The sequence below is a fragment of the Hibiscus syriacus genome, unplaced genomic scaffold (assembly GCF_006381635.1).
Source record: "Hibiscus syriacus cultivar Baekdansim isolate YM2019G1 unplaced genomic scaffold, ASM638163v2 tig00008957_pilon, whole genome shotgun sequence".
Taxonomy (NCBI): domain Eukaryota; kingdom Viridiplantae; phylum Streptophyta; class Magnoliopsida; order Malvales; family Malvaceae; genus Hibiscus; species Hibiscus syriacus.
Window position 1 is genome coordinate 143,939 of NW_024062178.1, and position 129,591 is coordinate 273,529.

Here is a 129,591-nt window from a genome sequence, read left to right on the forward strand (position 1 = left end):
ACCGAAATTTTTATTGCCAATTCACCCCCTCTTGGCCGATTCCGTCAATCGATTAACTCAACAGTGTCCCAGTTTAAATCCCCGTGGTTTTTTAAGCGGAGACGAGTACGGGTTTTTTAAACGGAGACGGGGGACCAATACCCGGCCCGAACCCGGCCCGTTGCCATCTCTAGTCGAACTGGATTAGGTTTTATCATCCTAAATCAGAATCTGACTTACTTCATCCTTCAAAAAATCCAACCTGAACTTGAATTAGAAAAAAAAGTCATATTAGGTCAAAATTCATCATATTTGAGTCAAATACATATCTCTAATAATAAATATAACCATATTAATTTTTTTTGAATAATCTGAGATAGTATCTGTAACATAGTATATGTTTAGAATTCTTCTAACCTTTAACACCATACACACATTACAAATGTAAATGCTCGAACTCAAAATCTTTAAGAAGAACCACATTCTCTTTAATAACTGATATCACTTAATAAATTAATAAAATCATGTTAATAAATCTAAAGATTAAATTATTAAAATATCTTTCATAATAAATTGTACGAAAATGTGTTAAACAACTTTAATTTTATATTATCGCGAGTAAATTCCCCTTATATATAATATATGTGATGTTAGAAAAACTAAAACAATATATTAAATACTAATTCATCAACATCTATGTAGGAGTTCTTGGCCTATACAAAGCTGCAAACCCTATTAACTATATAACTATTACGTTCTTCAAGAACTATATTAAAACAATATAATATTCAATATGGTTAAAAAACTGTCGAATCATATAAACTAAATAGTATATTATAATATCAATAACGGGTAAATATGATTAAATGTAAGACTATTATGAAGCTTGTATATTTTACAAATAACGAGTCGGTTTAGTACGATGAAGTAATATATCTCTTAAGTACGGTAATAAGTTTTAATATTTATGTTGTGAATGAAATAAATTGAGTTAGAAGATTATCCCATAAAAAGATATTTGTAATATTTGATTCAGATTAGTTAATTAATCGTCAAACTAAAAAAAATATTGAACTATTTTTTCTTATAGATGCTAAAAATATCTTTCTAGAATAAATTAATTACGAATATACTTTGGTATAAAAGTAGATTTGGAGAAGTTAATTAAAGGAGTGTGTTAATTACCTTAATATTCTCAAACTGAGGTGTAGAAGAATGATAATTAGCTTCAAAATAGACTTGAGGGCTCCTTTCCATTATATTGTGTTCCCTGCAAAAATGGTAACCAATGACTCGCAAACTCAGCAGCCTCCATGAAAGCAAAGAGAGTCAAAGCCGACCCTCCGTCGTCCGAAACATACACCGGTATCTTATCCGCTGGATAATCATAAGCCATCAACGACAACGCCGTGTTCACCACATTCATCGGCGGCTCCTTGTATGGATCAGCCGTGCATATGAACACGTCTAATCCTTCAAAGTCTTCGTCTTTGATGATTCTTTTCAGGTTTTCAGGGAACTCTATGCGACGAATCGGTGACATCCGGAAAGCTTGAGCGGTGGCCCCCATGAAGGCAAGAACAATATCGGAGATGAACAAAGAAAGGGTGATGGAGAAAGAGAGGAAGCTGGTTGTGGAGTAGAGAGATAGGTTTCGGACATGACGGAAGAGTAGAGCTATGACGGCAGAGAAATAAACCACCGCGAATAAGCGGTTGAAGGCCGTCCGCCGGAGTGGTTTGGACGTGTGAAGCGGAGGAGCATCGGTGGTGCACCCTCCTCTTAAACCTCTGCCTTCCATGCTTCTTGGGTTAACTAATAGGAAGTTTGGTATATATATAGGCCACAAGCAGAGGAAAAGATTCGTGGTACAAGTGTTCACCCAAGACATTTATCTCGGACCTGTAAACGTTGGAAATGCTAAATGAGATTCAGATTGAAAAGTTAATTGTAAAATATGTCCCTAAATTATGATATCTATTTTAAACTGGTCTTGAAATTTTAAAATATTTTATATCAGTTATCAAACTATCATTATCATTCCATTTCAATCTTTTCGTTAACGTGATGTTAACTCATTGATTAAAAAAAGTAATCTACATTTTAATGTATTGAGAATTGAACATGTGACTTAAAAAATTCTCATAATCTTAAAAACAAATTAAATTTATTTTAAAAGATCACGGGTTCAATTCTAAAGACATTCAAAAACTGATTTTCTTTTTAAAGGATCACAAGTTCAATTCCTAGAACTTTAAAAAACCAATAGAATTAGCATCAAGTTAATAAATATGATCAAAATAGAATGATATTGATACTTTGATAAATGACATAAAATGCTTTAATTTTTATAGATTAATTTAAAATAAGAATCATAATTTAGGAACTAATATAAAATTTTGAGATGAATTTAAAATATAAATTATAATTTGAGGATATTCTATGTCATTGTCTCGATTGAAATGATAATGCATATTAAAGAAGAAGAAACTTGGTTGGTAGTGAAACGTGTAAGGAATTAAAAGAAAAGATTTACATACATTAGTAGTGTTTGAACCCTTGTGATGTTTAAAATACCGATATGGAATTAATATTTCTTAAACAAGGCATATACAAAGTTATCTTTATAATATAATATATATTGTTAAAGTAAATGGTGAATTCAAAAATATTTTTTAGGGTATATATATATATATATATATATTAATAATATAAATTTTTTGTATAAAATAAATATAAATAAAATTTCAAAGTGTAAATCAATAATAAAATAAATAACTAATATAAAAATATTTAAATTTTAAGATAAATAAATACCCTCCACAATCCCTGTCCGACACTTGAAGTTGGAATCTCAATTATTTTGAGATGATTAGGACAACAGAAGAAAACGGGATAGAAAGTTCTATCTCAATTCTCGATATTTAGGAATTATTAGAAAATTCAAAAGGGACAAAAAAGAAAGAAAGACTGAATACTAGGAAAATAAGGATAAGTTATATTTTAGTATTTAAACTATTGCTTGTATTTTAGTATTTAATGTAGAAAGTGTTAACTAGTTTTAGTATGGCTGCATAATTTGTTAGTTTGTTAGCTTTCAGTTATTAAGTTAGTTATAGAAGTTGTTTGTATATAAATAGGACCTATTTGTTGTAATTGGAGTATTGAAGGAATAAAGTATAATTCTACCCCAAATATCAAATTTTAACATGGCATCAGCTTAGCCCAGGCTATTCTTGGGCCGCTTTCATTATGCCCGTTTGTTCCTTCAACCCATATTACATTCTTCTGGTTTAGGCATTGTTTTGGGCGATTCCTTACGATGAGATGAATGCCCCTGACACGGCTGCTACCGCCGCTATACTCGACTTCAACCATCCCTTATTTCTACATCCATCTGATACGTCGGGCGGCGTTCTTGTTTCTCATCGCCTGGTTGGCATCGACAATTATAACATCTGGAGCCGCTCTATGAGGATTGCGCTTCTGGCAAAGAACAAATTAGGTTTTGTTGATGGCACCTGCTGCAAAGAGGACTACGGTGAGCTCTTGCACTCTCAATGGGAACGTTGTAATACGTTCGTCCTGTCCTGGATTCTCAACACAGTGAGCAGTGATCTCTCGGCTGGAATCATGTTTGCTTCAAGCGCTACTCATGTCTGGACCGATTTGAAGAAGCGATTCGACAAGGTAGATGGATCCATAATTTTTTCTTGCATCGTGAAATTGTTACTTTAAATCAAGGTGATTCAACGGTTTCGAACTATTTTACGTGATTAAAATTGTTGTGGGACGAATATCATGCCCTAGTTCCTCTTTCAGCCTGTAATTGCGAGGCTTCTCAGCAAAACTCCAAGCACCTTGCACAGCAGAAGCTGTTGCAATTTCTTATGGGCCTTAATGATACATACTCAGCAATTCGCAGTCAAGTCCTTCTTATGCAGCCTCTGTCGAATGTGAATCAAGCATATTCTATGATTGTGCAAGAAGAAGCACAACGAGCTCAACTGTCTGGTGTTTCAGGAATTACTGCCATGTACTTCAATGCTTCTAGAAACTCTGATCGAAGGTGATTCATTGGCGTTTGTGACTTCTGCAAAATAAAAGGCCACAAGCGTGACAATTATTATCGCTTAATCGGCTTTCCTCTTGACTTCAAATTCACCAAGAAGAAGAATTCTCAGGCAGCCCTTGCTACCAATCCTTCACTGCTTGAATCTGATCATGAGTCACATTATGGTGATTCAAGTACAATTCAGACTGCTCCAGTTTTCACAACAGCTCAGTATCATCAGATCCTTGAGCTCTTGAATAAAACTCCCTCGATTGATGCAGCAGTCAGCCTAGCAGGTATTTCTTCTAAATGCTCACTTACTTCTTCTAATTCATTTCATTGGATACTTGATACAGAGGCTACTGACCATATGGTGTTTGAAATCCATTGTTTGCAATCTCTTACTTCATGTGAGCCTAGTTCTGTCCACCTGCCTAATGGTAAAACAGTTTCAATTACCCATACTGGTAGCTTTCGTTTTCACTCAGCTGATGTTATTCCAAATGTATTGTATGTTCCTAACTTTCATCACAATCTGTTGTCAGTGTCAAAACTTACTAAAGACCTCAATTGCAGTATTATTTTTTACCCTCATTTTTGCATTTTACAGGATCTCTTCACTAGAATATGAGGGGGATTGGTAGGGAAGCTCGTGGTCTCTATGTGTTTATTTCCAAGGACCTTGTTTTTGGTTTGTCTTCTACAAAATTTAGTTATGATTTGTCATCATCAGAATGCAAAATTGATTCTGGTTGTACGTCTGTTTCCTATGATAATAATGCAATGCTTTGGCATGCACGATTAGTGTAACATCCTTAATATCGGGTTACTGACCAAATTGTAATATTTCAGAATTTGGTGATTATAGTGGAATAGTTGAAAAGTTCAGTGATTTATTTGAAGATATTACCTTAAGGATGCTAGTAATTATAAAAGATATTAAAGGGCAAAAGGGTCATTTGACCAAGAGATGAATTAAATAATTATATATATGGATAAGGATGAGAGATTTTTTTCCAGAAATCTCTTCTCTCTTTTTCTTCTTCATCTTCTTCTTCCTCCCGTGAAAGCTCCAAGGCAAAGGTAAGATTCCTGGTTAGCTGATTATTTGTTAATTTTAAGAGTGGGTTTTGATCCTTAGGTAATATTTAAGCTTATGGAAAGTTTAGATTGTCCTAAAATCAAAAGATGAAGAAGTTATGAAGAATTAAAGAGAATGGGTTTTTAAGTGAATTTTCGGTAAAGAGTTGATAAGTTGAATTTAAAACTAAATTTGACTTGTCATCAACTTAATTAAGAGATATGAAGTGATAGAATTGGATTTAGAACATCTTAAAAATTTGGTACGATTATTGATTTCCATATGAAAGATGAAATTTTGAGGTTAAAGATGAGATAAATGAATATTAATGAGTTTAAGTATGTATATGTAAGTTAGGAATATGAAAGGGATTGAAATATGAAGGATTTAATCCAAAAAGAATGAATTTTCGGGTTCAAAAAGAGGATTCTGGGTAGAGTGCATCGATGCATATTCATAATGCACCGATGCATCAAGGTTAAAACCCAGAAATTGTTTGAAGGTGTATCAATGCACAGGTAGTGCATTGATGCACAGGTAGTGCATTGATGCACTCTTTAAAATAAAAACATCGAATGTATTTTGTGCACCAATGCACAAGTAGTGCATCGATGCATCGTTAGGGAATGCATCGATACACTGTGCAGTGCATCGATGCATACCTTCATTAAAAGATGAAATTGGCTTTTCTCTTAGCCTAAGGAGTGATAGTTTCGAATATATCAATTAGTATACTGATAAGTATAAATGTATGATTATGTAGATATAGAATGAAAGCTTGTTCCGGAACAAACTAAGGATTAGGATTGATTCGAAGCAAACGAGGCCCAGGTGAGTGCACATTATTTAGTATATGATGTTAAATGGAAAATAAGACTTATGATAAGTCTATTTCCAATAGTAAAATGCATGAATTCATAGAGGTGTGTGTTTGTTATGATTTATATGTGTGCATGAGTATATGTGTTATTGATATGATTCTATGATCATAGGATGTAAACTATATGATAAGTGATAAGTGACTATATGGAATTATATGAGAACAAGAGATGACAATGATTTACATGTCATATGAAAACCAGAGAAGTGTTATAAGCAAAGTGACATATATGTGATAAATGAATGATATGAAAAGTGAGATAAACAAAGTATGGTTGATATAGGGTAATATAAGAATATCTCATAAGTTATATGATAAAGATGGAACCATATAGGAACATTAATTGAGTACTTGATAATAAGTCATAGGTTATATGAGAATATATATGTTATGAGAAATGACCCATGTGACTAAGTGTGAATTGATATAAGTATATGATATGAAGTTATGGGTATATGTGTTATATGTTACATGATATGACATGCGAGTTACATGAACAAATGAGAAATGATATAAGTCATATGAAACGATCTACGTGAATACATGCACTTGTGATACATGTGATATGATATGAGATATATGGTTACACATACATGTGGTATGTGACAGAAGAGAAATAACAAGTGATATGAAATGTTATAAATGATAATGCCCATGTTATGTGATATGAGAGCTATGGGTATAGTTGGCATGCCAAGAGTCGAGGGTTTACCTAGGTTCTTCGGGACCTATGGACCGTTTACCTAGGTCCTTCGGGACCTATGGACAGTTTACCTAGGTTCGTCGGGACCTATGGACAGTTACCGAGGTTCTTTATGACCTCTGGATAGTTACCGGTGTCTTTGTGACCTCTGGATAGGTCCTTCGGGACATTTATACGAGCTGTGGTGACAGCATAGTGGTGCATAACCTCAATAGACTCACGTATCTACAGTTCTCACATGTGTACCATGGGATAATAAAGAGATAATATTAATAAACTGGATATGATGATATGTTTGTTTCCTTATGAAAGGTTATGTGTGATATATGATGGTACAAATGGTAATTATAAGATTATACGATAAAAGAAATCAATGATAGTGATAAGAATGAAGATGATGATATGGTTGCTTGTGTGTTTGATTTACGATAGGATATATGTTTTACATGACATGATATATATATATGTTATATGGTATACGTGAGTACCTGTTAAGGTATATGTGAATGAGTATAATTGATTGACATGATGATATAATAACAAGTCTATCAGATATATAATATGGACATAAAAGATCATAGGAACATGAGATAAGAGATATGAATGATAATGACATATATATATGTATGTATTTGTTACATATAACAGTATATGAGTTATAAGAAATGATTACTAGTAAATGTTTACATTATATGTTTATTGCCTCACTAAGTCATAGACTTAGCGTGTGATTGTTTCACACGTAGGTTACAGAAGTGAGAAGAGTAAAGAGCAATGTGTAGCAAGACAGGTCAGTTCCCCTTACCGAAGGTCAGATAAGAAGAAAGATGAATAATATGTATGTTAACAACTAAAGTTTTAGTTGGCATGTATTTAAAAATAATGTATTGTATAAGCTCTGAATAATTTTATAAACGTTTTGAATAAGTTATATGTTATAAAAAGTTTTAAATTATTCACTAATTTTGTACAAGCAAAAGTTTTGAAAAGTCAATGTGATACCTCAGACTCGGATCTGGGTCGGATATGGGTTAGGGTGTTATATTTAATGGTATCAGAGCTAAGGTTTAGCCGATTCTAGGCTTAAACCGAAGTCAAATGAGTTTTAAAAATGTGTACATGCCAACATAGAGTGAAAATTTCTGATCTGATAGGGTAAGGATGGCGTTGTCTTGTTAATAGAGTTAAATTGTTATGTTATATAAGATAAGTGAATATTTGAGAATGATTTAGGAGATATATATGTTATATGATATGAATTGGATGATCACATGCACACGTGATATGTGATAGAAGAAATAATATGAGCACATGAATATATGAGAGCTTCCAAAGTGAATCACAAGGCAATAGACTGAAGGTAATATCATTCACCTGCCCTGGCCAGGCAGGGAGAAGAGCGAAAATCTCAGGGAATGATTGTATAAGATTAGAGAATGTTTCATAATGTTGAATGAATGTATAGAAATAGTTAAAAGAGTTAAGAGCACCTGAGTTCAAGGGTGAATTCGAGAAAGGTTCTGTTGTTACAGACATTTGAATAAATGATATGAAGATAATGTTAGATGGTTGTTATTTCTCCAAAGTGAAGAAGTTAAATTGAGAAGTTTTGTTATTATGAGAGAAAGCTAGAGTATGGTGGACAAATGTCACTATAAGAATGTTAAAAGATCAAATGATGTGGTTAGAATTGTAGAAGAGTTTAACAATAAGTGCATCAGTGATACGTTTATAAAATGAATGAAATCAGAGTTATGGATTTGAAACAAAGAAATAGTATGGTGTATAAGAAAGAGTGTGGATATGATAAGGGTTTGTACTCTAAAAGAAAGAGTTAGCGTTGGCTAACGAGATTACATGCTGAAAAATATGTTGATCATATGAATGAGATATAGTGAAGGAAATAACGATACTTATGGTTGAGAGAAAGTAAGGATTGAAAGAGAAGTATAAAGTAATATGAAAAGGTCATGTGTATTAAAGTACAGACAAAGATTAAGAAATGATGAAAAGTAGGATGTGTATGATTGGTTGACTAGGGTTTGTGCCCTAGATTGAACAGATGTTATTGACTAGATATTAGAGTAAAAATGATAGAGTTATAATATTGGAGGAAAAGATAGAGATGAGCATAGGTGATAAGACAAGAGTATATGAATATGAAAGGAAATATATGATTTATGTATAAGGAGATTTCAATTTGGAACAAATAAAGGAATAATGAAGAACTGAAGGAATGAAAAGTAAGTTTTCTGATGGTGACATGAAAGATTAAGTATAGGGAGCAGCATGAGAACATTAAAACATATGTTCTTATCAAGATGTACAGTGAAAATTCGAGGACAAATTTTCTTTAAAGGAGGGGAGATTTGTAACATATTTAATATCGGGTTAGTGACCAAATTGTAATATTTATAAATTTGGTGATTATAGTGGAATAGTTGAAAAGTTTAGTGATTTATTTGAAGATATTACCTTAAGGATGCTAGTAATTATAAAAGATATTAAAGGGCAAAAGGGTCATTTGACCAAGAGATGAATTAAATAATTATATATATGGATAAGGTTGAGAGATTTTTTTCCAGAAATCTCTTCTCTCTTTTTCTTCTTCATCTTCTTCTTCCTCCCGTGAAAGCTCCAAGGCAAAGGTAAGATTCCTGGTTAGCTGATTATTTGTTAATTTTAAGAGTGGGTTTTGATCCTTAGGTAATATTTAAGCTTATGGAAAGTTTAGATTGTCCTAAAATCAAAAGATGAAGAAGTTATGAAGAATTAAAGAGAATTGATTTTTAAGTGAATTTCCGGTAAAGAGTTGATAAGTTGAATTTAAAACTAAATTTGACTTGTCATCAACTTAATTAAGGATATGAAGTGATAGAATTGGATTTAGAACATCTTAAAAATTTGGTATGATTATTGATTTCCATATGAAAGATGGAATTTTGAGGTTAAAGATGAGATAAATGAATATTAATGAGTTTAAGTATGTATATGTAAGTTAGGAATATGGAAGGGGTTGAAATATGAAGGATTTAATCCAAAAAGAATGAATTTTCGGGTTCAAAAAGAGGATTCTGGGCAGAGTGCATCGATGCATATTCATAGTGCACCGATGCATCAAGGTTAAAACTCAGAAATTGTTTGAAGGTGTATCGATGCACAGGTAGTGCATCGATGCACTCTTTAAAATAAAAACATCGAATGTATTTTGTGCACCGATGCACAAGTAGTGCATCGATGCATCGTTAGGGAATACATCGATACACTGTGCAGTGCATCGATGCATACCTTCATTAAAAGATGAAATTGGCTTTTCTCTTAGCCTAAGGAGTGATAGTTTCGAATATATCAATTAGTATACTGATAAGTATAAATGTATGATTATGTAGATATAGAATGAAAGCTTGTTCCAAAACAAACTAAGGATTAGGATTGATTCGAAGCAAACGAGGCCTAGGTGAGTGCACATTATTTAGTATATGATGTTAAATGGAAAATAAGACTTATGATAAGTTTATTTCCAATAGTAAAATGCATGAATTCATAGAGGTATGTGTTTGTTATGATTTATATGTGTGCATGAATATATGTGTTATTGATATGATTCTATGATCATAGAATGTAAACTATGTGATAAGTGATAAGTGACTATATGGAATTATATGAGAACAAGAGATGACAATGATTTATATGTCATATGAAAACCAGAGAAGTGTTATAAGCAAAGTGACATATATGTGATAAATGAATGATATGAAAAGTGAGATAAACAAAGTATGGTTGATATAGGGTAATATAAGAATATCTCATAGGTTATATGATAAAGATGGAACCATATAGGAACATTAATTGAGTACTTGATAATAAGTCATAGGTTATATGAGAATATATATGTTATGAGAAATGACCCATGTGACTAAGTGTGAATTGATATAAGTATATAATATGAAGTTATGGGTATATGTGTTATATGTTACATGATATGACATGCGAGTTACATGAACAAATGAGAAATGATATAAGTCATATGAAACGATCTACGTGAATACATGCACTTGTGATACATGTGATATGAGATATATGGTTACACATACATGTAGTATGTGACAGAAGAGAAATAACAAGTGATATGAAATGTTATAAATGATAATGCCCATGTTATATGATATGAGAGCTAGGGGTATAGTTGGCATGCCAAGAGTCGAGGGTTTACCTAGGTTTTTCGAGACCTATGGACAGTTTACCTAGGTTCTTCGGGACCTATGGATAGTTTACCTAGGTTTGTCGGGACCTATGAACAGTTGTCAAGGTTCTTTATGACCTCTGGATAGTTACCGGGGTCTTTGTGACCTCTGGATAGGTCATTCGGGACATTTATACGAGCTGTGGTGACAGCATAGTGGTGCACAACCTCAATAGACTCACGTATCTACAGTTTTCACATGTGTACCATGGGCTAATAAAGAGATAATATTAATAAACTGGATATGATGATATGTTTGTTTCCTTATGAAAGGTTATGTGTGATATATGATGGTACAAATGATAATTATAAGATTATACGATAAAAGGAATCAATGATAGTGATAAGAATGAAGATGATGATATAGTTGCTTGTGTGTTTGATTTACGATAGGATATATGTTTTACATGACATGATATATATATATATATATATATATATATATATATATATATATATATATATATATATATATATGTTATATGGTATACGTGAGTACCTGTTAAGGTATATGTGAATTAGTATAATTGATTAACATGATGATATAATAACAAGTCTATCAGATATATAATATGGACATAAAAGATCATAGGAACAGGAGATAAGAGATATGAATGATAATGACATATATGTATGTATGTATGTATTTATTACATATAACAGTATATGAGTTGTAAGAAATGATTACTAGTAAATGTTTACATTATATGTTTATTGCCTCACTAAGTCATAGACTTAGCATGTGATTGTTTCACACGTAGGTTACAGAAATGAGAAGAGTAAAGAGCAATGTGTAGCAAGACAGGTCAGTTCCCCTTACCGAAGGTCAGATCAGAAGAAAGATGAATAATATGTATATTAACAACTAAAGTTTTAGTTGGCATGTATTCAAAATAATGTATTGTATAAGCTCTGAATAATTTTATAAATGTTTTGAATAAGTTATATATTATAAAATGTTTTAAATTATTCACTAATTTTGTACAAGCAAAAGTTTTGAAAAGTCAATGTGATACCTTGGACTCGGATCCGGGTTGGGGGTGTTACAATTAGGGCATGCCACTTCTTTCAAAATGCATAAGACTTCATTTTTGTGTTTTGTTTCTTTAAATGAAAACTATGTTAAGTAATGTTATATATGTCCTCTTGCAAAACAATCAAGGTTGCCCTTTCCCATTAGTTCATCTAAATCACTTAAACCTTTTGATCTAATTCATGTTGACTTATGGGGTCCCTATAGAATCTCAACGCATAGTGGTCCTAGATCTTTTTTGACTATTGTAGATGATCATACTAGGCTATATTGGGTTTACTTGTTGAGACTTAAGAGTGATGCAATTCTCTTTCTTAAACAATTTTTTACTCTTGTTCGAAATCATCATTCTTCTTTAGTTAAGTATGTTCGTAGTGATAATGGTGGTGAGTTTTTTAGTGATAATTATTTTGAACTTTTCTCATCTCTTGGTATTATTCACCAAAGCTCATGTGTTCATACACTGTCCGCGTGTTGTGAGTACTATAAATTATACGCAAATAATGTGCAAGTATACACAATCGCTCAAGTAATATAATGATGAGTGAGTATCGTCTCCACAGGGATTGGGTGAAATTACAAAAGTCTAACCAAAGCAATGCACTATTCTATCTAAGTATAGTTAGTCTTGATATATACAAATGTCACGGCAATGTAAATGTGTATGCTGGTGGATATGGAGTGATGGTCTGATGGTGTAGCAAATGGAAATACAATGGCAATGATGGATGTTTAATGTTGAGTATGGTGAAATGTCAAGGCAATGAAAAATGGTAAAAACAATAAATACAAAGAAAATAGAATGAAAAGAAAATAATCCTCACGTGACAAGCTTCCAATGGAATGAGTGGTAGGGATTGATCTAAGGATGCTAAACTTATTTCTCAAGTATATTTAAGCTAACTGGTCTTTACTTACTCGACAGAGCTTTCCTAAAGTGTTCTAAAGAACCTAACAAAATAGGATGCCAAAGCATCTGCTCTCACTCAACGATGTTGGCCAGCCTACCCTATTGATAAAGACACCCTTTTTAGTCGTTGAAATCCTATCCTAGCCTCTTCCGAGATCTAAGGGATTAAGTTATAATATTCTTGGCCGGTTCAAAGCCCCTTGAAAATACTATAACCCATTGCTTATGAGGATCTTATCTTGCGTTTCTTCTGAATACTTACAAGTATTTTTAGTCTAGGATTCTTCCGAATACCTAACCTTCATCTAAGAAATGGACATTTCCATGCCTCTTACAAGCCTAGATGGTGAAGCATTCATAAGCAAAGCAAATAAAGAACCAAAATAAACTTAAATATACCATTAAAAATAAAGTTCAAACAACCATTAAATCAACCACCACCAAATAAGTTAGTTCATGGTGGGGTTCAAAATATCCAAACACAAAGTCATGAAAATATTTGTTCCAACAACCCACAAATAAATATAAAATAGCAGCAAAAAGGGAAGTTGAGAAGAAGCATTCGACGCGCCACCGGAGGTCTCCTCTCGGCCACCGTGAACCACCTAGCTCGCTAGCTCCTTTCGGCTCCTAGCTCGCCACTCCTTGGAGCTTTATCAATGGAGGAATATCCCAAGGAAGAAGAAGGGAAAACGAAAAATAAAAATTTGATTTTTGCTACAGTGTGCGTCCTCCTTTTCTCTCTCCCATGAGGTGTCATATATAATAAAAAAATATCTAGGGGTAATGATGAGGTTGTTGGGTGCAAAATACCCCTCATACCCCTAGAATCACATATTGGGTGTGAACCTTATCCTCCAAGTGGCAGTGGTCCTTTGGCAGCTCTGGCAGGCGGTTACAGCAGTCCTTCACGTGCAGAGACAGTTGTCCAGTGCCAGCTGTCCTTATACAGAAATATTTTTTTTGTCTTTTTCTGCACCGGAAATGCCAAGGCATTTCAATCTGCTTTAGCAACGTGTGATGCCGCGGCATTACTTCCCGAAGAATCCTTTTTTCTTGCTATTCCCTGCACACCACAAACAAACTACACCTTTCTCTTAAACAACACCATTAAGAAATAAAATAGCACAACCACCACAAATGCACTATATGCAACTACATGATCCTAAAATACCTAAAATGAGCTTTTAAACAAACAATAACTTAAGTAGAAAAAGCCTTAAAAGTAGCCTTTTTAGGAAGTTACACACCCCCAAACTTAAGCTATTGCTTGTCCTCAAGCAATGGATAGCAGTTACATAAGCAGAATGCCATGGCAATTTTCTACAGTAGAGGCGTATGACAAAATTGAATTTCAACCCTCAGAAAAAAAAATAAGCTTCAACATGCTAGACTTATCAAGAATTCAAGTACTTTTCCCTAGGTCAAGATCCCTTGTGGTAGTGTGTGTGCGTGATTGTATCAAATCTATACTTAGCAAACTTAGACTATTTCTAATCAAGCCCCCTAGTTTTTGCCAAGACATTTACTTATTCATCAAGCACATTTTTACTCCCTTTTCTTTGATTTTTTTTAATGATGTTACGAAGGGAGTCAGCTCATCACACCTACTCTCCCACACTCTAGATAAAAGGGAGCATACCTTCCACCCCCGAGCTAGTTAAGTAGAGTCATCCCGTGACTACTTTCATTCACTCATATGCACAAGGCTGCCATTTATTAAAGAAAGTTCCAGGCAATGCCACGGCAAAGAGGAGTGTCCCTCTACAGCTATGCCTAAGCATTTATTCACAGTTTCATTTTTAAGGGAGTTTGTTTTTGATTTTTCTTTTAAGCACAAAACTATATTTCAATGCCAAAACTAACTAGTGTTCTTTCATAAAAATTTTCTAAATTTTCTAAGTATAGATAACATACAAATCGTGTAAAAGTTTTTCACAAAGAATCAAACCCTAGAGTGAGTTCTATCATTCTCAACAGTCATTTACATTCAGATTCTAGCCTAACATTATCATCATCGGGTATCCTTAAAACATTTCATCTAACTGTCATACCATTTTCTGATGCCATGGCATAAACCTATGCTAATGCTATCATGCATATGACCTACCAAGAACCATACCTCCCCCAAACTTAAGGGAAGCATTGTCTTCAATGCTGAAAGAGAACTATACTAAATATAAACTATATGCCATGCAATGAAATGCAACTAAATGAGAATGGATGTAAGAGATGTACCTCAATGAGTGCGTGGTATTACCTTGGAGGTGCTAGCAGCTCCTCGTCGGGTGCGCTTGCGTATTGGTGCTGGGCTGGACTCGTTAAGAGAGTATTGAGTGGGTGGAGGGGGTTATGCGTGTATGGGGAAGGAAAAAAATTGCCAAAAGGTAATGATGGTGATAGGACAAGTCTCCCTTTGGTAACCGCTCCTTGCACGGTTTGCAGCACTGTGGTCCCTACAAATCATATCAAAAATTAATTGCTAAATGAAATAAAAATAAAAATAAAGAAAAACTTAAATTTTAAATTTTTATTTATGCACAGACACAAATTCAATGTTGTGGCATCGAATTTTGGTTCTCCTCTGGGCACGCTTTAGTATCGTGCAGACGTAACACGTCCTTGTTGTGTGGTGGTGGAACTCCATTGTAGGCTTTCAGACGCTGGCCATTGACCTTGAAGATCGTCTCATTGTCTATTCTCTTGATGTCAACAGCTCCATGGGGATAGACATAATGCATCTCAAATGGTCCTGACCATCGAGATTTGAGTTTCCCAGGAAAGAGTTTGAGTCTGGAGTTGTAAAGCAAGACTTGTTGCCCCTCATGAAAATGTCGTGGCATCAGTTTCTGGTCATGCCACTTCTTGGTTTTCTCCTTGTATATTCGAGCATTCTCATATGCTTGTGCTCTAAACTCTTCCATTTCGTTAAGTTCAAGTAATCTCTGCTCCTCAGCTAGTTGAGCATCGAAATTCAATCGCTTAATGGCCCAATAAGCTTTGTGTTCAAGCTCAACCGGGAGATAACAAGCTTTACCATACACCAACTTAAAGGATGACATCCCCAAAGGAGTATTGAATGCAGTTCTGTATGCCCAAAGTGCTTCATCCAACTTTGGTGACCAATCCTTACGCCTTGGGTTCACCACTTTCTCTAAAATCTGCTTGATCTCTCAATTAGATATCTCTGGTTGGCCATTTGTCTGCGGATGATATGTCGTGGCAATTTTATGTCGAACTCCATATCTCTTCAATGCCTTGGCAATCAACTTGTTATCAAAGTGGGTTCCCTCATCACTAATGATAGCACGAGGTACTCCAAACCGAGTGAAAATATACTTGTGCAAAAACTTGAGTACGATCTTGGAGTCATTCCTTGATGTTGATATTGCTTCCACCCATTTTGACACATAATCCATAGCAAGCAATATATATAATTTTCCTTCAGAAGATGGGAATGGTCCCATGAAATTGATGCCCCACACATCAAACAGCTCTATCTCCAAAATATTTTGCAGTGGCATTTCATGTCGTCTGGAGATGTTTCCAGTCCGTTGGCATCGATCATATCCTTTGTAAAATGCTTTGGCCTCTTTAAACAGAGTTGGCCAGTAAAAGCTTGATTGCAGGACCTTAGCAGCAGTCCTTGCTCCACCAAAATGGCCTCCACTTGGGGCCGAATAACAATGGTACAAAATATCACTTTGCTCCTCTTCAGGTACACATTGTCTAATGAGTTGATCGACACAATGCTTGAATAAATATGGCTCGTCCCAAAAATAGTGCCTTGTATCGTGCTTGAACTTCTTTTTAGCCTGACTACTCAAATCAAAAGGCACAATTCCACTAACAAGAAAATTAACAAGGTCAACGTACCACGGGATCGCCGTGGCATATAAAATTTTCTCATCATGAAATTCCTCTTGGATATCTACAGTGTCATGGCATTCAGAATTGTTCTCTAGCCTAGATAAGTGATCAACAACTTGATTTTCAGTTAATTTTCTATCTACCACCTCTAAGTCAAATTCTTGCAAAAGTAAGATCCACCTAATAAGTCTAGGCTTGGCATCCTTTTTGTTCACTAAGTATTTTATAGTCGAATGATCATTGTGAACAATAACTTTAGTGCCTATTAGGTAATGTCTAAATTTATCAAAAGCAAATACCACAGCAAGTAATTCTTTCTCAGTGGTGGTGTAGTTCAATTGTGCTTCATTTAAAGTGCGGCTAGAGTAATAAATAACATGAAACATTTTACCTCGGCGTTGGCCCAAAACAGCTCCTACGGCATAATCGCTTGCATCACACATCATCTCAAATGGTGATGTCCAATCGGGAGGGACTACAATGGGTGTCGAGATCAGTTGTCATTTCAGCTCAGTAAATGCGCCACGGCATAATTCGTCAAACACAAAGGGTTGGTTTTGTTGAAGCAATGTGCACAAGGGCTTAGAAATCCTGGAGAAGTCTTTGATAAACCTTATATAGAATCCAACATGTCCAAGAAAACTTCTTATGCCCTTGACCGAAGTTGGTGGTGGCAACTTTTCAATCACTTCAATCTTCGCCTTATCAACCTCAATACCCTTGTGAGAAATTTTATGGCCTAATACAATGCCTTCAGTCACCATGAAGTGATATTTTTCCCAATTTAAGACCAACTCAGCCTCCTCGCATCTCTTGAGAACTTTTTCTAAATTGCCGAGGCATCGTTCAGAATTGTCCCCACAAACAGAAAAGTCATCCATGAAAATCTCCAAAAAATCCTCAACCATGTCTGAAAATATGGCTTGCATACAACGTTGAAATGTTACCGGGGCATTACAGAGTCCAAAAGGCATCCTCCTAAAGGCAAAAGTGCCATAGGGACAAGTAAATGTAGTCTTCTCCTGGTCCTCTGGTACGATGGCAATTTGATTGTACCCCGAGTACCCATCCAAAAAGCAATAGAATGCTTTGCCGGCTAATCGATCCAACATTTGGTCAATGAAAGGTAGAGGAAAATGGTCATTCTTTGTAGCTTTGTTGAGTTTTCTATAGTCCATGCATATCCTCCATTCGGTCACAGTACGAGTGGGTAATAGCTCATTATCCTCATTAGTAACCACCGTCGTGCGTCCTTTCTTCGGAACATATTGGACAGGGCTCACCCATGAGCTATTTGAGATAGGGTAGATCACTCCAGCATCAAGCCATTTCAGAATTTCTTTCATCGCCACTTGCTTCATAACAGGGTTGAGTCTTCTTTGTGGTTCTATTGAATTGCCGTGGTAATCTTCAAGCAGAATCTTGTGCATGTAAATCGTGGGACTTATGCCTTTCAAATCGGCTATAGTCCAACCAATTACTTTTTTATGTTGCATCAACACACTTAACAAACTTTGCTCTTGGTTAGCAGTAAGGTTAGCGGAAATAATCACCGGTAAAGTATCATTGCTACCTAAGTATACATATTTAAGATCCCTGGCAAAGTCTTAAGCTCTAGAGTGGGTGCATGCATTAATGAAGGCTTAGGAGGAATAAATTCTTCAAAATTTAGAGGTTAAAAATTCGTACCTGATATAGCTTGTAGTAAGCTAGATTGTTCCTCCAACATTGGAAAGTTGTCGGACTCCACTAAGCTTTCATCATCCACCCAATATTCATTTTCTGCTAGCTGAATAAAATTGTTCTGGTAAAGATATTCAGTCTCTTCTTCAATCACTGAGTTCAATTCAGAAATGCCTTGGCATTCTTCAGTGTCATCAACATATTTGAGCGTTCGAAAAATATTGACAGTCACACACTGATCAACCACTCTCATGGTGAGTTTACCTTTTTCACAGTCTATCAAGATACGTCCAGTGGCTAGGAAAGGTCTTCCCAGAATGATTGGTGCCTTAGCATCAACTTCGCAGTCCAGAATTAAGAAGTTGACTGGAAACACAAACTTATCCACCCTTACTATGACATCCTCGACTCTCCCTTCAGGTTTCACATAGGATCTATCGACAAGTTGTAAAATAACTGAGGTGGGTCTTGCATCTCCTATGCCAAGCTTCAAGAATATCGATTTCGGCATTAAGTTGACACTTGAACCAAGATCACACAGAGCCTTTCCAACGAAATTAGCTCCAATTGAACAAGGAATAATGAAGCTGCCCGGATCATTTCTCTTTAGCGGTAACTTACTCAATGAAGAACAAAATTCTGTTGCCGTGGAAATAATCTCTACTTTCCTCTTCTTGGTACAGATTTCCTTCAGAAATTTGGCATACATCGGCATCTGTTCAATAGCTTCCAAGAGAGATATGTTGATATGGAGCTGATCAAGAATGTCCACGAACTTCTTGAACTGAACTTCATCATTATGCTTCTTCAATCTTTACGGGAAGGGTGGGGGAGGTCTAGCTTCCTTAGCTGCAGGAATAGAATTTGCTTTTGCCTTGGCATCAGAATCTGGTATCTTAACAGAATCCTCCTCCTTGTCCTTCTCAGTAACTCTATCATCATGTAATTCAACTTTAGTAGTGGGATTAGAATCATCATGTTGTGGCCCACTATCCTTGACTTGTCGATTGATTTGTGTTCCACTCCTAAGAGTTAACACATTGCAGTGCTCTTTTCCAGGTGCTCTAGTGACTTCAGTATCACTTGGAAAACATCCTTGCTGACGCTCTTGCAATGCCGTAGCAATCTGACCAACTTGACCTTCCAAAGCTCTCAGAGACGAGCTATGGATTTGAAGTAAGGTGCCTTGACTATGAAGTAAAGCTCCTTGATTCTTAATTGAAGTATAATGGTCTTGCAACATTGTCTTCGTAGTGGATATGAGCTCTTGAATTGTAGCTTCCAATGAACTCATGTTTGCTGAAGATGAAGCTCCTTTGTTGGAATTATGCCATGGCATAGCATTTTGGTAACCTTGAGGCTCATTGTGATTCTTCTGCCGAGTAGGTTGATTAATATTGTGGGCTCCTTGATTTCCCCATAAAAAATTGGGATGCTGACGCCATCCAGCATTATAAGTGTTAGAATAAGGATTGTTGTTGCCTCGATTGTAATTACCTACAAAGTTGATGGACTCATTGTTGGTTGGTCATTCACTCTCGTGATGATTGCCTTGGCATAACAAACTTGCCAGGCTAGTTGCTTTCACTTCCTTCACATCAGTGGAATGTTGTAAGTTCTTCAACATATTAGTGATGACTGAGAGTTGAGAGGACACCGAATCCTTGATATCTAACTCAAATGCTCCAGGTGTTCTCCTTCCACTCTCAAGCCTTGAGGAAGGAAACTGATAATCATTATTAGCAATTCTGTCCAATATAGAAAACGCCTCAATAGGTGATTTATCCAGCAATGTCCCATTTGCCGAGTCATCTAGTAACATCCTCGTGGGTGCATTGACTCCATTATAGAACATGACTACTTGAGTCCAATCACGAAAACCATGATTTGAACACTTTCGAAGCAAACTCTTGTAACGATCCCAACACTCATACATGGATTCGTCGTCGCCCTGGCAAAAAGATGATATTTCATTCCTTAGCTGCGTATTCATGTTTGGTGGGTTGTACCTCAATAAGAAACTCTTACAAAGATCGACCCATGATTCTATAGAACCGGCTGGTACACCACTCAACCAAGCCCTTGCTCGGTCACGCAATGAATATGGAAGAAGCTTTAATTTCATAAAATCCTCATGCACTTCTTCTTGGCGAAAAGAATCACAAACTTCCAGAAAATTGTGAATGTGATACCTGGCATCTTCAGTTGGCATACCCCCAAACTGCCCAATAGAATTTAACATATTGAACATGACTGGTTTTAGCTCGAAATGTGCAGCATGAATTCAGGTGCCACAATCCCAGGATTCAGATCATCCAGCATCGGATTTAAGTGATCGCGAATAACGCGCGGCCTAATAGCAGGATCAACATTGTCTAATGCCGCGGCATTATGATTTCCATCATCCTGACCAATGCCTTGGTTTCCAATCTGATACATATTTCTTTGAGCACGTCTTCTTCTTCTAAAGAGTCTTTCAATCTCAGGTTCTATTGGTTCCAAAGGCTCTTCAGAATTTCTTCTAGGCATACACTAGATAAACCTGAAAATAAAACAAAAAAATCAAGTAAACTATACACAAATAAAAATGCAAAACAAAATAAAATGCTCTGGCAAAACTAAATAACTTCAGGCTGCCAATCCCCTGCAACGGCGCCAAAAACTTGTTCGCGTGTTGTGAGTACTATAAATTATACGCAAATAATGTGCAAGTATACACAATCGCTCAAGTAATATAATGATGAGTGAGTATCGTCTCCACAGGGATTGGGTGAAATTATAAAAGTCTAACCAAAGCAATGCACTATTCTATATATGTATAGTTAGTCTTGATATATACAAATGTCACGGAAATGTAAATGTGTATACTGGTGGATATGGAGTGATGGTCTGATGGTGTAGCAAATGGAAATGATGGATGTTTAATGTTGAGTATGGTGAAATGTCAAGGCAATGAAAAATGGTAAAAATAGTAAATACAAAGAAAATAGAATGAAAAGAAAATAATCCTCACGTGACAAGCTTCCAATGGAATGAGTGGTAGGGATTGATCTAAGGGTGCTAAACTTATTTCTCAAGTATATTTAAGCTACCTGGTCTTTACTTACTCGACAGAGCTTTCCTAAAGTATTCTAAAGAACCTAACAGAATAGGATGCCAAGGCATCTGCTCTCACTCAACGATGTTGGCCAGCCTACCCTATTGATAAAGACACCCTTTTTAGTCGTTGAAATCCTATCCTAGCCTCTTCCGAGATCTAAGGGATTAAGTTATAACATTCTTGGCCGGTTCAAAGCCCCTTGAAAATACTATAACCCATTGCTTATGAGGATATTATCTTGCGTTTCTTCCGAATACTTACAAGTATTTTTAGTCTAGGATTCTTCCGAATACCTAACCTTCATCTAAGAAATGGACATTTACATGCCTCTTACAAGCCTAGATGGTGAAGCATTCATAAGCAAAGCAAATAAAGAACCAAAATAAACTTAAATATACCATTAAAAATAAAGTTCAAACAACCATTAAATCAACCACCACCAAATAAGTTAGTTCATGGTGGGGTTCAAAATATCCGAACACAAAGTCATGAAAATATTTGTTCCAACAACCCACAAATAAATATAAAATAGCAGCAAAAAGGGAGAAGAAGCCTTCGACGTGCCACCGAAGGTCTCCTCTCGGCCACCGTGAACCACCTAGCTCGTTAGCTCCTTTCGGCTCCTAGCTCGCCACTCCTTGGAGCTTTATCAATGGAGGAATATCCCAAGGAAGAAGAAGGGAAAAGGAAAAATAAAAATCTGATTTTTGCTACAGTGTGTGTCCTCCTTTTCTCTATCCCATGAGGTGTCATATATAATAAAAAAATATCTAGGGGTAATGATGAGGTTGTTGGGTGGAAAATACCCCTAATACCCCTAGAATCACATGTTGGGTGTGAACCTTATCCTCCAAGTGGCAGTGGTCCTTTGGCAGCTCTGGCAGGCGGTTACAGCAGTCCTTCACGTGCAGAGACAACTATCCAGTGCCAGCTGTCCTTATGCAGAAATATTTTTTTGTCTTTTTCTGCGCCAAAAATGCCAAGGCATTTCAATCTGCTTTAGCAACGTGTGATGCCGTGGCATTACTTCCCGAAGAATCCTTTTTTCTTGTTATTCCCTGCACACCACAAACAAACTGCACATTTCCCTCAAACAGCACCATTAAGAAATAAAATAGCACAACCACCACAAATGCACTATATGCAACTACATGATCCTAAAATGCCTAAAATGAGCTTTTAAACAAACAATAACTTAAGTAAAAAAGCCTTAAAAGTAGCCTTTTTAGGAAGTTAACATACACCCTAATAAAATGGGGTTGATGAACGCAAATACAAATATCTTTTAGAGGTAGCTCGTGCTCTTCGATTTCATTATCATATTCTTATCAAATTTTGAGGTGAGTATGTTTTAACAGCCTGTTATATCATTAACAGGCTTCCTACTGTTGTTCTAAACTGTAAAAGCCCATTTGATGTTTTCTATCACAAATCACCTAATCTTTCTCATATGAGAGTGTTTGGTTGTCTTTGCTATGCAACTAAAGTTAACTATAAGAACAAATTTTCCCCAAAGGCCTCACCTTCTGTTTTTATGGGTTATTCATCAACTCAAAAGGGCTATCTACTTTTTGATCTTCATGCAAAATCTTTCTTTGTCAATCGTGATGTGGTCTTCCATGAGACTATTTTTCCTTTCTCATTTCCATTTAACAAGCCCTCTCTTTTTTCCCTGCTCAGCCTATCATTGATGATTCTGATTTTCTCACTCTTGAAATTTCTACACCATCCAATCCAATAAATTTTGTTTCACCTACTCTGTCTTCTCATTCTTCTTCTTCTTCTGCATCACTTCATGTTTCAACTAGTTCACCAATTCAATCTCCAAGTCCATGTTCTAGTTCACTTGCTCTACCTCAGAATCAGTGTCTACCTCAAAATCAGTGTCTACCTCATGTAAGGTCTACTAGGGTTATCAAACCCCCTAATTGGCTATATGACTATGTTCAATCCTACCAATCTTCATCTCTTCCAAGTAAGTAACCCATTTCCAATTTCATTTCTTATTCTCACTTACCTTCTAAAACTCAAAGTTTCTTATCTTCCACTTCTCATTTATATGAACCAAAAACCTATGCTGAAGCCATTACCAACCCTCTGTGGATCCAAGCCATAAAGAAAGAGATTGATGCTTTAGAGTCAAACAACACTTGGTTTATAGTTACTCTGCCTTCAGGGAAAGTTTCAATAGGTTGCAAGTAGGTATACAGAATCAAGTACAAGGCCAATGGAGCTATTGAGCGTTTCAAAGCTCACCTTATTGCTAAAGGATTCAATCAAAGAGAATGAGTCGACTTTATGGATACCTTCTCTCCAGTTGCTAAACTAGTCACTGTTTGAACTGTCTTTGTTATTACCTCCATTTTTTCTTGGCCTCTTTATCAAATGGATGTGTACAACGCGTTCTTACAAGGTGAATTAGTTGAGGAAGTCTATATGGCACTTCCTGATGGTTTTTTCAGCCAGAGGGAGTCTAAGGTTTGTAGACTGCATAAATCACTTTATGGACTGAAACAAGCTTCTAGGCAATGGAATTTGAAGCTAACATAAGCATTACTTACAGCTGGTTACATGCAGAGCAAGTATGATTATTCAATGTTCACAAAACAACAAGAGAGTGATATATGTTGATGATCTTTTAATCATTGGCAGCAATGAGGTACTGATAGCAGGACTAAAGCATATTTTGAATAAGAACTTCAAAATGAAGGATCTTGGAGAGTTGAAATACTTTTTAGGATTAGAGGTTCTAAGGTCAAAAGAAGGAATTGTGCTGAATCAAAGAAAGTATGCTTTAGAGCTGATTGAATAAACTGGAGCAGAGGGAGCTAAACTAGCTATGACCCATCTACAGTAAAACAAGAAACTTACTACAATTGAGTATGATGAAGCAGTTTGTAGCAATGAGCAGCTGTTGCAAGATAAATATTTTTTCAGAGACTTATAGGCAAATTAATATATTTGACTCACACAAGGCCAAATATTATTAAAGATGTACATTTCCTGAGTCAGTTCATGCATAAACCAAAACAATCACATCTTGAAGCTGCATTGAGAGTGGTAAAATACATCAAGAAAAATCCATGACAGGGGATTTTATTAAGTGTAACAAGTGAGTGCAAGTTATTTGCCTATTGTGATTCTGACTGGGTTGTCTGTCCTATGACCAGAAGGTCTGTATCTAGTTTCTGTGTTAAGCTTGGAATGTCTCTAATTTATTGGAAGTCCAAGAAGCAGAATACTGTTGCACGCTCTTCTGCAGAAGCAAAATATAGGAGCATGGCAGGGACGGCTGCAGAAATAGTATGGTTGAGGGGTGTGTTGGTTAAGTTGGGATTGAAAAGTATGGCACCAACTAAGCTAATGTGTGATAGAAAAGCGACTTTGCAAATAGCAGCTAACCCAGTTTTCCATGAGAGAACTAAACACTTTGAGATAGACTGTCACTTTGTCAGAGAAAATATTCAATAAGGCTTGATACAAACTGAGCATATCAAGACAGGGGAGCAACAAGCAGATCTAATGACTAAAGCCTTAGGTGTACATCAATATGAATATCTAGTTTCCAAGTTGGGGTTTAAAGACATCTTTGCAACCACCAACTTGAGGGGGAGTGTAGAAAGTGTTAACTAGTTTTAGTATGGCTGCATAATCTGTTAGTTTGTTAATTTTGTTAGCTTTCAGTTATTAAGTTAGTTATAGAAGTTGTTTGTATATAAATAGGACCTATTTGTTGTAATTGGAGTATTGTAGGAATAAAGTATAATTCTTATTAAGTTAGTTATAGAAGTTGTTTGTATATAAATAGGACCTATTTGTTGTAATTGGAGTATTGTAGGAATAAAGTATAATTCTACCCAAATATCAAATTTTAAAATTTAAACTTAGTTTTTTATTGAATTATACTTAATATTTAGTTTAAGTTTTAATTTAATAACCAATTAAAAATTTAACGGTACCGATAATGTGAAATTTACATTATAAGATACGTGAAATATCAAAAAAGGGAAAATAATTCCACATCATTGCTGCTACTAATTTTTTAATGGCGATTATTGAATTGAAATATAAACTAATCACTAGGTATGATTTTAAAATAAAATAAAATTTAGTTACTAAAACAGAATAAATCTGATAGTTTAATTGCTAAAAGTTTAGTTTACCCGGAAAATAATCAAAAACGGTGTATATATATTCCATCTCTGATTCTGAGAAGAGGAACAAGGGGTAGTTCTGCGGTGCGGCGCCTAAAAAATGGCTAATATACGGCGTGACCGGTTAAACAAGTGATCGGTTAAAATTTATACCGGTTATGTTATATTATTTAACCGGAAATATTATAAAGTACAATAACATACTAGGTAGCGCTTATATAATGTAATAGGTAGCGCTTATATTTACCTATTTTATAAGTAAACCGGTATATTTATACCGATAGTATTGCAAATTTGCCTATTACATTATATTATATTGAAAGTGTCCATACTTTTTATAAAAAGGATCGATACTTCTTTTAAAGTTATGGAATTTATGTTTCAATTTTTTTTAATAGTGTTTCATGTTTTCCACCTACAATATTAATTTAATAATTTCATTTGCACAAAAAATTATTTGATTGTTTTGATATTTTATAAAATATTATTTAGAATTTTTAATTTAATAATAATATATATCGTAACGTAAAAATAAATCATTAGACGCCTATAATTACTAAATTAATATCTTAAAACTCACTCAAAAGATAACCTTAAATTAATGTTTTCCACAGTGAAAAAAGTATGGACACTTTTATAAAAGGATAGACACTTTACAATATAACCACTACCTATTACATTATATAAACGATACCTATTACATTATATAAGCGCTACCTATTACATCATATTTTTACCTATTATATTGAAAGTGTCCATACTTTTTATAAAAAGGATCGATACTTCTTTTAAAGTTATGTAATTTATGTTTCAATTTTTTTTAATAGTGTTTCATGTTTTCCACCTACAATATTAATTTAATAATTTCATTTGCACAAAAAATTATTTGATTGTTTTGATATTTTATAAAATATTATTTAGAATTTTTAATTTAATAATAATATATATCGTAACGTAAAAAATAAATCATTAGACGCCTATAATTACTAAATTAATATCTTAAAACTCACTCAAAAGATAACCTTAAATTAATGTTTTCCACTGTGAAAAAAGTATGGACACTTTTATAAAAAGGATAGACACTTTACAATATAACCACTACCTATTACATTATATAAACGATACCTATTACATTATATAAGCGCTACCTATTACATCATATTTTTACCTATTATATTGAAAGTGTCCATACTTTTTATAAAAATGATCGATACTTCTTTTAAAGTTATGTAATTTATGTTTCAATTTTTTTAATAGTGTTTCATGTTTTCCACCTACAATATTAATTTAATAATTTCATTTGCACAAAAAATTATTTGATTTTTTGATATTTTATAAAATATTATTTAGAATTTTTAATTTAACAACATTAACCAATGATAATAATAAATATGTAATATATATGTTTATTGTTTTTAATTTAATAATAATATACAACATCAAACACATTCCAAGCTATAAATTACAAGCTAAGGACACTTGAAGAAGCAAGAGAACAACTATCCAAGCAATCGAAAACGAGAAAATCCCAACATGATAACAACTGAACATATCATATCAATGTTCAAACTCAAGTTGTAGATTTTGATTTCCTTTTGCTTGGCATCATATGAGATTTGAATTTTGATTTCCTTTTGCTTGGCACCATATGAGCTTTGGATTTTGATGAGCATCGGAAGTATTTCGGACTTATGATTTGGGTGGTACTCAGAAGCATTTCGGACTTATGATTTTAGTTGCTATTTGTTTACCACCCAGATCATACGCCCGAAACGTTTCTGACGCTTTAAAGTTGACCAAAAAATACAATGGTCGGGATTTCCCTCGCGTTTAAACGTTGGAAAAAAACAATGGAAATTAGGAATAATCAATGATAACATGCATATTGGCTTGGGCTAATATTTATAGTGGAGCCGAAATATATATTGAAATTCAAACTCAAATTGAAATTTAAATTCAAACTCCAATTACATATGAAATGAATTTGAAATGCAATGTTAAATTGAACATGAAAATTGCATAATTGATTCACACTGTTCAAGTAACATGCTTTATGAACCATCAAGCTAAAAGACAATATTGATTGAGTTCAAAGCTGAGTTGTGAGTTGATGGAGTTGTCACACTTGTCACATGGTTGGAATAAAGTAATTTGATTTAATAATTTTATTTGCACAAAAAATTATTTGATTGTTTTGATATTTTATAAAATAATATTTAGAATTTTTAATTTAATATTAATATATATCGTAACGTAAAAATTAAATCATTAGACGCCTATAATTACTAAATTAATATCTTAAAACTCACTCAAAAGATAACCTTAAATTAATGTTTTCCACAGTGAAAAAAGTATGGACACTTTTATAAAAAGGATAGATACTTTACAATATAACCACTACCTATTACATTATATAAACGATACCTATTACATTATATAAGCGCTACCTATTACATCATATGTTTACCTATTATATTGAAAGTGTCTATACTTTTTATAAAAAGGATCGATACTTTTTTAAAAAGTTATGTAATTTATGTTTCAATTTTTTTAACAGTGTTTCATGTTTTCCACCTACAATATTAATTTAATAATTTCATTTACACAAAAAATTATTTGATTGTTTTGATATTTTATAAAATAATATTTATAATTTAAATTTAACAACATTAACCAAAGATAATAATAAATATGTAATATATATGTTTATTGTTTTTAATTTAATAATAATATATACCGTAACGTAAAAAATAAATCATTAGACGCCTATAATTACTAAATTAATATCTTAAAACTCACTCAAAAGATGTATATACCTAAATATGTAGTTAACAAACATACCTAAATATGTAGTTATTGTACATACCTAAATTTAATGATAATATATACTTGTAGTTATTGTACATACCTAAATATGTACTGCGAATTTAATGTTGTACCCACCCTTTAACTACCACCAATGTCACATCCTATTGAAAGCAGCACGACTGAAACATGTTCAAAATGAACCTTTGCTTACATCTCCATCAACTCCTGGAGCACTGAACTTGCACAACAAAATTTTTGCCATGGATAATACTGATGTAGACAATGTTAAGCCAACCGAGGAATGCCATGAAGTACATAATGTTGATGAATCTGACAGATTGGTTGGTCAGCTCTTCTGTTCACGTGATCAAGCTTGGCACTTTTACAAGGGATTCGCACGGGAACATGGGTTTAGTGCACGTAAGGGAATAACAAGGCTTGACGTGGAAGGGAATGTGAAGACACAAGAATTTTGTTGTTCCAAAGAAGGGTTTCGAGTATCAAAAGTCAATATTGTTGATCGTCAACGTGCTCATACGCCAGTCACAAGAACAGGATGTAAGGCTAGAGTCGTAGTTACAGCAACAAATACAAACGATCAGTGGGTTATAAGTAAGTCTGATCAGAAACATAATCATGCATTGTGCACATCTGCTATGACACCATTTATGCGTTCTAATAGAGATGTAAGTAAGGCTGATATCGATGAGGCAACAACATTGCAAGAGGTCGGTGTTGGCACGTCACAAGTAATGAACTATTTAACGCAGCAGGCAGGGGGCTATCATAATGTTGGATTTACACATAAAGACCTCTACAATGCACTTCAAAGAGGTAAAGCAAAGGAAATCGTCGATGGGGATGTGAATGCGCTTATTGCCTACTTTGATTATAAGAAACATGATGATCCCGGGTTTTTTATGACATACTCGGTAGACGAATCGGGGGCATTGTATAATCTTATTTGGTCGGATTCTACATCGAGATCGGATTACACATGCTTCGGTGATGTAATTGCGTTCGACACAACGTACAAAGATAATTTGTATGGTCGACCAATTATGCCTATTGTTGGTGTCAATCATCACCATAACACAATTGTGTTTGCCACTGCCATAATCGCTGACGAGAAATCTCAATCTTTCGAGTGGGTGCTACATAATTTTTTAGAAGCCATGATGAATAAATTACCTATTTCCGTTGTAACCGATGGGGATAGGGCAATGCAGAGGGCTATCAAATCTGTTATCCCTTATGCTAAGCATAGATTATGTTCTTGGCATCTTTCTCGCAATGCACAAGCTAACATTGGTGACCCAAAGTTTACAGTAGCATTCTCAAAATGCATGGCTTCCTGGTGGACAACCAAGGAATTTGATATTCAATGGCGTTCGATTGTTTTAGAATTCAACGTCCAAAAGCATCCATGGGTGATTGAGAAGGGAAATACACGACACTTATGGACACAAGCATATCTAACCGGTCATTTCTTTGCCAATATTCGCTCAACACAAAGGTGCGAGTCTATGAATGCTTCACTAGCTATTGCACTGAAACACAAGAAGACATATTTAGATGTTGTTCTTGCAATTGAAGATGGAATTAGTAGAATGCGTATGAACGAGTTGAAAGCAGATTACTTAAGTTCCCATACGAAGCCCTTCCAGATCACAAAACCGGTCGACCTTGAAAGCCATACCGCTGCGATTTTTACCCGCGAATCTTTTTGTGTGTTCCAAGATGAACTTATACGGGAGACATTGTACCGGATTGAGGCAGAGATTAAGTCCTTATCAGATGAATGTCAACATTATATTTTGTCAAAATACGCAGAAAAAAATAGGAAATTTGAAATTAGTTTTGATTCTCGTACGAAAACTCTAATTTGCTCCTGCAAAAAATTCGAGACCGTTGGACTTCCGTGTCGCCATCAACTTCACATTTTGAAGCAATTGGACTACACATATTTGCCCGGGACTTTGATTCAAAGTAGGTGGACTAATGATGCGAAGGCTTCTGCACCCAGCTATGTTGATTTGAATGTGTCTCCAGAAGTGATGCAAATGGCAAGGTTCGCTGCTCTACGTTCAACGTCAAGTAGGTTATGCTACATTGCATCAAAGACAGACGAGTCTTTCAAAACCGCAAGAGATGAGATGAAAAAACTAATAGAAGAATTAGAAAACTCGTTTGGTTTGAATCATTCAGTCAACCAGAGCATTGTAGTAAACAATGTTCGTGACCCTCAACGAAAACAACGCAAGCGAAAAGAAGTGCCGAAGAACAAGGTCGAGAAGAAAATTAGGCGATGTGGGTACTGCAACGGTGAGGGGCATAACAAACTAACATGTCCTCAAGTCAAGCTCAGTTTGAGTACAAGCACACAGCCTACATCAACTGATTTTTTCGAAGACGGAATGGAATGACAACGATCTCCATATAATATATCGTAAGTATCAACATGACACCTATTGTATGTACATATAAATATTTTGAATGAAGGAAGAAAACCGCGTTACTTAAAATTACCGACACTTTTTTAAATGGTATCGACACATTTTTCTTCCAATCTGGACATAAAGTACCGACACAATATTATAAAGTGTCGATATAGGTTGTAGACCTATTCGCTCATAAAACCGGTATATTTATACCGGTTATATTATAAAATTATCTATTACATTATAAATCTGGGTTCCGATGTGTAAATGTCGATACTTTTTTAAATCGTATCGACACATTTTTCTTCCAATATGGACATAAAGTACCGACACAATATTAAAAAGTGTCGATATAGGTTGTAGACCTATTCGCGTATAAAACTGGTATATTTATACCGGTTATATTACAAAATTATCTATTACATTATAATTATGGGTTCCGATGTGTAAATGTCGACACTTTTTAACAATGTATCGACACATTTTTCTTCCAATCTGGACATAAAGTACCGACACAAGATTAAAAAGTGTCGATATAGGTTGTAGACCTATCGCGCATAAAACCGGTATATTTATACCGATAGCATTGCAAATTACCTATTTTATTATAATATGTTGAAAGTGTCCATACTTTTTAGAAAATGATCGATACTTTTTTTAAAGATATGTAATTTATGTTTCAATTTTTTTAAGTATGTTTCATGTTTTCCACCTATAATATTAATTAATAATTTCATTTGCACAAAAATTAGTTGATTGTTTTGATATTTTATAAAATAATATTAAGAATTTTTTAATTTAATAATAATATATATCGTAACGTAAAAAAATCATTAGACGCCTATAATTACTAAATTAATATCTTAAAACTCACTCAAAAGATAACCTTAAATTAATGTTTTCCACAGTGAAAAAGTATAGACACTTTTATAAAAAGGATAGATACTTTACAATATATTAAAAAAGTATAGACACTCAAATGTATATGTACACATAGAAGCAAATATGGAATAATTAATGAAAATATACACAATAAATCACACCAAAATATAAATACACAAGAATGTTCAAATAATGTACCGACAACAAAATTAATCCGATGAAAAAGGGTTATTTCTAACGAAGTCCGGAACATTAGAGGCCTTCAACAAATTTTCCAAATACTCTCGTATGTTTCCGCCTTTTCTGAGGACATACATAAATAATTTCAATTATCAAACTAATGAGGTGCAATTTTACTAACAATAAACTAAATTCGCATAAGCATGATAAATTTGTGTCATACCTAGAGCATTGTCATTCGAATGGGAAGCAGCGTCAAAGGTATGTGGACATATGTAATTGTATTTCTATATAAACACATAAGTTGTTAAAATAATCAATGTCTGAACACCTGTTCAACTGGAAAAACATATTGCATAAATGCAACTTACCGGATTATAAATCATTTTTTCCGCTGAATCATCGACCAAAAGTGTATTTAGCTCGTTAAAATCTGGACACGCGTTCCAACATCATTGAGATCTTTACAGTAGGTAACAGAATCGTATGTTTTGCATTTTTTGATCCTGTTCACAAACAGTCGAACATAAATATGTAGGAATCATAGACAACGAAAAGTCAGCAAACTGTAATGACATTCATCTTACCCACACGAATAGAAAATGCTCGGAAAATACATGTAGTTTCTCAAGTACATGGTCGACGTTATGCCTGAGATTGTAATCAAGTTTGAATGTTAACATTCAAATGTATATTAACGATTTTGACTACAGTAATTCAATTGCTTCAAACATGTTCTAACCTCATCTTTGAAGACCAAAGGGAAACAACAAATTTTCGACACAAATTGCATAAATTCAAATAATCCTCTTCTGAGGACAACATCTACAACATGAAGAAAATGAGATTAAAGTTCTACGCTTATATGTTAAAATAATGGATACAAAAGAATAGAATTAAAACCTGCAGGCAGTCTTGGGATGTAGGCAAGGACACCATTGAGATCAAAAATTAAAAGTTTTCTTGAAGGCGGCGTTGCAGACACGATATACTTGTTTGGATCATCATCTTCATCATCATCATCATCATCGTCATCATCTTCATCGTCAGCTTCATCGTCATCATCATCGTCATCTTCATCGTCATCTTCATCGTCAGCTTCATCTTCTGCGACCGCTTGGTTGTCCACATCTGTTAAAATAAAATAAAATAAAGTTCAGAACGTGTAAATGTTAAGAAACATAGATAATGACTTACCTAACTCGTTTGATGTCGTTGACGTAATTCGTTACGCAACATGGAGACTTCACGTTGCAATGATGAAATATCGGATCGCATTCCACTCACAAGGGAATCAATATGCTCCCGAAAATTGACCATGTATTCCATCACGGTCTTAATTGTGACATCCTCTGCAACTTGAGCTTCTTCCATCATTGCGTCTCCACTTGGTTGCTCTTCTTCATGGCCAACGGGGTCCATTTCCTCCCTCTCTTGATCTAATCCGACCTCCTTGACACGCTTCCAACCGAGTTTTTCAACAAAATCATATCCCACTTTTTTAATAAATACCATGTCAATCTTGCGGGTTAATCGAACAGGGGCGTCATGCGAAAAATCAACTTCCTTCTTCTTCAACAGATGGGTGATGACACATCCATATGGTAGTGTAGTTGAAATTGTTGCTCCCTTTGTGACCATATATATACAATTGTATTAAATATGAGTTTTGCAATGTTTGGAGTCGTTTTGGATTTATACTTTGCTATCCACCAATAATCACTGTCTCGAAGCGTTGAATGTTTTCCCCCACTAGGTCGGATATACCATGTGAGCATTTTGTGAAACACTCTCGACTCTACATCGAGGTGAATTGGGCTATTTCTAGTAACCCGTTTAATTGTAGACCAATCTACACCCATTTTCATCTGAATCCCCTGTATTCGCTACACCTAAACCCTCCGCAATAGTTTCTGGAGATATATATATATCCTTCCCCATGACATGTGTATTAATTCCTATTATATTAGTCTTATTAGGCTCGTGCTGTAAGGAAGCATTGTTGTAGAAGACTCTAACTAGGTTGGGATAATATCTTGGTTCTACACCAAGGAATTCAAGCCAACCCCAAGATGTAAATGTGGATTTAAAACTAAATGCATATTTATCATCAAACAAGAAACCCAGGTCAATGACACGTTCGGGACGAATCTTCCTTACTTTAAAACTCGTCTGCCATCTTTGTTTATCCATATCGGATCTAAAGTTCAGAGTTTCGAAGGACCTGATTTCCTCAGAAGAATCGTTTGTTACAGAAGGAGGTGGTTGAGAAGAACTGGGTTGAGAAGAGCTTTGAGAAAGACCTCGCTTCTGACGCTGACGTTTTGGAGCCATTTTGGTTGGATGCTATTACAATGGAACACAAACACATTCAGGAAAAAAACTCCAATATAGAAACAATCAAACCCATAAAATATCGATAAATTTACCTGAATATCTGATCGTCACTTATGATAACGGTAGAAGAAAGAGGAAGAGTTATCTTCTGCCTGCTTGCCTTTATGTTTAGGGTTTCTCGATTAAGAGTATTATATATAGTAAACGGTGGAAAAACACTTGATATTTAAATTAGTATCGACACAAACTAAAAAGTGTCGACACATTATTTAGACATATTCTCTCATAAAACCGGTATACTTGTACCGGTTAGATTGAAAAATTACATATTACATTATACTTTTGGGTTCGATGATTTTAGGATCGACACTTTTTATATATGGATCGACACTTTATGGGTGCACCCTGTTTTCCATTCATTCTGGACCAAAAATCGACACCAACTAAAAAGTGTCGACACATTATTTAGACATATTCTCTCATAAAACCGGTATACTTACCGGTTAGATTGAAAAATTACATATTACATATACTTTTGGGTTCGATGATTTTGGGATCGACACTTTTTATATGGATCGACACTTTATGGGTGCACCCTGTTTCATTCATTCGGACCAAAAATATCGACACAAACTAAAACGTGTCGACACATATTTAGACATATTCTCTCATAAACCGGTATACTTGTACCGGTTAGATTGAAAAATTACATATACATTATACTTTTGGGTTCGATGATTTGGGATCGACACTTTTATATGGATCGACACTTTATGGTTGCACCCTGTTTTCCATTCATTCTGGACCAAAAATATCGACACAAACTAAAAAGTGTCGACACATTATTTAGACATATTCTCTCATAAAACCGGTATACTTGTATCGGTTAGATTGAAAATTACATTACATTATACTTTGGGTTCGATGATTTTGGGATCGACACTTTTATATATGGATCGACACTTTGGTTGCACCCTGTTTTCCATCATTCTGGAACAAAAATATCGACACAAACTAAATTAGTCGACACATATTTAGACATATTCTCATAAAACGGTAAACTTGTACGGTTAGATTGAAAAATTACATATTACATTACTTTTGGGTTCGATATTTTGGGATCAACACTGATATATGGATCGACACTTTATGGGTGCACCCTGTTTTCCATTCATTCTGAACCAAAAATATCGACACCAACTAAAAAGTGTCGACACGTTATTTAGACATATTCTCTCATAAAACCGGTAAACTTGTACCGGTTAGATTGAAAAATTACATATTACATTATACTTTTGGGTTCGATGTTTTTGGGATCGAAACTTTTTATATATGGATCGACACTTTATGGTTGCACCTTGTTTTCCATTCATTCTGGAACAAAAATATCGACACAAACTAAATTAGTGTCGACACATTATTTAGACATATTCTCTCATAAAACCAGTAAACTTGTACCGGTTAGATTGAAAAATTACATATTACATTATACTTTTGGTTTTCGATGTTTTTGGGATTGACACTTTTTATATATGGATCGACACTTTATGGTTGCACCCTGTTGGCCATATTGTAAATTTGCCTTTTACTTCAAAGTATCAACATGACCCTTAATGTGTATAAGAAACATGTACAACAACATACTGCTAACTTTTCTCATCTCATTCATAATTATATTCACATACAAAATATAAATCGTATACAAAATTATAAATCTTATACAAATTAACCCTACATTTACATCATTGCATCCTTTTGTTATTCTTATGTAATATTGCAGCTTTTGTTATCTCCTGTCTACGTTCATTTTGATTGTGGCTTACGAGATCGTTTAATATTCGCGATCGATCCCAGTCTCCAACAACCTATATTCAAATTGTCAGAACGTTAAGTATTGTCAACTACAGCATTCAATCTACGACTTTTAACAATTTTACCACAAACAAATTTTTCTATCCACTTACAAAATCACCAGTTGCCCCTGTAGAACCGATCGATTCCATCCCATCATCACATACATGCCGCAATCATGTCTGTTACAAAATTTGAAACCACACATATCAATTATGATGAATACTGCATAAATTAAGCTTTCTATTTGTGATAACATCTCATACCCATTCAATTGCTTATTCTTCTTATGCTCCACAAATTTGAATTTTTCAAGGGATACTTTCCTAGAGATCCACAGGATTTAACCCAAATGCGTTTCTTATTAAAGAATCTAATATTTAATCTGCATTAAAATAGAAGAAGTTATGCACCAAAAAATTATGCATTATAATTTACATAATGTCCTTTCATACATACATACATACCAATCTCTTAGCATCCTTCACTCTCTGTTTAGCTGCTTCAGTTGTAAATACTATCATATATTGTTACAACATGATCTACCATATCCAACACCAACAGATACCAAGTGAATTATGGTAGTTTATTGTGATCATGATCTGCAACAAATTTCACACCCAATTTGACAAAATTCAACATTCTATATCCGAAAACATCATTTGCAATTGGTATGGTGTCTTACCTTCTCACAGTCGGTGAATTTCACATAGTTATCCATATGAGACCCCAGAAGGTAGAAATACTCTCAACTTTCTTTGTTGTTGGCATCCAACGCCTGTTGCTGTAATACGCAACAAACATTATTAATTTACCGTCTATAACACTACTTTTCAATATTATTAATTTAACTCACCGCTAAGAGGTATGGAAGGTAGCCAATCCTCCGGAGTGACTTTGAGAATCGTAGCATATGGTCCAGGCGAGCAAATAGATAACCTAACAAAATTAATTACACAATCAGAACATATTCAATAAGTTTTAACATTTTCTACTTTCTACTTACCACACCGCCAACCCATTCCGTAGGCTTCAACGTGCACGTCGTATACAGTAGCGAATTGATTTCCCATTGAGATTACAGAATCTGTATGAATCATTAGGATTAATATGTTGTCATGAAATATTAAATATCACTCACAAAACAATATATTTCACTTACTCTGATTCTAACTCGCTATTCCATAATAATCACAAATTGCAGCTTCGATGTCATCAATTCCGCTTGGAATATCCGCTTTTTCAACTACAATTTTGCATACAAATTTTTGTCACAACAACATAATAAAATCAAATTAAGTTTTCTTTTATTCAACTTACCTTCTGCTTCTTCTTCTGGGGTGCAGGACATTCGAATCCAAATCTGCTGCTATAACACTCTCCGGTGTATAAATAACATTGACTTCCTTCCTCCTCACTTCTTCCATCTCTTCTTCTTCCTCCTCCCTCTTTTCTTCTTCATATTTTTTCAGTTCATCGTATTTTTTTTCTACAACTCTTCATCTCGTTATTTCACCCTTGAATTGATCTCCTTCATCCAAGTATTTATCAACCACCCCTTCACCCCCGTAAGTTCACTCCTCAATTCCACAACCTCCTTCATCACTCCCTCAAATTTTTCACCCGTACCATCTTAATATCACCCCTTAACACCCCAACTTCTTTCACCCTTCACCCCAACACCTCTACTTCTTTCACCACTCCATCTATTTTTCCTTCCACTACCCCCTTATGCCCTCAAGTGTCTCTCGACTCTCTCAAGTTTCTCTTCGACTCTTGATTGTCTTTTCATGATTTCAAATTGGATTTTTTTTATATCACCAATTCAGACATCAAAATGTCGAAGTTACTACGTTTTCCCTCACCGTCGTCCCACTCACCGTCATCCCCCCAATACACCATCCTCATTTCTTCTCCTCTGCCTCCACTGCCTCCTCTACATCCTTGCCATAACCTTCAAAATTAAATTACAATATTAAGACATTGATTATATTCTAATATTATTTAATTACATTTATTACCATTTCTTGCTTCTTCGCTCTATCCAACTTCAACTTCACCATCACTCTAACCACCTCTTCCTTCCCCCATGCACGGATGTGTGCCACTCCGGTTCTTTCATAAGCCGGCACTGCCTCACAGCCCGACCAAAAATCGAACAGTGCAACCTGCATTTATAATAAAATTTATATTTTTATATAAAAACACAAAAAGTTCTTCAACTCATTTACCTCTAAGATTGCTATGCACCCTTTGAGGTATCTCTGGCTGCCCTTTTTAAAGTTGATTATTGATTCAATCAATCTCGAATGGATATATTCAGCCCAATTGAATTCACCCTTCAAGCCTTCATCACAATGAGCTTCATATGTTCTTTGTTCGTTGACGTATTACCCGTTGGACAAAGAAATTACCGACAAGGTAATAGAACTCTGGCCTTCAGCTCATCCCCAACGTAAGATCCATTTTTTATTTCCTCTTCAATTTCAGTATATGTCACCTTATGCTTCAAACCATATTTGGAGGCAAGTGCTTTCCAGTCCTTACTCTGACAGACTTCTACAACACTTTTGCCTTCATTTTCTACCCCCAATACGGCTGCAGCACATGGGATCCCGAGAGGAAATGAAAAATCACCATATTTAGCAACACATTGCCTGACATCAAATTGCGCCATCAAGGATCGACCAAATTCCCTCCGAATAGGTCGATCCCTTACTCCTACCAACGATCCAAAACCTATTTCTCCAGCACATTCAACTGACCCTTCTCCTTAAGGTGTTTAATTAATAAATCCCCTTTTAATGATGCATCTTGTCGACACTTCCTACATTTTTTAACAATATATAATGTTATAGTTCTTATATATTTTGTATCAACGTATTTACAAGTTTAAATACCTATTTTCATGTGCTTTCCTCCGTTCTTTGTATTATTTACTATCATTCCTTGACTGTGTGATATAAGGTTCCTTTTCAGCATCACTCATTGAATTCCATTTGGACCTCACATCTTTTGTCACCTAATATAAAACATAAACGTTTCTTAATCAATACATTAACACTAAATATACTCAATGTCAATTTCATTTTACATACCGAACCGCTCTGTGTGCCATTCCTTCATCCTTTTGCATTCGGCCATACTGTCAACATTTAAAATTTGTAATCAATTTAAAGTTATCGATACTTTAATCCAATTACCATTTCAACAATAATAACAAAAAGACATTGATACTTACTAGAAGTACATATATCCACCCTTGGGTTGCTTTCGAGTCTCGGCCTCAATTTCAAAGTCATCTGCTCCACCAACAATTTTCCAACCCATTGACTCCATTTTTCCTTCATATATCAGTTTACGCAAATCAAATTATTTGTTACATACACTTTATTCAATATACAATATAGATAACTACTCTTGTGGTAAAACGGTTTTCTTCAAAAGAATTAGAATGGCCCACCAAAATGTGTCGGCACATTTATACAACCTATAATATCATTTTCTACCTATAATATTTAATAAAAGTATCGACATTTATATTTTCCTTGATATCACTTTCTACCTGCAATCGTTCCCAATGCTTCTTACTCCAAAACCCCAAACAACATAAAAACACTATCGCGATTACTGTAATATAAAAAATTAGGGTTTCGACAACATACTTTTCGATTAGACTGCAGCAACAAACAAACAAACTTCGCTTTAGAAACGCCTTCTGAAATGCAGCAACAATTACGCTTCGCTTTCAAAACTCGTCCGTTCTATCTATTTTCAGAGGAGATTTAGCTTATATTTTGATCGGATGTTATTTAATTTAATCGATACAATATAAAAGTGTCGATACTTTTATGTCAGGTGTCGATACTTTCGAAAGGATAATTACCTATTTCTTTGAAAGTGTCGATAATTTATTACACGTACTACGAAAGTATCGACACTTCAATATATCCGATATCATTTTACCGTTTTATCATTTTGATACGGTTTTATCATATTTTTACCTGTTATATCGTTGTGGATCGATATATTTTTTAAAGTATCGACACATTATAAGCGCTAAAACTGCTTCTCTTTTAAATTCACAAAGTGTCGTCCTATATATAAAGTATCGACACTTTCAATATCCGGTAACGTTTTGGTTTTATCATTTTGTTACCGGTTTATCATATTTTTACCTGGTAATTTAATATTCTTCATGACTTAGACCTACTTTATACGTATGGACACTTTTATAAAATGATATACTTTTTTTAAAGTTATGTAATTATGTTTCAATTTTTTTTAATAGTGTTTCATGTTTTCCACCTACAATATTAATTTAATAATTTCATTTACAAAAAATTATTTGATTATTTGATATTTTATAAAATATTATTTAGAATTTAAATTTAACAATATAACCAAAGATAATAATAAATATGTTTCCACAAAAATATGGACACTTTTAAAAAATGATATACTTTTTTAAAGTTATGTAATTTATGTTTCAATTTTTTTTAATAGTGTTCATGTTTTCCACCTATAATAGTTTAATAATTTCATTTACACAAAAATTATTTGATTTTTTGATATTTATAAAATATTTTAAATTTAAATTTAACAATATTAACCGAAGATAATAATATATGTTTTCCACATGAAATAAGTATGGACACTTTTAAAAAATGATATTACTTTTTTAAAGTTATGTAATTTATGTTTCAATTTTTTTAATAGTGTTTCATGTTTTCCACCTATTAATTTAATAATTTCTTTACACACAAATTATTTGATATTTTTTAAAATATTATAAAGATTTAATTTAATTACCAAATAATAATATATTTTTCCACATGTATGGATACTGATACTATATCAGGTAAAAATATGATAAAATCAGATTCATTGACAAAACCGGTCAAATTTACTTGATATGTTAAAATATGGACACTTTTTAAAAAGGATAGATACTTACCGATAACCAAAGTTTACCGGTTACCAAATTTTTAATAGTTTTTCATATTCTACCTAAACATTATTAGTTGTCAACATAATAGGTACCGCTAAACCGAATTTATTAAATACATTTTAATGTATCCGATATTACCGTATATTAATCGTATATTAACCCGCCTTTCCTGAGACAATCCCGAGGAACAAGAATCACTGAATTAGTGAAACATGGTGGCGTAAGGAGGTGTGCAATGCTGATCCTGAGACGTCTATCAATGATAGATTAGTCAAAATCACCCATCTCCGTTGAGATTCGTGCGACTGTTGTGGCTCACCCATGCAGCGTACTTCTTGCTCCAGAAAAAAAGGGGGAAACGGTCCAATTATTTTGCTAGGCTCAAACATATTTCTATACATTTTTAATAAATTATTTTGGGATAACATTGGCCTAGAGCATTGGAAAGCTGAAACTTATTTATATAAAAATGCCTTATTTTATTACTCGTAACTCTGTAAAGGCATCTTTGACTAGGGGAAAAGAACCAAATTTGGGTATATGCAGCGTCGCCATCTCTCCATTCATATTTTCCATACATGTGGATGGCTGGCTATATTTGCCGTTATGCTCAAGTTTTAATGGGTCCATCTTTCGTTTTGCCCTGTTGCATCTTCGTGTTTCTTAAAAGGCGGACATTTTAGGTTTATTATTGTATGCTTGCGTCCATAAGGTTTATAGTTTACACACTGCAAACAACTGTCATGAACTACTTGATAGCCATTCTGAAAAACAAGCTATGCTTAAACCGGATCCTGAACCGAACTTCTGCCATGCCATGACTCAAAAAAAAAACGTAAGATTTGTCGAAACCAAATCGAGCCAGCCACAAAGTAGCCTAGTTCATATTTAACAACAATAAAAAATATTTTTTTATTAATAATTCCGTTTATTTTATAATTAAATTAAAACGATAGCTTTTTTTATTATAAAGTATGAACCAAACCAGGCCTGATGATTTGACAGATCAAATCTAACAATGATTTGAAAATGTATCTTTAGATCGACATTTTAACAAGAGAGCACATACAAAAGCACCTAAAAGGAACATATCTATAGACGATCAAGACTTTTACAATCTTGAATTGACATGATTGGCTAAACACTAATGAAAGCTCCCCATAAAGAAGTAATGGCCAATGGGCACGTAGAGATTAAACGTCCCTACAAAAAGAATTATCATTATTTGAACTCGTTGCTTGAGGGAAAAGGTCTGAAGTTTGGCAAAGCAATGGAATTTACAATAGGACTAGACCCGCCTCGGCTACCCATCCGACATCAATTCCCCAATGAGCTCACCGCTTACTCGACAACAGCTGCTATCAGTGCTTCATATCCTAATACAGGCTATCCTTCTAGCCGGACAAACGGGGCTAATGACTAACGAAAACCGACCCAGACAGGGTAATGACTAACGAAAACTGACCCAGACAGGCTAATGACTAAAGAAAACCAAAACAAAGACGCATTTCACATTTACAAAACAGAGGAAACCAAAAGATTAGAAACACCCCCTGAACCCACCACCCACCACCCACCACAAAGATAAGTATTCACATAATCCTATTCCTAGCCTCTAAGCCTATCTAATTCTCGAACAAGTCTTGGTTCTTCAAATCCAGGTGACGTATTTTTGTCTTCCTATGGTAGGCAGCTCCAAAAATCGAGCTAGTGATTAGTGTCCCTAGACTCTAACAACCCTCCATAGCTCAGAAGTCATACAAAAGCTTCCACCGACAACAAAAGAAAAAAAAAAGAACAGCAGGTACAGAATGGGGAAAAATAAAAATAAAAAGGTTCTTATTTTACTTTTCAGGCTTAATCTGAGCTAGTTACAGTCCCTGTGGTCATTTTTTTCACATCCTGGCTTGAACAGATAAATATTCTTCTTACCATATTACAAAATTCCCTGCAAGGATGAAAATTTGGAGAGAATAAGATAAATTCTGGAAGAGGCTTCTTTCTTCTGTATATTTAAAAAAAGGAAAAATAACATGCATCAAGTAACTTACTGCCATGGGTCATCACCTACGAGCATCATATCCCCTTCATCATCAGTGTAGACGATCTCCCACTTATTCCTAGGGCGAAGCTCTCCCTTAATATCAAACATCTCCTCTAGTTCATCTATAAGCAGATCGTACCCTGCCAACGTGGTCAAGTCCACAGCACGACCAACAGCAACCCCCTGCATCTGAACCTGTTCACATATACAACCCCGAAGAGAGTTTATTGGAAATTGTTCAAAGAAGTCGATGGTTTTACAAACATATGAACATATGTTACTTCCAATACCTTAGTACGACTTCTTGTAGAATTAGAACTTTGCCTGTTCTGGATCTCTTTTGATGATACCTGTAACTGTTCCTCCTGCTTGTCTTTAGAATCTTTTGAAATGTCAGACTTCTGGTCAGAATCAGTGGGTGACAGAGTACTTATACCATGTCCTTCAGTAGTACCAACAGTCACATTAGAAAGTTGTGTATGTGTCCTCTCCACTGGAGTAGAACTCACAGAATGGTTTATCAGTTCAATACCAAACAATCGGCAACTAGCAGCTGTCTCAGATTTCTTTAACTTTTCAATTGGATCAAAGGTTGAATCATCCTTCAGTTGCGGATTTGAAAAGCTTGAAAGAAGAGACCAACCAGACACACTTTTGCTACCCTCTATTGCATCAGGAAACGGATGCTGAGAAACACTCATGCCAGAAGGCAGCCAGCTTGCTTCATTTCGAGTCTTCGAGACAGAGCTGCAACTACTGTTTATCTCTGTCTGCATGTGATGCCACAGGACAAGATTCTCATTTCTTTTAGCTTCGGCAGAAACGTTATGTTGACTTGGATCACGGGAATGCATCACTCCAGAATTCCAAGGAGCTGATGCTGTTGTTGTTGGCATGTCTACAATATTTCAAAGAACAAGTCAGATATAACAAGCATAAGTATAACATATAAATAATTCAAGGAAAAGTATGCCTTACATAGAGCAGGATTTTCAGTGGGTGGTCGAGGCCTTTTGTTTTTAGCTGCTGCATTTGGTTGAGTCAGAGTGGGTGGAATTGGAGCAACAAAGGGATCTATCTCCCATGGTGAAACCCTGTCAGGCCTCCGAATAAAGGCAGGCTCATCCCATTGTACCTGTTGAGAAGCATTAAGAAGTCTTTGATGAACATGACCAGCCTTAACAATTTAAATTAAAGTTGGATATTTCGTGTAAGAACCAATTACCTTCAGTGAACGCCATTTTGAATCTTTCCAGTGAGGAGAAAAGTCTTCAACACCAACAATTGTTCCAGAAAACCTTATCAATCAAGGTATGCTGAGTGAGTACTTAAAGAAAAAAAAAACTTTTTTCCCTTAAAAAATACCAATCCAGATCAATCATGTGGTTAAGTTCCACTACCTTCTCTCAGGAGAATCTTCCCCTTCAAACCTCATCTTAAATCTCATGCCAACAGCGAACTTATTATTAAGAGCATCTAAATATTTGTTCAACCCGATGATGAATTGACTTGTCCTGATATTTTACGTGAAATAAATATGAGAAAAGAAAATAATTAGAGTCTCTTTTTTTGGTAAATCCATAAATATCATACCTTGGCTTATAATAGACAACGAAGAGGGTTTGAGTTGAAAGAGCATGAGATGCAGTTGCAAGAACTCCCAAGTGCATATTCCGACTTGAAATCACTGATGGCGGCATGCTGCTCTGTTGACGAGCTACCCGCCTCACTCCAACACGGAGCTCCCCATTCTCCCCTCTATAGGACCAAGTATTAAATGAATAGATCATCAGCTACAATAAAAATGAATATAACTTGCAAAGAGCAGAGCACATGCAGGCATACACAAAAATATCTAAGTGGAGAAAAATGAGAAAAGAGAAAAAATATATATACCTTAGGAACACAAAAGAATCACCAGCAACTAATCTCTTTGAAGTAACAAATGTACTCCATCCTGTTGTGAGCAAATGCCTCCTTGGTTGACCTGTTCAATAATAAACAAATAAATCCGAGTGATTCGCTCATTCATGGTGGGCGTACCTTTTACATAGAATGAGAGGTCAAAACATAAAGGCTTATTTAAGTATCTCATATCTACCAAAACCAAAAAGGCACTTTAATATCAAAATTTTGAATGAAGAAGACAGAAAATAAGGTGTTTCGGTTACCTCTGAAAATATGCTTAAAGCGCCACTCATAACCATGAAGATCCTTTGCATCCAATTCCTGGGTTGGCGTTGCCTGGTTCATGTCCTGAAAGACAACCACTTCCAGAAATCAATAAACTGAAAATCTATGACAGTTGACAGAAGATGAAAAGGCCAAAACAAATAGCTTGATTTAGAACACAATACCAGTGGAGGAAGGCATTCGGTGGCATGTTTTCTAAGAACAGAAAACCCTCCATGGGTGCTCGTGTCCGAGGCTGTTAAAACCTTGCAGAATGAGTGAACTGTAGGTCTTTGAGGCTCAGGAGGGCATGCATCAGGAGTTGTTGGCTCAGGTTGCTATAAGATGCCAAAAATATAATTGGATATCAGTAATTTCAAACAATATAATAAGAAAGAGAGAGAGACCAACTTTGTTTTTGTATTCTAATACTGAGATATGTTCAAATTTGATTACTTACATTCGGTTCCGGCAACAGAGTTATTTGTGCATAAACTTCATCTGTTTCTCGTTCAGCCTACAAGCATCAAAATCCATAAAAATTATCCCCAAATCAATCATGTTGATAGAATAATATAATGATCCACTTTGTCTACATCACTTAGCATTGGACTGAAAACACAATTTATCCAGCCAATAAAACTAATTACTCAAAAAGGAAAGTTAATTATTCAAAGCTTAAGGTTTAGATTCTCTTAAAGATCAAAAACAATAAAAACAAATAGATCCAAATAATTATTCCACTTCTTTTTTGTTTCCTTCAGTTTCTCAGCAACCAAACAGACAATCAAAGCACGGTCTTTAAACTACAACAACCCATACAAAGCAACTGAAAAATCAGATATGGAAAATTACCAGCATCTGAATATGAACAACACGGCAAAGAATCTTTGATGGAAGATTAAACAACGGAATCCGCTGATTCAACTCCTGATTCGTGGACGCTTCCAACTAAAACAATCCCCACCAAAAATAGCAATATTTCAATCAACAACCCGTTTCAAATATTTCCGAATAAAACAAACAGACAAAAAAGAAATCAGATCAAAAAAGAAAGGGAAAAAACAACAAAAAAGGAGAAAAAACTTGCCTGTTCCATATGCCCTTGTGGAAAATAATATACTCTCTCTTCAACTCGAGGAACCTCAACCAGAGGTCCGGCACATAACTTCCATAACTCCGTATACAGATCATCCCTTCCGTTTCCTATCACACAAAAAGGAAATGAAAACCTTCAAAAAAATCCAGAAAAAAAAGAAAGAAAGTAGATTAAGAAAATCTCTTCTTACCTTCAGAGGACACATTATTCGTCTGCGAAAGCGATCCGACTCTATTCGCCATTTAACTATCCCTAACTCACCGAGTCAACAAGCAGAAACAGTAGCAGAGAAGCAATTAAAAAAAACCAAATAGATCCTCTAAATCGCTGTAGTACTTCACTTATTATGTACAGTTAATCACCAAAATAAAACCAAATAATTACGATTAATAACAGAGATAATCAACACGATTTAACTGCTCGACTCTTCGATTCCAATAGAACAAAATTTTCCACACAATGTTTTTTCCCTCTCCGTAACGATCGCGAGATCCAAATACCGTAACCGAAAACCGCTTTAACGGTTGCAATACCGCCTTTTACTTCCCCAGGAGAAAACCGCTTTTCGCTTTCACTTTTCTACTCTCTTTGTCTGAAAAGGAAGAGAATCCCCCCAAAATCGCTTCCCGCGCGTCTTATATTACGCAACTTTGTTTTGTTGTCTGCCTTTAAACTCCGATTCTTGTTTGGTTTTCTTCTCTGTGAAAAGTGGTGTTTATCGCATGTTTAAGGCTTAATTTAACTAACTGACTAACTCTGGTTCCGTATTTAACCGGGAAGGAAGGTTAAGGGTCCCTGAGGAGTCAACATAACGGACGTTTTGACGGTGAACGGTGAAAAGCCGTTACTAAGACGTTATACGTACGGATGATTGAACATGGGGATGCGTGTGGCTGGGGAAACGGGTGAGAGGCGTTAAGTATGAGTTGGACGTTACTTATTGCCGTTTGTTGCCGTCTCTTTCGTTGTCTGCTTCGAAACAGGCAACAGGGTTGGCTTGAGTTAACCCGGCAGAATTTTTGGGGTTGTTTTTTCTTTTTTTATTTTAATTGAAAGGAAGACTTGGGGAATTAATAGTTTGCCCTCGGAAGATGGTGATAATCACGAGGTTCTACAATAAGACTGTGGGGTCCACGTGAACTCGCGGTAAGAGTTGGATCTTGATCTTTTAAAAAAAATAGAAGGGTAAACTACATTCATAATAACTAAATTTTAATAGTATATTATTTAAGTAACTTAAATTTCGAAAGTTACATTAAAATCACTAAAGTTATTGGTAATCACAAAAGTGATCCCTCTGCAATGGACTTCTGTTAGGCCGATGATATGGAGTGTTAATAAAGGACTAATCTTCATTTAAAATATAGATCGAGTCTAAATTTCAACATTTAAAATTCGAGTCTGACATATTTCTATATTTATAATATATTTAATATTTTATTTTAAAATATTATATATCTTATATCATATAAAATTATATTCATAATAATATTATATATTATAATATAAATATTTAAAAATATATTAATTTTTTCAATTATAAATAATAATAAAATTTTACTAAAATAAAAGATATAAAAATAAATTGTTAATAAAATAACTTTTAGAAATAAAAATAATTTAATTATGATGAAAACGAGCACATGTTTAAATTTAATAGGGTTAGTACAAAATTCGGGGCCTCGTACATTTATAATAATTTATGAACATCTCTGCAACATAGTGTCTATTTTATAATTTATGGACAACTTTAATATCATATCATAATGTTTAAAACTTTAGTTATCAAACTAAAAATTCATGTAAACTTTAGTGACAGTGGGTGTGTAGTTTACCAAAAGAATTGTTCTTTTTCGCAGACAAATTGCGAGCAGTTCGGGTTGTTCTCGTCGGTACACGTCATGCCGGTTTGCCAAACTGGACTTTACACGTAGTTATGTTCGTGTGGGGTCACCTGTCCACGTAGACTTTCTACTTATGTTGTCGTTTTCATATAATTGCCTCCATTCATCATCTATTCGTCATTGATTTTCACCTTTTTCATTTGCAAGTAAACGAGCAAACAGTGAGATAAACCATCTAAACGTTATCGTTTAAGTGTCTTGTCATTTTTTTAATTAGAATAATTCCCTTGTTGTGCTTCAGAAAATTATAAATAAAATAAATCATTATTTTATAAATAATGGAATAAATCAATTTTTAAGTATGTTTATTTACGGTTAAAATTAAAGTATTATAATAAATTATATTATTTTATAGAAATTGTTAATTTTATTAAAAAATTAATTATTTCGAATTACGATAAAAAATTACAATCATAATTGTAACTTAAACATATAATTATGACATTTTACTATAATCATTGACACAAAAACTAGTTACTTAAAATCACGTAAATACAATACAATGAAAATATTAAAATATTTATAAAAAAAACTAGAATGAAAATAGACACAAATCTATCTTATTGCATTGATAAATTAACCATAAAATGAGATCAAGCTACTGGAACACCACTAACAAATCACAAATTATAATCAAGCGACGTAAAAAATTATCAACGAACACGAATCACAAATCCAAATCTAATATGAGAGTCCGAAGCAGGGAATATCAATATGATAATAGATAAACATCATCTTGATCTGATGATGTCAAATCAGTACTTAAAAAAAGAAAATAACTTCAGTGACCGAAAATACCTTATAATATACTATTTTATCCAAATTTTTTTGGATTTGCAAAAATAACCAACGAATTCGTAACTCGAAATCCAATTTCGCAACACAGTTTCCGAATTCGCAACTCGAACATGGAAATTTTCGCAACTCGAATTCGCCAATTTCGTAACTCAACTATCGATATAGGTAAACACGGTAAAAATCAGGTCAAAAATATGAATTCGTCAATTTGGAAACTGAGTTGTGAATTTAGCAAATTCGTGTTGCGAATTTGACCAATTTCGCAACTCAATTATCGATATAGGTAAACACGGTAGAAAAATTCGATAAAAAATCCGAATTCGCCAATTTGAAAACTGAATTTCAAATTTGGCAAGTTCGTGTTGCGAAATGTAAAATCTCGCCTCTTAAAGAAAAAATCGTTTTGACGGTTCGTTTGTTTGGTTAAAGTTAAACGAACGAACATGAACATACCCTTATTCGTGTTTGTTCAATTCATTTACAAGCGTAAGTTTAGCTGAGTGATTCATACGTGGACTTAGCAACTGGGATTTTTCTTTAAGAGGCGAGATTTTACATTTCGCAAATCAATTTTCAAATTGGCGAATTCGGATTTTTTACCGAATTTTTTTACCGTGTTTACCTATATCTGTAATTGAGTTGCGAAATTGGTGGATTCGAGTTGCGAAAACGAAATTCGCGTTGCGAAAATTTCTATGTTCGAGTTGTGAATTCCACTTATGTGTTGTGAATTCCAAATTTGAGTTTCGGATTTGGAAACTGTATTGCAAAATTGGATTTCGAGTTGCGAATCCGAATTCGAGTTGCAAATTCGTTGGTTATTTTTGTAAATCTAAAAAAAATTGTTTAAAATCGTATATTATAAGGTATTTTCGGTCACTGAATTTATTTTCTCTAACAAAATAAATAAAAACAACAGCTAAATGATCGAAAACGTGTCAAAAGTCAAAAAAATATTATAAATGTATTATTATAAAAATTTTAAAAAAATAAATATATAATATAAAAAATAAAAAATAAATATATATTAACGTCAACAATCAACAACTAAATTAATATAACCGCCGGCTTCGAAGATGAAAAGTAAAATGGATGACTGGCGCACACAATAGAGAGAAAACTATGAATTCATTAAACTAGTATAAATACAATATGAATAATAAATTATATTTTATTTAACATTATTAGATTTCCCCCCATACTTTATCAACTTGCTTTGCTTGGACAGCCATACCTACACAAATCAACGACCCCATACGTCAGAGTAGGCTGCTTTTACATGTTTCCTGGAAAGAAATAACAAAATCAAAAGGAGGAAGATGATATTTGTTTATTTAATACCAACTTTAATTATTTTTCTTTTTAATTTAATAAACCAGAATCATATTCCTCCTTTAATTTGCATCTTTGAAATTTCGATTTATTTATATTATCTACATAAGAGTATAAAATCTAATACAACATATTTCCAGATGCTTTTCGCACTGATGTGTGTGCTCTTCTGATTCTTCAATTATATTCATATCAATTAATACTCACATGTAATTTTAGGGTTTCGAAAATTTATTTCTTTATTTGAGTTTGAGATAAATCGAGTCTTTAATTTTATGATATTTCTTTCGAGTTATGTGAAATCAGATATGATCGAGTCCACGTCAGAGTAATTAGTTGAATAATTAGCCTTTAATGATGTGGATAAGCATGGTGGTCAGGGGTTAAATAAAAGGCTTTTTATTTTTCTATATGAGATGAAGACAAACCAATATGCATTACGGTTTATGAATGTTTCGCTGTAAGATCTAGATTTCTTATGCTTAACTTTACCACTTGACACTTGTCTCGTTAATATAATTTATTATTAATTTGGACCTACATTATATGCTTCATTAATATAATCTTTGTTTTACGAAGAGTTTATGTCTTTTTCCTTTGTTGATTATTAGAAGCATTATAAAATTATAATGGATAATCATGACAATGAGAAAGTTTCTCTTACATGGTTTGGTTAAGTGCATCATTTTCAGACATAAGCCTCCTTGTAATTATAGCTGAAACATCTTTATCTTTTACGAGAGAGCATTTCTATTGATGTTCAAATTAATTAAGATAGCTAGCAGGACAGTGGTTTTTTTTTTCCTTAATGATTCGGGTTTAAACAATCGTATCTATAGAATGATGTATATTGTCAATAAATTAAAAAAAATTTAAAAATAATATCGTAATTATCTCAAATCATTCAAAAAAAAAAAAGAAAGTGACTGAGAATGAAGTGTTGGGTGTCGCCATCAGAGTGAGTAGGCTTTGTTTGGTTGCATTGTGATCCTAATTGAAGAAACAGTGTTGAAAAGGGTACATACCGGCTGATTCCCCAGCCACCCCCCTCTAGTAGGGGATACCCGCCTGTCACTGTTTCATATTATTACTTACTAATTAAACAAATATATATTATTTTAATTTTTAATGAAAAATTTATTTTAATTTATATTGTCCATGAAACTATTTTTTAACGTTATTATTTATTTCTCTTAGTACTAAAAGTGTTTTTTACTCAAATTATTAAAAATTTGATTTTAACTCTAGAAATTGGTTTTAAAATCAATTTAAAATATATTTAAATTCTAAATTCTAAATTTTACTTTAAAAAAATTTCTCATAATAATTATTACTCTTTATCTTAGCATCTAATAAAATGTTAAATTATTATCAGAATTTATATATAACATTCTAAATATAAATATGACAATTAATAAAATACATGAAATTATCAGATGCCATGTGAGATAAAATAATAATATATTTCAGTGCTTATTCATGCTTAATTTCTTTACACCTCATCCTTCTTGTCATTACTATTAAAAGTTCATCAATATTTTTTTTAACTTTTCCAAGCTAAATGAGATTAATGGAGGATAACTAAACCATTAAGAAAATATAAAACAATAAAATAAAAATAAAGAGATTAATCAAGAAGAAAATGTTATAAAGTATAAATATGACACAAAACATTAAAAATAATATAAATATGATATAAATATTAAATGTTGAATCCATTAAACAATATCGATGGTAAAAGGGTATTATTCTCCTTAGATGTTTTCGATTCGAGTAGCTAAATATGTTGTCAATAACTAAGAATGATTCAGAATAGATACTATCTTATAATCATTTTAAATTATTTAAAAAATAAATATTTTTTAAAATTATATAGAAATTTATATAAATATAAATATTTTAAATAAGATCATAATACCAAAAAACTAAAAAAATGAAATTATCACAAGATGATGAAAGTATCTAGTCACACCCCTTGAGCTTTAGAGGTTACACACCTAGGATATATAGCATTGGTGAACTTGGGGTATCCTAAAGACAATTAATAATAATATATATATAAATTAGGGAAAAAGATGTAATTAGGTTTTAATTAACTAAGTAATTAAAGATGGGGATACCTTAAAAATCACTAAAAATTAGGGCACTATGGGTTGGAATCATATGGAGACAATCATGTGTTTAAAAAAATTAATTTAATCTTTTTTTTAGTGGAGCGGAAGCGGAAACCAACAATTGTTTCTTTGTAAGCAACTTTTATTTTATGTTAATTAAAATATTTTAAAATTTACAGAAGTTGGGTGGGATTTTGGTCCCCCAAATAATACAGCTTTTGACTTGCTGTTTGACTAGATTAAGAGCTTCCCAACCGTTAGATTGGATTACTGGAAAAGCTAGTGTTTGCCTTTGGATGTGGATTTCTTCACTTGTCCAAACATCTTGAGTTTTGTTGGCTCACCTTTTCTCTCTCTCCAAAAGTCTTTGCTATCCGATACACCACACCTGATGATTATATTTGGAATTGAGTTTGATCCGACTCTTAAACGTGGAGCAAGTTTTGTTATTTATTGGCTTAAGTATACATGGTGCCCAATCTATACTCATTTTTTTTAATTTAGTGTCAAACGTTTATTTTATTTCAATTTGGTGTCAAACGTTTGAAGTTCAATTGCGGTACAAGTCCAAAATTTTTTAATTTGTGCTCAACGCACACCAACTTACTCTTTTCTTTTTTCAATTTCAGGACAGGGAAAAACGACGCAAAATCTTACGTGGAAACTTCGAATTAAAGTCGAGACACATCAACCTGGGCCTTAGAATATACCTCAATTTTGGTATTTTCTCTAAACAGTAATTTATATAAATAGTTTAGTTTTTTATTTTTAAAATACTAATAATAATATTAAATTCACTTTCACGTTTTTCTCATTTCACTTTACTATTTATATCTCTTGCTTCATCCTAAAAATTTGTTGCAATCGTAAATAAAATTTATTATAACATAAAATGTAAATAAAAATTTAATATTTATGATATTAAAGCATCACAAATGAAAATTAGGTACGAAATTATATATAAATTTATCGATTAATAAAACTTTTGAATATTTAATTTTAATCTTTTAGATTAACATACAAATATTTTAGAGATTGCGACTCTTTCTTTATCGATGATGAAATGTTTGACAAATCATTATAATTTGGTGAGAATAATCCTAATATAACTTTACACATATTAATCTTAATTTTATAATCACTAAATCATCAATTGGAAATTAATTATTTGGACCATTAATAAGCTGGTCTAATACCTTTTCATTGGCCTTTTGTTTTCTTCATTTTAGCATTACCCCAAATTGAATCCCAATTGGCCTACCAATTTAGTGCTTCGAATTAGGTCAATGAGGGATCTAACGATGCAACAAATCTACACTATACCTCTGTGCCATTGTATATGCACTAAGATACTCTCATTTTTTCCCTAAAGTTATAATTTTCAACTAAAATCTAACGTTCTAACAAGAAAAAAAGAGAGCAGTAGTTAGACCAATGATGGTCTAATCTTAGAGCTAATTTTATATAAGCAAATTGTTTACACAAAACACATATATAATGGAGGGATTAAAGGGATAATATATATAAAGTAGGTTAGCTAAGTTGTGAATGTCAACATCAAGTTGTCCCATGTGCCTCATCGGATTTATAAGCCACAAACAGTTAACACCACCATGCAAGTGGCTTTACTTATATAATTAACTTTAATATCGGTTTTAAAAGAGCAATTATTATCATAACCTACTTGTTTTTTTTATTATCATTATTATAACGTCGTGAATAAAATTACGTGCGGTGATTTGAAATATGTTACCCTTTATACTTGTATAAATATATTAAGTTTTGATATTTAATTAGAGAAAATAAATGTTTATATTTAATGTGTCATTGTTTATATTTGACTTGTATGTTTATGTTTATGTTTATGAAATAATATAGTAGAGTAAATATATATTATTGAGATTTATAAGTTTAATGTTCGTATTGTCACCGTGTGCATGTTATAATTCTCTCGGTTTGTAATGATACAATAATATCATTAGAGGAGTCTCAGCATGATCTCTCGGAGTATATAAGTGGACATGTAAAAATTTAACTCTTATTGAGTCGAGTTTTAAACTTATTTTAACATTATTTTGTTGTATACCCGATTTTAAAATAAGGAATTTTCGAATTTTGTATAAATTGTTTTAACTTGAGAATTTACTATTGTTTTATTTTAAAAAGAATTAATCACTCCGATGATTGAGCGTGACACTCGCAAACTCGTTAGTGGTTTTAAGATTGGTTTGAGATACTACAAACCAATTTTTAATTTAATTAATATTATTGTTAGATTATAAATTATTATATCTTTAAACACACAACAACCTTCAATTTAAAAATACGAGAGATTTATAGGTTATTTTAGACATTATATATAAACCCATGTTATAATAAATGCCAATGACTGAATTTAGAATAGCGGCGATTGAACTTTAATTCATTTAATATCATTGTTAGATTATAGAATTAGATGCGTTTGAACGTATGATGACTTTAAAGTTTAAACTTAAAAATACGAGAGATTATTTTTATCATAATTAAACAACCAAAGATGGATCAGAATTTCAAAAATCTAATCCTAAACCATCACAAACAACTTTCACATAATAGATCAGGACTGGGACCACTAGACCATGTAGGTAAAAATTTATATGAAGATCAAGCTTAGGTTCCACCGAGATTTGAACTCGGGTTACTGGATTCAGAGTCCAATGTCCTATCCACTAGACCATGGAACCTTGCGCTATGAACCAGCCAAACTAAATTATTTCTTCTAATGCTCCTCAAACTTTGATTAATTAAAGAACAAAAGAGAACAAAATGTAAAACATGATTTGCCACAAAAAAGTACACACGACATAACTGAGGTGGCAAAGATGATAAAGATGGATCTTTGAAAGAAATCGCAGAGAAATTTCAAGCAGACTTTGCTTTTGCTGATAAACTTGCTAGAGTCTGTTATGAAAGCTAGTCCTCAAAATCATGCACTTCAATTAACTCTTCAACTTCTGTTATCCATTAACAATATGTCGTTCCATACCACCATCAGCAAGCAACACCGAGCAATGATGGTGCACGAGGTACCACCGGCCATGATGAAACTCGTAGACGTTTGTCACATTAAATGCGCCATTACCCATGTCAGCATAGGTTTTCATAGTAAACCAAGCCACGTCTGTCAGCACCCGGGCTCAAACATCTCTAACATGAAAATCAACCCCTTGCTGCAAATTTAATGCTCAGTCGAATAATACTTGATTGAACCTGCAACCGGAAACAAACAATGAATTTTAGCAAAGCAAACCGGTGATATGGAGGGCCTAAATGAAAATGTTCAACCAACAAAATAATAGAATTGAAATGACAGCAGAAATTTAATTGGGCTGATTTCAAAATTAAAATCCAGGTTCACCTCAAGGCCAGACTATGAATTTTAGAGCAAAAGCTTGATGAAAAATCATATCAAACTACTGAAATTTAAAGTTTTTAGCCTTCCATCATTATAAGCAGAAAATGAAGTAAACAGTATACCCTGAAAAACGTTTTCCTAATGCATGAACACACTTCACATAATCTGCATTCAGCCAAAGACGAAGCATCCCCGAAACAGACCTATCTCTGATGATGTTAAAAGAATTCAGTATTAACATTCATTATGGCTCTTGTAGCCTCAAAGTATGCCTTCCACCCATTGACTAGTGTTACGGTATCTTGCTCCAAAGTAAAATCCTAACAAACAAAAGATTCACACATAAAATTTATGCCAACAACCCAACAATTGAGAAAGATATCAACAACCGACTTTGAGAAACATGACAATGCACAATAGCAAGATAGTGTATATATATATATATATATATATATATATATATATATATATATATATATTTTGCAATTTACCAGCTAAACAAACATTAAAGAAAGCAATGCATTTCTTCATTCATTGATTGTTTTCTAAAGCGTATAAAGTGATAAACAAACTCACACCACAAAGGAATGAAATAGAAGCTAAACAAACAATAAAAAAAGTGCATTTCTTCATTCAGTATAAACAATCAATGCCATGATTTGTGTTAGTTAGGTTCTTAATTCTATTATCTTCAGGAAAAAAAAAGAGCTAAAAATTGGGGAAATTGGGCACCTTATGATAAAGCGCCTTCCAAACATTATCATCATTAGCCGCCTTTCTCATCAGCGAGTGGAGAGCCGGCAAAGGCTCGGGTAATCCAAGTAACTGAGCGCGTGTGTTGTAATCTCCGGCACTAATTACTCCGTCATAGACGCCCCGTTCTGCCTCTCAGCCACTGCATTGGAAGTACTTCCCGGAGCACCACCGCTGCCGCAAACGACCACCCTGGAATCGGAATTTCCGTTGCAGTAGTACGATGGAGCGGCTCCTTTGATTTTGTCTTTATAGGGAGACGTGTAGGGACAGGAGGCGTTGGACTTGTGGGGCCTCTTGAAGAACGATCGGACGGCGACGATGAGGGAAAGGAAGGCGATGATTGTGGCTATGACGAACGGCTGAAGGGATTGAAATGCTATGGAGAGATTCCAGGCAATCTCCATTTATCACACATTAATGCTTCGCCGTGCATGGAACAAAACCCTAGAAAATTAATTAAAAACACACAAATATTTTGCTCTTTCGTAAATTGCGGTTTCCGGTAATTAAATTTGCCGAATTTTTGAAGAAAAAAAAATATAAAAAGTAATATACGAAATTCAATGCTGTAGCAGAAGCGAGGGCGGAGAGTCGTAACGGAGTAGAAGGTGATATTTAGACCAGAAAAATAGGTCAGTATTGGGGGAAATTTTTGTAAAAATTGGTATTTTATAAGTTCCGTTCGAAACGACGCGTTTTCATGCATTGTTTTTTGTAATAATTTTGAAATTATTATTAATATTTTAAGATTATATCATATCATAATAAAAAATATAATCTAATCTCAATGAAATTTTTTTCTGATGCTTAATGAATAAATTTATGAATTGCAATGGGTTATAAATTATAATCGAAAAATGTTCTGATGTTTATCTTGATGAAAAGATAATCACATGAACCATAAAGTGACAAACCTTTTGCATATTATACAAATATAAAAGAAACAGAGAATGCACAAATATGGTAAAATTATATTGCCTTAACGAAAAATCAACAGAAATGCAATCCTTAAAGCCATCCCCTCCCCACCAATCCATCTAATTTTCACCTTACTTGGACCAAGCCACCGTATCGATTTCCGCCTGTGCACTCCTGTATAATTCCAGTCTCTTTGCAAGAGCACTTCGTCGTTCCATGACAGCCGGATCCTCGTTCAATAAGTTCGATAACCGTTTTTGCTGCAAAATTTATCCCAGAAGTCAAGCACTGATCAGCATCGGTTTCACCAAAAAGAGTAAAAGATGGTAAGGAAGAACCGTTCTCACCTCCAGTTTACCCAATTCCGTGTAGTAAAAGTCGAGCAGGCTTCTTTTCGCTTCACGGACTTGACAATAAACGATAGACTTCGGAATGGAGTGGCGCAAAGTAGCACAGACCATATTTACGTAAGACAAAACCGTTGTTCCTGCTCATACATTGTCGGAGTAATCCATGATCAGAAATAAAATACATTGAATTTTAACATGGTTGGATTAATTTTGAGTAAAGGGTTTAGGATTTACCGATTCTCCTCAGGTAGGAGTCATTGTATCGGTCGAAAATTGACTGTGTAGCGCTGCCACCCTTATCCGCATCTTGTGGAAGCTTTCGGAAGAATTCAACTGTAAGGTAACAACACTCCATATCAACCAGTTGAAGTGTTGCTTTTCTGCTCTGATCCCTCATTCTTTCAAGAGACTCGATCGCAGCATTTCCAACCTCTGCTCTGAGTGCAGGATACTGCTTTAATTCCTGAAAACCAAACAGTTGACACTTAAAATCAAAGGCACCTTGAAGAAATAGAAAACGGCAGGAAAATATTCTTGGAAACATGAACAGGATAGGCGAAGATGATAAAAATACTGGAGTTTCACTGATAGCCTTGTGAACGAGATCCTTCAGAATCGAATGAATCTGAAAAATGTGACAAATGAAATCAATCCAATTTTTGAAAAAGTTCTGTAGAGAGAATCACAACTGAACTGATGATAAAGTTAAAAAGAAATGGAAAATCAGATGAGAAAATCTTGCTTCATACAGCATCAACAGCAGCCTCAGCTGGACCTCTGATAGTAACTAAAGTAGATTCAATCAAACGACGATATCCTTGTTCAGGAGCTATTAAATGCGGTTGATACCCATCAGCTTCAGTAATGAGCTTCCTAATATTCTCCATCGATAGCTGCCTGTCAAATTGCAACCTTTTCAAAGCAGCAGGAAGTTGGTTGTCGAAAACATTGTAAACCTTATCACCACCAGTACGCCTGTGAACAAAATTTAAAGTCAAAATAGAATCTATACAAAAATTAGCAAATATTGAATGGGGTTATAGACGGATAAAAACAAAACATGTTATTCATACACGCCATCCAAATGATCTCTGAAATTTTGATCGAAAAGACGGCAAATCTCCATGATTGTATACAACTTCCCCTGAATGAGCATTTTGATCATCAGGAATTCCCAAATAAGTTATAACTAATTATCAACTGCTAGTAGAATATCCAAATAATTCCCAAAAATCGCAACACACGCACACAGCAGGAGCACACTTACACCCGCATCAGCTGCAACTGGCTTTCCAAGACGGCTTAATTCAGTTTCAAGTTCGGTAATTGTTTTATTAATAAGGGACTGAATGCCAGGGATTCTAGACTTGATCACAGTTTCCAAATGCTGAGACATTAACCAATATCACAAGGTTAATAAAACTGGAGCAAAGTTAACACTGAATCCAGTACCATCTTGTTCTTTACAAAAGAAAATTGAGGATAAAAGTTCAAACAAAAAGTAACACAAAATGCCCGATAGCATACCTTTGAGAGCACCTTAGCAAGATGCTCAGAACCCATTCTGTTAGCAAGGTGCCTATACTCGGGCGTACTAGCAAAATACTCACGCTCTCTACGACGAGCAGCAATCATGTCAACATTCTTGTTAATATCTGCTTGTGAGCGATTCACAACACCAACCCAAGGGAATTTCAGCCGATAAGATTTGCCTTCCAATATCTTGTAAATGGGAACATAACTTAGAACACGATAATGCCTTAAGCATCCAATACTAAAGACTTTAAAAGGTTTTAGCATGTCAAAAAATCATGCATAAAACAACTTACATCGGCTGCATCAGTGCCCTTATCCATCAGATCAATCTTTGTCAAGACACCAAGTGTCCTCTCCCCTGAAAAGTTTATAACAATGATTAGTAATAGAAAATCCAAGATATGCAAACAAAATGCTTTGAGCCCTTAAGTCCAAAAGTTTATATATCATGGCAATCCTTTTATGAATATTAGCACAAATCTAAAAAAACACCCATAGCTTAAAAGTTCACATGGTATTACTTAAAAAAAGTAGAAAATATGATAATCTTCTGGTGCATGGCAAGGAAAAGTATATATTGAATGAAATAGTATTGCAAAAGAATACCTGTAGGGTCCACCTCTCGTGAGATTTTAATTGCATCAGATGTAGCGAGATCTTGATTAGCAGGTGAAATTGCTAATATTATACAGTTGGGCTGCATAAAAAGTTAAACAGAAAAATACCGCAGCAGTGTTCACCTTCCATTCTTGCATAAACCACGAAAAAATGTATACTGCAAAGTTATTGGTAAACAGAGGAAGTGGCAATTACAGTAATAACTATCCACAACCCATTTTCCTAGGATTTTCAAAGACATCACATATACGACACCCAATATCCTAAATATAGTTGGCAGTATCATCACTGTAAATCTTATTTAAGCAAATTTTCCTAAAAGGAGCACACGATAAAGATCAACTGCATTTTACCTTCTCAATATAAGAGTGAACCATATTCTCGATATCTTGCACAATGCTTTCTGGCTGACCCTCTACATTTAGCAAGACAATCCATCAATTTCACATATCACATTGCACCAAAAACAGCTAAAAAGATGGGGTTTAAAAGTTATAAAAATGTTAAAACAAAATACTACAGCTACAATATTTGAATATTTAAAATGGGAAAGAAAATTGCAGTTTGAAGATTACACTCCTTGCTTGGTTCACCTTGGAAATATTTTGAGTCAATAACAATAAAATAAGGCATCAAATTTTATTTAAATTTACTAGGCTGTTCGTTAACTCACCAACTGCTACCTTCGTAAGACCAGGAAGATCAATAAGAGTCAAATTGACAACTGCAACAAATTAAAAAGGGAAAAAGCTTATAAATAATAATTAAATAAAAAACAAAAGACAAAAGAGTAAGCATTTACAAGTGGATTATACCATTGGGAGAATATATGCTAAGATGAATTGGAACACTTGAGATTTGCTTGCTTCGGCCAGTTTCTCTGTCTGTCTCATCTTGAATCTCCTTCCTAACAGCAGCTATAAACACAGATAATGACTAACTTCAAAATCCAAGTCTAGCCCATGCTTAAAGCTGGTAAAAACAAAAGCCGAAAGGGTAAAAAGTAATAAATTTACCGAAATCGGTGAATCTTTTTCTCGGAAGGTGAAGAAACTCAGCATATTCTCTGCTTCCTTCATCACTCTTGTGAAGCTGTAACACCAGAGGTCTCCGAGTAACAATTCCTACATTAATTTTTAAGCAGAGAAACAAAAATTAATAAAAATAAATATTTCTTATGTTCATCAGCGATGAAGGATAGATTTAATGCGGTGATATATTTTTACCGGATCCACGAGGTAAGAAATCCTTGCCGACTATGCTTTCGAGCACCGAAGACTTCCCTGAACTCTGTTAATATTCAAAATCTTAGATCAGCTGAAAGTTAAAAGGAAAAGGAGGAAAGGGGAAAAGTTGACTAAATTGAAAACGGAAGCAAAAGTCGAGTGTTGACCTGACCGCCGACGACGGCAATCGCCGGAAGTGAATCCCAAAGAGTAGGTAATGCGCTTGCTTCTCCATGGTCACCGAGAGCCGTACAAGCCCTTTGAATCTTGTTCACAAGGGAAATCAAATTATCCATTTCTTTTTTAAAGCAACAGATCTGAGTCGTATTCAAATCAGGCTGGTCGGAGCTGATTAATTAAGCAACGGTAGCACCTCAGATCTGAGTCGGGTTTTTTTTTTTGCTTGGAGAAGTTTTGAAAACGGAAGGAAAAATGAGACGATGGGTTTAAAGTGATGCGCGTTGTATTTAAGGTGACTCAGTCTGAATACGAGAGAAAATGCGTAGTCTATGTTGACTCGATAGCGCGACTGAGTTAACTCGAGAGCAAATTACGTATTTAATTAATCATCTATTTTTATAATTCTATTTCGATCATTTAATTATTTTTTAAAATTATATTTTAATTTTACTTTAGTTACTTGCTATTAAAAAATATATAATCATAAAGCTCAGAATATACAAATAACTAAAAATCAATATCCCTATCTCATTTTATTATTTGTTTCTCTTTCGTTTTTCTTTTGATCTTATCAAAAATTGTATAATTTTATAACATAAAGATATTAAGAAATAAGATTAATTGTATTAAGAGAGAAATTTTGAAGAAAAATAATTCAAATTGAGAAAAGACGAAAGGTATAAAGAAATTAAAGAGAGAGAGAAAGGGTGAAGAATTCAAATTACTAATCATAAAATTCCCGAACGTTGGTTTTTCAACTTTTCATACTTGTCCATGGGGTCCCTGTGAAGTGCAAAAACCTAAGAAAATAAATTTTTAAATATAACAACCCAAGTTAGAAAATATAATTTTAAATTTTTATAAATGTCAACACTTTCAAATGGTATTTACCATTACAGCATTGATTGATCTGATTTTTCAAATATAAGCACGCCATTACAGCTCAAGATAATTTGAGTTCCAGTTCAAAGTTCTGTATCCGTACAAGTTCTTGCTCGTTCAATTCCATTAAATTCTTGTATATCTCTTCGATGCCGAATTTCGCTCTGATAAAATCAAAGATTATTTCTAATAAGCTTGAAATATCGCATGACATATATTGGTCTAGTTTTAAGAATTAACAATTTGAAGATGGAGAGAATATGAATTTCCAACCAGCCCTCGCCCAGCATTGAAGCTCTACAAATGACAATGGAATCACATTTGACCACAAAGACCAGAAATAAAGACATACATTATTACACACAGTTTTAGTTGAACCTACTACATTTGTCACATTTTCCAACATTCGAGTGAAAAAACAAGGCACCAGTATCATGAAAGATGGAAAGAACAAACAACCTATACTAACATACGTAACTATACCTAAAACATCACTTGCCAAATCGGCCTCTTCCCCACGACATTCTTTGCCTCCCACCACCATTGGCTGCTACATTGTTGTTCTGATGCGAAGAAAATACCCTTGTTCGCTCTTCCTTCATGATTGCAAACAGGGAATCCAATGTTTTAGGCTTTTGCTTTGTTCTTGTGTTCCCTTGTCGCTCTCCTTGTTGCTGCTGATGCTGTTGCTGCTGATGCTGTTGCTGCAGCGGCTGCTGCCACTGTGGCTACAAAGTATATGGTTGCTCACTTAGCACCAATGCAAGTGTTACAAGAAATTCATTTAAATGACCAAGACCAGCCATATTACAACACCTATATTGAGAGAAAAATACCTTCACTGAAAAGCCTCCATTTCCAGCCTTTCTTTGGACACGTGGTGCTCCAATTCTGCACCAGAGAAGCAAAAACCATGAATGCATAACAAAAAAAAACATAACAATGAGTTAAGTCCAGTGACGAACTAGCTTTCACCCAACATGCCAGCAACCAGCACCAAAATGTTGAGACTGAAGAATCTTACCAGAGCATAGGAAGACTATTTATATTTCCAGTTAACAGAAACATAAACCAAACAATCTCTAATATAACTCCCTCCATTTTCTGCAAAACTTTTTCAATTTGAAAACATGATCATGCATCTAAACCCCAATCCGGAAATGCATTGCTACCAACAGAGAGAGAAGCTTCCACTGGTGTAGCTGAACTAGGGAAAACCTCATAGGTATGTTCACCACATCCCCACCGAACAACGGCACCACTTAGAGAAAACTCCTATACCTCATCTTTAGAAGAAAACCAACGCCACTTGAGTAAATGTACAAGTGTCAAATTTACATCAGCTTAAGCTTCCAATATTCCCCAACCCAATACTGTTCCAGCTTCATTATCTCTAGCTCATATTTCAATATGGCACCAGCAACAAACTACTCATTAAATCAAAATATTCATAGCCAATATTTAGCAGGCAAGAGAAACCCTAGAAAAGATTAAGGGTCAACAGTAGACTGTAAAAGGGAGCTTCAAGATAGCCAAAAGCTTCCCAACTAGTTAAAACTGGTCATGTACACGGAAGGATGTGCAGGCTCCCACCCAATGACTAAAGCCATCAAGGAATCTGAAGACGCCAAAACTACTTGATAAGGAGATCGTAATTATTGGTAGACCCAGCAAATGGAACTACAAAACCCCATCAGCATAAGAACAAACTACCCAATTAACTTTTCTAGACATGTTCAGAGTTTGTCAAATCATTAAACAAGTCACCTATATGAACAATGTTAATCTTTAGAATGTTGCACAATAGAAATCATCAAAACTTGGCGTCATGTTTTCTCTCTCTAAATCCATCTCCTTCAGACATTATAACCACATTAAACACTTGATATTGGATGCTTCGATGTCCCACCAAAAAGGGGAAACCAATTAACTTGTGAGCCTTGCACAATATAGATATGAAGCTACTAGCATACTACTTTGGGTAGTTTGAACATAAAAAATAGCCAAACACTTCAAGATAATCTCACATTCGGCCCTTTCCACAAATAAATGTAATCAAATATTAGGAGTTCCACACAACAAGCAACTTGAAATAAGTTAACCGGGACCACATTCCAGAGGTCATCAATATTGTAGAAGATCCAAAATTTACCTGCAATGACTCAATAGTAGCACCATCAGATGGCAGTGATTACATTTTGATTTTAAACACAACTAATCCAGCAATAAGAAATCATTGTTTCTCTATTAAGAAACTATTGGATTATTTGACATCAACATACCTTGGTTTGTTCAAATTAGCCACCCTGCTATTATTCAAAGTTCTATTCCAAATTGGAGCAACTGCAGCCCTTCGGGCAGCCTCAGCTGCAAAAGGAAACCCGTTCCCCCGGAAATTAGACCTTCTTTGAGCTAGAGCCCCCTGATTTACATATATGGGCACACATAAGAATATGAACCAATGTCAGAATGTGCAACCAGAAGAGATGCAAATCTATCAACAAACTCGATAAAAAATAAGAAACCTGTCTAAGAGAAGCTCGCGAGTCCATGTACTGTCGTACTTTGAAAGCCTTATCTTTGGCAGCATTACTCACATGCCTCTGATTTTTATTCTGATCATAAGACAAGAACAGATTAGAATATCATTCTAAGCACAAGGTACAATAAAAATGTGATTTCTGGAGGAAGAAAATTCTTACCGGTATCCTTTGCGGCTTCTTGCCTTTGTTTGAAGTATTTTTTGACATTTTTATGATATCATCTAAGTCCATAAAAAAGGCAAACTAATCAGAATCATGTTTACTCACTCTAAGAGAACAACTTTAAACAAGTCATAAACAGTCAAAAGCTCACCCAGAGTCATGTCCATTTTCTTTTCTGTGAGGGCGATCGTTTCACTTGTAAGTGGTTTAGCCGCCATCTGACGAGGTAAACAAGCATTAATCCAAAGCAATAGAAATATATAATTAGAAATACATCAAAAGGAAATATTCCAAGTTAAAAACAGACAACTCAATATCAACAGAAAACACACAAACAAAAAGAAGTAGCATCCTAATTTATACACGTATATCGGAAAAGTTCAATTTCATAAACCCTAAAAATCACAAAGTAATCAAACGCAATGAAGAAATCCCTAATTCACGATATCAGCATAAAACATTAAAAACCTACAAATCACAGCAAAATCAAAAAAGAAAAGAAATCAACAAACAAGCAGTATAGAAACAGATTTGCAGACGATATACGATAGACTCAAGAAAAGGCGAAGGATTTGAAGAGAGAAACTTACCGATTTAGAAGAAGAAAGAATTAAACTACGATCTTCGATGAGAAAAGCGAAACGAATTCAAGGCTTGAAGCTGGAGATAGGGTTAGGGTTTTCGAAGTGACTTCGAAATAAAAGAGGGCAAATTTTTCAATGCTTTGGATGCTTTACTCCAAATAGAAAACGAGTAAACAGACGGGATTATTTGTTGGTTTTATATACGGCAAGTGAGGTTGGCGGATTTCAAGCTCAATCATTTATAGTTAATATAATTAGATTTCAAGTCCGAGATTGATTAGGGATCAGGTAATTAAAAGCATTACGAATTCACGAGGCTTTTTAGTAACGAATACGAGTCCGCCACGTCAGTGATTGTTGCGTTTGTTTATTGGAGAAAATTCAATCCCCTAACGTGGCGTTTGTTTATTTGTTTCAAAATATATTTTAATATTTTAATAAATAAATAAATAACACACTTATTGTATTTTGATGGTACTGGTAAAATTAGCTTTTTATTTATAATATTATTATATAATAATTTTTATATTATTTGTGTTTTTATATAAAAATAATTATAATAATATGAGTCAAGAATTAAAATATAAACAAGATTGACGGTTAACTCTTATTAGTTATTTGTAATATACTATGTCATTAAATTATTGCGTTTCCTCACAACAATTATGCTTTTTTAAAACAACCGATGATACCATTTTTAGATATTTACTATTATAGAATAAAATATTATCCCGAACATTTATATAAAGATATTAATATTGATTCTCAAATATAGTAAAATATTATAATAAAATAAAATATAAAGATTAAATTTTGGAATGAATGATTATTTTTCATTAATATATTTTTTAAGTTTTAAATTTGATTCACATTTCGTTAGGTTAAATTTGATTTTATTGTACCTCTAAATAATATACTAAAAGATAAATATCAATACTAGTATACTACCTTTCTTGATTGTTAGAAAATGTTTCAAACATTTGATAATGATTTGCAATTTACCCCTATACCCTTGTATGCTTACATTATTTGCAAAACGGTCCTCAAATGAGTTTTTGCAGCCTAATTATTTTACAAAGCATGTTAAATCTTCATCCGTAGGTGGCTTCGATGCTTTAGAAAGATTTACATGCCACATTTTTTTGTATGAAACATGTTCGTGTAGTTCGTATTTTTGGTATTAAATCTTCATGTTATATCTATATTGACATGTTGATATTAATAATTGAAATTCTAATAATTTAATCTAATATTGATACTGAACATCAGTATATATCAACATTGATGGTTTAATACCATCGGTAAACAATGTTATTGTATCTTGAAAGAGATTATTTTTTATTCATCGAGTTTGGTTTCAGATAAACGACGTTCTTATTCTAGAAATTCTGCCTCAAGCCTCAACCCCACCCGGGACCAAAACTTTCCGCAACTACTGATTAATCATCAATGCAAAATAAAGTCATCAATTGACTCCATAGATCCATTTCTCATCGTTGCTTTTATAGTTAACCAGCTCTACTGGTTTGAACCATAAGTTGATTTCATCCTTTGCTGTCCCAGGACCATCACTCCCATGAATTATATTCCTGCATTGTAAAAAACAAACCCCATTTTATATATATATATTCGTAAAACTAATATCCTTCCAGAATATTCAGCCTTGTACCTCCCGACGACCACTGCTAGATCACCTCTGATGGTTCCGGGCTCCGATCTCTGTGGATCGGTTGATCCGATGAGTTTCCGGCCGTATTTTATGACTCCCTCTCCTTCCCACACCTGTTGTTTTATGGGATTTTAGTTCAGCTGTGTTGGAAACGAATACAAGGAGAAGATGAGATTTGTAGTTCAGTTTTTTACCATAGCAACCACAGGGCCTGAACTGAGGAATTGACAGAGGCCATTGAAGAAGGGTCTATCCTTCAAGTCATGGTAATGTTTCTGGGCAAATTCCTTTGAAGGAACCATTATCTTGATAGCCACGAGCTTGAATCCTTTGCGCTCAAAACGAGATATGATATCTGCAATCTGGAATATAATATACATCCTTTTAGCCATATGTCGTATTTCAATCCATCATTAAAGAAAATGAAACAGCTACACTTGTCTACAAGAGAAAATCAAAATATCCGATTATGAAAATTTGATTGTTCATTTTTCTTAAAATATTTCTATTCGATGTATTTTCAAACATAAATATTAAGAGATGAGCCTTCAAGACCCTCCAAATACAGTATTATTTTTTTAATATATGTTAGATGTATATTCCTGCCCAACATTTTTCACTCAAAATTCAATCACAATAAATATCCATCTTATTTCTTCTAAGACATACCTACAATCTAAGTAAAACTAGTACTGACAACAAGCATAAAGCAGCATTTTTTATGTTCAACATCTCAATTCAGACTTCAAATTTCTTTAACTATCCGAGTTCGATACAATTTGACCATCGAAGAATTCTAAATATATATAATATTCTTATGTTAGGCACATACTAATATCCAACACTCAAGTTCCAAGTGTGAGTAACTTAGTTTCATCTATGGCTAGAAGATAGGGAAGTCTTGGACAAGATTAGGTTGATAATAAAGACAAGAAGAACCTTACCAGCCCTCTTTGTACTCCATCAGGCTTGATAGCAATGAAGGTGCGCTCAGTCTGAATGATGAAGAATAGAATTAAAAAGTAACAAAAGAGATGAAAAGCATATATAAAGTATTAGCTATGGAATCGAACATGTAATGGATTACCTGTGCAGCATGAGCCTCCTGCTCCTGAACCATGTAAGCTACAAAGAGAGAATGCAAAACAAACATTCAGTTCATAGTTTTTGCTGCTATTTCTTTTTTCTTTTTTGGTTATTTAACCTCTCTGAGATTTAAGTCATTTAATTCTAACCTGCCACTGGAAGAGCAAACACTCCTGAAAGCCATCCTCTGGATGCATTGGTAGAACCACCATTTCCATAAGCTGAAGCTAAAAGAGGCACCTTACTGACTGAAACTGCAGCTGCTGCCGCAATAGTCACTGCCCGTCCTTCTGCTGACGATAACATAAAGCTAAATACCTTAAAACAGAATGATTTCGCATTTCATGTAATAGAAATTCAAAGAAAGTGGTGGTGAAAGATAAAAATAAAGGCGTTACGATTATTTTTTTCTTTTCAACAAAAACAGAATTGATTCAATAACTAGGCAAATGAGACATTTCTCTCCTAATTTTTCCCTTTTGAAAATTACATAATCATATATTAAATTGGAATGTAACTATCAGATATAATATAAATTCATTGTGAATATAATTGTTTTTCAAGATTTTTATGTGTTTTTTCTTGAAACAGTCATATATACAGATCCGGTATGAGACACAAATATTTTTTTAAAGTAGTGAATTGAAATAACATAGTGTATCCAAACAACGGAAAAACTCAACAATCGACTATAATAGTAATTCCAATATCAATATATTAAAAAAAAAAGTAAATGCAGTGAAACAAAATTTTCAAATGGAATTAGAATTTTATTTCGACACTTGATAAACAATCAGAGTTGAAAAATGATTCAGATGATTTGATCTAAAACCAGTAATAAGAATCAGACAATATCACAAAACTGAAAGAAAAAAAAAAGCACTTAAACAAAACATTTCGCATTATCGGAAAACACATTCATCAAAAAATAAAGTCACAGGCCATCGCTAATCTATAAAAATTGCAGAAAAACAAAGCGTTACTAAAACAATAAGATGAGGAAATCACCGGAGCAAAAGCGAGAGTTCTTCGAAGCTGAAAAGAGTGATCGGACAGCTCTAGAAGCAGATTTGCAAATCTGAGAGCTCATTTTCTTTTTTTGCTTCGTTTGTTGGAGGATTGATTTGGTATAAACAAGCCGAGAGCGCTTATGAAGTGTTTGTTTTAGGAACTGATTGCTAAATTTAGATTTTGACAGTTACATATTTCTATGTTGCTCTTTCAATTATATAATATTTATTTTTATTTTTAAAAAAGATTGTAGAATAAATTTTGGTTTTCAGATTTTATTATTGCACGATAAATGATAATGTGTTTGATATGAATAAATATTTTTTTTAAAAATTAATATCGATCTCATTAATAAAAATACTATTCTTCGTAAAGAGTTTAGATTTAATAGTTGCATATTTAGAGCGTGTATATTGTTAATAAAATAAAACCGCAAGCAATATGGAGTTATTAAAAAGTAAGTTTTTAAATATATATATTGGTTGCTCATTTAATTTTCAGGGTTTCGTCATGATTAATCCGAATCGATCTGTATCATACACTTGATTTTGATTGATGAATCTTCCAACAATAATTTTATACATATACAAGGCCTCGACAGACATGACGACTTCTACAATATCATTGGTAGGAGATAGTTTCGATCTCCCTGTAACACTGATCCCATATCCCTAATTAATTATAAATTATCCTATTTTTTAAAATTTTCTTTAAAATGGATTATTTCCTATAATTTTGCCTAGTACTACATAAAGCATGTATTAAACTATAACGTTAACGAACAACAATCGTCTCAGCCGACGGCTCCCTAACAGATAAAAAAATTGACCCGACACTGACTCGGGAAAATATTTGAATAATAGTAATACTTTTCCTTAGATTCTCACATAAAATAATGAAAATTTCCATGAAAATAATCACACGAAATCAAATGGACAACCTCTAATAAAAACGTACAGGCTTCCATTAAAAAGAAAGAAGGAACGAATGAATCAGGGAGAATTGTAGCCAAAACTGTTCCCACGAAGGTACTTGAGCTGCACAGAGACCTGTCTTTCCATCCGAAGTTGTCTATGAAAATTAGCGATGAACATCTCGGCCCTCTTATCCACATCATCCTCCGATTGATAACTCGTCGTCCGAGCCAACCTATTCGAGCAACGACCCGAATCATCCGAATCGTCATCGTCGTACACGCATGCCCTTAACCCTGGCCTATCCGTAAAGCTCAGCCTCCGAGAAGCATCGCCAATCATCGAAGCGACACGCCATCGGTTCATATCGAAACTCAGCAACAGTTTTACCTTCTTTACGACCCTCCTTAGGCGGCTAAGCAACCCCATGGTGTAAATGTAAATTGAACAACTTTGATTGTATGGATCGAAGCTTGAAGATTTAATTGATGATATGATTGTTGATACAGGATCAGAATTGCCGTGTGTGTGTGTGTATATATATAGGGTTTTCTTACAGAGGAGTTAAGGAAAAGGAAGGTGTTGGGTAAGTATGGAAGAAAAAAAAATGCGTATAAAAATGGAGAACGGTGTCAAGATGGCTGCGCCATGCTAGATTTTTATGCAAGATTAAGAGCATATATATTTGGTCAAAATTTTGATTCATTCTATAATAATAATCCAGTTTAAGTATATATATGTATGTATGTATGTATATATACACACAAATTTAATCAAAATTTAGTGATGAAATAAGAGTAATGATTTAACAGTGGAGTAACTAAAATAAGAGTAATGTCAAAATTTAGTGATTAAATTGAAATTTTCAAAATTTAAAGTTAAATTTAAGTGATGAAATTTGTAATTTATCATATATATATATATATATATATGTTATTTTATTAAATGACAAGGAATTTTCTTTGTTCTTTCATGGAAAAAAGTGTATGTATGTAATTGGGCAGCCAAAAACCTGATAAATATGTAGATTAGATAGATTTTGACTTGGTTGTTGTTTTAGATTTCTTATTAAGAAGCTAACCATTGTAGAGTCTGCTTCCCTAGATATGCAACTACAAATTATGTACATAATTGAGGAATTAAATTTCCACAAAAATATATTAAAAAACAATAAATGTAATCAAAATTAGTTAGCTAATTTAGCATCAAATTGTTCACTGTTTGAATTCAGTTGTAAAGGTTAAACAATAAGATATTTATAATTTTTAATTTAAAAAGTATAATAACAATTATAAACTATTAAATGTTAAATTAATTAATTAAAACAATTTTTTATGTAAAAAACTATTAAACTCCTACGTCAAGTTGTGGATAGCAATCATTTAAAATTTAAAATTTTGAGTTTGGTAGTTGGTCCGGTATGTTGTGTGGCCACATATAAAAATGAGGTTGTCTAAAAAAAGACAGATTAATATATAGTTAAAAACAACGTAATTGAAAATTTAATAAGATAATTAATAAATTCGGTAAAGCGTTACCTATTATGTTGACAGTCTATAATGTTGTAGGTAGAAAACATGAAAAACTATTAAAAAATTTAGTAACCGATAAACTTTCGTTATCGGTAGGTATCGATACATATATATAAGTGTTCATATTTATTTCACTGTGGAAAATATTAATTTAGGTTTATCTTTTGAGTGAGTTTTAAGATATTAATTTAGTAATTATACGCGTCTAATGATTTATTTTTATGTTACGGTATATATTATTATTAAATTAAAAATAATAAATATAGATATTACATATTTATTATTATCTTTGGTTAAAATTGTTAAATTTAAATTCTAAATAATATTTTATAAAATATCTAAACAATCAAATAATTTGTTGTGTAAATGAAATTTTTAAATTAATATTGTAAGTGGGAAACATGAAACACTATTAAAAAATTTTGAAACATAAATTACATAACTTTCAACAAAGTATTAATACATGTACAAAAAATATCAATATTTTCAACATATTTGGTAGCTCTTTACCGGTTTTGTCATAATGAAACTGATTTTGTCATATTTTTACCTGTTATATTGTTTTGTATCGATACATTTTTATAAGGTATCGATATTTTATAGGCGCTATTACTGTTTTTCTTTTAAATTCCAAAAGTATTAATACTTATTTAAATAGAATCGATACTTTCAACATATTCAGTAGGTAGTTTAATGTAATAGGTAGCGCCTATTTTATTTTACTGTTTACATTATTAGTAATCTTTAAACAAACCGGTAGGTATTTTAATATAATTGGTAGCGCCTATTTTTTTTACCGTTTACATTATTATCAACCTTTAAAAAAAACCGATAGGTAGTTTAATGTAATAGGTAGCGCCTATTTTTTTACCGTTTATATTATTAGCAACTTTCAAAAAAACAGGTAGGTAGTTTAATGTAATAGGTAGCGCCTATTTTTTTACCGTTTACATTATTACCAACCTTTAAAAAAACCGGTAGGTATTTTAATGTAATAGGTAACGCCTATTTTTTTTATTGTTTACATTATTAGCAACCTTCAAAAAAAACTGGTAGGTATTTTAATATAATAGGTAACGCCTATTTTTTTACCGTTTACATTATTAACAACCTTAAAAAAAACGGGTAGGTATTTTAATATAATAGGTAGTGCCTATTTTATTTTACCGTTTACATTATTAGTAATTTTTAAACAAACCGGTAGGTATTTTAATATAATATATAGTGCCTATTTTTTTACCGTTTACATTATTAGCAACCTTAAAAAAAATCGGTATGTAGTTTAATGTAATAGGTAGCGCCTATTTTTTTTACCGTTTACATTATTAGCAACCTTCAAAAAAACTGGTAGGTATTTTAATGTAATAGGTAACGCTTATTTTTTTTATCGTTTACATTATTAGCAACATTAAAAAAAACCTGTAGGTATTTTAATGTAATAAGTAACGCCTATTTTATATTTCCAGTTAAATCATATAACATTTACGGTATATATTTTAACCAGTCACTTGTTTAACCATTCACGCTTTTTTAGCCGTTTTTTAACCGCCTCACAGAAGAACTTTCTAAAAATGTGATGAAAAAAATCATTTAGGGTCTCAGCAAAATTGTTTTTTAGTTTAGCATGGTTGTTATAGCATTCGTTGGAGGACGCTCGGACAATACATCTTCTTGAAGATATCCAAATGATACGGTGTCTTTAGCAAGACTATAGCTTTCTAAGTGTCGGAACCATCTTTCGGTTGGGCTCCGAATTGGGCTTCGACTTGGATTAAATGAATTGAAGTCGCCACTGACTATTTAAAACAAATTTAGGTAGGTCGGACACTATCTTACCTGATCTGCGTTGTATAAGAAATGTGTCGGGTTCGGGAGTCGGTTACGGTCAAGGAAGGATTAACACCCTTGAACCGCCCTTTCGGTACCAATTAATACATCGGTTGTCTTAATCGCGAAAATCAAAATTAATATTTAAAAATTCAATTCAAATTAATTATCTTTGATCGATTGAAAGTATCCCTAAAAAGTCAAAAGTGTTGGATTGTAAAAATGAAAATAAACATGAGAAAAGAATAATAAAAAATATTAATATAATAATATTAATAAAAGATGAATATATATATATATATATATATATATAAAACAATGTAAAAATAAATAATAAATAATAAAATTAGGAGAAAATAAAAAATATATATAAAGTAAATAAATAAAAAATGAAATAAAAAGAATAAGTCAAAAGTTGTTACATCTCCCATGTTTTGCGTGTAGAAAACTGAATTTGCAATGAAAATGCTCTGTCACTCCTCGTGCTTTTAGATACTGGCTTTGGATCCTCCACGCTTATTTTTGTCCTTTTTTTCTCTCAGTTTTTTCCAAATCGTTGCCCATTCTTCTGATTTTGGTTCCACGTTTTTCTATGTAATCTTTCCTCTTGATGGTTGAGTCTATTTATAGTCTAAATAAACCTATTTTTAGCTCAGATTTAAAGTCCTACTTAGACTCGAAATGCTTCGATTTTAGTGTTTCAATAGGACTCAAATACGTTGGTTTTAGTATTCCAATAGGACTCAAATACGTTGGTTAGTTTATGAATCTCACTAAATCGAGGTTGAGTGTGGGGTCTGTAAAAATAAAAAAATAATAATAAATATAATAATAATAATAATAATAATAATAAATAAATAAAAATATAATGTTTTTGTAGACCCGGACAAAAACGAATGTCTACAGCTGCCCCTCTTTGCGCATTTTTGTGTTAACAAGAATAGGGCAAAAATGAAAAAGACAACCAGTTTTTGTCCGGTTCTCTTTGATTTGAGACTTGATAGTATTTGTTGTGACACTAAGTCGATCTATTGGGCACGATATCCTTCTTCTTGAAGTTGAAATCGTGGGTGAATCGAAAAGTGATTTTTTGTTGCCAATTTTGGTCAACCTTGGTCTTCTTCTCGATTTAAAGAATTGGGTGTAAAAATTTGACCGGGAAGTAGTTCCTTACTGATGCAACGCGGTTGATACGCCCTCGAGCTTAATGGAATCGAACTCAAAGGTCTTTGGCAGATAGTCCTTATTGCCTTGACATATGCTGCAAATGATAGTGCCTTTGAGCTGAGTGGAGTCGAACTCGAAGGTCTTTGTTGACAGATAACCCTTCTAGCCTTGAGTTATGCTGTAAATGATAGTGCCTTGGAGCTGAGCATAGTCGAACTCGAAGGTCTTTTGTTGGTAAATAGCCCTTCTTGCCTTGAGCTATGTTGCAAATGATGTGCCTTGGAGCTGAGCGTAATCGAACTCGAAGGTCTTTGGTGATAGATAACCCTTCTAGCCTTGAGTTATGTTGTAAATGTTGGTGCCTTTGAGCTAAGTCTAATCGGACTCGAAGGTATTTGGCAGATAGCCTTTCTCGACTTAAGTTATGCTGCAAATGATGTGCCTTGGAGCTGAGCATAGTCGAACTCGAAGGTCTTTGGTTGGCAGATAACCCTTCTCGACTTAAGTTATGCTGCAAATGTTGGTACCTTTGAGTTGAGTGTAATTGAAATCGAAGGTCTTTGGCAGATAACCCTTCTAGTATTGAGTTGTACTACAAATGATATACCCTCGAAGCTGAGTGTAATCGAACTCGAGGGTCTTTGGCAGATAACCCTTCTCGACTTAAGCTATGCTGCAAATGATGTGTCTTGGAGCTGAGCGTAGTCGAACTCGAAGGTCTTTGGTTGGCGGATAACCCTTCTCGACTTAAGTTATGCTGTAAATAATATGCCTTGGAGATGAGCGTAGTCAAACTCGATGGTATTTTGGTCACAGATAACCCTTCTAGCCTTGAGTTATGCTGTAAATGATGTGCCTTCGAAGCTGAGTGTAATCGAACTCGAGGGTCTTTGGTAGATAGCCCTTATCGACTTAAGTTATGTTGTATATTATGTGCCTTGAAGTTGAGCGTAATCGAACTCGAAGGTCTTTGGTTGGCAGATAACCATTCTTGACTTAAGTTATGCTGCAAATGATATGCCTTGAAGCTGAGCGCAGTCGAACTCGAAGGTCTTTTGGTCACAGATAACCCTTCTAGCCTTGAGTTATGTTGTAAATGATGTGCCCTCGAAGCTGAGTGTAATCGAACTCGAGGGTATTCGGTTAGCAGATAACCCTTATTACCTTAAGTTATGCTGTAAAAGATGTGCCTTTGAGCTGAGCGTAGTTAAACTTGAAGGCCTTTGGTGGGTACGATTCCCTTCGTCGTGAAGTTGAAACCGTAGATGACCCCTTCGTTGTGAAGTTGAGCCTCGAATTGGATATCCTTCGTCGTGAAGTTAAAATCCAAATATTTGTGTTGTTTCGAGGCCAATATCCTTCGTCGTGAAGTTAAAATTGACTCTGAAACTAGAAAGTTATTTGTTGACAGACAGTTGCCCCTTCGCTGTGAAGTTGAGCTTGTGTTGTCTCGAGTCCAATATCATTTGCTGTGAAGTTGAAATTGACTCTGAATGAAACTGAAAATTTGTTTGTTGACAGTCAGTCACCCCTTCGCTGTGAAGTTGAGCTTGTGTTATCTCGAGTCCAATATCATTCGCTGTGAAGTTGAATTTAACTCTGAATGAAACTGAAAAGCTATTTGTTGATAGTCAGTCGCCCCTTCGCTGTGAAGTTGAGCTTGTGTTGTCTCGAGTCCAATATCCTTCGCTGTGAAGTTGAAATTGACTCTGAATGAAACTGAAAAGTTATTTGTTGACAGTCAGTCGCCCCTTCGTTGTGAAGTTGAAATTGGCTCTGAATGAAACTGAAAAGTTGTTTGTTGACAGTCAGTCCCCCCTTCGCTGTAAAGTTGAGCTTGTGTTGTCTCGAGTCCAATATCATTCGCTGTGAAATTGACTCTAAATGAAACTGAAAAGTTGTTTGTTGACAGTCAACCGCCCCTTCGCTGTGAAGTTGAGCTTGTGTTGTCTCGAGTCCAATATCATTCGCTGTGAAGTTGAAATTGACTCTAAATGAAACTGAAAAGTTGTTTGTTGACAGTTAGTTTCCCCTTCGCTGTGAAGTTGAGCTTGTGTTGTCTCGAGTTCAATATCCTTCGATGTAAAGTTGAAATTGACTCTGAATGAAACTGAAAAGTTATTTGTTGACTGTCAGTCACCCTTTCGCTGTGAAGTTGAGCAACCACCATCAATTTCTGAATGCATTTTTTGAATCAATTATCTTTCATCTTGAAGTTGAAATTTGGCTCTAAAAGTTGTAAAAAAATATGTGTTCTAAAAATGATAAATGTGATGCTCTTAAGTGTGTCTAGGATGCATGCAACATGAATTAATTCTGTTTTATCACTTGGATGAAGCCGCATTTTTGTCTACTGGTCTTGTCGTTGGAATCGACCATGCCCCATTTCAAGCTTTGGCTTTACAGACCTTTCATATTTGAGACTGTTATGTTTGAAAATGTTTTTCTTCTTTTTCTTGTTTTAGGAGGAAAAAGGATAAAAATTCTGTAAAATATTGTTCGCAATTGAATCAAATTATAAACATGAGTTCAAAGTATATCAAAGGAATCAATAGCTCTTTTAATGCTTTCAGAGTTACAGCTCTTTGACAAATATTCAAATGGATGAGTTGGCTTTAGGTTGACCTAAGGTTTCAGCCATAAAAAGGTCATTTTTTTGTTATTGCAACGTGTTTTTTTTAGGTTGGCATTTTAATTGGGTGCGGACAAAATGACGCAACTAACATGATCAATTACTAGACCTTTTATTTCGGTCCTATGAAATCTTCCATTTGTTCAAGCCTCGTAAACTCCTCTAACAAAGGTAGTGCATAAATATCGGTCTAAAAATGAAATTCCCGAGTGCTCTTGTGAAGTTGACTATAACAGGTGTTCCTTAACTCCATTAGTCCATCATTACCAAAAATTTCTTGCTTAGATAAATTTGATTTAATTTTTCGTTATATGGCTAGCTGAATCCATAAAGCCGGGGCATTTAACCAATTGCTTTAGAGGGACAACTTAACATTATAATCAATTTTATCGAGTTAACTGAAGGGTTCATCTCATCACAAAGTCTTCGGCCGAACAATAGCAGTGGAGCAAACACCGAATTGCCAAGTGTTCTAGCAATGTCATGGTTTAAACGTAATCTACTCATAAGTCCAGGGCTTTCAAGTTTCCTCTATAACCAATTGCCTTAGTGGAATAGCTCAGCTTTACGGATTTAATTTCTTAAGTTTGTCAAGAAGAAACTGTTATAGTCTAGGTGTTGTTGAAAGTCAAGGAATCTCATTTTTAGAGTTCAATTTCCAAGCAACTGACCTAAACTAGACTTACCTACTCGACTATTCTATCTGTAAAGATAATGATCATCATTGAATGTCTTAAATAAAAAGTATAATAATGTCATATGCAAAAGGATGCCCTATGTTGTCCGCACCTTATGAAAGAAAAAATTTTATATTGGTTTATTGCAAGAGTAGGGTACGGTATTTGAGTGCATATTTTGGGTAAAGTCAAATTCCTTGTTTTAAATCATGTTACTTTGTCAAAGATCTGTAACTTTAAACCATTTACAGAGTTTCTTAATTCAGATGATATTCAAAGAATTGCAAGTTTACAAATGTGATTCATTGCTTAATGTCTTTAAAGTAACATAAATTTATTTAAAAGTCCTTAAAAAAACTTGAGAAAAATGAAAAACAAATTCAAATAGAATACCTCAAATGATGAAATGATCTTCCTCACTTGGATGCCCCCAAGTAGTTGAAGTCGATCCAGTTCTGGTTACGCATCTTCTGCACGACTCTCTTGAATGCGTAACAATTCTCTTCACAATGAGCATTCTCGTCATACCACTTGGGGTATGGGGACTTTATGGTTTCTACCAGGTATAGTGACACTACATGGGTGTCAAGAAGTTGCTGGTAAAGCTCTTTGTAGGTCATGGGAATAGAATCAAAATGTTCCCATTTTTTATGAGACATGTGAATGTAATAAAAAAGAAAAATAATACGAAATATGCAGGAATGCATGATACATGCAATGTTCGAGGCATTGATAAAAAATGTGTCTGTTATTAGAAATAATCCTTATTGGAGGTAAAAGTGTTTTATCTTTTAAGAGATAAAAATATCCTGACAGCTTCTGAGACGTTGACTAGTCTTCTGCCTTCGTCTGTCACTGGTTGAATAACATGTCGAACCGCTCTGGCTTCTCTGGATGAACCGTGCAAATGTTGAGTTGCTTTTTGTACTGGCCCTAGAAGTCTCGAATGATTGCATCTCTGGCATTTATATTTTGTTGAACCTGTTCCCAACGAATACATCATTGGAGCCCTTAATTGATAGGAACTATGTGAAGTTCATTTGTCTGTTTCTTGAATTCGTCAGCAAGGGTCTCCAATTTCAACTATCGTTTTGCCATTGTTGTATTTGAAGGGATTGCCTTCATCTTGCTCCTGCAACCTCTGCCAGTCAGTTCTTCAAAGATAGACTTTCATTGTGCTTGATGTAGACCCGGTTCATTCTAAGTCCTTTATGCAGAGTGATACACTCTTCAATTGTGGGCACCACGTCTTCTGGATTGAATGCGACACATAGTCTCCTTGTAAACTGTCCTCTGTATTTTCATTTCTTGTATTACAACCCCTTTGTCCATTAATGCAGATTATTCATGTTTAACAAACACATTTTTGGTGGATCAACGCCTCTTTTAAATGATGCAAGTGATGAAAATAAAATAAAATAAAATAAAAATGAAAAGAGTTAGTGAGGTGAAGATAATAAAAAATAATCATGAAAAATAAAAGTCCTACCCCACATGATGTTTACCACACATGCTTTAATTCCTACCCGGACATGATCTCTATCCCGTATGCTAATTTCAAACAAATCCTAACCGCATATTTGCCTAATTCGCATGCTTTGAACAGAAAGTAAGGCAGGAAACAAAGCAACCTAGGGTTTGGAATGAGGTTTTGGGGTGGGCTCTAATTCTCTGTACTCTCCCGGTTTAGCTTCTAAAAAAGGTATTCGAGTTCTCCTTACTGGTGCCTCCTTGGGCTTGCCAGACCCTTAGTCCTAAGCCTATCACAAGCTTATGTGGACTAAGTTAAACTCGAGAGGATACATTTCCTTATGCCCATACGGAAAATAAATTCACACGAAGACATAAGGTATATGTATCCCGAAGGTTACTTGCTAGGCCTATAAGGAGAATAAATTCCCACGAAGGCGTCGCTTTCGCCCCCACTTAAAAGGGTTCGGAGCTCGGGTATAGAGCTAAAGATGAAAATTTTGAAAAATATCTGAAATCATTAAAAAACGTTAGTACAACTATTTATTTAAAAAAATAATCAAAGATAAATAAAAAGAATCGAATAAATAAATTAAAATTTAAACTTGTAATTTTCGCTAAAAATACAACCGAAGATTAATTTCGGCCTGACTCACTTACCAGTCCCTAGTAGAGTCGCCAAGCTGTCGAAACCGTCTTTCGGTTGGGCCCCGAATTGAGCTTCGACTTGGATTAAATGAATTGGAGTCGCCACCGACCATTTAAAACGAATTTAGGTAGGTCGGACACCATCTTACCTGATATGCGTTGTACTAGAAACATGTCGGGTTTGGGAGTCGGTTACGGTCAAGGAAGGATTAACACCCTTGAACCGCCCTTTCGGTACCAATTAATTCATCGGTTGCCTTAATCGCGAAAATCAAAATTGAAATTTAAAAATTCAATTCGAATTAATTATCTTTGATCGATTGAAAGTATCTCTAAAAAGTCAAAAGTGTTTGATTATAAAAATGAAAAATAAACATGAGAAAAGAATAATAAAAAATATTAATATAATAATATTAATAATATATATATATATAACAATGTGAAAAGAAATAAAAAATAATAAAATTAGGAGAAAATAAAAAAAATATAAAGTAAATAAATAAAAAATGAAATAAAAAGAATAAATCAAAAGTTGTTACATCTCCCATGTTTTACGTGTAGAGAAATTGGATTTGAAATGAAAATGCTATGTCACTCCTCGTGCTTTTAGATACTGGCTTTGGATCCTCCACGCTTATTTTTTGTCTTTTTCTTCCCTCGGTTTTTTGCCAAATCGTTGCCCCTTCCTCTGATTTTGGTTCTACGTTTTTCTCGGTAATCTTTCATCTTGATGGTTGAGCCTATTTATAGTATAAAGAAACCTATTTTTAGCTCAGATTTAGAGTCTACTTAGACTCAAAATGCTTCGGTTTTAGTGTTTTAATAGGATTCAAATTCGTTGGTTTATTTTCTGAATCTCACTAAATCGGAGTTGAGTGTGGGCCTGCAAAAAAAATAATATATATATATATATATAATATTATAAAATGTTTTTGTAAACTCAGACAAAAACAGATGTCTACACTAAGATTTCAGGTGAACATGTAATTAACGAAAATATATTGTGTCGTCCGGGCGTCTTTCAGTAGACGACATATAATCTGAGCATCCTCCAACGGATACTGTAACAACCACGCTAGATCAAAAAATAATTCTCACTAACACTACACATTTTTTTTATTTCATCATAATATCTAGACAATTTTGCCCGAACAATATATTTCTAATTTTTTTTTTACTAAATGAGTTTTAAAAAACGAATTTATCCTCTACTGATTACATATTGTTATATTTATTTTTATTTAATAATTTATAATGTAACCCCCTAGACCCGACCTATGCGTTTCGACTAAGTCTAGTGGATCACATTATAATTATTAAAGACATTTTTCGCAACCGTTATTCCATCAATATAAAATCACATTATAAAATCTGATATTTTAAAATAAGGTCCATGTCACCAAAATAAAGTCAACTTGCCAGATAAAAACATTACAATCTGATTTACTTCAAGAGATATGTTGATCCTCCAAGTGCTCGAACCAAGGTATCTACCCAATAGTATCTGAAAGGGGGAAAACATTTTCAAAAGGTGAGCTAGGCTCAGTGTGTCCCAACATTTCCATAAAATCACAATAGGTACAAATCATAGTCCAGTAATCTCATAAATTCGTAAAAGAGTTTAACTTTTTGAAAATCATAGTTTAAACCCTTTTCTGGTACACCATCAGTAGTTCCCAAAATTATTTTCCATATAGCTTACTTTATGCACATAGCAAAAAGAAAGCCGACTTAAGGATAGGCTCTGAAGCTTGTATCCTTAAGCCCAAGTCAATAAGTCCATATAGCTTACCCTAAGCACACAGCAAAGGAAAGCCGACCTAATGAAACATCTTGGGGCCCTCAAGAGTCACATTAGGCCCAGTTAGCTTGATCAGAGCTATTCCATCGTATTTCAATTCCAAAATTCAATTGCACCGTGACATAAATTCCATAAATCCAAAAACATGGTAATCATATACCATTTCAAAACAAAAATTAGATAGCAGCCATATTCCATAAATTGTCACATTAAATTGGTGCATCCATAAAACAATAGCCAATGAATTCGGTGTACCACGTATTAAAACCAATAAAACAGTTCAATAACAAGTAGGGAACACACCTCGACAATAGATTCAAATAACAAATCTACTGATTGTTGGTTTCACCACGCTCTGCTACAGTTTTCGAACGGGTGAATACTGGCACACGTGGTTTAACTGATCTAGAAGAGCTGGGTCAAGCTGTCGAATGATCCGGAGAGTCTCTTGTACCTTCAAACAATAATATTTATCAGTCTCAAATCTTATTTAATTGTTCAAAGCTAAACTTCTTAAGTATATACGCATTTTTCGGGTTTGACTATCAATTTGAGGTATTTCGAGTCTGAATTTGGCCAAACGGATTGCGGAATCGGAATCAGGGCGTCGAAAAACATAAAGTATGACTTTTCGAAAATTCAAATTCTTGGTCAAAGTCAAAGTCAACCACTTTGACCGTAGATTTGGAGACCTTCGGATTCGAATTTGACAAAATGGACCACGGAAACGGATTCGGCACGTCGAAAACTATCAGGATAGGTATACTCGGAAAAGATTAACGGTCGTTTAATGCTCGGTCAAAGCCATTTTAAGTTTTGGTCAAAGAAAGTCAACGGTCAACGGTCGGGTCGGGTCAACGGTCGGGTCGGGTCAACGATCGGGTCAGACTGGTCAAACCGGTTCTGAAAATCCCGGAAAAATCCCGGTCAGACCGGTCAACGTGTGGCGCGTGAGGCATCCTCCGGGGCCCTAAAAATCCCGGAAAAATTTCTAAAAATTATTTTGAGCGATTTCAAGATACTTACAACGATCGGTTCAAATTTTTTAACGGCGGAGAGCTCGATTTCAAATCGGCCGAATCTTTGACTGCACCATCTCCTCACGCGCCGCCGTCTACGGCGGACAAGGTTGACACCGGTGAACTCGGAACGGCACAAGGAACACGATGGTGTGGGAGGTGTCGTAAACGGAGCAACGATCAGCGGTGAATTTAAGATTTCCTCGGCGATAGAGCTAACAAAACCGTCGCTACTTTGACTGGAAATTCCTGACGTTTGGCCACGTTTCGCTTCAATTAATTTGAAGGGTTTGTTCCTCGCTCGATGATGAACACAACGGTGGGTTTAAAACGATGATCGGAATTTGGACGGCGTCGGAATCGGAGTTGGAAACTGCGTATGGGAAAGGAAAATTGGGAGCATTTTGGTTCTGAAAATCAGAACCAAATGTACGCTTATAATCAAAGCTGCCGACAGATTTAGGGTAAATTCAAGGCTTGGTCCTTGGATTTCCTTCACTTCTAAAATAGCCTATAAACTCTCATAAATTTTGATTTAGTCACCAACAATTTACCAATTTTCACAATTAACCTCTAAAATTTCAATTAAATATTATTTTGTAAATATTTGGGTTGTTACAATTCTCCCCCTCTACAAGAAATTTCGTCCTCGAAATTTACCTTATGAGAATAGTTGAGGAAACTGAGCCTCCATTGACTCCAATGTCTCCCAAGTAGCTTCTGAGGGGCCTCGATTACTCCACTGAACTTTGACCATTGGAATTCGTCTATTCCGAAGAACTCGTTCATCTCTCTCCAAGATCTGAATGGGCTCCTCTTCATATGACAAATCAGGTCTCAACTCTACTTCTTCAACCTGAATAATGTGACCTGGATCTGGACGGTATCTCCTCAACATTGATACATGAAAGACATCATGAATACGACTTAGCTCAGAAGGCAACTCAAGCTGATATGCAACAGGTCCTACCCTCTTCAAGATACGAAATGGTCCAATAAATCTTGGACTCAATTTACCCTTATGCCCGAATCTCAATACTTTCTTCCAGGGTGAAAATTTCAAAAAGACCCGATCTCCCACTTCAAACTGTATATCCTTCTTTCTTTGATCTGCATAAGATTTCTACCTATCAAATGCCTCTTTCAGACGGTCACGGATTAATCTGACTGTGTCCTCCGTCTCTCGCACTAACTCAGGTCCCAACGTTTTCCTATCACGCAACTCAGTCCAACAGATCGGAGTGCGACATTTACGCCCATAGAGCGCTTCATAGGGTGCCATACAAATGCTGGTCTGATAACTGTTATTGTAAGCAAATTCAGCCAACGGCAAAAAGTTCTCCCAACTACCATGAAAATCGATTACGCAACCCCGCAACATATCCTCCAGAATCTGAATTACTCTCTCAGATTGACCATCAGTTTGTGGATGAAAGGATGTACTATAATCCAATCTTGTTCCCAAAGCCGTATGTAACGCCTTCCAAAATCTCGAAGTAAATCTCGGATCTCGATCAGAAATAATAGACAATGGAACACCATGCAATCTGACAATCCCTGAAATATACAATCTTGCCAGCTTATCCAAAGTATAATTTACTCGCACCGGAATGAAGTGAGATGACTTTGTAAGTCTGTCAACAATCACCCAAACTGAATCTTTTTTCGAAGGAGTCATCGGCAAGCCAGTAACAAAATCCATAGTAATACGCTCCCACTTCCATTCAGGAATCTTGATAGGCTGTAACAAACCTGATGGATGTTGATGTTCTGCCTTAACTTGCTGACAAGTCAAACACCTAGCCACAAAGTCAGATATGTCTTTCTTCATACCAATCCAATAATACCTCTCTCTCAAATTCCGGTACATCTTATCTCCTCCGGGGTGCATAGCATATGGACTACTATGAGCCTCAGTAAGGATAGTCTGCCTCAACTCAGCATCATCAGGCACACAATATCTACCTTTAAAGCATAAAACTTCATCCTGATCAATTGTGTAATCTGTGTTTGTCCCCTGCTCTACTTGCTCAAAGATGGAAAGCAAGGAGCTATCAAGGGGTTGCTTAGCTTTGATCTCATCAACCAAGGTCGGCTTAACTTGCAATTCTGCTAACAAAGTGCCATCGTCATATAAATTCATCTTGGTCATTAAAGACCTCAACTCTGATACCGTCTTTCGACTCAAAGCATATGCTACAATGTTAGCTTTACCAGGGTGGTAATCAATCACACAATCATAATCCTTTAGGAGCTCTAACCAGCGACGCTGTCTCAAATTAAGTTCCTTCTGGGTCAGAAGATACTTTAAGCTCTTATGATCTGTGAAAATGTAACACTTCTCTCCATAAAGATAGTGTCTCCAAATCTTCAAGGCAAAAATTACTGCTGCCAACTCTAAATCATGAGTAGGATAGTTACTCTCATGCGGCCGCAGCTGACGGTATGCATAAGCCACCACCTTACTTTCCTGCATTAAAACACAACCAAGTCCTGAATGTGAAGCATCACTATACACTGTAAAATCCTTCCCAGACTCTGGTTGAATCAACACCGATGCTTGAGTCAAAACCGCCTTTAATTTCTCAAAGCTCTCATGTTGTGCCACGCCCCAGTCAAACAGCACATTCTTCCTTAACAACTTTGTCAAAGGAGAAGCAATGATCGAGAAGCCCTCAACAAAACGTCGATAATAACCAGCCAATCCCAAGAAACTGTGGATTTCAGATACGTTCTTAGGTCGTTTCCAATTCATAATAGCCTCTAACTTGCTGGGATCAACCTGAACACCTCGCGCAGAAATAATATACCCCAGAAATGACACTTCTTGAAGCCAAAACTCACACTAGCTTAGTTTGGCATATAGACGATGCTCTCTCAAAGTCCGCAGAACGATCTTCAAATGCTCGTCATGCTCTGCCTCAGTACGAGAATAGATCAGAATATCGTCAATGAAGACCACCACAAATTGATCCAAATATGGTTGGAACACCCGATTCATCAAATCCATAAAAGCTACAGGAGTGTTCATCAAACCAAAAGACATCACTAAAAATTCATAATGACCATATCTAGTGCGAATGGCCGTTTTTGCAACATCAGATCCTTTAACTTTCAATTGATAATACCCTGAACGAAGATCAATCTTAGAGAATACAGTAGCTCCTCGCAATTGATCAAATAAGTCATCAATCCTGGGTAATGGGTATTTATTCTTGACCGTCATCTTGTTCAATTTCCGATAGTCAATACATAATCTTAGCGACCCATCCTTCTTTTTCACGAATAGAACTGGAGCTCCCCATGGTGAAGTACTATGTCGGATAAATCCTCGATCGAATAATTCTTGCAATTGGACTTTCAACTCCTTAAGTTCCTTTGGAGCCATACGATAAGGTGCCATAGAAATAGGTGAAGATCCTGGATAAGTCTCAATCTCGAACTCTACCTCTCTATCAGGAGGTACCCAGGCAACTCCTCCGGAAAAACATCAGGAAACTCGCTAACTGTACGAATCTCCTCGATCGTGGACAATGCACCTTTGGTGTTCAAAATACAAGCAATGAAGGTCTCATATCCCTTCCGGATCATATGATCAATTTCCATCGCTGAAACTATATTGGAGAGATAACCACGCCGTTCACCAATTAACACAACAGTCCGACCATCTGAAGTCTTCAGAGTAGCCCGCTTGTATTCGCAATCTAGCTTTACCTTGTGTTTATTCAACCAATCCATTCCAAGAATTAGATCGAACTCCCCTAAAGGAAGTTCCATAAGATCAGCGAGAAAAATTTCTCCTTGAACCTCGAGAGGACAACGCCGAAATACTTTATTCACTAATATCGCTTGTCCTACTGGACTTGTAACTGTAACAGTATTTTCAGTGTTCTCGATCGGAATCTGAAGGTTTCGAGATACTTAGCTCGATACATAGGAGTGAGTGGAGCCATTGTCCAATAATGCAAAGTATGGGGTAGAATAAATAGTAAATGTACCTGCAATAACCTCAGGCTCATCTCTGTCATCACGACATCTAGTTGCATAAACTAAAGCTGGCTGTCTAGCCTCAGAAGCTGTTGGCCCTCTATTTTGCTAAGGTCGGGCTCTACTGTCTGTCCTGGACGCTGATCCTCGAGTCTTTCCTTGACTACGATCTCTAATTGGGGTCTGTACTGTAGTCTACGAACGCACATGAGTTTGGGTAGTGGTCTGCTCAAACGAAACTAACTGAGGACAATCCCTCCGATAATGACCACTAGATCCACACTGATAGCAAAGACCCATCTTCTTACGACACTCTCCTGAGTGCTGTTTACCACAATACTCACAAAGGGGCCCATTATAATACGACGAGGAACCGCCTCGACTGATAGCTAAAGGTGAGGATGCTGCAGGCCTGAAACGTGTATTGCTTCTCTGAGGGGCTGAAGTACGAGTCCTCTTTCCGGACTGTGCTGATAACTCCATCGGGCCTGAAAATTTCTTAGATCGATCTTGATCAACACGCTCTCTACCAGAAGCTAAAACCTCCACCTCTTCCGCATCTTTGGCTCTGCCCACCAGCACATCAAATATCTCATTCTGATGGGTTACAACTTGCCTACGCAGCTCGTATCTGAGTCCAAGGGCAAATTTACGACATCGATCTCTCTCCGTAGGTACCATACTGAATCCATACTTCAGCAACTTCAGGAACTCGATCTCATATTCAGAAACAGTCATGTCTCCCTGAACCAGGTCTTGAAACTGTTGTCGTCTCTGAGCTAAGTAGCGCTCTCCCATAAAACGGCTCCGAAAGCGATCCTTAAAGAAATTCCAGGTCAAACGATCAGTAGGAACACTACTGGTCACTGACTCCCACCAAGTGTAGGCATTGCCATCTAACATCGCCACAGCACCCTGATATCTCTTAGTTGAGTCCAAACCCAACTGATCCATGCGTCTCTCTGTATCCTGGAGCCAATCCTCAACTTCAGTAGGAGCTCCACCTATCTGTCCCCCAAAAGTTCTAACTCCATTGGCAATCAAAGTCTGCGAAATAGGAACCTCAGATACAACACCAGTAGCTCTGACTGCTCCCTGTATTAACTGCAAAAATTGTCTACCAAAATTCTCATCCAAAGCAACTCCGGTAGACTCTGACTCAATATCGGTCGCTCCTATTATCGGTGTAGTCATACCAATACCAGCGGCAGGAGGCAGATCCGTTGGGGTCGTAGGAGCATGATCACCTATCGGAGGTGGGGGATCTACCCGTATCTCATCGATCGGATCTGCGAATCTAGCCACTCGACCTCGTCCACGGCTAGTTCGACGACTACGTCTAGCACTCATTTTGATGGATCTCAAGTTTACTACAGAAGATAAAACTTAGGGTTAGATAAGCACTTGAAGTCTCATACATAGTTAAAATCTTAATAACTTTGTGACATGGCCTTAGTAACTCGTTTTGTAAAATATTTCAAAACCGTATTTTCAATGTGGACTCATATACAGTCCGAGGGTTAAAAACCAAAAGCTCTGATACCAATAAATGTAACCCCCTAGACCCGGCCTATGCGTTTCGACTAAGTCTAGTGGATCACATTATAATTATTAAAGACATTTTTCGCAACCGTTATTCCATCAATATAAATTCACATTATAAAATCTGATATTTTAAAATAAGGTCCATGTCACCAAAATAAAGTCAACTTGCCAGATAAAAACATTACAATCTGATTTACTTCAAGAGATATGTTGATCCTCCAAGTGCTCGAACCAAGGTATCTACCCAACAGTATCTGAAAGGGGGAAAACATTTTCAAAAGGTGAGCTAGGCTCAGTGTGTCCCAACATTTCCATAAAATCACAATAGGTACAAATCATAGTCCAGTAATCTCACAAATTCGTAAAAGAGTTTAACTTTTTGAAAATCATAGTTTAAACCCTTTTCTGGTACACCATCAGTAGTTCCCAAAATTATTTTCCATATAGCTTACTTTATGCACATAGCAAAAAGAAAGCCGACTTAAGGATAGGCTCTGAAGCTTGTATCCTTAAGCCCAAGTCAATAAGTCCATATAGCTTACCCTAAGCACACAGCAAAGGAAAGCCGACCTAATGAAACATCTTGGGGCCCTCAAGAGTCACATTAGGCCCAGTTAGCTTGATCAGAGCTATTCCATCGTATTTCAATTCCAAAATTCAATTGCACCGTGACATAAATTCCATAAATCCAAAAACATGGTAATCATATACCATTTCAAAACAAAAATTAGATAGCAGCCATATTCCATAAATTGTCACATTAAATTGGTGCATCCATAAAACAATAGCCAATGAATTCGGTGTACCACGTATTAAAACCAATAAAACAGTTCAATAACAAGTAGGGAACACACCTCGACAATAGATTCAAATAACAAATCTACTGATTGCTGGTTTCACCACGCTCTGCTACAGTTTTCGAACGGGTGAATACTGGCACACGTGGTTTAACTGATCTAGAAGAGCTGGGTCAAGCTGTCGAACGATTCGGAGAGTCTCTTGTACCTTCAAACAATAATATTTATCAGTCTCAAATCCTATTTAATTGTTCAAAGCTAAACTTCTTAAGTATATACGCATTTTTCGGGTTTGACTATCAATTTGAGGTATTTCGAGTCTGAATTTGGCCAAACGGATTGCGGAATCGAAATCAAGGCGTCGAAAAACATAAAGTATGACTTTTCAAAAATTCAAATTCTTGGTCAAAGTCAAAGTCAACCACTTTGACCGTAGATTTGGAGACCTTCGAATTTGAATTTGACAAAACGGACCACGGAAACGGATTCGTCACGTCGAAAACTATCAGGATAGGTATACTCGGAAAAGATTAACGGTCGTTTAATGCTCGGTCAAAGCCATTTTAAGTTTTGGTCAAAGAAAGTCAACGGTCAACGGTCGGGTCGGGTCAACGGTCGGGTCGGGTCGGGTCAACGGTCGGGTCGGGTCAGACCGGTCAAACTGGTCAGAACCGGTTGAAAACCGGTTAAACCGGTTTCCAGCAGCCACTCGCCCTGCGGCGGCGCGTGTGGCGCGTGAGGCATCCTCCGGGGCCCTAAAAATCCCGGAAAAATTTCTAAAAATTATTTTGAGCGATTTCAAGATACTTACAACGATCGGTTCAAATTTTTGAACGGCGGAGAGCTCGATTTCAAATCGGCCGAATCTTTGACTGCACCACCTCCTCACGCGCCGCCGTCTACGGCGAACAAGGTTGACACCGGTGAACTCAGAACGGCACAAGGAACACGATGGTGCGGGAGGTGTCGTAAACGGAGCAACGATCAGCGGTGAATTTAAGATTTCCTCGGCGATAGAGCTAACAAAACCGTCGCTACTTTGACTGGAAATTCCCGACGTTTGGCCACGTTTCGCTTCAATTAATTTGAAGGGTTTGTTCCTCGCTCGATGATGAACACAACGGTGGGTTTAAAACGATGATCGGAATTTGGATGGCGTCGGAATCGGAGTTGGAAACTGCGTATGGGAAAGGAAAATTGGGAGCATTTTGGTTCTGAAAATCAGAATCAAATGTACGCTTATAATCAAAGCTGCCGACAGTTTTAGGGTAAATTCAAGGCTTGGTCCTTGGATTTCCTTCACTTCTAAAATGGCCTATAAACTCTCATAAATTTTGATTTAGTCACCAACAATTTACCAATTTTCACAATTAACCTCTAAAATTTCAATTATATATTATTTTGTAAATATTCGGGTTGTTACATATAATTACAAAGAATAAAAAATATAAATATTTATGAAATGATTTTAATTATTATTAAATTAAATTGTATATTGCATCAATTCTAATATAACCACTTGTTAAACATAATTTATTTTTAAAAGTTGCCATTAATGATAATTATATTTTCGTTTAACTAAATTTTTTATTTTTTGTTTTTCTAATAATTTTATATTACTTTAATATAGTTTTAAAGTACTTGATTTTTATTATTTTCTAACTAAAATGGAAGAAAATGAGTAAAATAAACGGAAAATACATGATAAATAATGATGGTATAATTACTTTTTATACAACAATATTCATTTATACAGTTTATTTTAAGCTATTTATACAATAATTATGACTAGTGATTAATTGCAACATGTTTTAAAGTATATGTTTGCAAATAGTGATATGGGGGTTTTACTCTAATCCATCTGAACTCGTTAGATAAAATAGATCAAATGCTACATTAATATCATCATGGAAGCCCTCCATCATGTTATTGTTTCCATTTTCATTCCAATTGAGAATTTTAAGAAACAAAAAAAGACCACCTCTTGTTCCTCCTCCCCTCACTCGGGTTTCGGCTGCTTACGTAAACGAAAACGACGCTAGTCCTTCCATCCTTCCTTACTCAATCGTCGCGACGCAAGTCCTTTGGTGGAGACGCTGGGAGTTTTAGGCATTGAAGGTGTCACCGGTGCCTCCTCGTCATCCCAGTTATCACCCCAGCTGTTATTCCAACCATCATCAACCTCTGGTTCTCTTTTTGCCTTACTAGATACAGGCAGCCCCACGTCTAGTCTTTGGTATTTCGGGCCAGTGGCGATTTGCTTCCATCTAAAGCTCTTGCCCATCCAACATGACGCTAAAATCAAAATAGTAGCAGCGATTATAAAGGCCGTCGTAGGGGTTAGTGAAAAGAAGTTTACATAGGACGTGGCTGAATTTTGAGGGATCAAGTCCTTGAAATCAATACTGCACTCTCCGGTACCATCCTTCAAGACAATCAAGTTTCCAGTTCCGGAACTCTTTAAGGAAATCTTTACCTGCGCAAATACATTGAATGAAACAACATTCTTATGTCATCGGTATCATTTACAAAGCAGGAAGTGCTCACAGAACACCATCAGAACAGTAATCAATAAGACTTCCTTTTCAAACAAAAAAAATGTGCTAAGATGATGGCTACAAAAGTTCATCGACTTTCTTCTGACCCAAATTCTTTTCTGGTGTGCTTGTGTGAAATGGCATTAGAACTGATTGCAAATCGAGTAATCAAGACAAAATTCAAACCATTAAATTATACTAGAAAACCGTAGTAAGACCTTAAGCGAGCAACAATTTGTGATCTTAATAAGTTACAGTATTGTTTACAAATACCTTTTTATCCTGATTCTCTTCGAGTTCAACATCCTTTTCCTCTAACTGAACAAAAGGAGGAGCAGATATCTTAAGGTTTAGAGCTCCCTTTCCCTTGTTTTGAATCAGAAGTAACAGATTGGGAGAATCTGGAATATTGCAAACCAAAGTTAAAAAGGTGAAAGATTGTCGATTGTGATCATCAATTTATATTCTTTTCTATTATACGCAACATGCAACCTTTTTAATGAGTGTCTACAATAAAAATGTCACGCCCGATGAAAATCCAGTTAGAGTACACTTACCATTGCCTGCAACTCGCAAACAGGCAGCAAAACTTTTATTCATATCCATACACATATTAGATGAATCGCATTCTGCAACTTGAAAGCCATCATTCCTTGTTAGCGGAGGCGGTGGTTGGACTGAGCCCTGTATAATATCTTCCTCTTCGCTCACTTTCTTTGGACCCTTTCCTGATCCGTCAACCTGATCTCCTCCCTTATCTTTCCTACTATTTGTTGATTCTTTCCCATCCTTTAATGAATTCTTGCCTTCATTCAAACTCGACTTCTGGTTCAAACCACCCTTACTTGCATCATTATCATCAACACCTTTTGATCCATCAATTTGATCTACTCCATGATCTTTCCCACTATTTGTATTTCCTTTCGCTTCACCACTCGATTCTTTCCCATCCTTTACCAAATTCTTGCCTTCATTCGAGCCTGACTGTTGGTTCAAATTGCTCTTACTTGCATCATTATCAGCACCCCCTTCTGATCCATCAATCTGATCTCCTCCATGATTATTCCCACTATTTGTATTTCCTTTAGCTTCACCATTGGATGTTTTCATATCCTTTACCAAATTCTTGCCTTCATTTGAACCCGATTTGTGGTTCAAATTGCTCTCGCTTGCTTCATTATCAGCACCCCTTTTTGATCCATCAATTTGATCTCCTCCGTTATCTATCCCACTGTCCGTATTTCCTGTTGCTTCACCAGTTGACTTTTTCCCATCCTTTATCAAATCCTTGCCTTCATTCGAACCTGATTCCTGATTCAAATCGCTCTTACTTGTATTATTATCAGCACCTCCTTCTGATCCATCAATTTGATCTCCTCTGTTATCTTTCCCACTGCTCTTATTTCCTTTTGCTTCACCACTCATTTCTTTCCCATCCTTTACCAAATTCTTAACTTCATTCGGACCCAATTGCTGTTTTAAACCGCTATTACTTGCATCATTATCGGCACCCCCTTTTGATCCATCAATTTGATCTCCTCTATTATCTTTCCCACTAGTGTTTCCTTTCACTTCACCACTCGATTCTTTCCCATCCTTTATCAAATTCTTGCCTTCATTCGAACCGGATTGCTGGTCCAAATCGCTCTTACTTGCATCATTATCAGCACCCCCTTTTGATCCATCAACTTGATCTCCTCCGTGAACTTTCCCACTGTTCGTATTTCCTTTCACTTCACCACTTGATTCCTTCCCAACCTTTACCAAACTCTTACCTTCATCCGAACCCAATTGCTGGTTTAGTTCGCTCTTACTTGCACCATTATCAACACCCTTCTCTGATCCATCAATTTGACCTCTTCCATCAACTTTAATCCGATCCGCAATATATTCAGAATCAACTCTTTCTGTAACCGGATCTTCTTTTCCATCTACATTCCGATCTAAACCAGTCTTTTCATTGCCATTTCCCTAAAACAAAGCATCAATGAGAAACTATCTTAATCCCATCAACAAGCTTAACTAATTAAGTAAGCTTCATTTGTTAACGAAACTCACCTTTGAATCATTACCAGAGCAACCGACAACAACTAGCAGCAGAAGAAATCCCACCAAAAGAACATAATTCGTTTCCATATTTTAAGATGAACCCAGTTCTTTGTGCTTCAAAAACAACCTATAGAACATATAATTCATTGAAATATATATATACACACACATAATTTCACTTCAAACGAGTTATACAAAGCAAGAACGAGAGAAAGGAGAAGAATTGAAGTTTCTAACCTTTTAAAATGAAACCTTGTCGGGATGCCTGTTTTTTTTTAACTGCTTTCCACTTCATTACTTCCAAATTTGGTTTTCTCGTCGAATCTAAAGAGCTTAGACATTGATTGAATCAAGAGCTTGAACAAGGGTTTAACAAAAGGAGAGGAAGGGGGGATCGTTTGATCAGAGAACTTGAAACGGCATCGTTTTCGCCCCCTCTTGCAAATCGTTATTTTTTAAAGAAATTCGAAGTTTTATTCAAAATTATCTTAAAATAATATTGAATATTATACTAATAAGATTAAAATTAAAATAAATAAAAGATATATATGAAATAACAGCAAACGATTTTGATTTGTTGTTCAATAATTTCATGCATATTTATATAAAATTGACGAAACCAAACATAAAAAATCATCATTTCGGTGCTTGTGGTTTTGTTGAATTTGAGGAGTTTAACATGTTCATCTAAAAATTCAAACAATGAGGACAATTTCTTTCGAGAAGATGAACAATATATATTGAAATTAGTTTCATCATACAATCATCGAAGTATATCAAAACATCAAAATGTCGAAGTTTTGGATGAATTTATCGTCAATTTTTTAGTGAATTTTATGAAAAATCAAACGGGAAATAATAAAGAGGAAAGAAACGTGATTGTTTTTGTACTAATTTTATCGTAAGTGACAATCGACAATGAGCAACGTCGGCGAAAGGGATTTATTATTTTCTATATATAAAAAATAGAACATAGCATTCATGTCATCTTACTATTTACGATTTAGCAGCTCGGTAACTAAAATAACAATTAAAAAATGTAATACTTTAATTGAAATTTTTGATAGTTATGTAATAAAAAAGACAACACTTAAAAGTTTACTGACTAATAGCATAATTTACCCAAACAAGCATGATATAAAATAATTAAAATCTAACTATATAAGATTCATATATAATACACCATGATATACGACCCATATAACAAAAATTATTATGTCATTTGTATATTTATATTAGTTTTTCTTATAAGGTATATTTATACAAAATTTAAACATGATTATAGTACTAAAATAGTACTAGGAAGGTCATATAAATCTACAAATGATCAAATTGACTCAAAATTACACTTAATTTAGTGATATAATTACACTTACTTAATATACTGCATGTACATAATTAAAAACAATTATTTTATAATTTTTCAAATACTTCCCCTAAATAAAATATTTATTATTTTTTTAATAAATTTGGAGTGAATACAACATAATATCTATTCCAAGACTCTCAATCCTTTGACAATGAACGCTCATGCTCTTGGTATACACGGTGTTCGAACTCGATACCTCAAAGAATAACGAGTCTTTCAACCACTGATGTCGTTTGGTTCTTACAAAATATTTATTAATTGACTTTGCGTTCTTATTGCTTTTATTGTTATTATTATCGGGTTTTTTAAGTCAATCATCATGTTATTTATTAAATGTCATGGCCTCAATTTATGTCAACTTTAGGCAATGCCGCGATGGTTCATTCTAAACCAGTCAAATTTCAATTCTTTATTTTATGCAATTATTCATATTCGACATATAAATTTAATGTTAAATTAGATTATGGTAATAGTATTATTTTTAAATTATTATTTCATAAATTATATTATTTTATTTAAATTTAGGAGTCCATAAACGAATGACAAAGAAACACGTGTTATCTTTTGGAGAGCCAAAATTAATCACAGGTGAGGTTGGAGAAAAATATTGACTTGTATAGGGTGGTAAAAAAATACATTTTGATATGTGATGATTATTGCAATGTCGGAAAAGATATCGAAAATACAATACATTTTTCTCATATTCCATGCAATTGAAACGTCAAGATTAACGAAGTAACAAAATAAAAGATGTATTATAACGGTTGTCTTCATAAATACATATTATGCTCCCGACATCTTCCTCAATAATACTATAACAATTATCTTATCTCATAAAAGATTTCCACCACTATTTTGTACGAGCCGATTTTTTTTTCAACGCTTCATTTGATCGATTTTGTCCTTTCGGAACCCCACGAAACCGAACCACCGGTTTAAAGTCGGCGTGGCTTGGACCAGGCCGATGGCACATACTGCCAAAACTCAACTTTTTTGAAACCTACCCCCACCTTCATTAATTTCCACTTCCATTTCCTAACTGCATTTTAGCTGTCTTTAGCGACGGCTTTTACCGACGTTTTTTGATTTACCACCCAAAATTTTATTACATAATTACTCCAATGCCATTTTCTATAAAAAGAATATAAGAATAAAATCTTTTGAAATTGAAAATTAACCCAAAAAAAAAAAGAGGATATATGTAAGAGAATTTTAAAAAATGGTGTAAAACATCGGTCCACGATTACATTTTTTTCATGAAAAATATATTTAATATTGAAAACAAAAGGTAATTGTTAAAAGAAAGGATGTAAAAAGCAAAGCAAGTTGATATTTCACACGCAAATACAAATAGGAGGGCACTGGTGTCTTTCACCAGCTTTGGTCCCTACACCAATAAATTTTTGAATTATTTGTAATTCAAATATTTTTTTTTAATTTCAAATTTAAACTATCTTGAAAGCAAGTCGTATCCTTCCAATATTAAATTTAGATAGTTTTTCAATACTAACTCTATTGGGAATGAAAATCGAAAGAATATTTTTATATAATTAAAAACAATAAAATTATAATTCAATTTTATTAATATAATTTATTTGATTCGTTTTGTATTGTAGGATGACATATTTAGCTTAAAATTCGTGTACATTATCTAAAATGGGCGAAGAAGACAACAAAGGGGAGGAGTTTTGTAGAGAAATAATTTTGGGATTTCGTTCAGAAAATAAATTTGAACGAAATTGTGTGTGTGGCAGAGAGGGGAGACGACAGGCTGACTCTGTCTTGTAATAAATTTCTAAAGTTGTGAAAAGTACGGACACGCACGTGATGGGAACCATATAAAAGTTGTATGAATTAAGTTAAGGAAAATTATGTTATGAAAACATTTCATTCTTTATTATTTTAATAAAGAATATAAAAGTTGTTTGAAATAAGTTATTTCAATGATTGAGGAGATAGTTGTAACCAATAACTTGTAACCAACAATTAATTTATCTAATGTGAGAAGTATTAAATCACTTAAGTAAAGTTAGAGGTTTCAAAAATAAAAAACATATTTGAAGATATAGAAGAATTATTAAAATAAAGATTTTTTTTTATTATTGTTGAAGGTTAATAAGAAATCTGGACAACATGTTGCTTTATCTACTGATCTGCTATAAATACAGCAAAAGATTGGACCAAAATCATTAGTCATTCAAATAATTTCCTTCCTTCTTCCACTCCTGGATTTTCTCAATTAGAAAAGTTTTTCTTCATCGTTAAGTATCCATTTCCTTAAATCCAAACTTTTTGGTTCTTTTTTTACATTTTGCATTTTGATTTTGTATTTTTTCAAAGAAAAAAGGACAGTTTTTTTGAAGTCCTGGGTAGAAATGCAAGAAATCAACCATTCCCTTGAATTCAACAATGGCGTCGATCTCGGGTCTTCGTTGTCGCAGATCATATTATCAGGCGGCTCGAATACTTTAGATTCCGTGTTTTCCCATTGCCCAACTCCATCAACCGCCATTAACGAGCCATTAGGCTCATCGGTCTATCTCCGGCAACGAGATCTCCTACAAAAATTCTGCCAACAAAACAGAGGAAGCCCTTCGGTTTCACGAAAATCCACAAAGGGTATTCTTCAAAACTACCGAAACCCACCATCGACGACCAATTACTGGAGCATCACTCAAAAGAAGAAGCTATACAGAGGGGTGAGGCAAAGGCAATTGGGAAAGTGGGTGGCCGAAATCAGACTGCCGCTGAATAGAGTACGTGTATGGTTAGGCACTTACGACACGGCCGAAGCCGCCGCTTATGCTTACGATCGCGCCGCGTATATGCTCCGAGGCGAATACGCGAGGCTGAATTTCCCCGCCGTGAATGACGTGACCGAGTTGGGGTTTGCAGACTGTGCTAAACTGAATGCTCTGAAGAACACGGTGGACGCTAAGATTCAAGCCATTTGTCAAAAGGTGAAAAGAGAGAAGAAAGCTGCAAAACAAGCGAAAGTATCGGAGCCATTCCCGTCGTCTTATCCGTCGTTGTCGTCGCCGTCGCCGAATGTGTCGGAAGATGGTTTTTGGAGATGTGAGAACTCACCGTCCTCCGATTTGAATGATTATCCGACGGTAATTACAGAGGAGCCGATGTTTGAAGAATGTTCGCTTGCTAGAATGCCGTCTTTAGATGCTGAATTGTTGTGGGAGATTCTTGCTAATTAAGATAATAAATTTTTTGTTTTCACTTTTTTGAGAAAAAAATGAAGACTTTTAGCAGAAAGCTGTAACTGGTAGCATTTTTGTTGGGGGTTCTTACTTCTTAACAATGGTGTCCTTTTGTTTTATTAATGTTTTCTGGGTTAGAATTTGACTTTTTGATGATGTTTTTTTCCTTTCACGGAAGACGTTGGTAGTTGCTAATTAAGGAGTTCTTTTTCTTCAATTCACTGCTGAGACTTGTAGAAAGATTGGGCCGACATCTAATAGTATGTCTCATATTCGACAAAATTGGCCTGAATACACATAAGATCAAGTTAGAACCTATATTAGTTCTTGTTCTTCACCTCTTATATAGGAAATGTGCTCAAAACCCGATATTTTTTTTCCTACAGGCAAACAAGTTTTATGAAACACAAGCCGACTGAAAATTACCTGAAAATGTTTATTTGAAAAGGAAAAAACCAATGAAATAATGAGAAATAAAAATCTATAAATGCAAAACCCCAACGTACAATATAAAAGAATAGTAACGGGAATTCCTCTAGGCTGCCCGCTGGACTCTCATAGTTTTCGAGATTATTTCCTTTAGATCATCGCAGCGGCTGCAGTGATATTCGATCCACAAGCACAGCTGCCTGATGGCCTCCCTCTTCTCCTCCCCTAGTCCAAGGATGCCTTCATCCTTCTCTTTCATTACCGTCTTCTCTAGCTGATTCACGGCTTTCGCCAGCTTCTCCTTTTCGCCTTCTTCATTGTTTGCCAAAAAAAGAAAAAGAAAAGAAAAGAGGAACCGAGAAAGAGTTAGTTGTTTGATAAATGTTGAAAAGCATGGTTCTAGCTTTTCCATTTCAGGGGACGGAATGGATTTTTTTGGAGCTTTCTTTTATTCTAATTACAATTAACTACCCCTGTTTTTGCTATTTTATTTCGGTTATGCCCTTTCAATTTCTCGTCACAAGAGAGCAATTATACAACACAAGGGATCTAAATTAGGCTTAAATTGTAGTTCTGATGATTGAAATTTTAATTTTTTTAAATAATTATTAAATTTATTAATTATTATAAAATAGTTATTATAATAAATATAACATTTTAATAAATTTAATAATAATTTTAGAATATTTTAATAAAATTTAATAATTATTTTATAATAATTTAATATTCATTTTATAAATTATAACATTTTAATAACCAAAATAATTGTTTGAATATAATTCCATCATCTCTAATATATTTTACTTTTAGTTTAGGATAAACTATGTGTTTACTCATCCAATTATTACTTTGATTCTATTTTGGTCACCCAACTATTTTTTTCCCAGAATCATCACTAACATTATTACATTTTGATCATATGTCGTTAAAAAATTAACGATAACACTGATGTGCTACCATAAAGTAATACCACATCATTATTGAAAAAATAAAAAAGTTACTTCAACAATTTTGTTAACTTTTTAACGTTAGGTGATCAAAATGAAACTAAAACCTAAAGTATAGTTGAATGACCAAATCTGAACTAAAGTGATTGTTTTATGATTAAATACAAAGTTTACACCTTAATTTAAACCACATCCTCTGACATTTTCATGTTCAAATTGGCTGTCGAAAAACAAAATATTTCTACTCACTATAAATCGGATTTAAATCCTTAAAAAATAATTGCCTCCTTGAATTCACATAATTTCAGTTATCGAATGAATCAAAAATTAAATATTTTATTTAATTATTTCGATTTTAATCATTTTTATTAACATATATTTTTTGGTTTCGAGAAAGCAAAATTAATTTGAATTTAAAATGTAACACAAACAATCAAATTTAAATAAAATTGAATAATCTTTTACTAAATAACATCTTTATTTTGAATCGATTTGGGCGGTTTTCATCTTTTGAAATATATGTGACAAGTTTCATGTTTTTTCATGGTTATGACAGTGTTGATGTTGATCATTTCCTTGAGTTCATCATAGCGGCAGCGATGATAGTCGATCAACTGGCAGAGCTCTCTAATGGCTACCCTCTTTTCTTCTTCCCTGCCCAACAATTCTTCATCTTTTTCTTTTGTAATCTTCTCCAATGCTTTCACTCGAGTCTCGAGCTCTGTAATGGCTTCCAAAAGCTTCAGCTTTTCTTCTTCTTCCTCGCTCAACTTGGCTTCTAAACTTGAAACCTTCTCCTTCAACAACTCGTTTTCCTTACTGATTTCTGCTAACATTGTATTCATGTCATTCATTGAAACAAGCTGGTCTTCGACATTTGAAATGCCGGTCTGGGAAGTTTCATCTACCGATGAAATCGATTCATTCATTGCATCCCTTAAGTTACTCAGCTCAGCTTCACAAGTGGCAAGCTTTTCTTCAAGTTCTCCAATTTGGAGCACTAGCCTTGAGTTTGATTGGGTCAATGCATTTTCCCTTACCTCTGCTGATTCCCTTACCTTCCTTAGCTCAGCTTCAGAACTTGCAAGCTTTTCACCAAGTGCTTCATTTGCCTGCACTAGCCTTGAATTCGATTCAATCGAATCCTTTAACTTGCATAGCTCAGCTTCACAAGTGGCAAGCTTCTCGTTAAGTTCTCTATTTGATTCCCTCACCTTCCTCATCTCAGCTTCAGAACTTGCAAGCTTTTCACCAAGTGCTTCATTTGCCTGCACTAGCCTTGAATTCGATTCATTCAAATCCTTTAACTTGCATAGCTCAGCTTCACAAGTGGCAAGCTTCTCGTTAAGTTCTCTATTTGATTCCCTCACCTTCCTCAGCTCAGCTTCAGAACTTGCAAGCTTTTCACCAAGTACTTCATTTACCTGCACTAGCCTTGAATTCAATTCATTCAAATCCTTTAACTTGCATAGCTCATCTTCACAAGTGGCAAGCTTCTCGTTAAGTTCTCTACTTGATTCTCTCGCCTTCCTCAGCTCAGCTTCAGAACTTACAAGCTTTTCAGTAAGTGTTTCATTTGCCTGCACTAGCCTTGAATTTGATTCATTCGAATCCTTTAATTTGCATACTTCAGCTTCACAAGTGGCAAGCTTCTCGTTAAGCTCTCTATTTGATTCCCGCACCTTCCTCAGCTCCGCTTCAGAACTTGCAAGCTTTTCACCAAGTGCTTCATTTTCCTGCACTAGCCTTGAATTCGATTCATTCAAAGCATCTGCATCGATTGAATCCTTTAACTTGCATAGCTCATCTTCACAAGTAGCAAGCTTCTCGTTAAGTTCTCTTTTTGCTTGCTCAAGTCGTGAATTGGATTCAGTCAATGCATTTTGGCTTGCCTCCGTCGAATCCCTCAACATCCTCAGGTCAGCTTCACAAGAGGCAAGCTTCTCGTTAAGTTCTCTGTTTGCGTGCTCGAGTCGTGAATTGGATTCAGTCAATGCATTTTGGCTTGCCTCAGTTGAATCCATCAACATCCTCAGGTCAGCTTCACAGGAAGCAAGCTTCCTTCTAAGCTTTCTGTTTTCTTGTTCTAGCCTTGCATTTGATTCAGCCAATGCATTTGTTCCCGCCTTGATCGAACTTCTCGTCTTCCTCAGCTCAGCTTCACAAGCGACAAGCTTCTCCTTAAGTGCTCCATTCTCTTGCTCTAGCCTCGAATTCGATTCAGCAAATGCATCTTTGCCTACCTCCATTGAATCCCTTAACTTCTTGAGCTCACCTTCAGAATTGGCAAGCTTATTTGTAAGTACTTCATTTTCTAGATCCCGCCTCGAATTCAATCCAGTCACTGCAATTTTCATTGACTCCGTTGGATCTTTCAACTTCTTGAGCTCAGCTTCACAACTGGCAAGCTTTTTCCCAAGTACTCCATTTTCTTGCTTTAACGTCGAGTTTGACTCTGTCCATTCCTTTTTGCCTGCCTCCAATGAATCTCTCATCTTCCTAAGCTCAGCATCAGAAGCTTTAAGCTTCCCTGTAAGTGCTTCATTCTCTTGCTCTAGCTTTTCTTTTATAGTCTTGTAAGTATCTTTGTTGTCGTAATGTATCTTTTCAGCAACCATGATCCTCTGGTATAAAATTCGGATATTATCTTCGGTTTTCTTGCGGAACTCTTCTGCTAAATCCTCCATCTTTCTTTCCAAGACATTGATATTAAAATTGGTTCCTGTCGATAATCGTCTGGCAAGCTTCGAGTTCGACTCCAAAGTATTGTTTGCATTGTCCTCTCTTTGTTTCATGATTCTCTTCTGATCAACGATCCGCTCCTCCAAACTGCTTTTCTCCATCTTCATGAATTCCAACTTCTGTTGCAGAAGTTCAATCTCTGCATTCAAAGTCATGTTCTGAGCAGTTTCTTCAAGCCGTTTACTTTCGTAATTCTCCTGAATAGCTGAAATCTCGAGTTCTTTCTGCTGAAATAGTGCTTCCAGCTCTAGAATTTTAGCATTTAGGCGACTCTTATCATCTCTCAATTGATTGATTTCACGAATATTACTCCGCTCACTGTCTTCTAATTTAGTTTTCTGCTTGCGAAGAACGTCCACCTCGGATTCCAACTCCATCACCTGCATCTGTAAGCCTTCTTTTTCTTCTACTAGTATTTTCTCAGCACCACTTTTTCTTGCTAATTCATCTTTCAGGGTTTTCACTTGAATCCAATACTGGGAGGTTTCTTTAGATTTCCTCTCTAGCAGAGTCTCGGATTCGATTTTCTGATTGCGTACCGAATCCAATTCCTGCTTCAGTGCATCTACCTCGTATGTTTGGTCATATAAATTGTCAACCTCCACCTTCAGATTGATGATCTGAGCCACTGAATCCTCAAGTTTAGTTGTTAAGTTGTTGTCACTGTCCTCAATCTGCTTCATGAATTTACTAACTTCATCTCCAACCTCCGAAATCTGCCGATACAATGCCTTAATTGTCTCTCCATGCAGTTTACATTCAGCTGTCTTACCATCAAGTTGAGCTTCCAAATGTCTTTTTTCAAGCTGGTGAGATTCCACCTTATTTTGCAAGCCAATCAAATTCTCTTCTAGCTCTATTAACCGTCCCTTATGCTCCGATTCGGAATCAGAAAGTCTTTTCTCTTTCTCATCCACTTCTTTTCTCAAGTCTCTATTGACGATTTCTATTTCTTGTATTTTACTTACAGCAGCCAAATGGTCTGAAGCTAAAGCTTCATTCTCTCGAGTCTTAGAGACCAATTGATGGTTCAGATCAGCATCTTCTTTTAACGCCCTTTCGAGTTCTTCCTGGATGTTTCCGGTCATCCTTGTCTGCAAACTTCCATGTTTGTTAACTTCTGCATCGGCAGTAGGTTTAATATCTGTCGACGGATGATATTCTGAATCCGAGCCAGAGGCATTAGAAGAATGGCTTTCAAGTCCTTGCCAATCAAAAACTTTCTTACTGGACTCTCGTTTAAGTTGTTCATACTGTGAATAGAGAGACTGGTACTGTTCGTGAAAGTCCTCAACGAGCACAGCAATTTCGGGCTCCTCTTCCCCCTTGCTTTTCCTCTTGATGAGCGTCAAGATTCTTTCAACTTTCTTTTCAACATCTGCAAAGGGAAACAGAGAATTTCTGAATCCGATACATCAAAACACTGAACAATATCACAATAAAATAGGATATTAAGCTTTGTTTACTTCAATGCAGATAACATATGTAGACAAGCATGCATGAAGCTTTACATCAAGAAGCAAATATATATTAAACTGAAGGGAATGAATAGCCTATTATAGGCCATCAATATACATTAAAACTTGCCATCCAATTGATACTTGGACACCATTAATCTTAGAGGATCCATATACTTGGACAATATGCATTAGAGACGTGCACTTCAAGCAACATGGCAAAGGACAAATAGAAAAGAAGGTATCAACAAGATTTTACAGCATGATAAAGTTGAATCTTTTGAACACTAGTTGTTTTATACAAACCTGTTTTAGTTGCTTCTACTTGCTCCATCTCTTCAGACTTGTGAACATCATGGAAATCCTCCAAGGTCATTGTCGAGCTTTATTGCTTCTCTACGATGAAATTAGCAGCAAATTTAATGAGTCCCCTAGCAAAAGAAGAAAACATTCCTCATCTAACCGAAGAACAAACATTAATAATTACTTGACATTGCCGCACTCAAACACCGTAAAATCTTAAACATATATGCAGATCATTGAAAACAACTTAGGAGCACTCATAGCATTATAGATAATCTACCACCTTTTGCTTGTCCCTCTTTACTAACATAAGAAAAATATGCTTAAATCAATGAACACACTTGACCTATATGCATCAAGAATTCATTAGTGACATTCTTACCTTGTCAAAATGTCAATAGGAGATGCATATTAGCTCCATATTTTGGAAACCCTGAACCCATTTTTGCTAAACTCAATTATATAATTGAATATACTCATATTGAATGCATTTTCGTATCGTATCCTACACTCATTCAAAGTCCGAGTAACATGTTTCGAATTAATTTCTTTTTTTGTGAACCCCAGCTAACCAAAAATGAAAAACCCTGTTTTCCCTGAAGTACTTAACATATTTATCCATCAAGGAATCTTCCTTTCAGCTAAGGGATACAACAATTATTCAACTACAGTAACTTTATATGATTTTGACACCAAGGCCTACCAAGAAGAAAGGGGGATGTCCATTACTACGTCCATATTATTCATGGATAGGGCTGATGTCTAGTGGAGCATGAGTCTTTAGATGTCACCTTCAAAGGCAACAGCAGCTAGCCCCCACCACCACCAAGGATGGACGGGAGATGAGGCGAGATTTTTTCTAAAAATTTCAAATTATTGTATATATTTATCAATAATTTATATTGATTTTCTAAAATTTTATAAATTTGTTCTATAGTAAAATCTTAGATATGTTCCTGCTCAAATAGAGATGAACGTGGATTGGGTTGGGTCGGACAATCCGACCCAATAAAAATACACCATCCACTCAAAACTTAACTCGACTCAAATTTCGGGTAACTTCACCCAACTCACCTTTTAAGATAAAACATTCATTCGACCCGATACAAATATATATATATATATATATATATATATATATATATATATATATAATTTTAAACTTTATTCGATAAAATATAGATCTAATTAAAAAAATAATATTGAGAGTGATATTATTATAATTATACCTAAATATATAATGTATAATTATATTATTTTTCCAAGTAGGATATTTTTTGCCATATCTAAACTTATATTCTAAAAAACTCAATTCGACATTAATTCTATTTTTTTTAAATCAATCCATTAAAACCAAATCAAATCAAAACCCATAAAATTCAAATCTCGTATCCATCCCTATAATTGAACCCATTGGCACCTTTGAAGTTCAGAAATTAAATAACAACTACGGGTAACATTTTTTGAACCCGAGGATCAAATGTTTATTAAATCATGAGATTACTGCATCGATCATTGTTAGATAAGGCAATGACGTCCGCTGAAAACGATGAACATTTAATAATCCAATCTGAATATAAGTTTCGAAAAGGAAAGAAAATCCGGTAAAAATCAGTGGAAAAACGACGGAGATTTTTCTCCGATTTCATAGACAACCGAATCAAATAAAAAAATAGCAATCTTACCTGAAAACCGAAGACGAATATTCTTTATGCGGATCAAAATGCAGTGAAAAGTGATCAAAAGTTGGTCAAGAAAGGGGGAATTAATTAAAAAATTATTCACTGATTCTCTTTTTTGGGGAGGATTTGTCTTGGCCCGGTTGCAGGTCCCCGAGAACGAATCTTTTGGCGCCTCTTTTGAATCAATTGCCCTTTGATTTCGGATTTTATCACATTCATAAATTATAGCAGAATCTATCAAAAACGAAATTTAGTCGCAGAAAATGAGAAAATTTCGTAGATTCGAATCTAATTGGCTAAAATTCTAACATGAGGCCACGTGGATAATGCTCCGCGCTTGTCTGGTCTTAATTAGGTTTATTAAATAATTATGTATTTAAAGTAAAACATTGTTATTAAATTAGTAATAATCAGTTCTTAACTTATTCATATGCCTATTAACTGTCCCCAACTGATTTTGGTGCTTGAATTAGGAAGTTTGAGTGAGCTTATCACAATTCTTTAGAAGAATTATTTTTATATACTTTTTTTTTTGTTAAAGTACACAAATGATCCATTAACTATAGGGTGTTGTTTTGTCGATTTGTCGAGTCTCTCAACTATTAAAAATTACAAAACGGTCATATGACTATTCATATGTTCTAAACTCGTCATTTTTTGTTAAAAATTTGATGACCGTATAAGTTGAACGTTAACATGTTGACTGAGATATGATAGTCTTTTTGAGATTTTGAGATCCTGTTTTATCATATCTCATTCAATATATTAACATCCAGCTTAGACTACAGTCATTTTTTAACGAAAATGATGAGTTTGGAACATATGAATAGTCGAGTGACCATTTTGTAACTTTTAAAAGTCAAATGACTCAACAGAGTAATGCCTTATAACCAGAAAATCATTTTATAACTTTTAATAGTTTGGACTCAACAAAGCATCACCATATAGTAGGGGATCATATATGTACTTTAGCCTATATATTTTAATCATGAATAATAGAAAGAGTGAATTACATCATATGTATGTCATATGGTTGTTTTAATCATTATTTTTAAAAATTTTAAAATAATTATTAATTTTATTTAACCGTTACAAAATAATTGTTATGATGTTATAAAAATAATAAACTTTGATAAATTTAATGATCATTTTATAACATTTTGATAAAATTTAATGATAAATTTATAATATTTTAATAATTTTATTGAATATATGTAATGTCACATTGATTATTTTATATCATTTTGATAAATATAATGATTATATTTTATGATTTTAAAATTTTAGTTATAAAAATTATTTAATCATAGTTTGGATACATAATATGTATATGCATATATATATATATATATATATATATTAAAATCATGTGCGTCATAATTCAATTTTTTTATTATTTAGTGATTACAAGGTAATATCTATTCTAAAGATTTTCAACTATTTGATGGTGAAAGCTCAAATACCCTTATAATTTCTAGTGCTCGAACCTAAAATCTCTAAGAATAATAACAACCTCTTCAACTGCTAAGATAGTTTAATTCATGCTAATTCAATTAAATCATATAATTCTTTATTATCAATATCTCAATTTCAAAGTTTCTACAACCATAATATTATATATTTTGATAAAATTTTGAGTAAACTACAAGTTTAGTACTTAAACTATTACATTTGTTCCACTATGGTATCCAAATTTTATTTTTTTTCAAAACCATACTTAACGTCAAAAAATTGACAGAATTACTGACATGAAATTTCTATTTTTCTAGTGATGATGTGGTATTACTTTATGGTGATACGTCAACAGCACCGTTAATTTTTTAACGACGTGGTATGATTTTGAAAATAACAAAGTTTGGGTACCAAAACGAAACAAAAGTAATAGTTTCAGTACTAAATTTATAGTTAACCCTAAAATTTTTAATGAGTTCTATAAACTTACACCAAAAGAACTCATTTTCATCAAATTTCTATGTCAATTTTTTTTTCATCAAATTTCCATGTCAATTTTTTTTCATCAAATTTCTATCTCAATTTTTTTATCAAATTTCTATCTCAATTAACAAAAACTACTTGGCTATATAAGAGACTTATTAAGTTAATGCTTTTGCATCATTAACCATATTGACCATATTCTTTTTTATGTCATTTTCTTAGCATTCAACCTTAATAGTCATTTCTATATAAAAAAGGGTAAAGTATAGTAATGGTCACTGAACTTTTCTAAAGCTTTCATTTAGGTCCCCCAACTTTTAAAACTTACAATACAATCCCCCAACATTTAGTCCGTTTGCAAAATAGTCCCCCAACATTTAGTCTATTTATAATATGGTCCCCAACCGTTTGATGCCGTTACACTGCCGTTAGTACATTTGCAATATGATCACTGAACTTTTCAAGCGCATGCATTTAGGTCCCCCAACTTTTAAAACTTGCAACACAATCTTAAATTTAATTTTAAATCCCAAATTCATTTTCGATCTCAAATTTCCTTTTTCGCTTCTCTCTTCTCATTTCTAGCATAACTTTTCAGTCGAGGATGCATGGGAAATTCTAATCTAACTTTGAATTATGTGGAGGTATTAACTTGAATAAGGGTCCATTGAGAGAATGTAACATCCCAAACTACGGGTTAGTGACTAAATTGTAAAATTTTAGAATTTGGGGATAAAGTAGAATAGTTGAATAGTTCAATGATTTATTTGGGAATATTTCTGGAAAGTTGTTAGTAATTATCCAAGGAATTAAAGGGAAAAATTGTCATTTGACAAGAAATATATTTTTTCCCCTTATATGAATGAATCACGTGGGGGGGGGGGACGGATTATCTTCTTCTTTTTCTTGCTTTCTTCTTCTCCACCGTGAACAAAGGGAGCTTCAAAGGTGAGTTAATTTTTTTGTTTAATACTTGGATTTCTAAGTGGATTTTGATTCTTTGGGTGTTATTTAAGCTTAAGGAAAGCTTATATATGATTTAAACAATAAGATGAGTGAATTAGGAAGTGATTTGTAAAATGGGTTTTAAGATGTATTTTTGATATGATGTGGTTTTTAGGGTTTTAATGCGATTTTTGACTTGTCATCAACTTAATTAAAAGATATGAAGTGATAGAATTGAATTTGGAGTATATTGAAAATTGGGTATGATTCTTGAAGTTCATAAAGAGGGGAAGATATTGAGGTTTAAGATGTGATAAATGAGTAGAAATTAGTTTAAGTATGTATATTTGAGTTAAGAATATGAAAGGGAATGAAACATGAAGAATTGAAGTTGAAATAGTGAAGTTTTGTGCATGAACAGTTATTTCTAGGTAAAATTTACAGATTTCTATAAGGGTACTGATACCCTAAGGGGAGGTACTGATACCCCCTAAAGGAAAAAATGAATATGGGTCTATTAAATTTGTGTAGGCTATTAGTATCAAATTACAAGGTGTAGATATCTGATAATTACCTTAAAATGTATGGTTATGTAGACATCGAACGTGAACAAGTTCCGGAACAATCAAAGAATTAGGATCGCTTCAAAGCAAGGCCAATATGAGTGCAATTTAATTGTACTTATGCTATCGAACAAACATTGGCTTGTGATGAGCCAGTGACGGAGTTACTATGGTAAGAAGTGACTCCTAAAATGTTATATGATTGATATGATTCTTATGAGTGTATATGTTAAATGATAGGTGTGAGTACATGTTAGTGTGATTGTGAATAGGTAGAAAGGAAACAAGTGCTGATATAAGAATCTATTATTAGATATATGATATAAAAATATGATAGTGAGCTATGTGAAAGAACTGTGAGATATATGAGCTTATATGTGCTATGTGATGTATATATGGGAAATATATGTGAACAAAATATGATATATATGTTTATGTGAAACCATGCAAAGTGATACGAGCTATGTGACATATGAATTTGAAATCATATGAAAAGTGACATGAATTACATGAATGTAAACTACGTGATTATATGTACATGTGATATGTGACAGAAAAGAAGAAATATGTGATTAGAAGAGAAATGATATGAATAAGTGATGTGAATACATGAACTGTTATAAATGATATTGCCCATGATATGTGATATGAGAACTAGGGGTATAGTTGGCATGCCAAGAGTCGAGGGTTTACCTATGTTCTTAGGGAGATATAGACTGTTTACCTATGTTCTTCGGGACATATGGACTGTTTACCTATGTTCTTCGGGAAATATGGACTGTTTACCTAGGTTCTTCGAAATCTATGGACTGGTCCTTTGGGACATTTATACGAGCTGTGGTGACAGCATAGTGGTGCACAACCTCAATGTACTAACATACCTTAAGTTCTCAAAAATATACATGGGCTAATACAAGGATTTAAAGATAATAAATAACTTGATATGATACTATGTGTGCTCTGTTGTGAAATAACATGGATGCCTGATGGTGAGTATAAAAAGGTTCAGTATATGCTTACATGATAAAAAGGAATTAGTGATAGTAATATGAGTACTGATAAGTATGTTAATGATATATGTATATGTGTGTATTAGTTATACAATGGGAGATATGCTTTTATATGATATGATAGTATTAATTGTTTATACATTGATATGAATAGAGTAATATAATATGTTTTATATGCCTTACTAAGTCAACGACTTAGCTTGTGATTGTTTCATGCGTAGGTTTTGAGAAGAGGAATATTGATAAAAATTATGCAAGACAGGTCAATTCCTCCTTTCCAAAGAACAGATCAGAAAATAATTAAATAGTATGTATTTTGTAATAATGATAGTGGTTGACATGTAATAAAGATTTGAATTCGTTATGTTTTTATTGGTTTGTAAAATCATATGATTGAGTTTTGTAATGTTTTAAATGTGTATTTGTACATGAAAATTTTATACGAATGAAAGCTTAGTATTTTACGAGTTTTATACATGTTTGCTGGAGTTACTATAGCAGTACTGTAGCAGGGTATCAGTACCCTGTAGCAGGGTATCGATACCCCTGAAGCAATCTGGGAAAAAAAATTAACATTCAATATTGTTCACTACTATTCACGGTACTGTTCATACCGTATTTTATTGTTCATAAAAACATATATTTTCTTAAATTGTTATAACAAACATGATTCAAAAATATATTATCATATTTTCTTAATATAAGTTCAAATGTTTTGCTATCTTACAAGAATATAGTTTCAAAAAGTCAAGTGACATATCAGACTCGTATTCGGGTCGGATACGGGTTGGGGTGTTACAGAGAAGACCCGAACAAGAGACCATCCGGACCATCAACGATTCAAGGTGTAATGTTAGATACAGGTCATCTCAGGTGAAACATAGATGTTCGATGAAATGCTTGTGAGAAAAAAATGGGGTTAGAAATTCAGAGTTGACAAATGCTACTAAGATGAACTAAGTATCATTTTTTAAAGTCACCAACAAAGCTGGAATTATTTTGTATAAATACGTATAATAATTTTTTCGTTTAATCCTTGTACTTAAAGATTTTCCAACAAATGATCAAATATAATGAAATCCCAAACAGCGCATTCACCTCTCGTTTGGTTTTTGTTCTTCAATTTTCCGCCATGTAAAATTGCAAACCCAATCAGTGCTCTGTCTTTCAGCTTTTTATTTACAAAGAAAAAATTGAGGAAGAATTGCTTGAATGCAACACCGATTGCGTTTATTTCTTAGCCTCTCCCCTCACTTGCAAGAAGGTATTTATTTTTTCTTTTTGGGCTATCCGGAAGTAAGCTTTTCCTCTTTCGCACTTTCCCATTTTCAGCTCGCATTGTGTGTTTTTTGTTGAAATTTTTATGTTTCTGGAACTGCATGTCAATGATCTGGATATTCAGTGTTAGTTTTGAACCAAAACCATCTAATTTTCTTTATTTCTTCTTAATCAAAACTTTTAGTACTCCTTATGAAAGATATTCAGTCCATCAGAATAGAAGTGAAATATGGTCCTATGCTAAATTTTTTTGATCTTCTTGTTTGGTTTTTCTTTAAACCAGGGAATTGGTTGTGAGTATTGACATAGTGAAATCGTCAGGCTCAATCCGAGATACTGCTGGTACTAGTTTACTGGGAATTGTATTGATCCGACCTATGGTTTTCAGCGTCCTGTGAGCTCGTATTCTTTTTAATAAGTTCATGTTGATTATGGGGCTGATATATCGTGAACGAATTAATTTTTTTACATGTTTTTGGTAATTTTACAGTTGAATTGTATTGAATTATAGATTTAGAAGACAATTTTGTATGCACGCAACTCGAAAGGCATCATGATAGCGTAGTATATTTGGAGCAACTACTTGACCTTGTCATGATGCCTATCGAGATGCAAAAGAGACTGAGAGGTGAATGCGCTGTTTAGGATTTTTGTAACCCCCCAGAACGATGCGGGTAACCCGATCCGATCCGGGGTGTCACATTTGGGCCACCGGAGCGACCCACTGTAAAAATAGCAGAAAATTTAAAACTTTTATTGAAACATGTAACTTATAAAATCAGTTGTCATTATTTAAAAATAAAACAGATTTCCAGACTCGTATATAAATCAAAATACAATTACATGCCCCCTAATCACATGTACCATACTCTGCAACAACGCCGGAAGAACTCCCTTACTGAAGTCGATAGATGCACTGGTACAATTCTTTTAACCTGAAAAGGTGAGTAATAGAGTGAGCTTCGAAAAGCTCAGTAATACAGAACTACCAGATGATGCTGAAAAACGTGTAGATACAGATAAACATATTTTCCTTATTGGTTAAGATATTTACAGATCTTTATGCTGAGCAGAGATTCTACGGATATTTCAGGTAGTAACGAACAATGAGCTTTCAGTTCAGAGAAATATTTCGGATGACTGAGTTCAGGAGATCATAATAGGTTTTCTAGTGTATTCCCAAAAACCATGTAACTTTTCAGATCTTTTTAAAACATATATATATATATACCCCCATCCCAACACAACATAATGTGTAGGTTCCCCAGAACCATACACCCAACCCAACACAACATATAAGGCCCTGAGCACAAAACTGAGGAACCTGCGAAACTTCTTCCTTCAACAATACCCCCACATTTAAAACATTTCTCCGTCGGTAAACGGAGATGTCAAAAATCAAAACATAATTCAGATCAGATATCATAACAGAATCCAGGTTAGGAATCAGAACAGATTTCAGATCAGATGTCAAAACAGAATTCAAATCAGAAATCAGATAAAATATTCATATAAGTAGGGAACACACTAGAGTTTCCAGATATTATTTAGAGATACAAGATAATCTTATCGGGCAGAGAAACGCAAATCTTCAGTTTACCAATAGAATGCCGGAAATTAGAATCACTATTAGAAGAGTTTGTTAACTGACAAAATCATCGGTTATTCAGGATATGATTCATCGGGATCATCTTATTCGTACACTTTTCTGAAGCTCTACGAAATTTGAAGGTATTCAGAATCTTTACAATCTATGACGATTAATCTGATTATCGAACAACTCCAGATGAATAGCTTTTAGAACCAATACTTACCAACTTGTCAATTCATTAACCTTTCAGGGTATTTACTCTTTAATACCAAATATTCTTATCCACAAATCATCATCTGAGTCATCACTGAATAGATCTTAAGGAGACAAGCAAATATTCTAATGGTCTTTATTTTATTTCCATGTTTCAACTATACCATGAAATGTTGACGTACTTGATTTGTGGTTCATAATCCATAGGGATGATACATCATATAAGTTCATCCGAGTTTTCAAACTTATTCCAATCTCTTATTTAATCCTCAATCATTGAGGTTACTTAGTTCATTTAACATTCAAGTCCAATCCAGTTACTTCGGGATTTTCCAGAATAATTTAAACGTTCTTGAATTTCAGATACATGTTGTACTTCCATTCCATTCAATTTGGTCTTCGTGGTTGATTTGTCGAACAAACGTCCAATTCCTAGTACTGAATACGATCTAGATCTGAGCTGAACTGAATACTTCCAAAATTTGTCATCGAGCCAAACTTGAGAAGACGAACACATGTTCCAGTAATATCTATGTCATTCAGGTATTGACATAGCTTTAGGGTTGATCTACTCACTTAAATTATTTTCCATTACCTTTAAAGGTAGTCCAATACCCATGCTTACTTGGATTCCTTAATTAATCCAAGACATTTACTTAATTTAGGCCATAAGGGTATTTTGGTAATTTTGATGTTCAGTTTTATTCCATTCATTTCAGAGCTCGAGGATATTCAATCATTCTTGATCTTGGTGATATTCTTGGGTCATTTCCATTACAGGGGTATTTTGGTCATTTTACAGATCCACGGTATTTCAATCTTTTTCCTTCATCCGGTCTTATTATTTAATTCCAATTTATCATCTATTTCAGTCTGTTCGAACAATTATGATAAAAGAGCACCCTCCGATAAATTGTTCTTCAGGTATTTACTCATAACTCAGATATTTTCGGGTCAAGTGCCTTCTCGGATTTTACAAATGCAATATTATGAATTTTTCTTTACAAAGATAGAATATTAATAATTAAATTTGTACTTAATCGAGTTAAGTACAAATCCTCAAAGTACTTTCTCCTTCAGGGTCAACTCTGACTATTTTACCTTTCAAGGGCATTTTCGTAATTTCTTAACCAGATAATTTCGATATTATCTCTTAACGAAAATAATATAATATATAGATCCTATGATTAATTGCTTCCTCGAACATTCTTTGATCTTGAAATGATTCCTTAAAAGGCTTCTAGTATCTAGCATAAACCTTCTTGGGGTTAAAAACCGGTTATCCATAATTTCCAAGTAAAACTAACATTTCTTATGCACATCAATAGTTTTAGCAGATCAATAATTCTTTTCAGATTTATTAATCCACTTCCACAGACAATTCTTGTCATTTTCCAACTTAAGGGTATTTTCGTAATTTTACCCTACCGGAGTATTATCATAATTTCCCATCCAAGTACCTTTAACATTTAACCTTTGATGAAATAAACTATAAGTTACAAACCCATGTTGATTTCTTTATCACTAAGCACATAACTTGTAATTTAATTCTAACAATCCCTCAATTTCTTGTAAAAATCATCTGAACCATAATCAATTACTGAACTCTTTTACCGTATTCAGATCGAGTGTAGAAACTAATTAACTACACAAATGAGACCAACATTATCTTAATCATGCATTTACCAATATTCACATATTCCATAAAGCATAAAGAGGTAGTAAAGTATTACCTCAATTTTCGTGCAATATTGATCGACCATAAAAATTCCATTCGAATGCCTTTGATCTTCAATTCAACTTCCAATAATTCCTCAGATACATATCAACATAAATTATATCAGAAACGAAGCTTAATTACGATAAATGGATCGAATCGGGTGATAAATCAGTGAAAGACGGCTTATCGGGTTCAAATTTGGAGAAACGGACTTCGGATTCGGATTCAGGACGTCGAAAGCATAAAATATGACTTTTCGGAAATTTGGAATTTTCGGTCAAAATCAAAGTCAACGGGTTTGACCGGCAATTTCGAGATCTTCAGGTTCGAATTTCGAAAAACGGACAGCGGAATCGGATTTGGAACGTCGAAAAATGTCAGGATAGGTATACTCGATCAAAAACAAAGGTCGTTTAATGCTCGGTCAAAGCCAGTTAAAGTTTTGGTCAACAGTTGTTAACACCGGTCAACAGTCAACGGGTCAACGGTCAACGGGTCGGGTCGGGTAAACGGGTCGGGTCGGGTCAACGGGTCGGGTCGGTTTGTGACCGGTCAAACCGGTCATTTTTTTCTTCCCCACGCGCAGTGGCGGCGCGTGGGGGCACGTGAACAGTGCTAAAATCCCGGAAAAATTTCCAAAAATTATTTTGAGCGATTTCGAGATACTTACAAAGCTCGGTTCATAATTTTGAACGGCGGAGAGCTCGATTTCAACAAATCGAAAACTTTGACCGCTTCACCTCCTCACGCGCCGCCGTCGACGGAGACCAAGGATGACACCGGCAAACTCGGAACGATGCAATGAACACGATGGTGCGGGAGGTGTCGTAAACGGATGACCCGATCGTCGTGAATCGATGAAAAACCAACTAAAACCGAGTTATTACCGATGATACTTCCGACTGAAATTCAAGACGAACGGCGATGATTCACGACGAAAGGTTTGAGGGGTTTTGTTCCTCGATTGACAACGAACACGATGGTGGTTTCGGCTCGTCGTTTGGAGGTCGGACGGTGAGTAGATCGGAGTTGGAAGTTGGGTTGTTGGAGAAGGGAAATCTGGAAAATTTCTGCTGCCTGCGCACGGGAATCAGATTTATAATTCAACATATTAAAAAAATGGTTAAATAATGGGTTTAGCCACTGAACTTCCTGCACTTCTTAAAATGGTCTGCCAACTTTAAAAATTTACAATTTAATCCCCTGTTTCTTTTAAAATACCAAATTAAATCCACCGCTTTATAATTTCTTAATTTTAGCCCCTAAATTGGGGTGTTACAATTTCATTATATTTGATCATCTGTTGGAAAATTTTTAAGCATAAGGATTAAACGAAGAAATTATTATATGTCATTTATACAAAATAATTCCAGCTTTGTTGGTGACTTTCAACAATGATATTTACTTCATCTTAGTAGTATTTGTCAACTCTGCATTTCTAACCCCATTTTCAGCTCGCATTGTGTGTTTTTTGTTGAAATTTTTATGTTTCTGGAACTGCATGTCAATGATTTGGATATTCAGTGTTAGTTTTGAACCAAAACCATCTAATTTTCTTTATTTCTTGTTAATCAAAACTTTTAGTACTCCTTATGAAAGATATTCAGTCCATCAGAGTAGAAGTGAAATATGGTCCTAGGCTAAATTTTTTTGATCTTCTTGTTTGGTTTTTTTTAAATCAGGGAATTGGTTGTAAGTATTGACATAGTAAAATCGTCAGGCTCAATCCGAGAGACTGCTGGTACTAGTTTACTGGGAATTGTATTGATCCGACCTATGGTTTTCAGCGCCCTGTGAGCTCGTATTCTTTTTAATAAGTTCATGTTGATTATGGGGCTAATATATCGTGAACGAATTAAATTTTTTACATGTTTTGGTAATTTTACAGTTGAATTGTATTGAATTATAGATCTAGAAGACAATTTTGTATGCACGCAACTCGAAAGGCATCATGATAGCGTAGTATATTTGGAGCAACTACTTGACCCTGTCATGATGCCTATCGAGATGCGAAAGAGACTGAGAGGTGAATGCGCTGTTTAGGATTTCATTATATTTGATCATCTGTTGGAAAATTTTTAAGCATAAGGATTAAACGAAGAAATTATTATATGCCATTTATACAAAATAATTACATCTTTGTTGGTGACTTTTAACAATGATATTTACTTCATCTTAGTAGTATTTGTCAACTCTGCATTTCTAACCCCATTTTTTTCTTACAAGCATTTCATCGAACATCTATGCTTCACCTGAGATGACATGTATCTAACATTACACCTTGAATCGTTGATGCTCCCGATAGTCCTTTGGTCGGGTCTTCTCTCAATGGACCCTTATTCAAGTCAACACCTCCACATAATTCAAAGTTAGATTAGAATTTCTCATACATCCCCAATTAAAAAGTTACGCTAAAAATGAGAATAGAGAAGCGAAAAGGGAAATTCGAGATCGAAAAGAAATTTAGGGTTTATAATAAAATTTAGGAATGTGTTGTAAGTTTTAAAAGTTGGGGGACCTAAATGCAAGTGCCTGAAAAGTTCAGTGACTATATTGCAAACGTACTAACGACAGTGTAATGGCATCAAACGGTCGGGGACCATATTGCAAACAGACTAAATGTTGGGAGACCATATTGCAAACAGACTAAATGTTTGGGGGACTATATTGCAAGTTTTAAAAGTTGAGGGACCTAAATCAAAGCTTTAGAAAAGTTCAGTGATCATTACTATACTTTACCAAAAAAACCTTAATAATCATTTTTATAAGAAAACATCATCGTTATTTTCAACATCAACGTTATGCAAAATTATTTTCAACGACAATCATCCAAGACGTATAGGGTCAAAATTTGTTAGAAAATGTTTTATTTTGGAGGATAGTACTCCTCGAACAACTCAAACGGTTTCAAATAAACAACAACAGATAAAGTCGATTTGTGTGAAATTATTTTAATTATTAGGTGAGAAAAATATTTAAATTATTTATTGGGATAAAAGAAAAATCAAGACTATCGTTATATATGAGTGACTAAAATAAAAATAAAATTTACAAAATTTAATGGGAGGGGCTAAAATGATCATAAAATCTAGCGTGGGTGACTAAATGCAAATGATGTCTATTGATGGTGTTCAATTTGATTTTTTTTTATTTTCAATGGCCAAAATGAAAATTTTATGAAATTAGGTTACCAACTGTGAATTTACCCAATAAATTATTATTTTAATATATTTGTGGATTGTTGCTTTAGAATTTAGATTTTAAAGTTGCTTCATACACTATTTCTATAATTTCAAATTAAATGTATTAATTTATGTTTATCTTAAGTTCTACATAGTTTAACAGATTTTACTTATAGTTAAGAAAACAAGGTAAAAGTTTCGGTAAGTTTATGAGTCACGCGCTTAATGAGCAACGAACATAACAAGCAACGAGCTTAACGAGCAATGAGTCGAGTCAAGCAACAAAACTTTTTAACGAACACAAGTCTAGCACTACCCAACTCGCGATCGACTCGCTCGATAAGCACCCCTATGTATCACTGTAATTCACGAGGCGACTCCGTTCATCATGCCGATTAATCGGTTCCAATCCGATGTTTTACCTGCCGTTTCACTGCTGCTTGTTGCCGGCCTCTACTGAAGGAACGTAAAATGAATGGCTAACAATTTTCTTTGATTATTGTGGAGATTCACGAACCAATCCTGTTAACTATGGTGATTAAATGGTGCTAATCTGAGGTATGACCCGTTGCCGCCGCCGCTGCTGTCGTTCGTTGCCGGGTTCTGGTGGAGGAACCGGTAAGTGGAGGAACCGGTGACGAATGCCGATCGGTTTTCTCGGATTATCCCAGTACTGTGAACACGGTTCAAGGTCGACGGTCTAGTATATAGTCCATTTGTTGCCACTGCAATCATTGAATAAAATGTTCAATTCAGTATCCTCCACATCTCATAAGTACAAAATCATGATCAGAAATGAAAGTGTCAACTACATCTCTAACCTGGACTTTTCTTGGCCTTCACGTTACTGTTTTTCTTTGTGACTACAATTTTCTTCTCTGGAATCTTGGTGGAAATTTGTCTCTTGGGCGGCGTACACAATTGGATCGATTTCCTTTCTGGAATCTCGCTGTAGACTGACCGGACATCCCAATAAACGGACTTGGTATCCGAACCACGAGATTTTGCATCAGAACCAGCAGACGTTCTATCACTCGTTCCTGCAAAGGGTTCCTCTATTATAGAAACATTGTCATCTCTGCAAGTCGAGGTCCGTTCGGCCGTTAACTCGCCGTTTTTATCCTCCGTGTTCATAATAGTTCGATCTTTCTCGGCAAGCCGATAAGCAAACATTTGAAATGGGATTTGTGTAACTGAAAGTGGATTGAGAGTGCCATTTGCAGTGAACTTTTTCGCAAACCATGACTCTGTCTCACAATAATCTGCAATTGGACATTGCATTTCGGGATGATCATAGTCAGGGTTCATCACAATGAACTTCTTGATGTAACGCAAAATCCGACAAATCGATGAGAAACTCGGACGCTGGTTCGGATCCGTATGCCAACACCTTTTCGTCAAGTTGACAAGATATTTCGGCGCTGTGCAGGGAAAAAGAGGCCTCTCCCCTTCGATGATACTTCTACTCATCTTCTCTCCATGTCCTTCGAAAGGCGGTTTCCCAGACAAGAGCTCGAAGAAAAGCATCGCAAAACTGTACACATCTGCCTTCTCTGAATACTTTGAAACCGAGGATCCAATAAATAGCTTCTCTTGCTCTAACATAACTTCTGGAGCATACCAAATGGTGGGGTTGGGCTCATATCTCCTCGGCGACGAGTTCGGGGATGAAAGAGGCTTGATATTGGATAAACCGTAACCTGAAATCTTCAAATGGAAACAACCTTCGGTGCTGTTCTTAGCTCTTAGATAAATGTTATTAGGGTTCAGCTGTCCATGATAAATCTTCTTTGAATGCAGATACTCCATTCCTCTTGCAATCTGCAACATAAGATCAACCACAACATGAAGCGAGAACAAGATCCTCCTTCTCGAACCATAATTCTCCTTCAAATAACAGCCGAGATCCTTGTTCACCGACTCTAGAACAAGCATAACTTCTTTTTTATCTTCATCGTGAAATCCGCAAAGGTGTTGCAGTATATTCGGATGAGTAAGTGAAAGCAATGTAGAGATTTCGAAACTTGACGACTCAACATCCCCAAAGAAGTTCCTCATCAAAAAATTCTCTCCCAGCCATTGGATTTCCTTGTATTGTCCTCCTAATCTTCGCCTTACTTGGTAGTCCCCTCCATACAAGATTGAACTAGGGAAAAGTTTACCATTATAAGCCTCTGATCCAATAATTTTCCGAATCAACAAGCCAGCGAGCAAATCTTGGTTCTTTGTTACCGATTCCGAACACTTCTTCTCCCTCAGAGCTTCGACCAGATTCCATCGATCTTCCCTCCACGCACTCTCAAACCGGCTACAAATCTCTCGAGGGATCAAGTACTGCCTTCCGAACCGAAACTGAAAAAGCTTCGGATCCATCCATTCAACATCGTACTTCCTCACAAGCATGACTCTCCTCCTTTGCATCTCATCCCGGTTGAGTCCCGCGATCTCTCCGGCCATCTCGATGGCCTCGAGGACCGCCGGGAAATGAGAAAGTAAATTGTGGATGTGGTGATCAACGGAGTCCTTGTTTTGATGGAGATTGATTGCCTTAACCCACCAATCTGATCTCTTGTCCATACATTGTCGTACGTACGATTCTCCTTCTTTAAAGATCTTTTGAAGCTCTCGCAAAGGGTTCTCGAGGGAACTCCATTTGGTGTTCTTCTCTTCCAGTTTCAAGTTCAGACGGATCTCTTCGGCGATTACATCGAAAGCCAAACAGAAGATGTCTAACAACAGACAACACTGTCGTCGATTGATCTGAAACTCATCTTGTAAGACAATGAGAGCTCTTAAACTTCCCAAAACCTCACCAATTTGTCTGAATTCCTCCATTGATGTGCTGTCCGAATTCTGGAAATTAAAACACCAGAATCAAACAGCCCCAAATCTCTTCTGATCTGCAAAAACATCATTTTATAAACAAAATTGCTGAATTGTTGTCATTGAGGACATTAATGAAACACGAAAGTGTTTTTAGCTTTACACAAAATACAAACCTGTCGTTGATAAATTTCTATATTCAGACAACCTGATTCCTTACAATCCAAACACTTCAATTTTATGCATGAAAAAATTCCCTAGAAAAAGATGACATAAAACAAACAAATTAAAAATGAAAACCAAAAAAGGAAGAGAAAATGAAATGAAAGCTGACCGTTTCAAACCATCCATCCGTCGAACAACACCTGAAACCAATAACCCAGATTTTTTTTTGTCTAATTTGATTTCTTCGGAATTTCAGAACACTAAATTTCCAGGTAAAAACAGAAACCATCAAAGCAAAGCAACCTCCCAGAAAATATATTATATATTTTGTAACGAAAATTAAAAACAATAACCTGAGATCAAAAGAGAACACAACAAAAAACACATGCCAGCTTTAAAGCTTATTTTTTAGGATAACTGAAGCAGATTTTAGGTTTGGCAATAAACTTTAACATTCCCGATTTCTTTGTAGTCGTGTTCCCGCGATTTTCGTTTTCTTTTTCTGTTTCAACGTCATGACCGTTGCGCTGCAGCAAAGCAAAAACGACTTTGAAACGCCGTCGTTCAGTTAAGATTTGAGTTAGCACCTCGGCTGATTTAGCCTAATAAAGATAACAGATTTTTTATTTAACCCATTAGGGCAAATCAATTTATTTTGGGATCTACGATATTTTTTACAGTGTTATTATAACTTTTTATGTCGATGTGACGAGTTTTAATAAAAAATATTTTTTTTATTCGAACTCTTCACGCCGAGGTGATAAGTTTGAATAAAATATATTTTTTATTAAAATTTATTACATCGAGATAAAAAGTTAGAATAAAAAAATATTTTTTATTAAAACTCGTCACCTCGACGTGATGAGTTCCGTGTCATTGTAGAAAATACCATAAATCCCAAAATAAATATTGATTTGCCCTAATATAATATATATTTTTAATCAATCTAATCTAGAAACAATTTGAAATTATTTAATCTGCTTAAGTTAACAATGTGTATAAATAATAAATTAATTAATAAAAGTTTTGTATGCAATATTGATCCACTAAATAATAACATGCAATAACCTAAACATAAACAAATAAGTTAAGTACATTTTTTTAAATCATTTTTATATATATATTTTTTTCGAATAATATTATTTATGTTTATAATATTAAACTTTCAATTTCTTTAATTATAATATTAAACTTGATCTATTATATTAAATAGTTATAGTAAATGTTATGATAATATGATGTACCAAAATTTAATTAATTAAGTCTTAATACAAAAATAAGTGCCTAAACTTTGTCTCGAAAAATGTTTTTGTGTCTAAACAAATTTTCGTTAAAAATAGGTACATAACATTTTCATCAGAACACTTTTAGGTGTCTATATCGTAACGACTGTTAAATTTGACTATTAAATGTCACGAGTCACGTTTCGATAATTTTAAGAATTTATTTAAAAAATAAATATATTTTTATTTAAAACAAAACAAACAAACAAACCCAAACACCCCACGTGCCCCCTTCTCCTTTTCCCTTTTCCCCTTTCCCCTTTTCTCTCTTTCCTCTTCCATAGTCGTCGGTCAACCAATCGTAACCATTACTGTCACTATCACCTTTATCGGCACCGACATCTACTCTTGATCAAATCCTCGTTGGCTTTTCGTCATCATTTGTCATGGATAAGCGTTCAAAGGTTCATAGAATTTTAAGCCACTGTCATTGTTTTTAAGTCACACCGTTACCACCATTCGAACCACCGTGCAATTTCAATCAAAACTCAAGTGTTCAGCGGCGATGGTGGTTGGAGATGACTAACGACGGTTGGTAATAAGGGTTGAAAGAAGATATTTTTTTTATATAATTTCATTAAAAGTTTGGGGTTTTTTACAAATAAATTAAGTTTTTTAAAAATAATATTTTTATTATTAAATTTTTTTAAAATTTAAAAAATATAACGGTATGCACTTAAAAGTGTAACTAATAAAACGTTAGGTACTTATTTTTAACAAAAATTTAATTAGGCACTAAAACAATGTTTTTCGAGACATTGTTTAAGTACTTATTTTTGTATTAATCCTTAAATTAATAACAATAATGAACAAATATAATATCAATCGAATTAAATTAATGATGAAAGTATATTATTTTACTATCAAAAGAATATATAGTTAGATTGTATAATATATATTTTATAATGGTATTTAAAATCTTTAATTGAATAGATGTGAAGGGTCGATTTAACATCAATTTAATTAGAAATCAGTTTTAAAAGCAAGTGCTTAAAATCAAACACAGCAGTAATATAAATTTATAAATAAAAGCTTCATATGTTTCTTTCATCGAGTAAATATTATAAGGGTAAAGTACACAATTAGTTTTTGACTGCGTTATTTTATTCAGTTATCCAATTATTAAAAGTTATAAAATTATCTCTGATTATAAGATTTTATTTTGTTAAGTCACTCAAATTAAAAGTTATGAAATGATCACTCAACTATTCATATATTTCCAACATGTCCTTTTCCGTTAAAAAATTGACTGCAGTATGAGTTGGACGTTAATGCTTCGATGGGCATGTTGTAGGACTCTATGTGACATGACATCAAACTCTGCTATTAGGATGTCCTTGGGGGTGGTGCCTGTATCCAAAAAATTAAGGGAGGGAAGACTACAGTGGTTTGGGCATGTCCTTAAACGACAACTGTCGGATGCGGTCAGGAGGGTAGAGTCGATTACAGTCGACGGTGCCAGAAGGAGAGGACGACCAAGGAGGAAGTGGGTAGACTGCTTGAGATCTGATTTGAAGGATTTATCTCTTACTGAGGACATGACCTCTGATAGGAAAGTATGGAGACTTAAGATCGGGGTAGCCGAGTAGTGTGGGTCAACAACCATAGGGTGTAGCATCTCTGTTCTTCTTTTTAATTGTCTTTGTAGTAATTTCCATGACCTCTACTTTTTATACGTTTCTTTCATTGGAATTTATGAAGGCTTAGAACTATAGTAGCAGAGTTGTGTTGCCTTAGTTTAGGTTTTAATCCATTTTGACTTTATTCCTTCTCGTAGCTTGCTATCGCTGACTTCTGTGTATCATTCTCTTCATGTTTCCACTTTTTAAATTTAGCCGGGACTTACATTTCTGTCTATATGCAGAGATTTTTACGCAGGGATTTACTGGCAGGGATAACTTCCCATTACAGACGTGCATATGAATGATTGCATATGAAGACTGTTCAACTATGTTTTTATTTATTTTATTTATACATGCATGGTATTTTATCTTTATTTTTAATTTTCTGACTGCCGGAGGTCTTCCACAAAAACTACTCTCAACTTGGTGTTGGGGGCATCCTATTAACCTATCTCCCCTTACCCCATTGCGTATGGGAATAGGGTTTTGTTGTTGTTGTGAGATATAATAAAATTTGATCTCATATTCTCAAATGACTATCATATCTCAATTAACATGGTAACGTCTAGCTCAGACGACCGTTAATTTTTTAACAAAAAATGACGAGTTTGAAACATAATGAATAGTCGGGTAACCATTTTGTAATTTTTAATAGTCGATGACTTAACAAAGCAACTCTGAATACCCACCCAGTGGATCATTTTATAACTTTTAATAGTCAAGAGATTCAACAAAATAGTGCCCTATAGTCAGAGGACCATTTGTGTACTTTATCCTTATTATAAATATAATTTTCAATAAAACAAATTTTTGAGAGGGATTTAAGTATTTAACTGAGCATGGTGACGAACTGTTGGGAATGAGGCCCAGTTTGGGCCCAAGATAGAGGAGCCGCCGCCGTACACTTCGAGAGCGTCAGCCGTCTTTTTCATTCGCAAGATACTATGGAAGCAAACGAACTTATCGTCTAAAAAATAATGGTTTTGCAGAGCCATCTTTGTTTGTGGTTTCCTCAGCTAATCAAAGCAAAAGTTGAAGTCCCAATCGAATTGGGTGTTGAACAGAAGCCCTAAATCCCCAATTAATTGAAAATTCGACGTTGGGGGCTTAACGGTGGCCATGAATACAAATATCTCACTCCTTAAAGTCTCAAAAAGGATTGACAGCTGCTGCTCAGGCTGTCTACTCTTTTTGTTCTGCTCAAAAACAGTAGTATGATTAAAATAATATTTTAAAGAATTTATATGTAATGTTGGTTATTATCAGTAATTCATTATGACTCCAAGCTGTGCAAAGCAATCGGAGTTTTGAAAAAATATTTGTTGAAAAATTAGGGCAAATTACAACGGTAAACACTAATTTTTCCTTTTACTTAAATTATTTAAATTATTATTTTTAAAATTGTTATTATTATTATTATTATTATATATATATTATTAAATTAAATATTACAAAACCCTAAACCCATTTACAAGGCCCATTTACTACTGGCCCAGACTAAAATGAAACCCTAAATATTTAGGGTTTCAACTAGGGTTTCTAAACCCTAGCACTGCTGCCGTCGCCTCCAAGAACTCCCAACAGCCGCCTCTGCCGACACTTCCCAAGCCAGATGGTCCAACCAGCTGCTGTCGATGCCTTGATGCCACGCCGCCGCCTCAAGGAACACTCCAGAACGCCAGATGGCAACCAACAACCATCCCTACGGTGAGTCACTAGCCTAGCTTTGGTGATTCACCGAGGTTTCCCTCTCAGGACCGGTCCAAACAGAACTCTGTGGTGACTATAAAAGCCACCGAATCCTAAAAAAAAAAGAGAGGAGGAGGCCACATCAAGCAAAGACGGAGAGCAAGAGACCAAAAATTAAAGCAAAACACCAACAAACCACAAAGCAAACAACAAAACAAAAAGAGAAGAGCGAGAGAAACTTACCGAGGAAGACAACACCTCAATCGGAGTCACCGCTGGCCTCCAAGCGTCACCAAAAACCTTCGAAAATCGAAGGTACTTTCGTAGATTTGCTCCGATCGGGAGCTTTTTAGGGAAAAAGAACACCGGAATCGGTTTTAGATCGTCCCGATCTATATTTTGGTGTATTTTAGAATTTTCTGGCCACCGTTAACGGTGGCCGGCAGCAGTGGTCGGAGCCCGGCAACGGTGGCTGACCGGGACTGTGTTCTCTCGTTTTAGAGAGAAACCAGAGAGAACTCTGTCTCTCTTATTTTTGAGAGAGAAGAGAAATGAGAGAGCTGGCCCTTCAGGCCAGTCGTTTGGGGCATTTATACCCCTTCCCAAATGACGCCGTTTTGGAAAGAGTATATTTGTAATTTCGCGCATGGCCAAATCCTTTCTGTAGCCATCCGAGTTTTGTAATTATTCATTTTAGTCACTGAAACTAACTTCTGAACGTTCTAATTCAGTCTTCGAATTTTATTTTATTATGTTTTAGTCCTTATCAGTATTTTGTATGTATATTAGAGTAAATACCCATTTTAGTCCCTCATAGTTTAATTAATATTTATCTTAATCACCTATTAATAAATTAGTTTAAATTACACTATTAGTAATTATATTTTAATAATAATTCAAAATATGCCCTTTAATTTTGATATTTTACTTTTTAGTCAATAATATTTTGTTTCTTTTCATTTTTGACCCTGATTTTTTTTATATTTTGCAAATTAATATTATTGCTTTTTAATCATTATTTTTTTATTATTTTGTTATTACTTTTATATTATTTTATTATTATTTTCATATTAGTCACATAAATATATATATTTTTAATTAATAATATTTATTTATTTTCAATATCAAAGAAAAGGACAGTCTTAATACAACTGGATGTCATATTCTGGTATTTTAAATAATTAAATATTATAAAAATTATAATTTAATTTTATTTAAATTATTTTTAGGAAAAATTATTACATATTTTAATATTTATTTATTTATCAATATTGAAGGAAATAGTTGTCTTAAAGCAACTAGAAACCCTTTTCTAATATTTTTAAATAAATAAATATCTTACTATATTAAAATATATATATTTTTTATTTTTTTAAATATCAAAAGAAAGAGCTGTCTTAAAGCACCTAGAAGTCTTTTTCTGATGTTATTATATATATATATTCTTTCAATTATATTAATAAATAACAAGATTATAAATTAAATATATCTTTGAATTTTTAATTTCTAATAATAGAAACAATTTATAATTAAAAAGTACCAATTTTGGGCGTTGTAAGGGTGCTAATCCTTCCCTAAACGTAACAGATCACGAATCCCTTTTTATTATTAAAAAGAACGAATTTTTGGTTAAAACGCATATCAGTTTATATTTTAATTAATGTTTTCTTAAAAACTCTTTTAAAAGATAATTTTTAGGTATTCGACTTACCTGAATCAAAAGATCGATGGCGACTCCCAAAACATTTTAAAAACCATTTATTCACATTATTTTCCCGCCAAGTAAAAAATTCATGCCTGGACGAAAACCGGTTACGACAACAACCATTGAGAATTGTTCTCTTTCTTTTTTAATCATTAAAGTTTAATTTTTTTTAATTTAATTATTAAATTTACGAATTATTCATATTTTGATCACTATGGAATGATATAAAATATTTTAATCTTATTCTTATTATAAGAAAAATTATTAATATTACATATCAAAATGTTTAAAATAAAAAATAAACATTCTTTAAAATTTTAAATCCTATATCTTGAAGCAGTGCAAGTTGTTATCTTAAGATTTTAACTGATTAACAATAAAAATTAACCCCACCCAATCTCAACCCTACAATGATATCTTAAAAATTACTAAAATTTAACAGTAAAAATTAATTAAAATGTCATTTGTTTTAAATTTTAATTGAAATAATTTTTAATTTGATAATTTAATTAAGTTATTAAACACGCACCTGATTAGTAGAAGAACACGTGCCTTAACAAAATGTGAGGAACATAAACGACATAGCATACAACACGTTGCAAAACACATCGTCACCGTTAGAGTGACGAAGAAATTTTAAGGAAACTTAAAAAGGGATTTTAACAGCCAACTCATTTGTTTAAACTCCAACTAAAGAGATGGTCTTATTCTATTTCATTTAATAAATCTGGTCCATAATAGTAAATTTTAAGAATGTATGCATTTGGTATGATATTGGAATGTTTAAGGTCCATAATTAGCTCTCGCAATTAAGTCGAGACACCTGTGATTCATACCTTAAAAATTATATTTTTATGCAATTTCCAATTAAGTTAGTTAAATTCGATTTACAACCCATTATATTATTATTAAATTTTATTTTAATCTTTTATAGATTTTTACAAAAATAACTAAATAAAATGGGAATAATTTTATTAGTGGTACTAATTTTGTTGAGTATTTGAATTATTCACTCGGAATTTGAATCGAGTTATAAATTTAGATTTAAAACTATAAATCATGGTACTATTGATCACTCAACTGTTTATCCTTTTACTTTAGTCATTGATCTTTCAAATTTTTCCAATCAAACCATCTAACTATTTAATTATTGTCAATCAAGTAACTAGTTATTAACATTTAACAGAAGTGTTGATGTGGTAATTAATAAAATTTGTATAAGTATACATTTGATCCCTAATATTTATATAATCTATCAATTTAATCCTAATTTTAATTTCATCCAATAAATCACCTGATTAGAGGGAAAACAGGAAAGACATATTTGCTATTGAGGGGAATTGAACCGAAGTCAAAAAGGTGAAAGGGTGAATACAACTACTGGGCTAAAGGTCCCCATTGATTTAAAAGTTACAACAAAATTTATTAATCTTAGACTCTTGATAATGGTAGAAAAAAGAGAAGAAATAAAAAGAAACGATTAAACAAATCTAATATTTTATTTATATATAAATACATTATATATATAATTTTAAATTGTAATAAAAGAAGATTTATAATAAAAATAAATTTAAATTTTTATATTTTAAAACTAAATTAAAATATA

The 129,591-nt window shown here is 34.3% G+C and overlaps 9 protein-coding genes, 1 long non-coding RNA gene, 1 other non-coding gene and 2 pseudogenes across 16 annotated transcripts; 2 read left to right on the top strand and 11 right to left on the bottom strand.

The window, feature by feature from the left end:
• LOC120202593 overlaps positions 1–1,811 on the bottom strand; it is a 14,193-nt pseudogene extending 12,382 nt beyond the window's left edge.
• Positions 1,812–42,787: 40,976 nt separating this feature from the next.
• On the bottom strand, positions 42,788–47,169 carry LOC120202598 (auxin response factor 9-like). The gene is made up of 14 exons (XM_039203004.1): positions 46,646–47,169; positions 46,447–46,562; positions 46,212–46,307; positions 45,817–45,873; positions 45,542–45,694; positions 45,356–45,440; positions 45,081–45,171; positions 44,778–44,942; positions 44,585–44,698; positions 44,410–44,482; positions 44,163–44,319; positions 43,475–44,082; positions 43,192–43,379; positions 42,788–43,088 (listed from the first exon to the last, which is right to left on the bottom strand). Exons 1-14 carry the CDS (start codon positions 46,695–46,697, stop codon positions 42,998–43,000), a joined length of 2,046 nt encoding a protein of 681 aa, XP_039058935.1. The 5' UTR covers positions 46,698–47,169; the 3' UTR covers positions 42,788–42,997.
• An 8,085-nt stretch (positions 47,170–55,254) lies between these two features.
• Positions 55,255–55,326, bottom strand: TRNAQ-CUG. Its single transcript has one exon. It is a non-coding gene; the product is annotated as a tRNA-Gln (tRNA).
• A 139-nt stretch (positions 55,327–55,465) lies between these two features.
• On the bottom strand, positions 55,466–57,244 carry LOC120202599 (annotated as a pseudogene).
• Positions 57,245–57,627: 383 nt separating this feature from the next.
• On the bottom strand, positions 57,628–61,879 carry LOC120202600 (dynamin-related protein 5A-like). Of its 2 annotated transcripts, none has more exons than XM_039203005.1 (16): positions 61,569–61,879; positions 61,402–61,465; positions 61,192–61,299; positions 60,991–61,092; positions 60,849–60,899; positions 60,529–60,590; positions 60,164–60,254; positions 59,851–59,915; positions 59,549–59,743; positions 59,289–59,408; positions 59,095–59,165; positions 58,771–58,996; positions 58,596–58,646; positions 58,256–58,484; positions 58,019–58,158; positions 57,628–57,931 (listed from the first exon to the last, which is right to left on the bottom strand). In XM_039203005.1, exons 1-16 carry the CDS (start codon positions 61,695–61,697, stop codon positions 57,803–57,805), a joined length of 1,833 nt encoding a protein of 610 aa, XP_039058936.1. In that variant the 5' UTR covers positions 61,698–61,879; the 3' UTR covers positions 57,628–57,802. The 2 variants fall into 2 exon arrangements, with proteins under 2 accessions (XP_039058936.1, XP_039058937.1); XM_039203006.1 differs by having other exon boundaries at positions 60,991–61,111; positions 61,569–61,640.
• A 904-nt stretch (positions 61,880–62,783) lies between these two features.
• LOC120202601 lies at positions 62,784–65,921 on the bottom strand. The gene is made up of 7 exons (XM_039203007.1): positions 65,759–65,921; positions 65,320–65,386; positions 65,166–65,227; positions 64,989–65,078; positions 64,746–64,885; positions 63,300–63,354; positions 62,784–63,191 (listed from the first exon to the last, which is right to left on the bottom strand). Exons 2-7 carry the CDS (start codon positions 65,384–65,386, stop codon positions 62,955–62,957), a joined length of 651 nt encoding a protein of 216 aa, XP_039058938.1. The 5' UTR covers positions 65,759–65,921; the 3' UTR covers positions 62,784–62,954.
• A 1,175-nt stretch (positions 65,922–67,096) lies between these two features.
• LOC120202575 (nucleoside diphosphate kinase 3-like) lies at positions 67,097–69,680 on the bottom strand. 2 transcript variants are annotated; one of them, XM_039202985.1, is made up of 7 exons: positions 69,516–69,680; positions 68,657–68,797; positions 68,509–68,546; positions 68,366–68,416; positions 67,616–67,783; positions 67,422–67,534; positions 67,097–67,341 (listed from the first exon to the last, which is right to left on the bottom strand). In XM_039202985.1, exons 1-7 carry the CDS (start codon positions 69,595–69,597, stop codon positions 67,218–67,220), a joined length of 717 nt encoding a protein of 238 aa, XP_039058916.1. In that variant the 5' UTR covers positions 69,598–69,680; the 3' UTR covers positions 67,097–67,217. The 2 variants fall into 2 exon arrangements, with proteins under 2 accessions (XP_039058916.1, XP_039058915.1); XM_039202984.1 differs by having other exon boundaries at positions 68,657–68,800.
• Positions 69,681–70,510: 830 nt separating this feature from the next.
• Positions 70,511–70,861, bottom strand: LOC120202557. Its single transcript, XM_039202975.1, has one exon. It carries the CDS (start codon positions 70,859–70,861, stop codon positions 70,511–70,513), a length of 351 nt encoding a protein of 116 aa, XP_039058906.1.
• Positions 70,862–88,043: 17,182 nt separating this feature from the next.
• On the top strand, positions 88,044–99,448 carry LOC120202604. The gene is made up of 3 exons (XR_005523743.1): positions 88,044–88,054; positions 90,115–90,117; positions 99,223–99,448. It is a non-coding gene; the product is annotated as an uncharacterized LOC120202604 (long non-coding RNA).
• On the bottom strand, positions 91,385–94,514 carry LOC120202602 (S-antigen protein-like). Of its 4 annotated transcripts, none has more exons than XM_039203011.1 (8): positions 94,358–94,514; positions 94,130–94,247; positions 93,882–94,042; positions 93,649–93,827; positions 93,214–93,489; positions 92,629–93,051; positions 92,345–92,472; positions 91,385–92,010 (listed from the first exon to the last, which is right to left on the bottom strand). In XM_039203011.1, exons 2-8 carry the CDS (start codon positions 94,205–94,207, stop codon positions 91,573–91,575), a joined length of 1,683 nt encoding a protein of 560 aa, XP_039058942.1. In that variant the 5' UTR covers positions 94,208–94,247; positions 94,358–94,514; the 3' UTR covers positions 91,385–91,572. The 4 variants fall into 4 exon arrangements, with proteins under 4 accessions (XP_039058942.1, XP_039058941.1, XP_039058943.1 ...); XM_039203010.1 differs by having other exon boundaries at positions 92,629–93,039; positions 93,202–93,489; XM_039203012.1 differs by having other exon boundaries at positions 92,629–93,327.
• Positions 97,845–98,809, top strand: LOC120202603 (ethylene-responsive transcription factor ERF061-like). Its single transcript, XM_039203013.1, has one exon. The coding sequence runs from the start codon at positions 97,865–97,867 to the stop codon at positions 98,696–98,698; it is 834 nt and encodes a 277-aa protein (XP_039058944.1). The 5' UTR covers positions 97,845–97,864; the 3' UTR covers positions 98,699–98,809.
• A 1,132-nt stretch (positions 99,449–100,580) lies between the features above and the next one.
• Positions 100,581–104,652, bottom strand: LOC120202558 (COP1-interactive protein 1-like). Its single transcript, XM_039202976.1, has 2 exons — positions 104,583–104,652; positions 100,581–104,197 (listed from the first exon to the last, which is right to left on the bottom strand). The coding sequence occupies exons 1-2, from the start codon at positions 104,650–104,652 to the stop codon at positions 100,581–100,583; spliced, it is 3,687 nt and encodes a 1,228-aa protein (XP_039058907.1).
• Positions 104,653–119,223: 14,571 nt separating this feature from the next.
• LOC120202559 lies at positions 119,224–121,533 on the bottom strand. The gene is made up of 2 exons (XM_039202977.1): positions 119,520–121,533; positions 119,224–119,423 (listed from the first exon to the last, which is right to left on the bottom strand). The coding sequence occupies exons 1-2, from the start codon at positions 121,531–121,533 to the stop codon at positions 119,224–119,226; spliced, it is 2,214 nt and encodes a 737-aa protein (XP_039058908.1).
• Positions 121,534–129,591: the final 8,058 nt, after the last annotated feature.

Coding starts and splice junctions, on each gene's coding strand:
- LOC120202598 (XM_039203004.1), bottom strand. CDS start 46,697: ATGGCGAATAGAGTCGGATCGCTTTCGCAGACGAATAATGTGTCCTCT. Junction 44,699..44,777: donor GTTGTCTATTATAAGCCAAG/GTATGATATTTA, acceptor GTAAAATATCAG/GACAAGTCAATTCATCATCG. Junction 44,083..44,162: donor CACTGAAAATCCTGCTCTAT/GTAAGGCATACT, acceptor GAAATATTGTAG/ACATGCCAACAACAACAGCA.
- LOC120202600 (XM_039203005.1), bottom strand. CDS start 61,697: ATGGATAATTTGATTTCCCTTGTGAACAAGATTCAAAGGGCTTGTACG. Junction 61,466..61,568: donor TTGCCGTCGTCGGCGGTCAG/GTCAACACTCGA, acceptor GAATATTAACAG/AGTTCAGGGAAGTCTTCGGT. Junction 60,900..60,990: donor TAGCATATATTCTCCCAATG/GTATAATCCACT, acceptor AATTTGTTGCAG/TTGTCAATTTGACTCTTATT.
- LOC120202601 (XM_039203007.1), bottom strand. CDS start 65,386: ATGGCGGCTAAACCACTTACAAGTGAAACGATCGCCCTCACAGAAAAG. Junction 65,228..65,319: donor GAAAATGGACATGACTCTGG/GTGAGCTTTTGA, acceptor TTATGGACTTAG/ATGATATCATAAAAATGTCA. Junction 63,355..64,745: donor GCTAATTTGAACAAACCAAG/GTATGTTGATGT, acceptor TCTCTGGTGCAG/AATTGGAGCACCACGTGTCC.
- LOC120202575 (XM_039202984.1), bottom strand. CDS start 69,597: ATGAGCTCTCAGATTTGCAAATCTGCTTCTAGAGCTGTCCGATCACTC. Junction 68,801..69,515: donor GAACTCTCGCTTTTGCTCCG/GTGATTTCCTCA, acceptor TGTTATCGTCAG/CAGAAGGACGGGCAGTGACT. Junction 68,547..68,656: donor GTTTGCTCTTCCAGTGGCAG/GTTAGAATTAAA, acceptor CTCTCTTTGTAG/CTTACATGGTTCAGGAGCAG.
- LOC120202557 (XM_039202975.1), bottom strand. CDS start 70,861: ATGGGGTTGCTTAGCCGCCTAAGGAGGGTCGTAAAGAAGGTAAAACTG.
- LOC120202602 (XM_039203009.1), bottom strand. CDS start 94,207: ATGGAAACGAATTATGTTCTTTTGGTGGGATTTCTTCTGCTGCTAGTT. Junction 93,828..93,881: donor GTTGATAATGGTGCAAGTAA/GAGCGAACTAAA, acceptor TTTGGTAAAGGT/TGGGAAGGAATCAAGTGGTG. Junction 92,011..92,344: donor AAGAGAATCAGGATAAAAAG/GTATTTGTAAAC, acceptor GTATTTGCGCAG/GTAAAGATTTCCTTAAAGAG.
- LOC120202603 (XM_039203013.1), top strand. CDS start 97,865: ATGCAAGAAATCAACCATTCCCTTGAATTCAACAATGGCGTCGATCTC.
- LOC120202558 (XM_039202976.1), bottom strand. CDS start 104,652: ATGACCTTGGAGGATTTCCATGATGTTCACAAGTCTGAAGAGATGGAG. Junction 104,198..104,582: donor AGTAGAAGCAACTAAAACAG/GTTTGTATAAAA, acceptor TTCCCTTTGCAG/ATGTTGAAAAGAAAGTTGAA.
- LOC120202559 (XM_039202977.1), bottom strand. CDS start 121,533: ATGGAGGAATTCAGACAAATTGGTGAGGTTTTGGGAAGTTTAAGAGCT. Junction 119,424..119,519: donor GAAGGCCAAGAAAAGTCCAG/GTTAGAGATGTA, acceptor CAATGATTGCAG/TGGCAACAAATGGACTATAT.